General features: G+C 42.0%; 1 protein-coding gene across 5 annotated transcripts; it reads right to left on the bottom strand.

Moving 5' to 3' along the window:
• Positions 1-8,406: 8,406 nt before the first annotated feature.
• Ylpm1 (YLP motif containing 1) lies at positions 8,407-101,720 on the bottom strand. Of its 5 annotated transcripts, none has more exons than XM_045153880.1 (21): positions 100,820-101,720; positions 81,093-81,323; positions 78,271-78,450; positions 74,571-75,538; positions 48,873-50,984; positions 44,965-45,082; positions 42,362-42,785; positions 41,645-41,737; positions 40,089-40,278; positions 39,534-39,652; positions 35,125-35,279; positions 33,943-34,005; positions 33,732-33,851; positions 33,304-33,480; positions 33,132-33,215; positions 32,600-32,683; positions 30,404-30,484; positions 26,941-26,992; positions 21,736-21,866; positions 9,097-9,279; positions 8,407-8,790 (listed from the first exon to the last, which is right to left on the bottom strand). In XM_045153880.1, the coding sequence occupies exons 1-20, from the start codon at positions 101,642-101,644 to the stop codon at positions 9,133-9,135; spliced, it is 6,354 nt and encodes a 2,117-aa protein (XP_045009815.1). In that variant the 5' UTR covers positions 101,645-101,720; the 3' UTR covers positions 8,407-8,790; positions 9,097-9,132. The 5 variants fall into 5 exon arrangements, 4 of the variants coding, with proteins under 4 accessions (XP_045009815.1, XP_045009814.1, XP_045009816.1 ...); XM_045153879.1 differs by having other exon boundaries at positions 81,093-81,326; positions 100,775-101,719; XM_045153881.1 differs by lacking the exon at positions 41,645-41,737 and having other exon boundaries at positions 81,093-81,326; positions 100,775-101,720.
• Positions 101,721-117,489: the final 15,769 nt, after the last annotated feature.

Here is a 117,489-nt window from a genome sequence, read left to right on the forward strand (position 1 = left end):
AGAAAATTAAATTTTAGTTTTGTAAATCATACATATATTGATCTACATAAATTAATTTTATTATTTAAAATTCACCAGAAACCAATTTTAAAAATGCTTGTTGAACATCAACTATAAATATAGGTACTGGATATTGGGGTATTACAAGGAAGAAGAGGAGTAAAATAGGTCTTACCTCCCAGGAGCTTGTACTTAGGACTTAGAACTCCAAAGAAGACACACAGAGGTACTCAAATTATTCTACCAGAAAGACAACTTAAGGAAGATGCTAGGCCAAGTACAGGCATTGCCCCACGAGAGCTGGGAGGCAGGAGCACGATGAGGATCAGCTTCAGGGAGGACGTAACAAGTGAAATGGGCTTTCAGATAATTATACTTGATAAAGGATGAGGCGGCAAAAATACTGGAAACAGTAGGGAGTATTCAGAGGGTAAGTCCCAGAGTGCCTGCAGGTAGAGCGCACAGAGGAGGCTGGAGAAGTGCTTGGTATCAAGTTGCTAACAGACTTCTATGCCAAGCAGATGAGCTTGTCCTTAGTAAATGATCATTACTCAAGCTAAAGAAAATAAATAGGTCACATATGAAATTACCAAGGAAATAAGCCTATAAGCTACTTACACAACAATAAAAACTCCACTGTTGCTGGGCGTGGTGGTGCACGCTTTTTTGGAAGAAAGAGATAGGAGGATCACCATGAGTTTGAGACCACCCTGAGACCACAGAGTGAACTCCAGGTCAGCCTGGGCTAGAGTGAGACCCTACGTCGAAAAACAAAAACAAAAAACAAGACAACAACAATAAAACTCCACTGTTACTGTATTGCAATTGTTGAATTCAAAATCGCTGATTAAAAGATAGATTTTTAAGTTCCTGTGATTAGAAAGAAATATCAAGCCTTTGAGTTAGATGTGGTAGGCAGGTTATGTGGGCTCAAAGCACTTACAAGCTCACCATCCCCAACCAAAAAGTTCCTGGTGCTGAAATGTGGGAAATTCTCCCCCACGACCCCGCACCAGGTTGGATTTCATTCAAGCTCAGGCTGACCTGGAATTCACTATGGAGTCTCAGGGTGGCCTCGAACTCGTGGCGATCCTCCTACCTCTGCCTCCTGAGTGCTGGGATTAAAGGCGTGCGCCACCACACCTGGCTTCTGAAATGTTGGAAGTTCACTTACAAAAGCAAATACCCCTCCCCCCATCAAAATTCTTCAATTATCTTTGTGCTTTTTTTTTTTTTTTTTTTTGGTGATTTGAGACAGGGACTCTATGTAACCAAGGCTGGGCTGGCCTTGAGTTCCTAATCTTCCTACCTCCACCTCTGAGCTGAGATTACAGGCATGTATCAACATGTTTGGTTAGTTTTCTTGGGGAAAAAAAAAATCTAGAAAATCTGGCAAACCAGACTCCCATCCCTCCATGGCCACAATCAGCACTGGCTGAACCAGTGCTGCTCTCTAACTAGATACCTTGATAACCAGTGCGCCCTATTCACCACCTGTTCAATGATAAATGAGGCTGTGACTCCTGCCAGAATACGTGAGAAACATCTATGTTTACCCTACAGATATCTAAGGCAGGCATTGAGCTAGATGTTGTAAAGAAATAAGCATGAGAAACACTTTTTTTTTTTAATGAAGTGAGATATTGCCCAATTCCAGAGTTGCAAATGACGATCTTTATATTTAGAAGGGCAAAGTGGCGCACACCTTTAATCCCAGCACTTGGGAGGCAGAGGTAGGAGGGTCTCTGTGAGTTCAAGGGCAGCCTGGGAGTATATACTGAATTCCAGGTCAGCCTAGCCTAGAGTGAGACCTTACCTCGGAAACAATAAATAAAAAGATCTTTAAGGGCTGCAGAGATGGTTTAGTAGTTAAGGCACTTGTCTGCAAAGCCAAAGGACCCAGGTTCAATTCCCCAGGAATCACTTAAATTGGATGCACAAGGTGGTACATGCATCTGGAGTTCATCTGCAGTGGTTGGGAGGCCCTGGCACACCCATCCTCTCTCTCTAATAAATAAATAAAGAATAAAAAATTAATTTGTACAATCTTTTAACAGTTCTGTGACCACATAAAGGAACCCAAAGTACTCTGCCAATTCTCTCAAACACTTGAGGGAGGCAGAAGAGGCAATGTCAATCTTTTTGAGGTCCCTTGTCTTCCTCATAGAGCTATGAGGATTCTAAGACGAAAAGACAAAGAGGAAAAGGGGAAGGAGAAAACATATCTAAGTCAAAAAATAGAATCTCAGGACTGGGGAGAGGGCTTAGCAGTTGAGGTGCTTGCCTGCAAAGCCAAAGGACTCAGGTTCAATTCCCCAAGAAGCATGTAAGTCAGATGCACAAGGAGGCACATGCATCTGAAGTTCGTTTGCAGTGGCTGGAGGTACTGGCACACCCATATTCTCTGTCTATTTCTTTCAAATAAATAAATAAATATCCAGGTCAGCCTGAGCTACCGCAAGATCCTATCTTGATAAACCAAAACAACAACAACAAAAAAAGAGAAAGTAAACTGTCAGAAATAATACATAAGTGGCATATTAAATTACAATGGAAGAAATCACTTCTATTCTTCAGATATGGTAAGATTTTTTGATTACTGATCTATGACTTACTGTTAAAAACAAGAGTGTAGATATTTGGCAGGAAGTTCAAGCTTCGTAGGTGTAGGACTCAAAGTTAAACTTTACCTACATTGTAAATCACTAAGTCCCCAGGTTCCAGGTGGGATCCCAAATGCAAAGTCCTGCTGGCAGGCAGAGGAGGTCTATCACTGCGGCCACTCAGCCCATCACGAGGGTGTTCTTTACTGCTGACTGGATGTGAGAACAACGGACCAGAGAACTGAGATCCATCAGTCCTTGAGGTTCGGGTGCACATATACATGTCTATATCCAGGTCCCAAGGAAAGTGGCTTAAACTCTTAACTCAGTCATGTATGCCTCAGGAAGCCATCAGTCTCTGGCCATTCTGATCTTCTAAGGTATATTACGGTTCATTACTTGTCACAATCCGATCACCACAGATTTTCTAGGAAACAAGGTCTGCCTTTGTTAATTTCATTAAGGTCATGCTCTTTTGATGACAGTAGTTCAACGCTGTGCTGTGCTGTGCCGGCTTGAGAGCTCTGTCACGCTTTGAGGATGTCTATGTAAAGGACACCATCAGTACTGTTCCTTCATTGCTAGAGATCAGGCTGGTGTAGGAAGGCAGGGTGATTGAGCATACAGGAAATTCACAATGTATAATAGCAAAATATAGCATGGGTACCCAGTAATAGTAACCTGGTATCTTAAATTTTGGTAAAGACAGAAAATACCATACAGCTACAAGATAATGGGATCCAATGTTAGCAATAAACACACACACACACATACCACTGATATACATAATAACTTGAATGAATTTCAAAGGAATCAGGTCAAGTGAGAAAAACTAAAACAACCCCCCAAAATTATAATGCATTTAATATGTATAATATTCTTAAAATGGCAAGATTATTTAAGTGAAGAACAATAGTGGCTGCCACTCTAGAATTAGAAATGTGGGAAAGGGAGCAGGAACACAAAATTGTGATTTTTATGAATACGCATTACACTTATATGATATAAAGTTGACAAGGTTCAAGAGTATGTATGTTAAATTCAGTCCTATTTCTCCCACTTCAGGCTCCCACTACCCAACCTAGCACTTAAAGTTTCTTTTGTGCTCTTTGAGAAAAATTCTCTGGTTAGCATTTAGTATTAACATTTGTATCCATTTTTGTATATTCACTACCATGTATTTCTTTAGCAGTATGTCTTAGTGATCATTCAGATCATATATAAAATACATCTAGTGCTCCAAAGCAACCATCCTATTATATGGTTTACCAAAAGCTTTTAGAAGTGGTTTAAGCTTGATTCCTATTCTTTTCATGGCAAGAACATAAGGTATGACACAATTTTATTATGTATAAGTTTGTAAGTTTCGCAGGCCTTAACCGCTAAGCCATCTCTCCAGCCTTCATAATCAAAATTTTAAATTCTGAAATAGCCAGGTGTGGTACACACCCTTTAATCCCAGCACTTGGGAGGCAGAGGTAGGAGGATCACTCTGAGGTTGAGGCCACCCTGAGAGTACATAGTAAATTCCAGGTCAGTCTATGCTAGAGAGCCTGCCTTGAGCCCCCCCCCCCCAAAATATGTCTGAAACAGCTGTGCAATCTCTTCGTAGCTGAGAACTTGTTAACCTGACACAATTAGTTCAGGTTCTAGATAACAAAATATCTTCAACTTACCAGGATAAAACAACACAAACGTTGAGGGCCTCCAAAGCTAGACACCTAACCTGAAATTGCTAGCCCATCCAATTTGAAATTTACTTACTGTTCTCCAGAACAGATGGTATCTACTTTGGCTTACCCAACCATTTATCAAAATTCTTCCAAGAGAGAAATAAATCTAGCTAGAAAATGTAAGAACTTACTGATATATGAAACCAAACTCAAACTTCTAGAATTATGAGAGTAATTATCGGGGTCCAAAGTAATCATCAAGAGCTGCGAATATAGTTCAGTTGGTTGAGTGTTTGCCTATCTACTTCATGCTCTGGGTTGATCCTTAGCATTGAAGGAGGAAAGGAGAAAAGCAAAATCAACTGTCAATAAACAGGTTACTTAGAGGCGAGAGTTTCAAGGTTAGGCATCATGCCCTCTCTCCAGAGCATCTTCAATGACTGACTGTTGCTCTCACAATGCATAACCCACAACCCCATGGGGAATTCCAGCAATCCCACTGAGGTGGGCTTTCAGTGTTAAGGTGGCAGGGAAGAAGGAAATGATGGTACCAACACATGATGTGTCCATACAAAGTATATTCTTTTATGTGAAATTTTAAAAAAGTTTTATTTTATTCATTTGACAGAAAGAAGGAGAGAGAGAAAAGAGAGAATGGGCATGCCAGGGCCTCTAGCCATTGCAACTGAACTCCAGACACATGGGTCACCTTGTGCATATGGCTTACGTGGGTCCTAGAGAATTGAACCTGGGTCCTTTGGCTTTGCAGGCAAGTGCCTTAACTGCTAAGCCATCTCTAGCCTCAAAGTGTGTGTGTGTGTGTGTGTGTGTGTGTGTGTATTTGGTTTTTTGTTTGTTTGTTTTTTTTGAGGTAGGGTCTCACTCTAGTCCAGGCTGACCTAGAATTCACTATGGAGTCTCAGGGTGGCCTCGAACTCATGACAATCCTCCTACCTCTGCCTCCCAAGTGCTGGGATTAAAGGCGTACGCCACCACGCCCAGCTCTCAAAGTACATTCTTAACAAACAATCAAAACAGGTTACTTTGTACTATTGGTGCCTTCTAATTTCTGCCAGTCATTGCTAAAATACTCAAATATGCTAATTAATCCTTAAAAACAAAAAGATTCTCAAATAGAAAACTTCTGCGGTTCACTCAGGTTCCTTGCCTAGGAAATTTATAAGTACAGCTCAATCACTGAAGCAAAAAATTACACATTTTGGGGAGATGGATCAGTGGTTAAACACACTTGCAAAACCTGCCAGTCCCGGTCCAATTCCCCTGCACTCACATAAAGCCAGACTCAAAAAGTGACGCGTGTATCTTAATATACATTTGCAAGGACAGCAAACCCTGCTGCGCCCACACATCCCCTCCACACATGTGCAATCAAAATACTTTTTTTTTTAATTAGTCTGACAGTATGGTAGGTTTTCCTGTCACTGCTGCTTGATTAATAAAGAGATTCTGAGCCAGGCATGGTGGCGCATGCCTTTAATCCCAGCACTTGGGAGGCAGAGGTAGGAGGAGTGCCGAGAGTTCGAGGCCACCCTGAGACTACAGAGTGAATTCCAGGTCAGCCTGAGCTAGAGTGAGACCCTACCTCGAAAAACCAAAAAAAAAAAAAAAAAAAAAGAGAGAGATTCTGCTTTTGGCAGTCACAGTCACTTCTTTCCCTCCACAAAAATTAGAATAAGAAACTTCCTAAGAGTGGACAAGGATGTTTTCTGACCCCTGTAGTAACTGTACCTACTACTATATACAGAGAGAATATGTATTTATTGTATGTTTACTCTTATTTTCAAAAAGAGAATGTGAACAAAATGATGACATCCAAAAATCATACATATAGTTTAAAACACTTGAACATTCTACAACATCAGGCTAGTATGACTCAAATAAAAAAACAAGCTGGGCGTAGTGGCACACTCCTTTAATCCCAGCAAACGGCAAGCAGAAGTAGGATCATCGTGAATTCAAGGCCACCCTGAGACTACACTGTGAATTCCCGGTCAGTTGGAGCTAGAGCAAGACCCTACCTTGAACCCCCCCCCCAAAAAAAAAGAATTATATATACATAGCTTTCTGAAAAAGAAAACAATGTTAATAAAATTGAAATTAAAAGCTAGCAAATAAACGGAATCCAGGTTTAGTCCTCTGTATGGCTATGTCATCTCTTAACTAACTTAACGTAAGATTTAACTTATGAAAGCATTTTTCTACTCATACCAAATTTCCCCACGATATCCTTGGACTTCCCATTCGGTTGTGTTTCTGGTGATAACTTTCAATTTCATTTATTTTTTGTTTTTTGGTGTAGGGTTTCACTCTAGCTCAGGCTGACCTGGAACTCACTATGTAGTCTCAGGCTGGCCTCAAACTCCCGGCAATCCTCCTACTTCTTCCCGAGTGCTGCAATTAAAGGCGTGCACCACCATGCCCGGCTAGGTTTCGAAAAATTTTTAACAGCTTCATATTACCTAGCAAAACCAAATATCAATGGACTGTTACTTCTTTTTGGTACCTAATTTTTTCCATTCATCTGTTTGTGTTCAAGTTACTTGTTATATCAATATCCTACAGTCATGTTAACCTGTACCTTCTGAAAGGTACTGGTAAAATGTGCTATGAGTAGAAAAATGGCAGAGGCCACTTCTGACTGTCGATTATTTCTCTCCTCTCCCGGCCTGACAGCACAGACATGAAGCCTTGGCTGCATGTTCATGGGTGACCATCACCCCACTGACACTCTGAATGCTATAAAAAGGTTAAAAACTTAATTGAAGCATCATCTGCTGGAAGAACAGAGGCATCCACTTCTGAACTAAAAAAAACAAAAAACATTCTGCAAGTTTTGTTTTTAGTGAGAAAAGACACTGAGTAGCTTTAATTAATAAGTCTCTATACTAATAATAATTCTACTTGATTATCTTGCAATGTATATTCATTCAACATAATAAAAGTAGCTGAGAAAGATCAGTATAGTGAAATGTACTAGAGGCCTTAATAAGCAATCAGAATAGCTTAGTAAAATAGCTTATTAATAGTTTTAAAGCAAAATTATACATTCAACATTGACTTGTTAGTGAACTTAAGTCTCTTAGGCTTAAACATTCAGAATCTCAGGGAAGATAAAAGTGCAGAAAGTTGTAATTTCTAGTAGTCTTCAGTATGTTATATCAAGTTGTTGAACCCAAAGTGATACTGTTGAATTGTTAGTAAATAGTAAATATCAGCTCTACTGATAGTATTTAATGTAGGTCAAAAACTTTTCATCCATGGCCCGAAAGAAAACACTTCAAAATGTTGAGATCCTTGGTGAACACTTTTACAAACTGCTGAGCTGGCTTACCAAGTGGAAATGGTTTTGAGGAAGGTTCTTATCTTCTTTCATGCTAGACGATGACTTTTTTCTTTGAAGAATGAAAAAGGGCAAAGCGCTCTCTCTGTGTTTAAAGAAGAATGATATTTGGGCTTCAGCTCTGTATGTTTCTGGGCTCCACCTGGGATTATCCACAAGAGAGGAAATTCTATGCCGAAGACCATGCTTTCTAATACTGAGCCATCTGGCAAGAACCTGGAAACCTGGCAGGCTTAAAGGCTGCATGCCAGAGGGCTCTCTGTCTCCATATCCTTCCCTGTGTTCCCGATTAAAAGCCAACAACTTAAGTTCAAAGTAAGGCAACAGCTTGAGATCCATGGAGAGCACATCTACTCTGTTTATCAAGATTCAAAGCCAGGTAAGGGGGGGGAAAAACAATCAAAAGATAATATAGCATAGAGATGAAGAGGGAAGAACAGAGAGAGAACCCTTCCATCCAACCAAAAGAAAATGTTATAGAAGAGACATATTCCAGGGAACTGATGAATATTTCAACTTGGTCTCTATTTTAGTCTGTAAGACACAAAGATAGAAAAAGAAATCAACTATAAAACAAAGACGAGGATATTAAACATCACTGAACCTTGTGTTTTACAATGTGCTATCAAACTATTGAGCTAATATTCAATGAGAAAGAGGTTTGAGGTTGTTCAGCTATCATGTTAGGACACACTGTATTTAAAAAGCAATAAAATTGAACTAAGAAAGTAAGAGAAAAGGGCCCATGCTGAACAGCCCATGAATTTCATTGGCTTTATCGTGAAAGTTTATTGTTTTTAATCCTAATACAATCAGCTACCAGTTACATACAGTAAAAAACAAAACAGCCACAAAGCAATGAGGATAGAGAAAGTCTATGATATTGTACAGTGGAGGGAAAATTCTCTGTTGGAACCCTCCAGTGGACCCCACCTGGCTTCAGCAGTTTAAGCTAACCCTCCCTCCCCAAAACAGTTATAAGAAAAATTAATGTCTTGCTTGGGTACAGCAAGATTCTAAAAACCTCTTGGGGACACTGGAGAACTTTAAAAACTGAAGCAGTAGAAACAAAACAAAATCTAAAATGTAGAAGCAAGGTGACACAAAGATGCTCCATGAGGCCTTGGCTTCTGATCACCTCAAAGCGAACCACCTGCAAAGAAAAGAAAACATGGTCACTCCAGGAAAGAATAGGCAGAAGGCTCAGCAGACCTCAGTATCCTAACATCACCCCACCCTGCCCAAGACCACAGACCCCAAGCTTTTCTCAAGTCAGTTATTTTTGTAAGTGGGCTGGGTAATAAAAGAATTGTTTTCTGTTTTTATAGTCTATGTTAGCAACTAGTACATACTTACTTGTTCAGAACTAGAAAAAGAGCATTTTAGCAAAGCATGCTGTCTTCTTAAACCCTTTGAAGCAACCACACAGTAGGCTATTTATATGGCTGGGTACCCTTACCTTAGAGGAATAATGATTCCATTCAAAAACTAAGGCTCATATATATTTGGTTCGATTGAGGGCTTTTTCAGCCAGGTGACCACTTTCATCTGTGATCTTCTCCCAATCAGTCTGTCCGACCACAAAACCTATGGCCCTTTTCCTATCTGCGTCCTTCTTTTCTTCCAGGTCTGCCCATCTCACCTAAAGAGAACAAAGCATTAGACTGGGCTCTTTGAGGGGTGAGAAACACAAAAGTCCCCTTCTTTCTGGATAATTTAGTGATTTGGCAGCTAAAGGTGCTTGCTTGCAATGCCTGCCAGCCCAGGGTTCAACTTCCCAGTACCCAGCAAAAGGCCAGATGCACAAAGTGGGACATGCATCTGGAGTTTATTTTCAGTGGCAAGAGGCCCTGGTGCACCAATATTCTCTCCTATTTAAACAGTTTAAAAAAGAAAAACCTAAAATTTAACCCAAGTAAACTGGAAAAAGCCATATATCTTAAGTCTTTTCCTGTCTTCCTGAGTCTGTTCACTGCCTCCAATTATTTCTGCCCTACTGATCTTCCTAAAATACAGGTGTGACTCTTACCTGCTTCAGACTCCCCCCTACCTAGGCCCCACCTGATGCAGCTTGTTTATTCTGTGGCATCTTTGGCAAGTAGGTGCCTGCGGCATTTACCTAAAGCAGCACATATATTCTTCTAGCACTCAGAGAATATGTCTGTAACTTTGCAGATACTAACTTTTCTTCTGGAAACATCTTTGCCTTGGCCTTGTCCACCTGGCATGAATCTAGTCATCTTTCTCTGGTTTATCCCATTTTTCCTTTTCCAAATGTCTTGATATTGACATGTTTAAATTTGAATTTCCACATTATATTGTAATTACCTATTTATACATACACATATTATATGTATGGAATATAAACATCTTAGATCAAGGAGTAGGTTTTATTTATCTTGACATAGTAAGTATTCTTAAAATTTCATCAGAGAAAAAACAAGGAGCTAGTATTATTATTTTCATTCATGAACTAGAGAGATTCACTAACTCAACTGATATCATTATTCATGGCAAGATTACAATGGCAGATATACGGTCTGGAAATATTTCCTATTGCTACTGATTTTTTTTTTTAAAGATGAACACACACACACACACATACACAAAATGTATTAGTAAGTTTAAAAAATATATGCAGATGGGAATGGGGAGATGGCTCAGCAGTTAACAACACTTGCTAGTCAAGCATGAAGGGCCTGAGTTCAATCCCCAGCACCAACGTAAAAAGCTAGGCATGGCCACACACTCCTGTGACTCTAGTCTTATGGGGAGTGGAGACAGAAGAATCTCTGGAGCTCACTGGTCAGCCAATCTGAATGGAAAAGAATAGTAACTCCTGGTTCGGCGAAACACTTCATCTCAAGGAAACAAAAAAGAAGAGCCGTAAAGGGAAGCCACCTGATGCTCTCCTCTGGCCTCTGCATGTGTGAGAACAAGGGTGTGTGCGTGTGCAAATTTGTGCATGCACAATACATATATATACTACACACATGTAAAATTGTATATGCAGATATATCATACTACATAAGTTTAATTACTATTATCTCCCCCACCAAGGTAGGGTCTCGCTCTAGTCCTGGCTGACCAAGAATTCACTCTCGGGCTGGAGAGATGGCTTAGTGGTTAAGCGCTTGCCTGTGAAGCCTAAGGACCCCGGTTCGAGGCTCGGTTCCCCAGGTCCCACGTTAGCCAGATGCACAAGGGGGCGCATGCATCTGGAGTTCGTTTGCAGTGGCTGGAAGCCCTGGCGTGCCCATTCTCCATCTCTCTCTCTCTCTCCTTCTCTCTCTCTCTGTCACTCTCAAATAAATAAATAAATAAATAAATAAAATTAAAAAAAAAAAAGAATTCACTCTCTAGTCTCAGGGTGGCCTTGAACTCTCAGTGATCCTCCTACCTTTGCCACCCAAGTGCTAGGATTAAGGGTGTGTTCCACCATGTCCGGCAGTTTTGTCTGTTTGTTTTTGGTTTTTTCTTATAAACTTCAGGAACATGCACAGCATTGTGTCTCTGGCTTATGTGGGTCCTGGGAACTTAAACTGGGGTCCTTTGGCTTTTTAGGCAAGAGCTAAGCCATCTCTTCAGGCCAGCCTAGGGCCCCCTTTTTATTTATTTATTTATTTTGTTTTTCAAGGTGGGGTCAGCACAGGCTGATCTGGAATTCATTATGTATTCCTAGGGGGAACCTTGAACACATGGCAATCCTCCTACCTCTGCTTCCTGAGTGCTGGGATTAAAGGCATGTGCCACCACGCCTGGCAAATATTTTATTTTACTTTATTTATTTATTCGCAAGCAGAGAGACAAAAAGAGAACGGGCATACCAGGGCATGCAAACAAACTCCAGATGCATGTGCTACTTTGTGCTTCTGGCTTTACATGGGCACTAGGGAACTGAATTCAGGTTGTTAGGTTTTGCAGGCAAGGGTCTTAACTGTTGTCCCCCTCCTCTTTAAAAAAAAGAGCACTTGTAGCTTGGAGACAGAAGTAGGAGGATTGCTGTGAGCTCAAGGCCAGCCTGAAACTACATAGTGAATTCCAAATCAGCCTGGGCTAGAGTGAGAGACTACCTGGAAAAAAAATAAACAAATGAACCAAGGGATACTTGTGACCTAAGTTTGTAACAAGCCTAGTAAATAACAAGGACATTGGTATACAAAGATATACCAATCTAGCCGGGTGTGGTGGCACACACCTTTAATTCCAGCACTCAGGAGGCAGAGGTAGGAGGATTGCTATGAGTTCAAGGCTACTCCGAGACTACACAGTGAATTCCGGGTCAGCCTGAGCTAGAGTGAGACCCTACCTTGAAAAACCGAAATATACCAATCTGTGGGGTATACCTCACCTCTAAGGAAATAAGTTTAATCATGAACTGAATAGTGAATGAGGGATATGGTTTGGGAACACAGATTCTGGTTGTTCTGAATCACATGTTCCAATGTGGCTGTGGTTTCATGAAGATTTTATAGTCACAGAACAAAACAAAGTCATAGGGTATTTTCTTTTTTCTTCAAATAAGGGTGTGTTGGGACATTAGGTAAGCAGGTTATAACAAAGCAAGGACATTTCTGTCATACATCACAGACGTTAGCTGATGACATTTTTAGCTTTTGGGTTAGAGAAAACCAGTGGTGTGCTATCTTAATACTTTCTGAAAGATTACTGCCACAGAAGTGGGCAATGAATGGTTAGTAAGGGGACTAAAGATAGCCTAAGACAATTCCGCATGAAACCGACAACTTCCCAAGCTTCCATAATCACAGAGTTCTAATTATCACTCAGCTTTACACAATCCTTAACATGGGTGTGTGATTTTTTTGGGGGAGGCAGGGTATTGAAGCCAGAGTCTCACTTTAGCCCAGGCTCACAGTAATTCTCCTACCTCAGCCTCCCGAGTACTGGGGTTAAAGGTACGAGCTAACATGCCCAGATGCTGTGGACCTTTTTTCCCCTGGGAACTCTTCTTCAAATACCCACCAAGAAGGCTTTTTTGTTGCTGTACTGGAGATTGTAAAAAGGGTCTTGTGCATGGCAGGCAAGTGTCTCCTACTGAGCTATCATCAAAAATTCACTTTTGGGCTGGAAAGATGGCTTAGTGGTTAAGGCATGTGACTGTAAAGCCAAAGGATCCTGGTTCGACTCTCCAGTAAGTCAGATGTGGTGGTGGTGGTGGGGTGGTGAAATGCATCTGGAGTTTTCAGTGGCCGGAGGACTTGGCACGCCCATTCTCTCTCTTTGCCTCTTTCTCTGTCTCAAATAAATGAATAAAACTACATTTAAAAAAATTATCCACTTTTGCCAGCACTCAGGAGGCAGAGGTAGGAGGAATGCTGTGAGTTCGAGACTACATAGTGAATTCCAGGTCAGCCTGGGCTAGTATGAGACCCTACCTAAAAAAAAAAAATTCGCCGGGCGTGGTGGCGCACGCCTTTAATCCCAGCACTTGGGAGGCAGAGGTAGGAGGATCGCTGTGAATTCAAGGCCACCCTGAGACTCCATAGTGAATTCCAGGTCAGCCTGGGCTAGAATGAGACCCTACCTTGAAAAACCAAAAAAATAAAATAAAATAAAATAAAATAAAATAAAATAAATAAAAATTCACTTTTGGTGAATTCATAAACTCTTTAAAACATATTTTTATTATTGACAACTTCCAGTAATTACAAACAATAACCATGATAATTCCTTCTCCCCCTCACTTTTCCCTTTACAGCTCCATTCTCCATCATACCCCCTCCCCTTCTCAGTCAGTCTCTCTTTTATTTTGATGTCATCTTTTCCTCCTGTTATGATGGTCTTGTGTAGGTAGTGTCAGGCACTGTGAGGTCATGGATATCCAGCCCACTTTGTGTCTGGAGGAGCACGTTGTAAGGAGTCCTACCCTTCCTTTGGCTCTTACATTCTTTCCACCACTTCTTTCATAAAGGACCCTGAGCCTTGGAAGGTGTGATAGAGATGTTTCGGTGCGGAGCGCTCCTCTCATATAAACTCTTAGGTCCACTTGGGATTAAGAATATACATTTTATTTAAAAAAATTATCATGTACAAAGAGTAGGACAGACACACAGAACCACATTGACCAACAAAGAAAAAGTAATCTGCTCACAGTAAATTTAAATCCATGCCCAAGGGCATCCTCAAACATTCAAGTACACCACATGCTGTTACTTTTGGCAAAATGTATTTACTTTTCGCCAGGCATGGTGGCGCACACCTTTAAGCCCAGCACTAGGGAGCAAAGGTAAGTGGATCACCGTGAGTTCAAGGCCACCCTGAGAGTACATCTAGGCCAACCTCAGCTAGAGTGAGACCCTACCTTGGAAAACAAAACAAAGCCGGGTGTGGTGGCGCACGCCTTTAATCCCAGCACTTGGGAGGCAGAGGTAGAATTGCCGTGAGTTCAAGGCCACCCTGAGACTCCATAGTGAATTCCAGGTCAGCCTGGGCTACAGTGAGACCCTACCTCGAAAAACCAAAAATAAATAAATAAAAATAAAAACAAAACAATAAAAAGTAAAAACAAATGTATTTACTTACAAGGACGGGAAAAGAGAGGGGGGGGAGGGGAGAGAGAGAGAGCATGCACGCGCACATGTGCAGGCAAGTGAGCCAGGGCCTCTTTCAACTGCTCATTCTCATTCTTTCTCTCAAATAGATATTTTAAAAATTTTAATTAGTTAATTCTGTTTGAGAGAATGAGAGAAAAGGGCAGAAAGAGAGAAAGAGAATGGATGTGCCAGGCCTCTAGCCACTACAAACGAACTCCAGACACATGTATCACGTGGTGTGTCTGGCTTACGTGCGTACTGGGGAATTAGATCTCAATCTTCAGGCTTCGCAGCCAAGCACCTTAACTGTTAAAACCATCTCTCCAGCTCTCAAATAGATATTTTTAAAAACTCAGAAGTATATGTTTAAAAGAAAATGTGTCTGGAGAGATGGCTCAGAGGTTAAGACACTTGCCAGCAAAGCCTAACCACCACAGTTCAATTCCCCAGTACCCACATAAAGTTAGATACATAGCAGTGCATGTGTCTGGAGGTCCTGGAATGCCCACTCTCTCTCTGCTTGCAAATAATTAAAAAATAAATTTGTTTTTTTTTTGGTTTTTCGAGGTAGGATCTTACTTTAGTAATTCTCTGTGTAGTCTCAGGGTAGCCTCAAACTCATGGTGGTCCTCTTACCTCTGCCTCCCGAGTGCTGGGATTAAAGGAGTGCACCACCACGCCCAGTTAAAAATATTTTTTTTAAAAGAAAACATTATTATGTGTATGTACATGTAGTGTGCATGCAGGTGCATATGTGTATGTATTGGGTATATGTGCATATGAAGACCAGAGGTCAACTTCAGGTGAATTTTCTCATTACTCTCCACCTTGTTTTAATTTTTTTTTTTTTTTTTTTTTGAGGTAAGGTCTCTCTCTAGCACAGACTGGTCTGGAATTCACTATGTAGTCTCACAGTGGTCTCAAACTCGTGGTAATCCTCCTACCTCTGCCTCCCAAGTGCTAGGATTAAAGGTGTGTACCACCACACCTGGCTTTATTTTTATTTATTTGTAACCACAGAGAGAAAGAAAATGGGACATGCCAGGTCCTCTAGCCAGTGCAAATGAACTCCAGATGCATGCGCCACCTTGTGCATCTGGCTTATGTGGGTACTAAGGAATCAAACCCGTGTCCACTGGCACTATAAGCGAGCACCTTAACTGCTAAGCCATCTCTCCACCTTGGTTTATTGTGTTGTTGTTTTTTGAGGTAGGGTCTTACTCTAGCCTAGGCTGACGTGAACTCACTCTGTAGACCCAGTACTGGGGAACTGAACCTAGGTCCCTTGGCTTTGCAGGCAAGCACCTTAACTACTAAGCCATCTCTCCAGCCGAGAACCCTCTTTTTGAAGACAGTGATAACTTAAGTACAAATACAGGAAAAGATTTCTTATTTCAAATTATTCATTGTCACCAGTACTATAATTCCCAAGCCATTTCCCAAGTAGAGTCACTTCTCTGACTTTTTTTAAATATTTTATTTATATTTATTTTAGAGAGAGATATAGAAATAGGTGTGGGGGGAGGGGAGAATGAGCATGCTAGGGCCTCCAGCCACTGAAAATGAACTCCATATGTGCCCCCTTGTGCATCTGGCTTATGTAGGTCCTGGGGAGTCGAAGCTGGGTCCTTAGGCTTTGTAGGCAAGCACCTTAACCACTAAGCCATCTCTCCAGCCCCTGACTTTTTTTTTTAATGTGTTTTATGTGTTTCAAATAGGATCTACTCTGTAGCCCAAGCTGGCCTTGAATCATAGATAATCCTCCTGTCTAGTTTCCAAATACGGGGTCTACAGGCATGAACCACCACCCAGGGTTCTTTTTGTTTTACTTTGATTCTGTTGTTTAGAGATAGTTTCTGACCCTCCAGCCACCACCTCTCAGGTGCTGGGAGAACAAGCATGCTCTACGACACTCAGCTTGAGCCGCTCCTACTTTTGTTGCCTGAACCTTGAATTCCTTGAGTGGGGTTGGGCACAGATGGCAGGCCATCTCTTCAAGCTACAGAGACAAGGGTGGCTGGCAATGAAGTGTGTCTGTAGTATTCGAAAGTTTTGAAACCTGGATTCTTTGAAATGGTATCTATTGTAATGGTATTTTATCGACATTTTTATTCTCTTACAGCAAAATTTAATAGTCAAGTACTGAGAAAATACATTAAAAAATATACAAAGATGGGACTGGATAGATGACTTAGTGGCTAAGGTGCTTGCCTGCAAAGGCTAAGGTTGCAAGTTCGATTCCCCAGTACCCATGTAAGCCAGATGCCCAAGGTGGCACATGCGTCTGGAGTTTATTTTCAGTGGCTGGAGGCCTTGGCACACCTGTGTTTTCTCTCTCTCCCTCTGCCTTTCTTGCTCTCGAATAAATAAATAAATAAAATAATTAAAAAAAAAAAACAAAAAAGATGTTATAAACCACTGCTCTTTGGCTGAGAAGAGTAGGCATACATCAATAAGTCTTTATAATAACTATGTTTATCCCCTTTAATCCAAGGTGCCCTCACTTCTGGTTGAAGGTTTTATCTTACAGATGGTGGAGAATACTGTGGAGATCCAGTATACATCAATGCATCCAAAATACATAGTTGACTGCCCACCCCAAGACAGGTCACCTCCACCACATCTGCCTGGGCCCAGGGCATTGCAGAGGAAGTGGTGACCGGAGTACTGCTCTCGCTGCTAACCTAAAACCAGTTCCAGAGAGATGGTGACAGACACAGTGGTCACTTAAACCTCACCAAAACAGACATCTAGAGTCTACAGAAAATTCAACACTAAATTAGATCTCTAACACACCTGCCAAGGCTCAGGGAACATTGAGAAAGAAGGAACAAAAAGATTGTAACCGCCCCAAGGTAGGTGGAGTTATGAGACACCACCCCACAACAGATAATGACTGGCCTATAGGACCCCACAATGAATATTAATACCTCCACTGAGGAGGACCCTCAGTAGACTAGGGGTGGGGAGAGAGGATGTAAGAGTACAATCTTCTTACTAAAAAAATCAAGAAGGGGGCTGGAGAGATGGCTTAGCGGTTAAGGTGCTTGCCTGCAAAGATAAAGAACCTCGGTTCGATTCCCCAGCACCCATGTAAGCCAGATGCACAAGGTGGCACATGCATCTGGAGTTCGTTTGCAGTGGCTGGAAGCCTTGGTGTGCCCATTCTCTCCCCCCCCCCGCCTCTTTCCCTCTCTCAAATAAGTAAATAAGAATTAAATATTTTTAAAAAATCAAGAAGGGGGTACTAGAGGGATGGCTTAGCAATTAAGGCGTTTGCCTGTAAAGCCAAAGGACCCAGGTTCGATTCCCCATGTGTCAGATGCACAAGGGGGTGCATGCACCTGGAGTTTGTTTGCAGTGGCTGGAGGCCCTGGCATGTTCATTCTCTTTCTCCCTCTTTCTCTGTCAAATAAATAAATAAATAAATAAATAAATAAAATATTTTTAAAAAGTCAGTCAGGCATGGTGGCTCATGCCTTTAAACCCAGCACTTGGGAGGTAAAGGCAGGAGGATTACCATGAATTTAAAGCCACCCTGAGACTACCGAGTGAATTCCAAGTCAGCCTGGACTAAAGCAAGACCCTATATTTAAAAAAAAATACATCTATCTATCTATCTATCTATCTATCTATCTATCTATCTATCTATCAATCAATCAATCAATCAATCAGTAAGGTGTCAGGCATGGTGGCGCATGTCTTTAATCCCAGCGCTTGAGCTCGAGGCCAGCCTGAGACTACATAGTGAATTCCAGGTCAGTCTGGGCTAGAGCGAGACCCTACCTTGAAAAACCAAAAATAACTAAATAAAATAAAAAGGAACATAAAACCATAAAACTTCAACCTTTTCTTTCTTTCTTTCTTTTTTTTTTTTTTTTTGGTTTTTCAAGGTAGGGCCTCACTCTGATCCAGACTGACCTGGAATTCACTATGGAGTCTCAGGGTGGCCTTGAACTCATGGCTATCCTCCTACCTCTGCCTCCCGAGTGCCGGGATTAAAGGAGTGCGCCAACACACCCAGCCCTTTTCTTCTTTTTTTAAAGACTTATTTGAGACTGGGGTGTATGTGGAAAAAGAGAGAGAGAGAATGGGCACACCAGGGCCTCTAGCCACTGCAAATGAACTCCAGACGCATGTGCCACCATGTGCATCTGGCTTATGTGGAACCTGGAGAATTGAACCTGGGTCCTTAGGCTTCGCAGGCAAGTGCCTTAACTACTAAGCCATCTCTCCAGCCCAAACCTCACACCTTTTAAAATAATAGCAACAACAACAAAAAAATCAATAAATTAAAAAAAAATTGTGGGCTTATCTGGCTGCCAAAAGTTTACCCATATAAAGACAGATGTACAAAATGGCACATACATCTGGAGCTCATTTTGCAGTGGCAAGAAGCTCTGGGGTATCTACACACACACACACACACACACTCCTCCCCCCCTCCCCAAATAAATAAATAAATCTGCTTAAGCAGAAGCCAGGCATGAGAAATTCAGAGGCTACAGAGAGAATTTAATACCAAATCAGACTTCCAACAGATCTGCCATGGCACAGGGAACACTGTGGAAGAGGGGGTGGAAAGATTCTAGGTGCCTCAGAGTGGGTAGGAATTTCCTGGGGCACAGTCCCCCATTATCCCATAGGGACTGACTGAGGCCTTCATGACCCCATAGTGAATACCATCATCCCATAACCCCTTTGAGGAGGGCCCCCCATGGTTAAGGGAACAGGGGTGAGGAGATGAAAGGATATAACTTGTTATATATAAGATAAATAAAAAGCAAAAATAGGTGTGCTCACACCTTTAGTCCCAGAACTTGTGAGGCTGAGGAAGGAGAGGATGCTGTGAATTCAAGGCCAGCCTGGGCTACAGAGGGGGTTCCAGGTCAGCCAAGGCTACAGTGAGAGCCTGACTCAAATCAACACACAGCTAGGAGTGGTTGGTGCATGCTTTTAATCCCAGTTCAAGGCCAGCCTGGGACTACATTGAGACCCTACCTCAAAAACACCAAACAAAAAACAAGCAAGACCTAGTGGTGCAGACCTGTAACCTTAGCTACTGTTACTGAGGCAAGAGGATCACAGGTTTAAGAACAGACTGGGCTAAAGATTGAGTTTGAAACTAGTCTAAGTAACTTAGACCTTGTTCTCAAAAATTACAAAAAGGCCAGAGATGCAGCCAGGTGGAGAGTGCTTAGATGGCATGTATAAGGTGCCAATTCTACCCCCAGTACTGCAAATAAATAAGCAGTTACTTAAAATACAGGTAAACAGATGTGACCTTTAGGGAAACTAACCTTATTATCTGTCTGAATGATAAGTCACTTACTATAATCTTGCAAGTTGAGTAAAAGTTGCCCTAGAGAAACATTTACAAAAAGTTGCTAAAAGACAAAATAGGTGTGGTACTGTGCCCTTAATCCCAGCACTCTAGGAGGAAGAAGAGGAGGAGGCAGGAATATTTTGAGTTATGGCCTACAACAAGAGGAGCTCTGCCAAGAGGAAAGGGAAGAAAAACTAAAGGGAGGTTCAAAGGAAGGAAGAGGACAAGACATATGGACCATGACTGTTACCACAGTATTCGTATGAGCACTAATACGGAAGTAGCATTCACATTCATCAGGGACTGAGACAAATGATGGTACACAGTAGCCCTTTAAAAGAAATATTATTTTGAGTAAGCCGGGCGTGGTGGTGCACGCCTTTAATCCTAACACTTGGGAGGCAGAGGTAGGAGGATCACTGTGAGTTCGAGGCCACCCTGAGACTACATAGTTAATTCCAGGTCAGCCTGAGCCAGAGTGAGATCCTACCTTGAAAAACAAAAAACAAAAAAACAACCAAAAAAAAGGAATATTATTTATTTTGAAAGATTAACAAGAGGTTGTAAATAAAGAGTAAAAAAAAAAAAATCCAAAAGGACTCACTAAAAATAAAATTAAAATTAAAAAACAACCCTGTTCACAACAGTGTAATAACATCTTTCCTTTTTCAAGGGAGGGTCTCACTTTAGCTCAGGCTGACCTGGAAGTCACTCTGTAGTCTGAAGGTGGCCTCAAACTCATGGCAATGCTCCTGCCTTGGGCTCCCGAGTGCTGGGACTAAGGCGTGTGCCGCCATGTCCAGCTATTTAAATATTTTAAAAAATATTTTATTTATTTATTTGAGAGAGAGAAAAAGACAGAAGAAGAAGAAGAGAAAGAGAGAATAGGTGCACCAGGGCCTCCAGCCACTACAAGCAAACTCCAGACACATGTGATCCCCCTGGTACATCTGGCTTCTGTCTTTATCTATACAAAATTATAGGGGCTGGAGAGATGGCTTAGTGGTTAAGTGCTTGCCTGTAGACCCTGGCTTGAGGCTTGATTCCCCAGGACCCATGTAAGCCAGATAGATGGTGGTACATGCATCTGGAGTTTGTTTGCAGTGGCTGGAGACCCTGATGCGTCCTTTCTCTCTCTCTGCCTCTTTCTGTCACTCAAAACAAACAAACAAACAAACAAAAAACCTATAAATAGGGCTGGAGGAAGGGCTTAATGGTTGAGTTGCTTGTCTGCAAAGTAAAGGACCCAAGTTCAATTCCCCAAGACCCACATAAGCCAGATGCACAAGGTGGTGTGTATGTCTGGAGTTCATTTGAAAGGCTGAAGGCCCTTTCTCTTTCTGCCTCTCTCGCGAATAAATAAAATAAATAAAATTTTAAAAAGCATCTATAAATAAAACCACCTCCATGTTGCCATATCTAATAGCCAATTCTCTGTTCCTAATTTACTTATCTTTTTTGTATTATTTAAAAGCTGACTACTCGGTGCTGGGCAGGGTGGTACATGCATCTAAATCCCAGTACTCGTAAAGTGGACATAGAAGAATTACAAGTTTGAGGCCAACTTGAGCTATATAAGTAAGACTGTCAAAAAGCAACAACAAAAAATTTAGTTTTCTTCTTGAACCATCTTTATTTTCTTATATTTTTGTCTTGGGCAAGACCATTTGGTCTCATAGTTTGAAAAAGCATTTTCTTTTCTTTTGGTTTTTCCAGGTAAGGTCTCATTCTAACCCAGGCTGTCCGGAATTCACTATGTAGTCTTAGGGTGGCCTCAAACTCATGGTGATCCTCTTATCTCTGCCTCCTGAGTGCTGAGATTAAAGGGCGTGTGCTACCATACCTGGCCGATAGGACTTTGGGTGTTTTTTTCAGAATTTTTAAATTTATTTATTTATTTGGGAAGAGGGAGGAAGGGAAAGAGGGAGATAATAGAGAACAGGTGCCCCATAGCCTTCTGCCACTGTAAATGAACTCCAAATGCATGTGACACCTTGTGCATCTGACTTTATGTGGGTACTAGGGAATCAAACCTAGGCCTTTAGGGTTTGCAAGCAAACACCTTTACCACTGAGCCATCTATCCAGTCTTCATTTCTTTTATGACCAAAGAATACACCTTAAATTAGCATTCTTATGAACACCCACATATACCTTTCTAAAACCAAATGTCATTGAAATGGGCTGTTCATTTGTTGAGTTGTTGACAAGTCTCTTACCCTCTTCTTCCCAGGCTCAGATGCACGAGTTTCATAGTCATCAGGAAGCTGAAGGAAATCCTCCATTCTGCTGGCAATCGCCTCCCAGTCTCGTTTCCTTTTAGTGCCAGTCCTCAAGCCATCCAACTTGTCTGAGGGACAAACACAGAGCAGCAGCATTAAAAGTGTGAATTTGTACATAGCACAAAACAAAGGAAAAGGAAGGCTGAAGTATTTTCAGAAGGTATATCCACATTTTTTCAGTGCAACATCTTCTTGGCTAAAACAATACCAAATTTTGTGCAATTTCCATTGTCTGACTGGATGTTTGTAATGGTAGCCACTATATTATGATAACGGTTCCTTGTTTCCTGGCCACCCACCCTCAGAAAAATCAAACTTCAACTCCAATGTTCTGAAGGAAAACTTGGGTTTCTCTGAAGATTACTTTCAAACTGCTACATGATATTAATACCATGTATTTCATCTGCAAGCACGTGTGGCAGGTGCCACATTACGGAAATCAGGCAGAAAGAAGAACTGAAAGAAGAGAGCTAACGCTTACGAAGGTATTTACATTTATGCTTCTTAGGGTTTTGGCTCAGAGTATTTATCATGAGTTAATGTTTATGAATAAGATGTCTACATGCAATCACCATTTTCTTTAGATATACTGTTCATCACTTTGAGGCTAAGAGCTAGTCAGTCAAAGTGACCAGATCTGGGATTTCTTTCAAAAACCAGAATTTGAGGAGTTAACCTCCCAGGAGCTCACAACTATAATCAAATAAATGAACAGGAAATCAGAACTTATGAAATATGAAGTTAGGTGTCTTAAAGAAGGATACACAATGAAAATGTGTTGTCTTTTTTATTGGTTATTAATAATGATTTTGAATACAGATGTGAAACTCTATGCATATATACATGTTTAGCTACAATGAAGCACTTGAATTACCTGATGCTATATAAACACACTATTATTTAAAAAGGCAACAAAGGAAAGCCTAAGATTTTCGGAAATACATGACAACCGCACTTCTTTAACCTCCACAAAGGATGTAGTATGTGTACAATAAAAATCTTTAAGGCACTAAGTAGAGAGAACTTGATATGAAAAGTGCAATGGAAGGAGGGTGAATTATGTTCTCACATACACAAGTTTCACATACAACTAACTATACAAACTTTAAAAACCAGATTTTGTATAATTGGCAAAGCTTTCAGTTCCCAAACCCTTCCCCTACAAAAGCAATTATTATTGAAAAATCATCAAGGCAATTTAATAATATGTTACAAAACTCAAGAAAATTTTATGATCATGTTTTGGCAAAATTTTCACATGGATGATTACACAAAACCAGTCTTCTATCTCTATAAATCCTATGCTGTACCACATGGTTTGAACTACAGGCCACACAATACATGATCCCTTGACTGTATAAGGACAGAATATGGCACCAGAAAATTAATGAGGTTTTATAAGCAATAAAACGGATCCTAGTTCAACCATGAACACAGTATTATAAAGAAGCAGGAGCCCCACCATGCTCATTAAATACGCCTCAAGGATTTCCAAACTTAATGCAATCGACTTTGATATTAACGCACTTCTCATTGCGCTTCTGCGAACAGAGCACGGCCCGGCGGCAGTGCAGAAAGGCAGCGTGGAGACTACAAGAGCGCTTCCTGACGCACTGAGCACGTGCAGGAATTACAGACCCAGTGTTCTATTTTCCAACATGAAGTCCAAAAGAGCCTGCATGTCAAGTTAGTATGCCCTTATAATTTGAAATTTTATCATGCAAGTATGTTTGAAGTTTCCTTCTGAGTACTGAAGTAAGGCTCACATCTCATCCACATGGCACAATGGAAACCCCAACATACAGATGGATGGCAAAGAGTGAGGGAAGAGGAATCTGCAGTGTTAATTACAGAAGAAAGACTAGTGTTCAATAACTTATACTAATGATTTTCAGAGGACTGAGTTTCAACAGATTAAAGTTTTAAGATGAAGATGAAGTTTATAATCCAACTTGGTAGGTTACAGAGTCTTACCACATGTTTAAAAGTATATATTATTATAGCACAACAGAAAAATTCTTTAGATACATCTAAGTATTTTCTTTTTTCTTTTTTTCCTTTTGAAGTAGGGTCTCACTGTAGCCCAGGCTGACCTGGAATTCACTACATAGTCTCAGAATGGCCTCAAACTCATGGCGATCCCCTTACCTCTGCCTCCCGAGTGCTGGGATTAAAGGCATGCGCCACCACGCCCGGCATATCTAAGTATTTTCTAAATATAAGTAGTATTTGAAAAATCTATCCAAGGTGAACATACAAGGATTATGTACCTATACAAATAACAATTACATTCCAACTGTGAAGGGATGAGTCTGTCTAACATGTAGGTCAATATACAACTCTTAAGTAGACAAGTGACATTGAGATGACAAAAGCAAAAGTATTTTATAGGAGAGAAACCTGTTAGGATGACAGCAGTCTCAAAGTGGTTCTTACAAGCTTGAGAAACTATAATCATGTCACTGGAATTGAGGTAGCTTCACTCTGGAATCCCAGCATCTGATGTGGCAAGTAACACCCAACTCTTACATTATCATGTCTGTGCCTCAACTGGGAAAGAGCAGTCAGGTGTGACTAACACTGGACAGGCAACCTTCAACCACTCTGTGACAACCACAACCAATACAGCTCAGGCCTGTTTGGAACTGTTTTAAAATTATGTTGCTTCCAATTTAACAGACATAGGCTGAACTGTATACTAAGCACAGATCACGATTCTGCAATGAGTTCTCATCAGCTACTTGAAAGACTATAGGTAAGCTTATTTTCTTACAGGTAGACTCATCAGTGAATCAAATTTCCTTAGTTTCAGATCTTTTCATTCAATTTGTAACACTGCTTGCTAAAGCTTAATATGTTTCCATCTTAGCATAATCATGTTGCCAAAAGTAATTTAAGGATGTGGGTAGAGTACTCAGGGAAGTAAACTGTACCTGGCAATCAAATGAATTAAATTTGTTGTGATACAAAAGGCAACATAAATAGGCTAACTCTCAGATAAAGATCCTTGTGAGGGAAGAGAAGAAACTTCTTAATGGGCCAATCTCAAAGTATCAAACACTTTCAAGAAAGCCCACAATCAATTTGCCTTCCTCCACGATAGGGTTAGCTCTAAAGATGTGAGTGGCACAAGATGTAAGCCCTTAAATAAAAAGGCATCATTGTCATTCCTATTAAAGCCAAGCAAAAAAATCAACTACAAACATGTCAGAATTCACTTTCTTGATCTGTGGTATCATACTAAAAGGATTTAAGTGAAATTCACTTCTGCAATTCACTACCTAATACTGTCTTTAAATCAATAAAGTCTCTGTAAGAACTACTTTCTAAGAAATAAATAGTAGACATGCCATATTTTCTAGAAATTAATAATATTTTCTTAGCGGTTATAACTAAATATCATTTTCTTTTCTCCTTAGAAACTGAAAAGGAAAGTAGAAAATAGATTGGCTTCAGTTAAAAACAACACAAAACAAAACACCATTATCTTAGATCCTATGTCATACTTCTGAAGAATATTTGCTTAGGTGAAATAGTTATCACTTTTACCATTTCCTACTTTATTTTTATTTACAATCTTTTTGTCTCAAAAGATAATCACTAGAGAACTAGAACAAGAAATGACTTTATAATCTTACAAGTTATTTCAAAAGTATAGCCTTTTAATGGAGTTTATGTAACGTCAAAATGAGCAGAAAGCACCACTGTTCCCCCCCCCCCCTTTTTCGAGGTAGGGTCTCACTCTAGCCCAGGCTGACCTGGAATTCACTATGGAGTCTCAGGCTGGCCTTGAACTCACTGTGATCCTCCCACCTCTGCCTCCCGAGTGCTGGGATTAAAGGCGTGCGCCACCACGCCCAGCTTGTACCATTATTTTTAAAAGTAATCTGTAGTTACTATTTTCCTATATATTTAAATGCTAAGTGCTTACAGTATAGGGAAGAAGACATTTAGTTATTATTAAAATTTCTCACAAAGGAAAGAGTTGTAGAAGAATGTGTCAGTAAAGCAAATATAATTTTCATGTGATATATGCTAAAAAAAAAACTTTTTAGACATTATAGCAAAGCACTTATCCCAATAATATAGTATACTACACTGCATGAACCTATCTTTTAAGAGAGAATGGGATCAACAGCTGCTAGCCCAAATGGCTAGGCGTGACGGAAGCACACCCCATGCAGCTCTGTTTACAATGCACTCCCTGCTGATGTCAGCATCACATACGTCCTGAGCAACGAAGAAACTAGATGACTAGGCTACTCTATGAAGTGGTATGTCTCAATGGCTGCTTCCATTCTGGAGTCATAAGTAACACCAGGAAAAGAAATGCAAGGACCAGCAGTCACACTTCATAATGAGCAAACCTTTCAGAATAAAGAAGTCCCTAGAGTGTTTCTTCAATTTTTATTGATACATCTTAATTGACATGGTAAATTGTTCTCTTTAAGTGTAGTAATTAAAAAAATTTTTTTGCAGTATCACTGAAAGAATCCTTCTAATTCATGATTTTTTTTTTTAACTTGACAATACATCTTCACAGTAAGCAATTCCAAAGCTTGATTTAGACAATCTTTTTAAGTGGTTTACCTTGTAACTTGGCACTAAAGTTAGCTTAAGAGAAAACTGAAATGGAATCTCATAGTCTCCTTAAATATCTGAGTTATATATCTACTTCCCTCTAAATAGAAACTCAAACTTATTATATAAGAAATATATGTCTTAATTAAAAATTTAAGCCTTAACATTTACTATAATTATTATCTAAAGTATTCATAAGCATGCTCAACTTTAGGCTATTGCTAAATATTCTTTTAAAAAAGATGCTGCAAGTAATTTGTAATTAATATTAAAATTATTGTTACAAAGTGACAGTTTTTTTAACTGAATTTATCAAATATTTATGTTTAAAAATGTAACTGATTTTAAAAACATTTCTTCTAAAAAATTCTTTACACCCTGTCACAAGATATAATTAGTTAAGTCAGAAGCTAGTGAAACAGATGGAAGGATGTGAATGAGGTAGGCCAAAATCTTGCTTTAAGTAGAAGTTTCTGAAAATTTAATCTTCTTACAGTGGAAAGCTCTAATACCATGACCACCAGGCATCACATATAAAAACAGGAAAAAGGAAATACCCACCTAGCTTTGCCTCAGATGTGTCCATCTCCCATTTGCTTTTCGGAATGTAACCCTAAATCGTACACAGAGAGAAGCTCGAAGGGTTAGAAAGAGACACATACATGCATAACACGTTTGAAATGGAAAAGCATTAAAATTGGGAATGGATTCAGTTTCCACTCACTAGTTATAAACATATCCTTAGAAAAAACATAATCTCATTATCTTTGAGAAAATTAAACGACAAAATTGGGCAAACTTCACTGCGCAGATTTCAGAGTAGTGATCAGAATAGTGTCATGATGGCGCTTTTGAGGCAGCTACACTTCAAGACTCACAGCTGTAGTCTGAGCAGATGTGCAGCGTTTATGACGAGGATGGATACAGACAGTTACTGTGCCAGAACCAACAGCACTCAGAGATCAGAAAATCTGTAATACTAGCTAGGCTGTCTTCTAAATACAACTGCTCATCTCAAGTGATTGCAGCCATGAAGCCCAAAAGTGCTCTTCAAGACGGCCACTTGATATTCTAGAGTCATTTTAAGCACTTAAAAGGAAGGAAGACTGGTATCTAAACCCAACTATCCAACTATGAAGTTCCAACTCACTGTAAAATGACTCAATCCATGTACCAGTTACAACTTACAAAATCTAATGTTACTCAATTTCAGAGCACTTTTCTTTTACCATTTGAAAATTAGAGTACTTCTTGTATCTTTGGAAATTATGTTTTTCTGTTACATGAAAAACCAGAAATCACTACAGGCAGTGCTTTCCAATTTCCCAGAGTGCCTACCTAGCAAGTGTCTTGATTTTTGGTCATTATTCTTTTTCCTTATTGGACTGTGTTTTCTATTGGAGACTAGCACCCAGAAATGTTAATGCTAGGACCTAGTCCATAGGACGGATTCACTGATGGTGTCAGCATCTTCTTCCACGAGCTGTTCCTGCTGCTGGCTATGTTTGCAATCACAGAACAGAAGGCACCCAGCTCAGCGGAAAGGGATGCTGAAGACATCAGAACACGCTCCTATGGAAGAATTACTTCAGCATCACCGGATTCCAGGAAACTTTTGCAATTTATACATTTCCATTCTTTAAGCTAGACCTAGCAATTCCTTTTCATCATTAGGTAGTATTTCAGATTATAAATTATATCATCTTCTCCAAATACATTTTTAGAACAAACCAAGACAAAGGTATGCTGGAGAACTGGTGCTGAAAGTTAAATATTAAGGAAATTTTACAAATGGTATCTCAAAATTCACCTGAAAACCTTAAGCATCACTGAATTACTATATTTATAAAGTATGAGTCCTATCTCCTAGGCTCATAGAAGCACTAAAGAAGCAAACAATGCTTCCCTAAAGAAGAATTAAATGAAGCTTGTGTTTTATCCAGCTATATTCATCAGAACAGAATGGAAAATGCAAAGTTTATGAGAATTGCTCATAACTCCTGGGTTAACAGTTTCCAGGAATCTTTTACTCTTGGGATAGGCTCCAATAGTAGAAGATCTGGATTCTGCTCTGTGAATAGGTTATAAGATTTGGAACATAAAGTTAAGCAAATAAGTATGTAAATTTTCTCCTGTTGTAATCATCCTGCTCATCCTTCAAACTGCACAATCTTTTCACTTCTTAAAGTGGTAGGTCACTTGGAAATAAGAGACAAGACCAGCAGGGTAGAAGTCTAAGGCATCCTTGCCAGTTTTCTAATGTAAAAATATAGGGCCGCGTGTGGTGGTGCACAACTTGAATCCCAGCACTGAGGAGGCAGAGGTAGGAGTATAGCTGTGAATCTGAGGCCAGCCTGGGACTACAGAGTGAGTTCCAGGTCAGCCTGGGCTAGAGTGAGACCCTACCTCGAAGAAAAAAAATAGTATTACAATGTGCTTCCCTTAAAAAGTAATTGTAAACTGGGTGTGGTGGTGCATATCTTTAATCCCAGCACTTGGGAGGCAGAGGTAGGAGGGTCACCTTGAGTTTGAGGCCACCCTGAGACTACATAGTGAATTCCAGGCCAGCCTGGGCTAGAGTGAGACCCTACCTCAAAGAAGCACACACACACACAAACAAAAAGTAATTGTACATTCATTTAAAAGCTCCAAGTTTGACTACATCTAAGCAAATGAGATGTAATGAACCAAATCTCAACTGAAATCTTCACAAAAGATGAAGTTTCAGCAAGCTAACCACATTAAAAAGGTAGAGAGAACTATTAACACTGCAGACTTCTCACAAGGTCGCTTTTTAGCATACAGGCTACAAGTAGTTACTGAAGTCATTAACCATTTCCAGAATATCATGGACCTGGAAGTGAATTCCTTGACTACATTTTAGAGTATGTGTGTCAAAAATGCACCTTGATTAAGAAAAATGCGTTATTAAAAAATACTGAGACTCAACTGTCATTATCATTAAAGCTTATTTTTTAATCCACAGTTAAAATCTAAGAATGTAGAGGTCGACACCAACTCCATAAAAACACAATTTCTTTCAAGAATTTTCTACCACACACACGAGTTTCATGACTCTATACTTAGGGAGTAGGAATCAAGTTTTGTACATTTTCAGTGAAATATGAGAAACAATTTTAGTAAGAGTTGACGTAGCAACTAAACCAAGTAATACTGTAGATTTGAAAAACCAAAGCATTGCTAACCTCTGTACCTCATTAGCAAACACTGAAAAATAACCTTTAGGTTGCATTTTCTTGAATGACAGGGTAAGACAAACCGCCACAGGTATAATCAGAAGCATTTAGAGAAGGTACACAGCTTACATTTTGTATGTTTCTCATCAGCCTAAATAAAACCCATCATCTACAGTCATTTTCCCCACCACTTAACAGGATAAACATAGAACAAATCCAGCAGCCCCTTGCCTCACCGTTTAGTAAGTTCTTCTGCCTCAGATGACAGAACTGAATTTTGAAATCTTGTAGCAGAGACAAATATGCATATGTGCTGGGTAGGCGATACCACATATCTGCTGGACTATAACAGCGCCCCTCTTTCAGCTTGCCTTTAATCCCAGCACTTGGGTGGCAGGCAAAAGCAGGAGGATCACTGTGAGTTTGAGGGCAACCTGGGACTACATGAATTCCAGGGCTAGAGTAAGACCCTGCCTCCAAAAAAAAAAAAAAAAAAAAAAGAAAAGAAAAAAGAAAAAAAGAAAAAAGAAAAAGAAAAAAGACTGTCCTTTCAGATGTAAAAGTACATGAATTTCAGACCCAAAATAGATGTGTGAAAGTGCAAAGGTGACTTCCTTAGCACTCTGTTAATTTTTTTTTTTTTTAAACATTACAGGGCTCTTTTTGTCCAGGGAAAAATAAGAATTCAAAAGTCTCCTTACATATGATTATGCAAAGCTTTATCACTAAAAAGTGTTCATCAGTAGTCATCTGATCACAGATCTGAATAAAAATACTGCTTAACAATAAAGAGACACTTTGCTCAAAGTGGTTGGTCTGTCTCCTACCAGTTCGCTTTCCTCTTCCTCTGCATCTTTCTTTTCTTCCTTTTGTTCTTCAATATTTGCATCAAAATCCTCCATCTCTACCTACAACATGCCAATAATTATTTAAAAAAAGACTGAGTTAACATTTAGAAAAATGTTGAATCACTCAATAAGATGTAAAATGAGCACAAGACAACACAGACGGTTACATGCCACATGCTTTTTTTTTCTTTTAATATTTTATTTTAGAGAAAAAGAGGCAAAAAGAGGGAGAACAGGCACACCAGGGCATTCAGCCACTGCAAATCAACTCCAGATGCATGTGTTACTGTGTACATCTGGCTTACGTGAGTCCTGGGAAATCGAACCTGGGTCCTTTGGCTTTTCCTTTCCCTGGTGCACCCATTCTTTCTCTTTCTCCCTCTCTCTCTTCCTCTTTCTCTCTCTCATATCAATAAATAAAAATAAAATATTTTTTTTAAAAAACGAGTACATGGGTTAGAGAGGTATTTATAAGGTAAAATGTCAATACATAACTAATGGTACAGTGGAGGGAAATGGTCAAATAAGGGAAAGATTAATGGTTTCACTAATTAGGTAATGGGTGTTCTAACTTAAATAGAATTTACTATAAGAGCAACAGGTTTAGATGAATTTTGAATTTGCAGTATACTAAGATGATTTTTTTTTAGAGATTTGGAAAGAAAAATTATAAAAGTCATATAGAATCTCTCCATTCAAAATTGTTACTGTTAAGATAGTAATATTACAGGCTTTATTACTGAAGGCACATAACTGACAATTTAGGTTACTAGGGAGGGCATAAACAGCAAATCCATTGTATCAGAAATATCTAATTTACTTGTATAATAAAAACTGAGTTAAGGATAGAGTCCTAAATTACTTTTTTAAGATCTTGGAAGCCAGCAAGGAGACTAGACGGAAATGGTTAGAGAGAGAAATGGAAAGCCAAGCCAAGAGAAAATGAAAATGCTTTCAGGATGGTGGGTGTGATCAACTGTGTCAAAATAAAACAGGAGTGTCCACTGTCATAGAAACCACATTCAGTACAGATACCTCTCAAACAAAAAAAGTACACAAATGATGAAGAAAATGTTTTCCATTGAAAGGATTTTCTTCCACTAAAGTAATAATTAGTTCAACCAAGAATTACCAATGAGTGAAAAGGTACTGGGAAGCAAGAAATTATTAAATCCTGATAGAGCTTAAAGTTATCCTCACAGATCACTTACTCTGAGGGAAAAAAAAACAATCAAAAAACCTTTACATATATTACTCTAAGCAAGGTTTCAATGTATAAACCACAATGAAATAAACTGACATCTCACATACAATCAACCTAATGCATTTCACTAAGGACACAACCCCACTCATACAGCATTTCTGAGGATGTTCAGTTGAAGCCTAAGTATATGAAAACAGACAGACCTAAAATGAGGGACATTCAACCAAACAACTAGCCTATTATGTGCATAAAAAATACGTTAGTCTTTCATGGTAAAGAGAGGCTGAGAAATTACTTTTTTATTAATGGGTTAGATCCTGGATTTGTACAGTGTTATAAAAAGTATAATAAAGGGAGAGCTAATGATTTGAATATGGACTGCATTTAAACTACTTTGAGAAAATTTATTTTGTTCAGTATGACATTTTATCAATGTTAAATTTCTTTCTTTCTTTCTTTCCTTCTTTCTTTCTTTTCTTTTTTGGTTTTTCAAGGTAGGGTCTCACTCTAGCTCAGGCTGATCTGGAATTTTTCTTTCTCTACTATTTACTTTTTTTTTTTGGTTATTTTTTGAAATCACAGCACTCCTCCTCCTATTTTTGCTGGGTTTAAAAGGCATGCACCACCACACCTGGCATTGTTAAATTTCCTGAATTTTCTAATTAACTCATTTTGTGATAAAATGTCCACATTCTTATGAGATACCCATTGAAGTATTTAGGGTTGATGGTATCTGAAGTTTTCAACTTAACTCATGACTCCACAATAATGGTTTAATAATATTATTAAGTATGTTTTCATGGAGAAAAATGTGGAAAAACTACTAACTGGTAAATATCACTGAAGGTGTGTGTAGGTGCTCTTATAATGTTCATATTACTTTTCTGGAGATTTAAAGTTTTTAAGTAAAAACAGGTGCAAAAAATATTGCTTAATTTAAATTGCATGATGAGAGCAAGGTACAAGCTTACTTCTTCAATAGCAGCATCTTGCAGTAGTGAGCGAATGTCTAGTCGCATCATATGACGAGGTGCTGTTTCCCAGTGATCAGCCATCTATTGAGAAATGTAGGCATGAAATTATCTCAGAAAAATAGCCAAATAAAGACCAATTGGGTGGGGTGGGGGGAGATGTCTTAGCGGTTAAGGCATTTCCTGCAAAGCTAAAGGATCCAGATTCGACTCCCCAGAACCCACATGAGCGAGACGCACAAGAGGGCCCATGCATCTGGCGCTCACCTGCAGCAGCTTGAGGCCCTGGTGCCCGTTCCCCCTCTGACCCTTTCTCAAGTGGACTCCCAAGGTGACTCTAACCTACTGCTGTCAGCTGTCGATGGTCAGTAGCAAGAAGCCAGGCTACGTACACTCACACTCAGATTGACTAAAGTAGGTTAAAAAAAATAAAACTCTGACAGAAAATGGGAGAAAGAGCTTCCAGGATCAGTGCTAATGCTGAAAGAATATAGTGCAGGGTACTCTACGATCTTATGTTTCTGAAAATCACCTTATTTATTTCTTTAAGTTTTCTTCCATGAATATTTCTTTTGCCACAAGTCTGGTTATCAGCACTCATTTCAGCCAAATATACCTAAGGAACAATGAGTAATGATTAGGCAAAAAAACTGTAAAACTTACATGAAAACAGAATGTTTCAAAAAAATTTTTTAAGACTCTACCTCAAATCCTTTGGTTTTTGCTGCACTCCAAAACTGGTCAAAATGTCTAACTCTGTCATTGATAGCATCCAGAATGATGAAGGGGAAGAAGCCATCATCTAGGGTTTTTTTGAAAGTTTTGAACATGCTGGTACGGTAAGTCTCCTCCATCTCCGCTTCATATTCATATTCCATTACCTAAGATGCACACCAACAGACCAGAGTTAGGACAAGAAAAGATCCATGGTAAGCCTTTCCCCCAGTGAGCATAGATGATGGCTGTGTACTAGTTCTTCCACACTTGAGTACCAAGGTTTGTGTTCAGAGAAAATAGAAAGTCGTAGTCTCCAAAAAACAACAACAAAAAACAAGTCTCTCTGCACACATTCTCCATTAAATATTATTAATTAGTCAGATTCAGAATGTAATCTAAGAGGAATATTCCATACCTTCTTTTTTACTTTCTTTCCAGAATCTGGATCTTTTTCTTCCTTTTCGACTTCAGTGATGAAGTAATCATCTAGGCTTAAAACTCTGGGTGCAGGTCCTCCAAATTCTACCTCCTTGTCCTAAGACAAACAGTCAAATAATTTTTTAAAAAGATTAACATGCTGCTCACTAATGCAAGAAACTAATTTTTTTCTGTTTTCCCATACTCACGCGAATAAGTTTTGCAACATGTGTTTTTCCACTGCCAGGTAATCCTCTCATTATAACAACAATCTGAAACACAATGGAGGAAAAAGAGATTTTTTTTGGCGGGGGGGGGGGGGGGGGGTTTCAAGGTAGGCTCTCACTCTAGCCTAGGCTGACCTGGAATTCACCATGTAGTCTCAGGTTGCTCCTGAACTCACAGTGATCCTCCTACCTCTGCAACCCGAGTACTGGGATTAAGGTATGCGCTATTACACCTGAGAGAGATTTTTTTTTTTTTTACTGAACCCAAATATCCGGATGAAATCTTCTGTATTGGTTTATTCAAATACTCTATCCTTCAATATAAGGTAAATTTAAATTTAAAAGAATATATATACTTAGCATTTATTAGGAAATTAAACATACGCAAATCAAGTCTCCTAATGGTACATGGAATTCTCTTTTTATTCCATATACCACCACATTTTTTCCACATATTTTCACAACTTTTTTCCACATAAAACCAAATCTACTTTTCTTTTTTTTTTTTTTTTTTAAGGTAGGGTCTCACTCTAGCCCAGGCTGACCTGGAATTCACTATGGAGTCTCAGGGTGCCTCGAACTCATGGGGATCCTCCCACCTCTGCCTCCCGAGTGCTGGGATTAAAGGCGTGCGCCACCATGCCCAGCCAAAACCAAATCCACTTTTCTTCTCTTCAAAATTCAACTAACTGATCTACTTGAACTGTGTTTTAAAATTTCCAGTCTTTTATTATTATTATTATTTACTTTGAGACAGAGACAGAATGGGCATGCCAGGACTTTTCAGCTGCTGTGAATGAACTCCAGATACATGCACCACTTTGTGCGTGTGCACACCATTGCGTGCTTGTGTCACTGTGCATCTGGCTCTGGGGACCTGGAGATTCAAACATGAGTTCTTGGGCTTCTTAGGCAAGTGCCTTCACTGCTAAGCCATCTCTCCAGACCTCCAAACTTTTTACCTAAACTTTAACCTTTTTAAGACTCAATAGTGGTGCAGGTAGTTCCTACAACTATATGGTGATTTAGATCCTATGGTGCCTTGAAACATTGTTCCTATATTACAGAAAAGTAGAAAAATTCTACTTAGGATATTAAAAACAAGAAAAGACCTTTTATCATCTTTGGATTCACAAATAAGGTCGTGAACATCACAGAACTCACTCTCTCAGGCCTGCTTTCCCGTCCTGGGGGTTTCAAAATGTCATCCACATTCTTGGATTCAGGCTTCTTTTCAACTCGTGGGGCTGGAGGTGGCTGGTGACTCAGTGAAGGAGCTGGCAGGGGCATTCGCTCATCTGGGTAAGTTCTTCGCTCTCCTAGAGTTCCAGCAATTGAATAAAATTAATACTTAGCACAATAATTATTTTGAAAGTAAATTTCTGTTCTCAGTCTAATCATAATTCATACCAAGTTTAATGATTTGAGGAAAACTTAACTTTAATTAGTTGAAATTTAAAGTAATATAAATCTATTGAAGAGTTCTGAATATAAATCTATTGAAGTCAAGAAAATAAAGGCCAGGCATGGTGGCACACACCTTTGATCCCAGCTCCTGGGGAGTCAGAGGTAGGAGGATCGCTGTGAGTTCAAGGCCACCCTGAGATTACATAATGAATTCCAGGTCAGCCTGGGCTAGCACAAGACCCTTTCTCATGAAAACCCAAAGAAAATGTCGAATAAAAGGAATATTCAAATGTGTCACAAATGCTTAAAGTCATAGGTTGAAACTCTTTTTCTTGGGAACCGGGTGTCCACGACTAGCATTGTGGACACTGGGTAGTGACCGGGTCCTGTGGTGGAGACTGAGGAATGGTTAGAACCCATCTTCTGCTGTGAGAATGTTAAGACTCTTGCTTTGTATGAGATGTAGATATATTAATGCTGAGGGTTGTAAAGCCAATGAGGGGGACTGATTTTATAGAGAAAAAAACTGAGTGAAAGCACATCTCATGATTTTACGGCCACATTTCTGTTGTTTCCTGTTCAGTATGCCCTGTGCTTTCTAAGGTTAAAAAGGATCACTGGGGCTGGAAAGATGGCTTAGTAGTTAAGCACTTGTCTGTGAAGCCTAAGGACCCTGGGTTCGAGGCTCAATTCCCCAGGACCCACGTTAGCCAGATGCACAAGGGGGCGCAGGCATCTGGAGTTCATTTGCAGTGGCTGGAGGCCCTGGCGCGCCCATTCCCTCTCTCTGCCACTGTCAAATAAATAAATAAATAAGCAACAACAACCAAAGGATCACTGCATCGCCTCTCTGTTATGAATCTATCAGCCTTAGACTTCGTTTTAACTCCTTGTTGCTGTGTTCAGATAGTAGAATGATAGAAACATTAAAGTTATTTTTACTTCAAGTAATTTGAACTCAAACAGATGAAAAATGTCTCTACTACTTTCAGGGTACAGTAAAAAGCAACGTATGGTAAATACTGAAAACTCCAGGCCTCTCAAACAAGAGCCAAAATGCCTTCAGCCACAGCCATACAAAAGGGAAGAGAAAAGGCATAAACCTGGTCGTGGTAATGGAAGACACATGGCCAGGCATGAAATAGAATTGGGGCAATTACCTTTTACTCCTAAATACTGAGTCTTGATTAGGTTAAAGTAGAAAACTTAAGAGGTACATAGATGCTTCTTTCAACATTCTTTAGAATGGAAACTAAGGTGAAATTTTCACATTTTAAGACGGGTTTGATGGCTTTCTCTTACTGCTCCAAAGTAAAGCTTACTAACCTGCACTTCCCATAGTTGAGCTTGGCTCAGTGTCTCCCCACTAGAAGCAAGAGGCAGTTGTGCTGAGGGAGCCAGGCATGAAACAGACTTTGTGCATGACACAAGACTCCTTCCGGTACAGGAGCTGAAAGCAGGCTCCTGTCACATGACGGTGTGACTGACACTGTTAGGTTGGCTTGCAGGAGAGCTTGAAGAGCACAAGGTGATGCGATTTCCTCTCTAACATTTTTATTTTATTTTTATTTATTTATTTTTTCATTTATTTATTTGAGAGCGAGAGAGACAGAGAGAAAGACAGATAGAGGGAGAGAGAGAGAATGGGCGCGCCAGGGCTTCCAGCCTCTGTAAACGAACTCCAGACGCGTGCACCCCCTTGTGCATCTGGCTAACGTGGGACCTGGGGAACCGAGCCTCGAACCGGGGTCCTTAGGCTTCACAGGCAAGCGCTTAACCACTAAGCCATCTCTCTAGCCCTCTAACATTTTTTAACCTTATGTTACTTTTGTCTGTTTATGGATTCAAGAACCTGTTGACTTGTGAAGAATTTGCTGCCCTCTTAAGAGCTTGCTGACATTGTTCTTGTGAAATTTCTTGCACATTTGACTATTATGGAAGAACAATAAAACTATAACATGAGGAAATTAAAAAAAAAAACAGAAAAAGAAAGAGAGAGAGGAGGGAGAGAAGGGAGGGAAAGAAGGAGTAAAAGAAGGAAGGAGAGAAAGAAAGAAAGTAGGCAACAAGATAAAGAATAAATAAATACTTCACTGGATTACCCTAAGCATGACTGATAATCAAATTTTCTTTTCTTTTTTTTTTATTTGGTTTTTCAAGTTAGGGTCTCACTCTGGTCCAGGCTGACCTGGAATTAACTATGTAGTCTCAGGGTAGCCTCGAACTCACAGCTATCCTCCTACCTCTGCCTCCCAAGTGCTGGGATTAAAGGCGTGTGCCACCACACCTGGCTCTGTCTTTCTTTCTTTTTTGAGGTAGGGTCTCACTCTAGCTCAGGCTGACCTGGAATTCACTATGTCATCTCAGGGTGGCCTCAAACTTACAGCGGTCATCCTACCTCTGCTTTCTGAGTGCTTAGATTAAAGGTGTGCGCCATCATGCCTGGCTTAATACTCAGTTTTAACTTGTGCTTCTTGTTTTAAAAACAAGCCATCAGGTTAGGGAAGCTTATTCTTAAAAACAGGTATGAGTTTCTAGTTAAGTGCAATGTGCAGCAGTGAAAAGCTAAAAGCAAACTAACAACAAAGGTCTTGTATTTTTTCTATTCAAGGGAATGCCACAGAGCCACTAGTAGGTTTGCGTATGGAAAAATGGGACGATGCCGTTATCAAGCAGCAGTACAATACAAGCAGTGCGCTTAGGGGTAGGGATGTAACTCAGCATTACAGGACTTGCCTAGCGTGCACAGGCCCCGAGTTTGATCCCTTACCACCACAAGTAACAACCCCACGCTTGCATTTATATTTTGATTCTAACTTGATAAATATGCATGCTAAGAGGATGAGGAGACATCATAAGTGCCTTTGTTTCTATTTTTTATTTCAAGAATTATTTAGTAGTGTATTGCTTAGTTTCCATGATTTTGTGTATGCTCTATAGCCTTTCTTGCTACCGATTTGTAGTTTAATTCCATTGTGGTCAGATAGAATGCAAGGAATTATTTCAATTTTCCTGAATTTGTCAAGATTTGCTTTGTGTCCTAATATATGGTCTATCTTAGAGAATGTTCCATGTGCTGCTGAAAAGAATGTACATTCTGCATCCTTTGGATGAAATGTCCTGTATATATATGTTAGGTCCATTCCTTCTATGACCTCATTTAGTCCAGATGCTTCTCTGTTTATTTTTTCCCGGGATGACCTGTCAATTGGTGAGAGTGGGGTGTTAAAGTCACCCACCACCACTGCAAGAATTATTTAAATAATTGTTTTAAGCCAGGCATTGTGGTACACACCTTTAATCCCAGCAGTTGGAAGGCAAAGGTAAGAGGATTGCCGTGAGTTCGAGGCCACCCTGACACTACATAGTGAATTCCAGGTCAGCCTGAGCTACAGTGAGACCCTACCTCAAAAAACCAAAAAGCAAAACCAAAGGAAAAAAAAAGAATTGTTTTAAAAATTATTTCTTTGTGTGTGTGTGTGTATGTTTACATGTCAGAGTCTCTAACACCAGACAAATGGTCCACTTATGTCCAATTTTATATGAGTGCTAGGAAATTGAACCCAATCCAGCAAACACTGCAAGCAAGTAACTTTAGCCACTAAGCCATCTTCCCAGCCCTGTGTCTATTTTTTAACATTTCTTTCTTTTTCTTTTCTTTTCTTTTGTTGTTTTTCCGAGGGAGGGTCTCACTCTAGCCCCAGCTGACCTGGAATTCACTTTGTATTCTCAAGGTGGCCTCGAACTCATGGCGATCCTCCTACCTCCACCTCCTTGGTGGGATTAAAGGTATGTGCCACCATGCCTGGCTCAAAATTTCTTTAATATAAAATAAATTTACATTTTATTTTAGTAATTACATTGCTATTTTGATAATGATGCTCCCTTCTTGCCTTTTTTTTTTTTTTTGGTTTTTCGAGGAAGGGTCTCTAGTCCAGGCTGACCTGGAATTCACTATGCAGTCTCAGGGTGGCCTCAAACTCATGGTGATCCTCCTACGTCTACCTCCTGAGTGCTGGGATTAAAGGCGTGCACCACCATGCCCAGCCTCTGAGACATTTTTTCTAAATACATTTACTATAATAGTGAAACCCATTGCTACAATGCAAAGTACCCTCCATTTGTCACATTCTCAACATCTTACTGTCAACAGAAAATTGCTCTACCTCCAAACATGGATGGGCCTTCATAGGGTGGGCGATCAGACTTCCGGTCATAGGAAGTTCTATCAAATCCCCCTCTTCTGGATGAGGAATGGTCTTTTTTGTCTCGATATGACTGAGTCCTAGAAAGTATAACAAGAGGTGCTTTGATTAAAAAAAAATTTTTGGAAGGTCTCTGTTTTGTAACATAATACCATTATCTGCCCAGTTCTCTCTATGAGCAGTTAACCCAGTCAATTTGTAAATTTTCTTTTGGTTTTCTCATTTAGATATAATTTTACATATATATTTAAAAAGTCCATGAACAGCAAAATTGCTTCCCTAAAACTTAAGTAATGTCATATTTCTATTTCCTTTCCTTCCTATCTATAGCTCTCATTTAATTATCTAGAATTCAAGTTAATGGGACTCAAGCTCCTATTTTCCTAGAAACTGCTCTTCCTTCTCCAGCTTACATGCAGTATGTCATTTACTAGGCTTCTTTTAAATATATCAATTTTAGCTAAACATACATGTGTCAATGTAATACTCCTAGGGAAGATATTTTTCATAGCATACCTATCATCTCGGGCCCGGCGCTCTCTGTCAAATCTATCGCGTTCATAGTCAATAACACGATCCCGGTCTCGATCTCTATGTGTCTCCCGGTCCCTTTTAAAATCTCGGTGATCTACTATATTACCTTGGCGATCAAAATAAGGCTCACGGTCTCTGTCTCTATCATAGCGATCACGCTGGCCTGCATGCTCTACAAAATAATGGATAAAAAATAAGAATTATAGGGCTGGAGAGATGGTCTAGTGGTTAAGGCACATGCCTGCGAAGCCTGAAGACCCAAGTTCAATTCTCCAGGACCCTCATAAGCCAAGTGCACATGGTGGCACATGCATCTGGAGTTCATTTGCAGTGGCTACAGGCCCTTGTGCATCCATTCTCCCTCTACCTCTCTCTCCCTCTCACTAATAAATAAATAAATAAAAATCTTAAAAAAAAAAAAGAATTATAGGATTGGAGAGATGGTTTAACATTTAAGGCGCTTGCCTGTAAAGCCAAAGGACCCGGGTTTGATTTCCCAGGACCCACATAAGCTAGATGCACAAGGGAGTGCATGCACCTGGAATTTGCTTACAGTGGCTGAAGGCCCTGGTGCACCCATTCTCTATTTGCCTCTTTGTCTCTCTCTCTCTCAAAAAAGTAAGAATTATATTTGCTTACATAAATAAAAGCAAAAATGCACAAGTTTACAATGGGCATGGTGGTACATGACTTTAATCCTACACTTGGAAGGCAGAGGTAGGAGGATTGGCGCCATGAGCTCGCTCGAGGCCACCCTGAGACTACATAGTGAATTCCAGGTCAACGTGGGCTAGCAAGACCCTACCTCAGAAAACCAAAAAAAAAAAAAAAAAAAAAAAGCAAAAGCTTAGTTTCAGAACCAGTATAAGTTAATGCCCTAAATTCAATTTAAGAAACTTGGTTCTATTTTTTAAAAGACCTAGATAATCTCACAAAAAGGAAAATCTTGTACCAATTATACCCTAAAATTAAGTTTAAAAACACTGTTCTTCCTAGCTACAGATGACTGGGCTTCTGCATGAGAATGAAAATACTTAGTAGCAGAGGCCAGTAAGTTGAAAAGGAGACATAAAGGGTGGAGAAAGGAAGGGAGGAGGATACTTAATAGGTTGATATTGTATATATGTAATTACAATGTTTGTAATGGGGAGGTAATATGATTGAGAATGGAATTTCAAACGGGAAAGTGTGGGGGTGGGGAGGGAGGGAATTACCATGGGATATATTTTATAATCATGGAAAATGTTAATAAAAATTAAAAAAAAAAAAAAAAAAAAACACTGTTCTTGGGCTGGACAGAGGGCTTAGGGATTAAGGAGCTTGCCTGCAAAACCAAAGGACCCAGGTTCAAGGATCAAGTCCCCAAGATCCACATAAGACAAATGCACAAGGGGCACACATCTGGAGTTTGTTTGCAGTGGCTGGACACTCTGGCAGGCCCATTCTCTCTTTCTCTCTCTACCTACCTCTTTCTCTCTCTCTCTCACATAAATAAAAATAAAATATTGAAAAAATACTATTCTCTCTGGGAAGCCTACCTGTGTCAAATGTTGACCTTTCAGGTAGTGGATCTGGACGTAAAGTTATTCTTTCTCCATAGGGTATCTGTTCAACTTTATTAGTAGACATATCTAGCAAACAGAAACAGGGATAAAATGTCATAAGAGAGCCAGGTGTGGTGACACATGCCTTTAATTCCAGCACTTGGGAGGCAGTGGTAGGAGGATTGCTATGAGTTCAAGGCCACCCTGAGACCACCAAAAAAAAAAAAAAAAAATGTCTTAAGAGTGAATGGAAGTAAACCAGGGGCTGGAAGATGGCTCAGCAGTTAAAAGCAGTTGCATGCAAAGCCTGACAGCCTAGGCTTCCAAGCCATCCATATAAGCCAGATAAAAAAGCAGTATGTAAATATTCATTTTCAGTGGCAAGAGGCCCTGGAACATGCATTTTAATTTTAAAATTAAAAAAGAAAACCAAAGCTCAACTGGGTATGGCAGCGCACGCCTTTAATCCCGACACTCAGGAGGCATAGGTAGGAGCATCACTATGAGTTCAAGGGTAGCCGGGGTATACACAGTAAGTTCTATGGACGCTCAGGAAACCAAGATAGGAGGATTGCTGTAAGTCTGAGGCCAGCTTGAGACTACATAGTGAATTCCAGGTCAGCAAGACCCTACCTCTAAATACCAACCCTCACCCCCCCCAAAAAAAAACATTTCCTGTAGAGTGTCACATACAAATTCACCATCACTCACCTCGGCCATGGCCATAATCAACAGTGTGCTGCACTGGTGGTGGTTTGGACATTGGTGGCATACCCAAAGGCATTGAGCCAGGAGGGGGAATGGAAGGATGAACCTGTGGTGGGGCTGGTAACACCGGAGCAGATGGAACTTTTGTAGTTTCTGACTTAAATTCTGAATTCAGTCCTTGCTCATCATTTGTATCCCAGAGCCCGTAGAAAGAATCTTCATCCCAGCGTTCCTGCTTTGCAGCTGACTTTTTTGGCTTTATAACCGGAGGAGGAGGTGGAGGTGGAGGTGGCGGAGGTGGAGGTGGTGGTATTGGCACAGGTGGCCTAGTCATAGGAACAGATGATCTTGCTGGTGGAGCAGAAGGTCTTACAATTGAGCCTGGTGGTTTACCCATAGGAGGGGGTGGTCTATAGGAACCTGGAGGCTACAAAAGAAAGCAAATGGTTAGGAGGTGATCTTATCAATACATTGTCACAGATGAGTGGAAATTAAAATCTGATTCTCAATCCATTAAAAAAACCTTAACATAAGCAGGGCATGGTGGCACACGCCTTTAATTCCAGCACTTGGGAGGCAGAGGTAGGAGGATCACCATGAGTTTGCGGCCACCCTGAGACTACACAGTGAATTCCAGGTCAGCCTGGGCTAGAGTGAGACCCTACCTTGAAAAACCAAAAAAATAAAATAAATAAAAAATAACAATATAAGACTCATTCAAAATTTAAAATATTGTACTTTATATACAATATGCCAACAGAAAAGTTAAAAGGATAAAATATTCCAACAGAAAATATAAAGATATAAAGATGCTGGGCGTGGTGGTGAATTCCTTTAATTCTGGCACTTGAGAGACAGAGGTAGATTGCTGCAAGTTGGAGGCCACCATGAGGCTACATAGTGAATTCCAGATCAGTGTGGGCTAGAGTGAAACCCTACCTCGAAAAACCAAAGGAAAGAAAGAATTGAATCCATAATATGTAACTTCTATAACTATAGATAGACATGGTAGAAAATGCCTATAATCCTAGCACCTGGGAGGTGGAGGTGGAAGATCAGAAATTCAAGATAATCCTTGGCTACACAGCAAGTTTAAAGCCAGCCTGAGTTACGAGACCTTATTTCAAGACAAACAAAAACAAAAGCATTTATAACTCAGTAATAAGACAAAGAATAATATATTAAGGGGCTAGAGAGATGGCTCAGCAGTTAAGGTGTTTGCCTGCAAAGCCAAAAGGCCCAAGTTCGATTCCTCAGTACCCATGTAACCTGAAAGCAAAGCAACAAAAGAATTTAATCACTTCTTTTTTAAAAATTCTTTTATTTTTTATTTGAGAGTGACAGACAGAGAAAGAAAGAGGCAGATACATTGAGAGAAAATGGGCATGCCAGGGCCTCTAATCACTGCAAATGAACTCCAGATGCATGTGCCACCTTATGCATCTGGCTTATGTGGGTCCTGGGGAATCAAGCCTTGAACTGGGGTCCTGAAGCTTCACAGGCAAGTGCTTAACCACTAAGCCATCTCCCCTGCCCCCTAATCACTTAATTCTTTAAACACTCCTCTTTGCTACTGTCTAAAGGCTACTGTGCTATGCACTGAGGTAGACTCTTAGATCCTTCCTCCAGTTGAAAGAGAGAGGGAGTCCCATGAGCTTACATTTAATCCTGCCTAGATGGGAAACGGAACAATGTGAGCATTAAGAAGCATTAGGATTCTGATTTTATAATTCTGTGAACATGGAGCCAGGTAGTTCAGGTGTGCTTGATCTACTTATAAATCCTGGGGGAAGGAAAAATTCTGTCACACTTTTAACGATGTGTAAGCGCTGGGCATGGTGGTGCTTGCCTTCAATTCCAGCACTCAGGAGGCTGAGGTAGGACTGCTACTCAAGGCCAGCCTGGAGCTATAGAGTAAGTTCCTTCTCTTATTTATTTACTTACTTATGAATGAGAGAGGGGAGAGAGAAAGATGAAGAGGCAGAGAAAGGGGGGATGGGCGTGACAGGGTCTCCAACCACTGCAAATGAACTCCAGACACATGTGCCACCTACTGCATTTGGCTTAGGTGAGTACTGGGAAATTAAACCTGAGTCCTTAGGTTTTACAGATAAGTGCCTTAACTGCTAAGCCATCTCTCTAGCCCATCTTTTTCTTTTCTTTTTTTTTAAAAACAAAAAATTATGTTGATCTATTTATTTGCAAGAAGGGAAGGGAAAGAGAGGGTGGGGGAGAAAGAGAGAGAATGAGAATGAGCACACTAGGACCTTGTGCCATTACAAACGAACTTCACATATGTGCCACTTTGTGCATCTGGCTTTATGTGGGTCCTGGGGAATCTAACCCAGTTATCAGGCTTTGTAAGCAAGTGCCTTTAACAATTGGGCCATCCCTCCAGCCTCCCAGAGTGAGTTCTAAGTCAGCCTGGGCTAGAGGGAGACCCTACTTGGGGGAGGGAACAGGGAGGAAGAGAGATGTCCAAAGCATTTACTTCTCCATAATATCCTTACAGTGGAAATTTTTACTTTTTGTAATTAAAAAAATGCAACAACATAAATATACAAAGTAGCAATCATTTCATTTTCTGAGCACTTATTTTCCCATACCGGATACATCCCTGATCTTGATGTATTTTGCAATCTTGAGTCCTGGGGTGGAAGATGGTCAGCCATCTGTGGCTCAGACCCAAAGTCCTTCATCTTTTGAAGCTGTTCTTTCTGTTCTCTGTAAACAAACAAAATTGCCATTGTACTTAAAGCATGTTTACATCATCTATAAATTAATTTGACTAAAATTAATGTCAAAGAAAATTAAGATTTTATCCTAAAACCATCTGGGCAATCACCCAGCACCATTGTGGTGACCTTCTCTTGATTTACACAGGTAGCTCACCAGTCATCAAGACTATAGCCACAACTCCACTGTCTTTGAGGACAAGTTCTTAGAACCACCTCAACAGTCTAACACAGTATCTACTTGGCATGCTTTTCATTCAGTCAGCCCACAGTTCTACTGCTACTTTTCAATATTATTAAGGCCAGAGGGTACAAAATGGAGGACCACATGTGAAACAGACTAAAAAGGATTTTTACTTGGCTTTCATATCAGGTTTTTGTCGTTGTTTTGGAGAAGGGGAGTTTCAGACAGGTCTCATTTGGCACAATCTAGCCAAAAACTCCTGCTCCTCCTATCTCTATCTACCTCCCAAGTGCTAGGATTACACATGTGCACCATCAATCATCCTTAGCTCTCACATCACATTTTAAAACTTTAGTTGCCATAATTTTTTTTTAGAAAGAAAAAACCATTTATTTATTTATTCATTTGTTGTTTTTGTTTTTTCGAGGTAGGGTCTCGCTCTGGCCCAGGATGACCTGGAATTCACTATTTAGTCTCAGGGTGGCCTCAAACTCATGGCGATCCTCCCACCTCTGCTTTCCGAGTGTTGGGATTAAAGGTGTGTGCCATCACACCTGGCCTCTATTTATTTAAGAGAGAAAATATGAGTGAGCCAAGATCTCTAGCCACTGCAAATGAACTCCAGACACATAAGCCACTTTGCATCTGGCTTACGTGGGTACTGGGAAATCAAACCTGGGTCCTTAGGCTTCTTAGGAAAGCACCTTAACCACTAAGCCATCTCTCCAGCCATTATTTATAAAGCAAATATTTCACAAATAAGTTCAAAACTTAGCCTGGCGTGGTAGCACATGCCTTTAATTACAGCACTGTGGAGGCAGAGGCAGTAGGATTGCCATGAGTTTGAGGTCACCAAGGCTACACAGTGAATTCCAGGTCACCCTGGGCTAGAGCGAGACCCTACCTCAAAAAACCAAAAATAACAACAAATAAATAAATAAGAGAAAGAAAATAAATTCAAAGTTTAGAGAGATTTGGTAGCAGCTGGCCTACTCTCTCCAAAGTCAGCAGTAGTTGTGTAGAGCAGTGGCCGTCCAATTACGAAGCAGCTCACCACACTCCTCCGCACACCCCACTGCACTCTATCTGGGGCACTTTGGTTCATTTTGTTACCTGTTTGACTATTTTATGAGCATTTCAGTATACAGTCCCTACTGTAGATGATGAGAGCAATGATCAATCTATACCTCTGAAAAAAATACTTCATATATTCCTAAGGATTAATTATGTATGCTTTAGGCTTTTCTTTAAATCTCTGGTTAAATTCCTTTTACTTTTCTTCCTAAATCCCACCTGAAACATGTGTAACATCAACCTTCATTTCTCCTTTTACAATTTTCTCTTTTTTCGCATACTACAGTGAGTGACCCAAATGGAAACACAGTACATAAGATTTTCCTGACTCAAATATTCCTTATGATATTTTTGACTTTATAGACATAATATAGCCTACTTGTATTCAATTACAACCATCATCCATCACTCCATATGTTTATGTTGCTTAAAAAAGAGCTTCAAGCCGGGCGTGATGGCACACGCCTTTAATCTCAGCACTCGGGAGGCAGGGGTAGGGAGTTCAAGGCCACCCTGAGACTCCATAGGGAATTCCAGGTCAGCCTGGGCTAGTGTGAGACTCTACCTCGAAAAACCAAAAAAAAAAAAAAAAAAAAAAAAAAGAGCTTCAAATAAAAGAAAAGAGGCAAGCAGCAGCCCCTTTTATCCAGTATTTCTATAAAAAGCAAAAGTAGATGGGAAAAACAATTTTAAAAAGAAAAGGAAGCTGCTGGGCGTGGTGGCGCATGCCTTTAATCCCAGCACTCGGGAGGCAGAGGTAGGAAGATCGCCAAGAGTTCGAGGCTACCATAAGACTACAGAGTGAATTCCAGGTCAGCCTGAGCTAGAGTGAGGCTCTACCTCGAAAAACAAAACAAAACAACAACAACAAAAAGAAACAAACAAACAAACAAAAAGAAAAGGAGGCCAGGCGTGGGGTGTGGTGGGGCACACTTTTAATCCCAGCACTTGAGAGGCAGATGTAGAATTGCCATGAGTTCGAGGCCATCCTGAGACTACATACTGAATTCCAGGTCAGGCTGGGCTACGAGAAGACTCTACCTTGAACACCACCACCCACAAAAAGGAAAAGAAACCATGGCAATTTTAGCAACACCAATCAACTTGGTGTTCTCCATAAAAACAGAGATGTTAAGACATACAGATTGAGTTCACATTCTGAGTCTACATTGAATAGCCAAGTGAAGCAGTCATGGTATCATTTGTGAAGTGGGGATGGTACTATTTATCTGTGCAAGCCTTTAGAAAGATAAAGATTTGAGAATAGAGGATTAGCACACTGTGCAGGTGTGAACAGTTACCTACAATTTAAAAGTGAACAGCTGGGATGGAGAGATGGCTTAGCAGTTAAGGCACTTGTCTACAAAGCCAAAGAACCCAGTTTTAATTCCCCAGGACCCATGTAAGGTAGCACATGTATCTGGAGTTCAGTTGTGGCAGCTCAAGGCCCGGTGTGCCCATTCTCTCTATCTGCCTCTTTCTCTTAATAAATAATTTAAAAACAACAAAAAAAAAAAAAAAAAAAACACAACCTTTGGATTGTCTTCTATTGGCCAGAGAAACCTGTTTTACCACCTGGGACATTTAGTCTTTCATCTTTACCTAAAGTTAACTTTTCTCGCCATGCTTTTCTAGTATTCATGTTATAGTTATGAACTCCATCATCATAATCCACAAACATAGAATTAGAGGATGAAATGAACACAATATATTTGAATTTACAGAAGCTGTTTTAAAAAATGCCTTTGCAGTCTGTTACTTACTTCTGATTCCTATCTCATTATAATGACAGATGATTTGAATATTAAATAACCAATTATACACAGAGTACTCAATACAATTTCAGGCACAGAGGTATACATGCAATCAACATTAGCTTTATTACTGTGGCTACACAAGAAACATATGTAGACACCCAAACAGAGTTATTTGTAAGTGAATAAATCCAAATTCCATTCTCAGTCTCACAAAGGAAACATTTGATTATATAGAAACAAGTACCGCCCTCAAGTTAAAATCAAAGATAACACAAAAGAAAGCAGCAGTGGCCAGACAAATCTACAGACACTCCTAGGTAAAGCCTTCTTAGCTTCAAAAGAGAAAAAGACACCACTTTCTAATGCTACAACAAGTTAGGGAATATGAAGCGCCTATCAGATTTAATACCAAAGAACAAAATGTCTACTGAAGGGGGGGATAAAAAGGGGAGGATAAATATGAGGCCTGTGAAACCAAGATCCCTAAAAGGTTGAACTTTAATACTTGAAACATGCACAAGCAAAGCATGCTAGCAACATATCTACAAAGGTCACGAATAGTAATCAACTTGCATATACCAGGGCATACATGTATAATTAGCACACAGTTCCTAAATATCCACTGAATGACCAAAAATATAAATTGAAAGTGTGTGATAAAAAAAAATGAAGTAAAAGTGGTTCCATTCAAATAAATCACTTTAAAAAGAGCAGTCTGAAAACTGGTTTCAACTAAAAGAAATGATCTTAAGGAGTGAACTTACCGAAGCATTTTCAATTCTTGTGCAGCTTTCAAAATGATTTCATGCTGCCTCTGACTGAGAACCATTACCCCTCCAAGGCCTTGGTCAGAGTCTAAGTTTGCATCGGACCCCATCATTTCAGAGGAATGATGTGAGGAGGGCATATGTTCCACCATGGGGGAATGTCTATCCACATCAGATGGGTACCATCTGTCTGACAACCGTTCTCTTTCCCAGTCCATTCTGTCAGGAACATAATCTCGCTTTTCCCGCCACGTATCTCCTCTTTCTGGATACTCACGAATCCTCAACTCACCCCTATCTCGAAAGTCTCGATCATACCCATGGTCTCGATTTCTTTCTTCTCTCCATCTATCATCCCGATATCTATCCAGAGGTGGAAGAGGTGGGAGGGGTGGTAAAGGTGGAAGAGATGGAATATCCCGTTCACGAAACTGTGGTTCTTGTTCATCCAGTGGTCTCCCATAATCTCTGTCCCACTCATTATCCATATTTCTATCGTACATATCCATGGGTCTTCCAATCCGATCCACATCCCTGTCCAAGTCCCTGTCCATTTCTCTACTGTAGTTCTCATTCATATCCTGTTCTCTCTCCCAATCATCCCACCAAGGGCCTCGTCTATCTCCATCATGAGAACGAGATGGTGGTGCTGAAAACCTGTCCTCTCTACCATATGGGTCTAGCATGTCATCTTGATAGTCACGTTCACATTCTCTCCAGTATCTCTCTCTATCCCAATCACCGAGTCTTTCTCCTTCCATTGGAGCATTTCTACCATCTAGTGGGAACTCTTCATGCCCTCTTTCTTCTCCATGGTTCCACGGAGCTCTAGAAGGCTCATCTCGGTGATAAGAATACATTTTCTCCCCATCATCTCCTGGTTCTGGTCTGAATGGACCTCTATCGCGACCAAAGTCTGGCCTTCCTAGTCCCCTTTCCCGACTGCCAGGCCCTCGAGGGGGTACCCTCTCCCTGCTCCCAGCTCTTCGGGGTGGTACTCTCTCCTTACTTCCAGCCCTGCGAGGGGGTCCTCTTTCCTGACTGCCAGCCCTTCGAGGTGGTCCCCTTTCTCGGCTGCCAGCCCTACCCCTATCTTGGCTGCCTTGGAGACCACCTGGCACTTTCTCCCTACTGCTTCCCGGCCTTACCAACCCTCTGTCCCGGCTGCCTTCTCCTCTGCTCATTTTGTCTCGGCTGTCTTCTCTTCTACCCATCATCTTATCACGAAATTCTTCTTGTTTGACCAACCCTGGGCCTCGACTGATTGCCTGGTCATGACCTCTGCTTACTAATCCTTTGTCTCGTGTGTCTTCCAGTCTGTTCTGCCCGGGACCTCGGTAGGATGAACTGCTGCTTCTATTGCCATCTAATCTGCTATCTCTGTTTTCTGACTGAGGCAGCCCTTTCTCTTGGTTGTTTTCTGCATGAGGCAGACCAATACCCAAAGGTTTCAAATCATTATCTGCAGTTAATGATGACGATGTTGCTACTGTTGCTCCTCCCTCCATGACCCCTGCATTTGATGGAAAAGTAGGTTGAGTAGGTACAGACTTATTTGCAAGGGATACAGGCTGAGTAACACCTTGGGCTTTGTCCATTTCAGTCTCCATACTTTGAGAATTCTGGTTCCAATCAGAGGGCTCTATGGGCCCTTCCGACACTTGGCTTTTAGGTGGCTCTTGCTGAGAGTCGCTTAGATTCTCATTCGACTGAGCCGCCTTGGCATCCTTTACATCTGCAGCAGTTGAATATGCAGCTGATTGCATTTTAAAATTCTTCTGCTGGTTACTACTGTTGTCTGCTAGAGGCTCTTTGCTTCCTGAAAGAGGTTCTGCTTGTGATTTAGGTTGCTGCTGAAGCTGCTGTCCAAGAGATGGCTTGGGGCCTTTCCACTGTGGTCCACTCTGTCGAGGACTTAGGGATGTAATATAAAATTGGGCTGCTGGCCCCCGGGGAATCACGCCCCATTTGCTTTTAGTGCCCTCTGCTGGGTGACTTTCATATCTGGGTCTTGGCCCATCAGGGCGATTTCCTTCAAAACGAGGCCCTTTGGGTCTCGGTCCTTCACACCTTGACCCTAAATCCTCAAATCTTCGAGGACCATCAAATCTACAAGTAAAACAAAAGATATTACTCAAGACAGTAAAGGAAAAAAAGAAGAATCCTCCACGTAAGAATATTTAAGGCACCACTGCCTCAGAATTTGTTTATTACAGTGACTCTTTCAGGCATTAAACAAATCCTGCTGTCACCTGTATCTCAGAAACCGGCATGTCAAGGAGTAGTGCTAAGAAGGTCTTAAATTCAGTTTTGGAAATCAGGTCAGCATTACCTAATCCACTTCAACACATCTCCTTTAGAAAGTCACTGACCTATTGAACTGTTCAAAAGCAATTGTACCTTGTATTATTCCTTGGTACTGAAAAGCCCACTCATTTCAAGGGGAAAAAACTAACAAAGTCAATAACTAACTCTGAGAATACTTTTAGAGTTAAATTATAACTAAAAATTAAATAGGAAACAACAAGAAAATACTATATGTTGTTGAAGCTAACACTAACATCTTAATTGTCAGATGTTTAAAAAAATACACATCTTAAAAGTATCCTTTGACATCTTTAAAAGTCAGGCAGAGATGTGTTTACTATGGATCATTCACTTATTAAAGAATTACTGCCGGTCAAGGTGGCACACACCTTTAATCCCAGCACTTGGAGACAGAGGTAGGAGGACTGCCATGAGTTCAAGTCCAACCTGGGATTATATAGAGAATCCCAGGTCAGCCTGGTCTAGAGTCTAGAGTGAGACCCTACTTTGGAGAAAATGGAAAAAGAAAAAAAGGATTATTTAGTGTACATTTTTTACCTCTGATAGGCACGACCTATATTAGGATGTAAAAATGTTATCTGTGCCATCAGAGAATTTCTAGTCAGGTAGAAAGATGATCTAAGTATAAATAAGTACCAACAGGAGCAATGGCAAAAGTCTGAGTACAAAAAGGGCAACAGAGCAGAAAATGGTCAGTGTTGTCCAGATGACAGTGCTGAGTGTAACGTCATGAACCACCACACTTGACTTATTGTATAAATTCTGACAGAAAATAAATGTTATTCTAGCCTGTTATTGTCATCTAGCTTTGAATCTCTTTAAGACTAACGAATTAATCCAACCAACCGGTCAAGGAGTTTCGAACTATTTCATAAGCATTTATGAGTCACTTAATATAGTCTGACTTCTAAAAAGGCTAGTTTTGGAAGAAAAAGAGTAAATGAGTACGGGAAAGTGGAAAGGGTAGTTATACATTGTGGGCAAGTGAAGATGACAACTCTACTAGTGACTGATGAGAGAGAATGTAGAGAAGATAAAATCAGTGATAAGACACAAGGTAGAACTGATAAACACTTGAGAATTATGGAAAAGGAAGCCTTTATGCTGATTCCAAAGTTTCTGACTTAGGTGGCTGAGGAGACAATCGACATCTTTCATGCCTTTACTGAGAACTAAGAAGGGTTTTTGTTTCATTGAGAAATCAATAAGGAGTAATAAAATCAGTTTCAGGCAAATATTTAGCCCCTATCCCTAAGACCTGAGGTTTTGCTAGTCTAAAAGTCTGAGGTTCCCAGTGAGGAATACTTCCAACAGGGAGCATAATGATTTTACTTCACTGAAGTTGACATGACAACTTTACTTTGAGGTTCTGGATCAACAAGGAAGGGGACTACTGTACTGGCTGAGGATACGTGGCTTTTTATTTGTTTGCTTGTTTTTGTTTTTTGAGGTAGCGTTTTGCTCTGGCCCAAACTGGCATGGAATTCACTATGTAATCTCAGGCTGGCCTCAAACTCACAGTGATCTTCCTACCTCCGTCTCCTGTGTGCTGGGACTAAAGGCATGCGCCACCACGCCTGGCTTATAGCTCAGATCTTTTAGAAGCAGAAGTCTTGGCCCTCTCTCTGTGAGTTATCCCACCATGCAAGGAGCTAGAGCCAGCTGAGGAGTCTGCTGAGAGCAGGGAGTACATAGAATAGCAGCCAAAAAAGATGAATATAATTACCACATACAACCACAACTGTACAAATAAGAATTGTAACAGTTAGAGTGTTCCTTCTGTAACATATATGTGTTGGAACATATATATATGTAAATCTACCAAATATTTTTGATTCATTTGTTTTCCTTTCCATTATCAAATATAAAATTGTAAATAATAAGCTTTAGATGCCAGTATTTAAGCTACAAAATATCAATGTGAATCAGCCTGAAAGAGACAATCAAAGATCAAAAACAGGACTTTATTTGAACCAGGTGGGCATACAGATGGATTTGTGTTTTTGGTTGCAAGTCCACTCTCAGAAATGCAACATATTTATAAAGCCACAACAAAGCGAGAGGCCATCAGCAGATGAGAATGTTATTTTTAAATTCTGGTATGTAGGAATCTTTGTTGCTGTTGTGTTTTAAACACAGTTTCGAGGCCAGGCTGACCTCAAACTTAACTACGCAGCAAAGTATAACTTGAACTTCTGATGCTCTTGCCTCCACTGCCCAGGCCTGGGATTACAGGCCTGCCCCACAATGCCCAATATGTGTAGCACTGGGGATCAAGCCATGCACAGTCTCATGATGGTAGCCAAGCACTCTGATAACTAAGCTACATTCTCAGCCCCTGATTTTCTAGACAACAAGAAGAAATACAACAAGTTTCAGGGAAGAAAGAAGCTGTAGTCAGGCTGCTGGTAACAGAGGGGGTAAAATATCAAAATATGGCTGCCTTTTCCACAGGATCCAGGGAGGTCAAGATCCTTAGGTGCCAGGATGTGGTAGAAAGAAACACAGTAAGGCTGGTAACTAAAACTATGTAAATTGCCTGGGTATGATGCTTTTTAATCCCAGCACTCTCAGGAGGCAGAGGTAGAAGGATCCCCGTGAGTTCAAGGCCAGCCTGGGACTACAGAGTGAGTGCCAGGTCAGCCTGTGATTAGAGTGAGACCCTATCTAGAAAAACAGAACAGTAAAAAAGTATACTAAAAATCTATATTCACAATCACTAACTAGTTGAATCACTAAATTCTTACATTTGAGAGTCCTCTCACAATAGTAGCCAGTTTTTTGCCTCTTACCCAAACAAAGTAAAACCTGACAGTTGACAAGCCCTTCATATGTCACCAGAGCTACCAATCACCATGTTGGCATGTCATACTCTTCAATACAAATAAGCTCCAAATTTTTACTTGTATGTTTGTGTGAGTGTGCGTGCACGTGTGTATGTGTGTTTATGTATGTGTATATATACGCATACATATATACACATACATACATACATACATATATAATATATTTACTTTTATCTTTTGGAATTGAACCCAGGGCTTATACATACTAGGCAAATACCACTGAGCTAACCCCACCTTTTCAATGCAAAAAGATAGCCAAGGAGCACTAAGTATTTGAAAAATACTCCAAAACAAAAAGAGACCAAAAACAGATAAACAGGGCATGCATATAGAAAGAGCAGAGATTAATGCAATTTAAAAACGAAGGATTGGGCTGGAAAAATGACTTAAGAGGTTTAGGCACTTGCCTGCAAACCCTAAGGATCCAGGTTCAATTCACCAGGACCCACCTAAGCCAGATGCATAAGGTGGAACATGCATTTGGAGTTCATGGCTAGAAGTCCTGGTATACCCATAACATTTCTCTCTTGTCCCCTCTCTCTCAAATAAATAAAAATAAAATATTTTAAAAATTAAGGATTGTGGCTGGGCATGGTGGTACATGCCTTTAATTCCAGCCCTTGGGAAGCAGAGGTAGGAAGATCGCTGTGAGTTCAAAGGCAGCCAGAATTCCAGGGCAGCCTGGGCTAGAGCAAGACCCTACAGAAAAAAGGTGGGGAGCTGCAGACATGGCTAAGCAGTTAAGGTGCTTGCCTACAAAGGCTAAGGATGCAGGTTCGATTCCCTGGCAGTCACATACAGCCAGATGTACAAGGCGGTACATGCATCTGGAGTCTGTTTGTAGTAGCTTGAGACCCTACTATACCCATTCTCTCTATCTGAACAAATGGAGGGAACAAGGGAGGGTGGGAAACAACAACAACAATCACTCTGACTGGACTGGAGGTCAGTTCCATGGGAAGAAATTCCTGCCTGGTCTTGAAAACCTAATCAAAGCCTATGGTTGGCGAGGTCATAAGTCCTAAGAGCAAAACTACTGTTCTCTGGCTAAATGAATATATTATTCCCGCCAAACTGTCCTCTAATTAGTCATGTTTATGCCCATATATTATTGCTACTCTCACTTTTGGCTAGAGAAGTTTCTCTTTTCTGATGATGGTGACCACTGGGGGACTGAAAACTCACCAAAGTGCTAAGAAGTGACAGTGGAGTATTCAGCACTAAGTAAGACATCTCTATCACATCCTCCAAGGCTCAGGGTCCATTGCGGAAGAGGTGGTGGAAAGAATCTAAGAGCCAAAAGAAGGGGAGGAGTGCTTTGCAATACAATCTTCCAGACACAAAGTGGCTGTGGTATTCATGACCTCACAGTGGCTGATGCTACCTACAAGACCTGCATAATAGGAGAAGAAAAAATAATGACATCAAAGTGGAAAAGAAACTAGTTGGAAAGAAGGGATTCAGTGGAGGGAGGATTCAGGTGGGAGTAAAGGAAGGTGGTAGGAGAGGATTATGATCATAGTATATTGAAGATAGTACAAAGGTTGTCAATAAAAAAATAAGTTAGTTTCAAATTAAAAAAAAAGGGCTGGGCATGGTGGCACAGGCCTTTAATCCCAGCACTCGGGAGGCAGAGGTAGGAGGATCGCCAGGTCAGCCTGAGCTAGAGTGAAACCCTACCTCGAACCCCCCCCCCCAAAAAAAAGTATCAGAACCAAAAGAACTATGGAAGTTTACTTTTCAGATTCTCAAAATAAAAAATGCAATAAAATGGTAAGAAGTTAAAAACTCTCATAATGGGCAACAAAATGAGACAGAAGTATCTGGAAGGGGGAGAAGGATATCACCAAAACAGGAAAAGACTTACATTGGTGACAAAAGAAAAGAGAATAACCCTAAAGCCATAAGGAAGAGTATACACAATTGCAAATTTAGCTTCTAAAAAGTCATGCATGAGATATAGCATACTTACACAAAAAAGCCCAGGAGTAAAAGCACCTTCAGGCACACAAAGACTCAAACTTGTATGTATGCCCTACTCACACTTCCTCAGTGAGGCACCTGACCGCCCAGTACAGGACAAGGGAGCACTGAAGTCTAATAAGAAGCCATACGGCAAATCTACAGGAACAACCAACAACCCAAGACAAAGAAGTAATAACGCACGCCTTTAACCCCAGCACTCACAAGGCAAAGGTAAAAGGATCACTAAGTTTGAGGCCAGCCTGGGACTATGGAGTTCCAGGTCGGCCTGGGTTAGAGTGAGACTCTACCTCGAAAAAAAAACAGCTGAAATAATAATAATAAAATGTATAAACCAAGAAAGAGCAGCATATTGTTTAGTGACATGAAGATAGCTACCCAATTAAATAGTTAAAACAAAGAGGGCTGAGGGATGGCTTAGCGGTTAAGGTGTTTGCCTGCAAAAAGCCAAAAGGACCCAGGTTCGATTCCCCAGGACCCATGTTAGCCAGATGCACAAGAGGGTGTTCGGGTCTAGAGTTCATCTGCAATGGCTGGAGGCCTTGTCGCACCCATATTCATTCATTCCCCTCCCCACCCCGCCCTCCTTCTCTCTTTCTCTGTCAAATAAATAAATAAAAATAAAATACTTTTTAAAAAGGAATTAAGAGAGGATTACATCTAGGGTGATATAAGGGAGTGCATGGCCATCTACATATATTACTCTGATAACATACGAATGTATCACTTTAATGGGCAGAGAGCGGCTAAGTCCTTATATTAGAAGGGCCCCTTGTGAGACTGCCAGAAACATGAACATGGAAGGGAAAACTTTTTACTGGGCCTGAGGGCCTTGCTTCCTTTGTTAGGTAGGAAGCCAGATTAAACATGGAATGAAGTGAAATTAAAGTACTGCTGAGCCAGGTATGGTGGCACACGCCTTGAATACCGGCACTCCGGAGGCAGAGGCAGGTGTAGCACAGTGAGTTCAAGGCCAGCCTGACTCAACGTAGTGAATTCCAGAACAGCCTGGGCTAGAGCAAGACTACCTCGAAAAACAAAAACAAAATAAAAACACAAACATAAAGCGTTGCTGAGACTGAGAAAAAAGCACTAGAGTAGATGGTCCGTGCATGCAAAATAGTGCAGCACTGGCATAGATATCTTAGGCAAAAGGAAAAGGAGCTGAGCGGGGACTTAGCAAATCATACATCACAATGCTAAAGAAAGATGGAGCTCACATTTTCAGAGATTGCTGAAGCAGGAGGATCATAATATCAATGCCAAAATGGGCTATGTAGCACAAGTCTGCATCAAACAGACTGCTTTAGGGCTTGTGATGGCTTGGTTCCTTTTCTGAAATACAACATGCTGGGAATAATATCTTAGATCATTAAAGTGGCATAAAATTATATGCTTTAGTAGATTAATAAAAAATAAGGGGGCTGGAGAGATGGCTTAGTGGTTAAGGCACTTGCCTGCAAAGCCTGAGGATCCAGGTTCGATTCCCCAGAACCCACATAATCCAGATGCACATGGTGGCACATGCATCTGGAGTTCATTTGCAATGGCTGGAGGCCCTGGCGTGCCCATTCTCTCTCTTTCTCTCCAGTGAATAAATAAATATATAAAATATTTTAAAAAATAAGACTATCTTTTACAGAACACAAGAGTCCATGAGAAACCTCAAAATATCACCTGATATTACAAACTAAAAATATGAACAAACTGGGCGTGGTGGCACACAGATTTAATCCCAGCATATGGGAGGCTGAGGTAGGAGGACTGCTATGAGTTTGAGGCCAGCCTGAAATGACATAGTGAATTATAGGTCAGCCTGGGCTAGAGCAAGACCCTACCTTGAAAAACCAAACAACAACAAAAAAAAGCCATCTTTATTGAAATACAGTTAAACAAAAACTAAAACAGTATTTAATTTACTAAATACACACTGGCTTGTTGAAAGATAAATACTTGTAGTTTAAATGTTTAGAAAATTCCAATCCATTATAAATAAAATCTCTCAAGACTAGGTATGAAATCTTTACAAAAAAGTTTCATTTACTATGATATAAAATTCCCAAATTGTGTTTATTTTATAAGGTAAGGTCTCACTTTAGCCCAGGCTGACCTAGAACTCACTCTGTACTTCCAGGCTGACCTCAAACTAATGGCAATCCCCCTAACTCTGCCTCTCAAATGCTGGGATTAAAGGCGTGTGCCACTACACTTGGCTTAACTATGAAATTTTAAGAGATGTAAAGAAACGCAGATAGTGGCCCGGGAGATAGCTTCATCACTAAGAGCACTTGTTGCACTAGTATGAGGATCTGAGTTCAATCCCCAGCATCCACATAAGAAGACAGGCACAGTCAAACCCACATGCTGAACAGGAGAAGCAGGAGACTCTGGAGACAGGGGCTCCCTGGTCAGCCAGTCTAACTGAAAAACCATGGCAGCTGCAGGCCAGTAAAAAATTCTGTCTCAGGCTGGAGAGATGGCTTAGCGGTTAAGCGCTTGCCTGTGAAGCCTAAGGACCCCGGTTCGAGGCTCGGTTCCCCAGATCCCACGTTAGCCAGATGCACAAGGGGGCACACGCGTCTGGAGTTCGTTTGCAGAGGCTGGAAGCCCTGGCGCGCCCATTCTCTCTCTCTCCCTCTATCTGTCTTTCTCTCTATGTCTGTCACTCTCAAATAAATAAATAAAAAATTTAAAAAAAAAATTCTGTCTCAAGGAAACACCACTTACAATAGAGGGGGGCTGGGCGTGGTGGCACACGCCTTTAATCCCAGCACTCAAGAGGGAGAGGTAGGAGGATCGCTGAGAGTTTGAGGCCATCCTGAGACTACACAGTGAATTCCAGGTCAGCCTGGGCTAGAGTGAGACCCTGCCTTAAAAAAAAAAAAAAAAAAGAGGAGGACACCCAATATTCTCCTCTGGCCTTGAAAAGTATGTAAATATGTGCATGGGGCTTGCACAAATGCATATATACATGCAAACACCACACACACACACACACACACACACACACACACACAAAGAAAAAAGAAATATAAATAGCCTTAAGTATATATCGGTATCACATTTGTTGCATACAAATACTAAATCAATAGAACGTGGTAATTACAATATACCACCCTATTTCCAAAAAAAAAAAAAAAAAAAAAAACCCAGCTGTGATTGATCACAAGCCTTCACAAGCCTTGATAATATGAAGGTGTCAAAATTTCTTTCCAAATCATGAATAGATCACACACATGTTGAGTATGTATTTTTGAATAAATTTCAACAGGCTTTTAACACTGACAAGCTAATTTTAATGAGAATATTCAAGATAATCTAGAACAGCATCAACAAACTATGACCTACAGGCAAAGAGTTAAGAGTCATTTTATGGCTGGGAAAATAGCTCAGTCAGTAAAGTTATAAGCATTAAAATTCAAGTTCCATCGCCAGAACCAATGTAAAAATGCTAGGCATGGTGGTGTGCGCTTATAATCCCAGTGCTAGAGATGTGGAGCCAGACGGATCCTTGAAGCTCCCAGGCCAGTAAATCTAGCTCTTGGTGAGCTTCAGGCCAGTATGAGAACCTGTCTCAAAAAAGGGTGTATGTCAACCTCAAGGAACTACATCCAAGGTTGTCCTCTGGCCTCCATATGCACACATACGCACACATGCACACACATACAATATGATTTTTAAAAACTCAAAAAAAAAAAGGAGAGGCTAAATGACTGTGTGGTTAAAGATGCTTGCTTGCAAAGCATGATGGCATGGGTTTGAATCCCCAGTACCCACAAAAAGCACAAAAATGCCCATGCATCTATAGTTTGTTTGAACTGGCAAGAGGCCCTGGCACATCCAATCTCTCTTTCTGTCTCTTTGCCTATAAATAAATAAATAAAAATATTTTTGAAAACATTTAGAAAGGAGAGACAGCTGGTTGTGGTAGTTCATGGCTGTAATCTCAGCACTAGGAGGCTGAGGTACAAGGATCACTGTGAGTTCGAGGCCAGTCTGCTGGGCTATAGAGGGAGTTTCTAGTTAGCCAAGGCTAAAATGACCCTGCCTTAAAAGAAAAAGAAAAACGGTGAGAAAGAGCAAAGAAAGAAAAGCATTTGTTGGGGACAAAAGGTGGCCAACAAAGCATAAAAACGTTTAGCATTTGAGCCAGGAATGGAGGTGTACACCTATAATCTCAGTACTTGAGAGGTAGAGGCAGGAATATCAGGAGTTCAAGTTCATCCTCAGCTACATACCAAGTAAAAGACCTGCCTGGACTACATGAGACCCTGTCTCTAAAAATAAAACAAATACTACCCTCTGGACTGCCAGTACCTCATTTAGAAGTAGAGAATTAAGACTTTTACCAGATAATAAATCAAGATTTATTATAAAATCACAGTAATTAAAATAGTCTGTCAGCCAGGCATAGTGGCACACGTCTTTAATCCCAGCACTCAGGAAGCAGAGGTAGGAGGATAGCTGTGAGTTCAAACTCGGCCTGGAACTACAAAGGAAGTCCCAGGTCAGCCTGGGGTAAGAGTGAGACCCTAGATCAAAAAATAAAACCAAGGGCTGGAGAGATGGCTTAGTGGTTAAGTGCTTGCCTGTGAAGCGTAAGGACCCCGGTTCGAGGCTTGATTCCCCAGGTCCCACGTTAGCCAGATGCACAAGGGGGCGCACGCGAATGGAGTTCGTTTGCAGTGGCTGGAAGCCCTGGCGTGCCCATTCTCTCTCTCACTCTCTATCTGCCTCTTTCTCTCTCTGTCACTATCAAATAATAAAATAAATAAATAAAAATCTTTAAAAAATTTTTTTTAAAAACCAAAAAAATAAACAAATAAAAATAAAAAAATAAACCTGGGTGTAGTGATGCATACCTTTAATCCAAGCATTTGGGAGGCAGAGGTAGGAGGATCATCATGAGTCAAGACTACCCTTAGAATACATAGTGAATTCCAGGTCAGCCTGGGCTAGAGTAAAACCCTACCTTGAAAAATGAAATAACATAAAATAGTCTATGTCTATGCTTATGGAAGTTGTCAATAAAAAGTTGAAAAAACCAGGTGTGGTGGTGCTTAATCCCAGCATTTGGGAGGCAGAGGTAGGCAGATCCCCATGGGTTTGAAGCTGCCCTGAGATTACAAAGTGAATTCCAAGTCAGCCTGGGCTACAGAGAGACCCTACCTCAAAAAACCAAATAAACAAATATAATATAATGAATAAGTTAATTAAATTTAAAAAATGATTTTTGTTAATGCTGGCGTAAGGCAAGAATACAGGTTGGTTATTTTTTATATAGCTATTCAGTTAACTCTTTCCATCCTTTCTTTACTACATTGTATATCTGCCTCTTTTAAGTATCTAATTGCATTTACTTGTTTTGGAACTGTCTCTTCTCTTGTCTATTCTCTACTAGCCAGACTATGTTTTTTCCACTTTTTTTTGTTGTTGTTTTGTTTTGTATTTTAAGGTATGGTCTCACTCTGGCCCAGGCTGACCTGGAGCTTAATCTGTAGTTTTAGACTGGCCTTGAACTTACAACAATCCTTCCACGTCTGCCTCCTGACTCGTGCCTGGCCAAAAAAAAAAAAAAGAAAGAAAGAAAAAGAAAAAAAATCATTTCTATGTGGAGGACTAATTTAAAAATAAAAGGTTGGGCTGAGGACATAACTTAGTGGTTAAGGTGCTTGCCTGTGAAGCCTAAGGACCCAGGTCCGATTCCCCAGTACCCATGTAAGCCTTCTAGGTTCTTAAAACCATGCCAAATTTATCATTTAAATGAATTTGCCAACTCTGAGTCCTCAGGTTACAAGACTCTAGATAAATATTCTTTATTTTATTATTTATTTGAGAGAAAGGAAGAGGCAGATAGAGAGAAAATGGGTGTGCCAGGGTCTCCAGCAACTGCAAATGAACTCCAAACACATGTGCCACCATGAGCATCTGGCTTATGTGGGTACTGGGGAATCAAACTTTTGTCCTTAGGTTTCACAGGCAAGTGTCTTAACCCCTAAGCATTCTCTCCAGCCCTAGATGAACAATCTTGACTTCAAGACATAATGAGCAAACAACACATGTTTAAGGACAGGAGATATGTAACAATGTCACCACAGCCACTCAGCAGGAAGTCTTTTACGACATATTATGTGGCAAGAATTTTGGATCATCTTGATTTTCTAAAAGGATATGTGAATTATTTCATCTTTTGTGATTTTATGTGTCAAATTCTATTTGATACAAAGTAAATTTACTCTTAAAATATTAAAACTTGGGCTTAGGCTAGAAAGATGGTTTAGCAGTTAAGGTGCTTGCCTGCAAAGTGTAAGGACCCATGTTCAACTCTCCAGATCCCACATAAGCCATAGGCACAAAGGTGCGGTAAGGGCAAGGTCGCACATGCCCACTAGGTAGCACAAGTATCTGGAGTTCAATTGTAGTGGCAGAGGCCTTGGAACACCAATTCTCTCTTTCTCTTAAAAAAACAAAAACACAACTTGGGCTCAAGAGATGGCTCAGCGGTTAAGGTACTTGCCTGCAAAGACCAACAACTTGGGTCTCATTGCCTACCCACATAAAGCCAGATGCACAAAGCAGCACATGCATCTGGAGTTCATTAGCAGTGGCTAGAAGCCCTGACATGCCTATTAAAAATAAATAAAAAATATTTAATACATTTATATTAAACCTTCTGAATTATTTTTCATATTCTTTTAAATTTTTCTGTAAATTACTATAAATTCAAAATAAAAAGTATTCACTGAACTTAGATGGTAAATGATAATGAGTAGTTTTTTAGTATAATCAGGGTTAAAGTAAAAAGTACTACAGGATGAGAAATTTGTAACATAGCCATATGATGGATAAAGAACTGGTACTTAGAATATATCAAGAACTAAGTTCCATACATCAATAAGAAACAAAACAGATAACCAACAGAAAAATGATAATGACATGAATCAAATACAACTGAATAATAATCAAATTTTTAAAAAGTGTAAGCCTGGCTGCAGAGATGGCTCAGCAGTTAAGGGCACTTGCTTTCAAAGCCTAACAGTGCAGATTTGTTTCCCAGTACAAAGCCAGATGCACAAAGTGGTGCATGCCTTTGGAGTTTGTTTGCAGTGGCAAGAGGCCCTGGCACGCCCATTCTTTCTCTTTGTTTCTCTCCCTATTTCTCTGCTTGCAAATAAATATGTTTTAAGTATAAGACTATTAGTCATTAAGGAAATGCAAATTAACATAATAGCACTAAATATTTACCAAGATTACTAATATTTAAAATGTTTATTAAAGTACAAAGTGTTGACAAGGACACAAAACAACAAACACCTCCAGATGAGTGTAGTAGGATTGCGGTGAGCTTGAAGCCAGCCTGAACTACATAGAGAGTTCCAGGTCAGCCTGGGCTAAAGTGAGATATTGCCTTGCAAACAAAAACAAAGCAAAACCCTGAAACACTGTTGGTCAAAGTATAAGCCAAAATAATCCCTTTGGAAAACTATTCAACAATATCTGGGCTGGAGGGATGGCTCACTGGTTAAAGGCACTTGCTAGTAAAGCCTAATGGCCTATAGGGTTCAGCTCCCCAGTACCCATGTAAAACCAGAGGCACAAAGTGGTGCATGTGTCTGGAGTTCACTGGCAGTGGCAAAAAGCCCTGGAGTGCCCATTTTCTCTCTCTCTCTCTTTTTGCTTGTAAATTAAAAAAAAATTATCTATCAATGTAGAGTGTGTAAAGATCCTTTAATTAAACAACTTCAACCTTTGAACGGATTGTAGTATATTCACACTATGAAATGCTGCACAGAAATGAGAATGAGCAAACTATTGCCAACACAATATGGATGACACTCACAATAATACAATGTCCAAGTGAAAATGCCAGACTCCAAAAGTACAAACAGTATGCTTATGATCCAAACAAACAATAAAACAAACAATATACTTAAACAAAGACACACACACATCAAGATATATACAGTACTAAAAGGCACATTGCAGGATTTTCAATCATTACCAAAACACATTATTAGAACAGATAAACAGATTACGGTTTATTTACACAATGGAATATAGTTTAGGAGCAACTGTCACACCCAACACAACCTCATGATGCCGACAGAAGACATCACACTCAAGGAAGCATGTACAATATGTTCCCATTAATATAAGATTTCAAAAATGTACAATCTGCAGTGTGAATGTCAGTACAGTGTTTATCTTGGGCTTGGGGAAAATGACTGAGAAGGGAAATGAGGATGATTTCTTAAACAGTTGTCACGTCTATTTCTTGATCGAAGTAGTGATAATGTATGTTTGAGAAAATTCACAAAACTGTTTGCTTAAGATAGGTACTTCTCATGTAAGGCATAGTGACACCTTTAATCCCAGCACTCGGGAGGCAGAGGTAGGAGGATTGCTGAGTTCGAGGCCAGCCTGAGACTGTATAGTGAATTCCAGGCCAGCCTGAGTGAGACCCTACAAAAAAAAAAAAAAAGAAAAAAAAGAAAAAAAAAAAAGAAAAAAGAAAAAGTTCGGTACTTCTCTGTGTTATCCTTCCATAGAAAGTATCAGTGGGCTGAAGAGATGGTTCAGCAGTTAAAGTATTTGCTTACAAAGCCTGATGGCCTGGGTTCAATTCTCCAGTACTCACGTACATAAAGCCAGATACACAAAGTGGTACATGCATCGAGAGTTCGTTTTTAGTGGCAGGAGGTCCTGGTGTGCCCACACACACGTACACACATATTCTCTTCTCTTGCAAATAAATAAATAAATAAATAATAAGCAAGCCAGGCATGGTGATGCACACCTTTAATTAATCCCAGCACTCAGGAGGCAGAGATAGGAGAATCACCAAGGGTTTGAGGCTACCCTGAGACTACATAGTTAATTCCAGTTCAACCTAGGCCAGAATGAGACCCTACCTTGAAAAACTAAAAATAAATTAATTAAAAAAAAAAAAAATATATATATATATATATATATATAAAAGAAGTATCAGGCCAGGCATAGCGGCACACTCCTTTAATTCCAGCTCTGGAGGTAAAGGTAGGAGGCTCACTGTTAGTTCAAGGCCAGCTTGAGACTATATAGTAAATTCCAGGTCAGCCTGGGCTAAAATGAGCCCCTACCTTAAAAAAAGTATCCTCTATAAATAAATCATATGGAAACCTACTTTTTTGGACAATGGAACACTCAGGAGCTGTAGATTGTTACTAGAAAATTTTCAGTGCCAGGGATGGGATACCTTCCAGTTGGCCAGGGAGGTCCCTGACAGCCCCAAAACATTACAAGCCATTGCCGAGGCCCTTGGTTTCCCACCAGGAATAGATGGTAAGACCCTAGTGCTGAAGACTGCACATACTTGGGCTGCAAGGCCATTGAGGAATCCTGCTGGAACTGAGCTGATAACCTCCCCCATGTAGACCAGCTGACAGAAAGCTGGAAGAAGCCATTCTGCATGCAGCTCAATGGTAGACAGAGAAATCACCAGTGAAGACACTCAACAGTGGACACTGCAAGCCTTATAATTGGCCAGCCAGGCCAAATGAGCCAACGTGTGCAATAGTGACATGTCTATTATGGGGGAAAACCACCACCCTCTAATTGGACTAGAGGCCTGCTCCATGGAAGGGAATATATATCTGATACTGAAAACCTAAAAAAGGGGTAGTCATGAACACTAGGGATGTAACATCAGCTGCTGTATGGCTAAATGTATATACTATGGTCATCAAACTGCCCAGTAAGCACTTCTGTTAATGTTCAAACCCTTATATTAATGCTACTCTCACTTTTGGTAGAGAACCTTCTCTTTTCAGATGGCAGTGATCTTGGGATGACTCAGAAGGCATCATGGTGCTTGGAAGAAGTGACAGAAGTGCTCAGTACTGCAATATCTCTATCACAATTTCCAAGGCTCAGGGTCCATTGCAGAAGAGGTAGTGGAAAGAATGTAAGAGCCAAAGGAAGGGTAGGACTCCTTACAACGTGCTCCTCTAGACACAAAACGGCATGGATATCCATGACCTCACAGTGCCTGACACCACCATACAAGACCATCATAATAGGAGGAAAGGACCATGGCATCAAAATAAAAGAGAGACTGATTGAATGGGGGGCGGGGATATGATGGAGAGTGGAGTTTCAAAGGGGAAAGTGGGAGGAGGGAGTGCATTAGCATGGGATATTGTTTACAATCATGGAAGTTGTTAATAAAAAAATTAATTAATTAAAAAAAGTATCCTTAGGCTGGGGAGATGGCTTAGTGGTTAAGCGCTCGCCTATGAAGCCTAAGGACCCCGGTTCAAGGCTCGATTCCCCAGGACCCACGTTAGCCAGGTGCACAAGGGGGCACACGCGTCTGGAGTTCGTTTGCAGTGCCTGGAAGCCCTGGCGCACCCATTCTCTCTCTCTCTCTGCCTTTTTCCTTCTCTGTCACTCTCAAATAAATAAATAAAAATGAACAAAAAAAATTTTTTAATGAAGTATCCTCACTGAAAAATAGAAGTTCTAGAAAATCAAATTCACTGATAAGGCAGTTTACAGGAGTGAAGGTACATTTTTGGTCTTTCCTTTTTTTTTTTCCTTTTGTTTTTCTTTTGAGGTAGGGTCTCACTGTAGCCCACGTTGACCTGGAATTCACCCAGTAGTCTCAGGGTGGCCTTGAATTCATGGTGATCCACCTACCTGTGCCTCCCACATGCTGAGATTAAAGACGTGTGCCACCATGCCCAGCTACTTTTGGAAGGCCTTTGAATACAGCAATGTACACACTTACCCAGACACTCAGTGTCAAAACAACTATACTACATGTTTACCAAGAGAGCATGCTATTTATACTTGATGCAGTTTTGTCACTTGACCTTTGGGAAAGCTTCAGTTTCTAGAAAGCTGCTAAAAATCTGAATTTTTGCAAAACTTCAAAGCAATTTATAGTACTTTATTATAACAGTATTATTATTGGTTATTGGTTATTGGTAAATCAGTTCAGCTCTGTTCTCAATTCTTGCATTATACCAAGTTTTGTTTGAAAATAATAAAGAGCAGCTTACTATATAACGTATTTTATAGTAAAACCTTTACTAGTATAGATTAATTATCCTTACCTCAGTCTCTGACTAATCAGCTTCTCATCAATTTTTTTTTTTCTTTTTTGGTTTTTCAAGGTAGTTTTACTCTAGCTCAGGCTGACCTGGAATTCACTATGTAGTCTCAGGGTGGCCTCGAACTCGTGGCAATTCTCCTACCTCTGCCTCTCTAGTGCTGAGATTAAAGGCATGTGCCACCATGCCTGGCTAGCTTTTCACCAGTTTTGCTCTTAACTTAGACATACAAGAGAAGAAGGATGTTTCTGAGTGACAGTCACTAACCAGACTCTTTTAAAGTCAAGGACTCAGACAGCAAAAGAAAAGATGATAATGAAACTAACAACCTTGCAGAAAGTTCTCAAAGCAAAGTAGGTAACAGCAGCAGAACTCAATTCAAGGACTAAAAGAGCCAACCCTATCGAAGTTGTACTGAAGACAGGCATGGTGGCTCACATGTGTAACTTTAGTACTCAGGAGGCTGAGGCAGGAGAATTTTCAATCGCCCAGGCTACAAAGTGAGTCTGATTAACCTGAGCTATATAACAACAACAACAAAAAAAAAACAGAAAAGTTTTTTAAAAAGTTACAGCTTAAACCAGGCGTGGTGGCGCACGCCTTTAATCCCAGCACTCGGGAGGCAGAGGTAGGAGGATCGCCGTGAGTTCAAGGCCACCCTGAGACTCCATAGTGAATTCCAGGTCAGCCTGGGCTAGAGTGAGACCCTACCTCGAAAAACCAAAAAAAAAAAAAAGTTGCAGCTAAAAAAGATGCACGCATGTAAGAACAATTCGCAAGTAGCACTCACCAGGATTTCAACTAACAGGATGGCTCAAATCCAACTTGATGAAATACAAAGCTGCTAAGTGTAACATCTTATAAAAAACAAAACAAGGGGGCTGAAGAAATAGCTTAGTGATTAAGGCACTTGCCTTCAAAGCCTAAGAACCTAGGTTCAATTCCCCAGGACCTATGTAAGCCAGATACATAAAATGGTACATGTGTGTGGAGTTCGTATGCAGTGCCTGGAGGCCCTGCCTTGCCCATTCTCTGTATCTGCCTCTCTTTCTCCCTCCTCCCTTTCTTTTTTTCTTTTTTGGTTTTTCGAGGTAGGGTCTCACTGTGGTCCAGGCTGACCTGGAATTAACTCTGTAGTCTCAGGGTGGCCTCAAACTCACGGCGATCCTCCTACCTCTGCCTCCCGAGAGCTGGGATTAAAGGCGTGCGCCACCATGCCCGGCTATCCCTCCTCCCTTTCAAATAAATAGATAAATAAAATATCTTTAAAAAAAGGGGGGGGGGCTGGAGAGATGGCTCAGTAGTTAAGGCACTTGCCTGCAAAGCCTAATGACTGAGGTTCAATTACCCAGTACCTATATAAACCAAGATGCACAAAGTGGCACATGTGTCTGGAGTTTGTTTGCAGCAGCTGAAGGACCTGGTATACCCATTCTCTCTCTCTCTCTCTCTCTGTTTGAGAATAAAGAATATTTTTAAAAATATCCAACTACTACACATTGTCAGGATTAAGACACATATAGTTTAATAATAGCTAATGGGCGGGGCATGGTGGCGTACACCTTTAGTCCCAGCACTGGGGAGGCAGAGGTAGGAGGATCACCATGAGTTTGAGGCCACCCTGAGACTCCATAGTGAATTCCAGGTCAGCATGGGCTAGAGTGAGACCCTACCTCAAAAAAACAAAAAATAACAAAAAATATAAAAATAATAATAGCTAATGCAAATAAGACCTACAGAAGCCAAACTGGTGTTTAGCACAACACAAATCAATATTGTTGAGTATTAACCTCAACACATTTTGTTGTTGTTAAGCTACATAAGCACAAGAGAGATAATGAAGTTGGAAATAGGACTCTGCATCTGAGAAAATGTTCGTTTAAAGGATCCTAACAAAAAAAATAGCCAGCAATACAGCAGGAGGCTAGAACCAACAATATAAAAGGAAGTTTATGTCTGGCAGGGCAGAGTGGGTAAAGCAAGGTGATAAGACAGCATATGTATGTATGTTTTTATGTACGCACAGATGTAGGGATGAGATTATAGTAGGGACTTAGGAAAATGACTCAGCAGTTAAAGATACTTGCTTACAAAGGCTGCCAGGCCAGGTTCAATTCCCCAGTTCATAAATAAAGCCAGATGCACAAAGACACAGCATCTGTAATTTGTTTGCAGCCGCAAGAAGCCCTTGCACGCCCTTTCTCATAAATTAACAAAGTGGGGGGGGGGGATTGGAGAGATGGCTTAGCAGTTAAGGTGTTTGCCTGTAAAGCCAAAGGATCCTGGTTTGATTCTCCAGGACCCATGTATGCCAGATGCACAAGGGGGTGCATGCATCTGGAGTTCATTTGTAGTGGTTGGCACGCCAATTCTCTCTCTCTCTCTCTCTCTGTCTCTCTCTCTCTCTCTCTCTCTCTCTCTGCCTCTTTCTCTCACTCAAATAAATAATGGCCGGGCATGGTGGCACACTCCTTTAATCTGAGCACTGGGGAGGCAGAGGTAGGAGGATCAAAGTGAGCTCAAGGCCAGTCAACACTACATTGTGAATTCCAGGTCAGCCTGAGCTAGAGCAAGACCCTACCTCAAAAACCCAAAATAATAATAATAAATATTTAATTTTTTTCCTTAAAAAATAGCTATAGTAACACAGGGACAGTATAACTCATTCTGCGTTACTACTCCAGAGGTAGATCTAGACTCAACAGGCAGAAGTTACAGAAATACATTTATGTTCAATGTGCAAAATAAATTTTCTAGAAAACTGTCAATGACAGTGCAGATATTCAAGCACAGTGGTTGAAGGTGCCTTGTTTGCAAAGCTTGCTGGTCAGGATTCAATTCCTTAGAACCTACGCAGAGCCAGACACACAAAATGACACATGTGTCTGGAGTTCATTTTGGAGTGAGTGGCAGGAGGCCCTGGCATGCCCTTTCACTTTATCCTTCCCTCTTTTTTTTGGTGGGTGTATTTTTTATTTACAACTTCTGTAATTATAAACAATATCCCATGGTAATTCTCTCCCTCCCCCGACTTTCCCCTTTGAAACTCCACTCTCCATCATGTCCCCTCCCCCAATGGCAGAACTTAATTTCTGTAACTTTTAATGAGTGTATGTTTGTGTATGTATATGTTTACATGTGTGGAAGGCATGTATACAGATGCATGCATGTGTGTGTGGTGGGGGACCTGAAGTTGAAGTCAAGTGTTCCCCACCTTTTTGTTTTTTTTTTAAACTTTGTTTGCTTTTTCAAGATAGGATTTCACTCTGGCCCAGGCTGACCTGGAATTCACTGTGTAGTCTCAGGGCGGCCTCAAACTCATGGCGATCCTCCTACCTCTGCCTCCCCTGTGCTGGGATTAAAGGCATTTGCCACCACGCCTGGCTCTCTCTCCACCTTATTTTTTTAAGACACAGTCTCTCAGTCAGGAGCTCACCTGACTGGGCTACATGAGCTAGTAAGGCCCAGGGATTTCCTGTCTCCATCTCCCCAGTGCTGGCAATGAGCTGGATTTTACATGGGTGTTCGGTATCCAAACTCAGGTCCTCATGCTCGGGCAGTTAACCACCACTGATCTACAAATCCACAGCCTCTAGTGTTCAACATCTGCATTGTGCTTAAGTGCACATTTATCCATTCCTTCCCTCCTTCCTTCTTTCCTTCCCTCCCTACTTCACTCCTTCCTTTCTTTCTTTTTTTGTTTTTTTCAAGGTAGGGTTTCACTCCAGCCAGAGCTGACCTGGAATTCACTCTTTAGTCTCAGGGTGGTCTCGAACTCATGGCAATCTTCCTACCTCTGCCTCCCCAGTGCTGAGATTAAAGGTGTGTGCCACCACACCAGGCTTGAGTATATACTTCTATTTTAAAAAAAGAAAAAAAAAAGTTTTCACATGACAGTTGCCATTTTGGTCACCTTGGAAAGAAAATATATTCTTACAAAGTTGGAAAAATGAACCTAACATTTTTCTTTTTGGTTGTACACACTTGATACTTATCCAAGTCTTACCTCAAATTCAAGATCCTCCTACCTTACCCTACTGACTGCTAGGATTATGGGAATACACGACCATGTCTTCCAGAGAAAAGGTTAAAAAAAAAAACTAGCTGGACATAGTGGACACATCTTTAATCCCAGCACTGAGGAGGCTGAGGTAGGAGGATCACCATGAGTTCGAGGCCAGCCTGAGACTACATACTGAATGCCAATAAAGTGAGATTCTACCTCAAAAACAAGCAAGCAAGCAAGCAAGCAAAAACAAAACAAAATGAAAAAACCCTGAGTGACCACTATATTTTGTTTCCTAAGTACATATGTAGTGGAAAAAAAGAAAGACATCTCCCTAACTGAAGACAATACAAAGGATGTAAGACTTCTACATGGACATGGATTTAGTCAGTTTTCTTTTACTTTTTTAAATTTTATTTATTTATTGCCAGCAGAGAAGACAGAGAGAGAGAGAATGGGCACACCAGGGTCTCTAGCCATGTAAACGAACACCAGATGCATGTGCCCCTTGTGAAAACGGTTTATGAGGGCTCTGGGGAATCAGACCTGGGTCCTTAGGCTTCGCAGGCACCTTAACAGCTAAGCCATTTCTCCAGCCCTTAGTCAGTTATAGTCACTGCTCTAAGTATAAACAGGAACTTAGTAAGCATTACTGAACAAATAACTTTTATTGTGGGTCTGTCACGTGCATATAGAACACACGGGCCATGGTGCACATGTGGAGGTCAGAGGACAATCTTTCACCTTGCTTTGAGTCAGGGATCTCTCTTACTGCTTTTGGATACTGGAAGGCCAGACTAGCTACTTCATGATCTTCAGGATGTTTCTGGCTCCTTCTCTCAATTGCCATTGGTGCCTTGAGGTTACAGATGTGTACACCACATTTACATCCAGGTTAATGTGGGAGCTAGAGACCGAATCTACGTTGGCAGCCTTGCAGAGCAAGCACTGTTAACTCCTGAGCCCCCACAAATGATTGTGGGGAAGATTAGGAAGATTTTATTTATCCTTAAATCTAATAAATAAATAGGGACTAGAACGATATCTTAGCAGTTAAAGCCACTTGCTGGCAAAACCTGACAGCCTAAGTGTGATTCCTCAGTTACAGCGTTGCATACATCTAGTTTGTCTGCAGGAGCAAGAGGCTCTGGCATGCCAATTCATCCCCCGGCCCCTCTCTCTATATATATACACACACACATATATACACACATCCCAAATTCCTGGCTGGCAGGCTTCGCAAGACAGCTTCTCAGATACACACACACACACACACACACACACACACAAATTAAAAAAAAATTTTTTTTTTTGGTTTTTTGAGGTAGGGTTTCTCTCGAGCCCAGGCTGACCTGGAATTCACTATGTAGTCTCAGGGTGGCCTCAAACTCATGGTGATCCTCCTACCTCTGCCTCCCAAGTGCTAGGACTAAAGGTGTGCACCACCACATCCAGCTCTTTGTTTTGTTTTTGTGAGACAGGGTCTAATGTAACTCAGGTTAGCTTTTTTTGTTGCTGGTTTTCATTTTTTTTGTATTGCTTTTTCAAGGTAGTGTTTCACTCTAGCCCAGGGTGACCTGGAATTCACTAAGTAGACCCAGGTTGGCCTCAAACTCATAGGGATCCTCCTACCTCTGCCCCCAAGTGCTCAGATTAAAGGTGTGCACCACCAGGGCTGGAGAGATGGCTTAGCGGTTAAGTGCTTGCCTGTGAAGCCTAAGGACCCCAGTTCGAGGCTTGATTCCCCAGGACCCACGTTAGCCAGATGCACAAGGGGGTGCATGTGTCTGGAGTTCGTTTGCAGTGGCTGGAGGCCCTGGCACACCCACGCTCTTTCTCTCTGCCTCTTTCTCTGTTGCTCTCAAATAAATAAATAAATATATATTTTTTAAAAAAGGTGTGCACCACCACAACCTTCAGACTAGCTTTGAACTCAATATGTAGTTTTCAATATGATCTTCAACTTCTGTTCCTCCTTTCTGTCTCCAACTCCCAAGAGCTGGGATAACGTAAGTGTGCAGCTATATCTACTTTAAAATATTATTCTGGGGCTGGAGAGATGGCTTAGCAGTTAAGGCTCTTGTCTGCAAAAACCCAAAGGACCCAGGTTCCATTCCCCAGGACCCACATAAGCCAAATGCATAAGGTGGCACATCCATCTAGAGTTTGTTTGCAGCAGCTGGAGGCCCTGGTGTACCCATTCTCTATCTGTCTGCCTCACTCTCTCTCTCTCTTTTTCTCTCTCTCCGTGTAAAGAAATAATAAAAATATATTTTAAAAATATTTTTAAAGGGGGCTGAAGAGATGACTTAGCAGTTAAGGCACTTGCCTGCAAAGCCTAAGGATCCAATTTGATTCCCCAGGTGACACATGCATCTGGAGTTCGTTTGCAGCAGCTAGAGGCCCTGGTGCAGCCATTCTCTATCTGCCTCTCTCTCAAAGAAATAAGAATAATTTTTTTTTTTTTAAATATTCTGCTGGGCGTGGTAGCACACGCCTTTAATCCCAGCACTCAGGAGGCAGAGGTAGGTGAATAGCCATGAGTATGAGGCCACCCTGAGACTACAAAGTGAATTCCAGGTCAGCATGAGCTAGAGTGAGACCTTACTTTGAAAAACAAACAAATAAAAAAAATTCTGAGGGGCTGGAGAGACGGCTTAGCGGTTAAGCGCTTGCCTGTGAAGCCTAAGGACCCCGGTTCGAGGCTCAGTTCCCCAGGTCCCACGTTAGCCAGATGCACAAGGGGGCACACGCGTCTGGAGTTCGTTTGCAAAGGCTGGAAGCCCTGGCGCGCCTATTCTCTCTCTCTCCCTCTATCTGTCTTTCTCCCTGTGTCTGTCACTCTCAAATAAATAAAAAAATGAACAAAAAAATTCTGAGGCTGGGTGTGGTGGCACACACCTCTAATCCCAGCACTCAGGAGGCAGAGGTAGGATCACCATCAGTTCTAGGTCACCCTTAGACTACATAGTGAATTCCAGGTCAGCCTGGTAACTAGAGTGAGACACTATCTTGAAAACCATAAAAAATTAGCCAGGTGTGGTGGTGCATGCCTTTAATCCCAGCAATCAGGAGGCAGAGGTAGGAGGATGGCTGTGCATTAAGGCTACCCTGAGACTGCAGAGCGAATTCCAGGTCAACTTATCTCGAAAAATTTAAATGAATAAATAATAAAGGCGAAAAGTCAGTAAGAAGTGATAAACATCACTCTAGAATACTACATTCTTGACTGTTATGTCTACAGATAAAAGCAGTCCCATGATAGAAATGGAGATATGTAACTTTTTCTAGATTATGTGCGCCAAGGTTGCAAATAATATAAACATTATTAACGGTAAGCCAAGAATGTATATAAAAGTACAAAAAGAACACAAAATTTATATAACTGATTCCAAAGATTATGAAACTTTAGTCAAAACAAACAAAAAAGCAGACCTACCTTGGACCTCTTGGGCCTTCCAAGAAATTGCTTCTAGGAGGATCTGGAAGCAGTCCACCTGACCTCACTGGCACATCCTTGGCTGTAGAGACAGACTGGGATGAAGCAGCTGATGATTCTCCAAGTCCCTGCTCAGATGGGAAGGAACTGTATGGCAGAGAAGACTTGTTCAGAGGTTTGGAACTCATCTGCTCTGACTGCGGTGGAGGGTGGTAGGCTGAGGGTGCAGTTGAACCAAAAGACACAGGTGTGGGAAGCAGTGCTGGTCTAGGCTTCTCTGGGGCCTGTGAGCTCTGAGAACTGGAGGCTGGTGGACCGGGGGCTGCTGTCAACTGAGGTGGCATCCCTTGTGGAACTCCAGGGGGCGGTATTCCTGGAGGAGGCGTGGCTGAAGACAATGGTGGGAGGGGCAGGACAGGTGGAGGTGCCCCAGAAGAGAGAGAGGGTGGGGGAAGGACCGGTGGTGGCCCTGCAGAGGGAGGGGGAAGGACCGGTGGTGGCCCTGCTGAAGACAAAGATGGAGGCATCCCTGGTGGGGGCACAGAAGTTGGTAGAGAAGGTGGCATAACAGGTGGGGGTAGGCCAGGTGGTGGTACAGTAGAAGGTAGGGCAGGGGGCATCACTGGGGGTGGCAATGAGGGGGGCAATACTGGAGGAGGCATTGTGGGTAGAGATGGAGGCATCTGAGAATATGGGATAAATGGAGGCGGCATTGACATGTTCCCTATGTACTGGTTCTTCATGTTCTGAAATGAGTTGACTTTCTCCTGGAGATAGGTCTGAGTGGCTTTCATGTGTCCCTGCCACGTCTTCCACTGCTTCTCATACTCCTGAAGCTGGTCTTTATGAGGATAGGAATGGAGCTGTTCCTCCCACAGCTGAAACTCTCGCTCCCATTCTTGGTAAAGATGTTGAAACTGTTGCTGTTGCATCTCATAATGCCGCAGCTGCACATCCATAGACATGGTCTGCAAATAAACAGCAAAGACTATGATAAGACAGGCATATTAAGTTACAATGTTAAGAATCAAAGGCATGTGGGCTGGAGAGATGACTTAGCGCTTAAGCAATTGCCTGTGAAGCCTAAGGACCCCGGTTCAAGGCTCGATTCCCCAGGACCCACGTTAGCCAGATGCACCAGGGGGCGCACACATCTGGGAGTTCGTTTGCAGTGGCTGGAGGCCCTGGCACGCTCATTCTCTCCCTCTCTCTCTCTCCCTCTCTGTCTTTCTCTCTGTCTGTCATTCTCAAATAAATAAAACAAAAAAAAAAAATTTTTTTATTAAAAAAAAAAACAGGCATGGAGGCGCACGCCTTTAATCCCAGCACTTAAGAAGCCGAGGCAGGAGGATTGCTGTGAGTTCGAGGCCACTGTGAGACTACATAGTGAATTCCAGGTCAGCCTGGGCTAGAGTGAAACCCTACCTGGAAAATAAATAAAAATAAAATAAAATTTAAACACACAAAGAAATTTATAAAGAATAAAATTGCTACATCCTTTCAGTGATGATGACTCCTCTCTCTTCTTCTGGCCTATTTCCATTAACTTATCACAGACCTGGGGGAAAAAAAATCAACCAAACACTAATGCAAATAACGATTTCAGCAATAAGTTTTTAAAATGTTAATCTATTTTGCAAGAAAACAGAAAAAGATCATATATGAATGGGCACCAAAAGGGCCTCTTGCCATTGCAAAATTCAGATACACGCACTACTCTCCACTGATTAACCTCCCCAGCCTAGCAATGAGTATATTTCAAGTGTTAATACTCCTAAGAACTGTTTCTTAAAAAGTATCTTTACTTTTGTTTATTTGCAAGCAGAAAGAGAGAGAATGAATGGGTGGCAATAGGGACTCTTCCCACTGCAAAAGAACTCCAAGCACATATGACACTGTGCATGTGGGCGGTGGGGAATTGGATCCAGACAGGCAGGCTTTGCAAGTACATGTCTCTAACCACTGAGCAATTCCCCCATCACTAAGGATCATTTTAAGAACTTGAAGGCTGAGGCAATGGCTGAGTGGTTAAAGGCACTTGCTTACAAAGCCTGGTGGCCTAGGTTTAATTCCCCAGTACCCATGTGAAGCCAGAAGCACAAGGTGACATATGTATCTGGAGTTTATTTGCTGTGGCAACAATCTTTCTTCTTTCTCTTACAAGTAATAATTAAATACAAATATTTTGTGGGGCATGGTGACACACACCTTGAATCCCAACACTTGGAAGGCAGAGGTAGGAGGATTGCTGTGAGTTTGAGGGCAGGCTGTGACTACAGTGTGAATTCCAGATCAGCCTGGACTAGACTGAGACTCTACCTTGGGGAAAAAAAACAAACCTTGAAAAATAATTTTTTACTATAACTTAAAGACACAAGATTACATCTCAAAGGTATCAAATCTTAAAAAGCTATGTCACTTTATCATTCATGATGTATTTGCTTAGTTTTATTTTAATGATTGCTTTAGGTCTTTTTGGTGGAATATGTGCTTATTTGTTTCTGCATATTACTTTTATTTATTTATTTGAGAGACAGAGAGATGGGACCAGGAGCCCTTGGTGCTACAAATGAACTCTAGCTGTATGTACCACTTTCTACATCTGGTTTTACAAAGGCAGATTGGTGAAAAGTTAGGCTGTCAGACTTTACAAACGAGCATCTTTAAACCACTGAGCCATGTCCTCAGCCTAATATATTAATTTATAGTTATGTGGTAAAAAAATTCCTCGTTCTGGGCTGGAGAGATGGCTTAGCAGTTAAGCGCTTGCCTGTGAAGCCTAAGGACCCCGGTTCGAGGCTCAATTCCCCAGGACCCATATTAGCCAGATGCACCAGGGGGCGCACGCGTCTGGAGTTTGTTTGCAGTGGCTGGAGGCCCTGACGCGCCATCCCCCCCCCCCACGCCCCCTCTCTCTAGGCCTCATTCTCTGTCTGTCCCTCTCAAATAAATAAATAAAACAGACAAAAAATTAAAAAGAAAATTCCTAGTTCTGGGCTGGGGAGATAGCTCAACAGTTAAAAGCAATTGCTTGCAAAGTCTTATGGCCCAGGCTGGATTCCCCAGTACCTATGTAGAGCCAGGCACATAAAATGATTCATTGATCATCTGGAGTTCATTTACAACAGGTAGAGGCCCTGGCACATCCATTCTCTCTCTCTCTCTGCCTCTCTGCCACTCTCTCAAATGAATAAAAATATTTATGAAAAAAAAAAATCATGCTGGAAAGATGGCTTAGCAGTTTTAAGGCACTTGCCTGCAAAGCCGAAGGACCTAGGTTCAATTCCCCAGGACCTACGTAAGACAGGTGCACAAGGTGGCACATGCATCTGGAGTTCATTTGCACCAGGTAGAGGTCCTGGCATGCCCATTCTTTCTCTTGCTCTGCCTCTTTCTCGCTCTCCTCCCAAGTAAATAAATTTTTAAAAATACAGTATTAAAGAAAAACCCTAGTTCTTATGGCCCTTAGCAGTAGTACATCTGGCCCAGAATGACATGCCTACAAGACTCCACTCATCTAACATTCCCTCCCCAAGAACTCTGCTACACTCACCCTTTTTCATGTCCTTAGGTAATATGACAGGTATTGACACAACCTTGGGAAACATCTTATGGTCAGCACTTGCTATCTTTAGTTTTGCACACTAAAATCTCTTTTGGAAATAACAAATTACATGTCGTTGGGGCTGGGGGTACTTGCCTGTAGATGCGGCGGCTGCTGTATGATTTGCTGGTACTGCTGCAGGATCTGCTGTAATTGCGCGTGCTTCTGCATTATTCCCTGATACTGGAAGCCGACTCGATGTTGCTGGTGCTGCTGCCAGTGTGCTGCTGCGGCCTGCAACTGTTTTAACCTGGCGTCTTCTTCTGGGTCCTCAGACTAAAGGTAAAAGAAGCTACATTTTCATTTAAGTATTGAAACAGCAACCATAGTAATCAAGTCTGGAATCCTACAACTCAGGCTGACTGAGAAAAGCTGTCCTATATTTAAACAAAACAAACAGCATTGCCAAGCACAGTGGTGTACATCTTTAATCCCAGCACTTGGGAGGCAGAGGTAGGAGGATCTCCATGAGTTTGAGGCCGGCCTGAGACTACAAAGTGAATTCCAGGTCAGCCTGAGCCAGAGTGAGACCCTACTTTGAAAGCACACATACATACACAGAGCCCTGGACTAGGGAAATGGCTCAGTGGTTAAAAGTGCTGGCTTACAAAGCCTGTCAGTCTAGGCTTAGATTCCCATGTAAAGCCAGATGCACAAAAATGCACATGTGCTGGGCACGCCTTTAATCCCAGCACTCAGGAGGAAGAGGTAGGAGGATCACCCTGAGTTCAAGGCTACCCTGAGACTACATAGTGAATTCCAGGTCAGCCTGGACCAGAGAGAGACCTTACCTTAAAAACAAACAAACAAAAAATGCACATGTACCTGGAGTTCATTTGCCCTGGCTTACCCATACTCTCTCTCTCTTTTTCTTTTTTTTGGTTTTTCGAGGTAGGGTCTCACTCTAGCCCAGGCTGACCTAGAACTCACTATGTAGTCTCAGGGTGGCCTCGAATTCACGGTGATTCTCCCACCTCTGCCTCCCGAGCTCTGGGATTAAAGGTGTAAGCCACCACAACCAGCTTCACTTTTTTTTTTTTAATTAAAGATAGAGAGGAGAGAGTGAGTGAGAATTGATGCACCAGGGCCTCTAGCCACTGCAAACGAACTCCTGATGGATGCATCACCATGTGCATCTGGCTTACGTGGGACCTGGAGAATCAAACTGGGGTCCTTAGGCTTCACAAGCACATGCCTTAACCACTAAGCCATCTCTCCAGCCCTCTCTCTCACTCTTAATTCCAGCACTCGAGAGGCAGAGGTAAGAGGATTGCTATGAGTTCGAGGCCACCCTGAGACTCCATAGTAAATTCCAGGTCAGCCTGAGCTACAGTGAGACCCTACCTAGGAAAATTAAAAAAAAACAAACAAACATAAAGACTGGGCTGGAGAGATTGCTTAGCAGTTAGTGTGCTTGCCTGCAAAACCAAAGAACCCAGGTTCAATTCCCCAGGACCCATGTAAGCCAGATGGTGCACATGTCTGGAGTTCGTCTGTAGTGGCTAGAGGCCCTGAAGCACCCCTTCTCTCTCTCCTCTCCCCTCTTTCTCTGTCAAATAAATAAAATAAAAAACATTAAAAAAAAAATGAAGACTTATCTATATTGTTATTATGAACAATAATATAAAGAAGTTATATTTTCCATAGTCTTCACCAGAACAGTAAACTTACTCTTCCTATAGATAGCTATTTCTAACAGGAAGTAAATCTATAACTAGTCCTTCACAATCTATGAGAAAACTTACTCACCTACCCACCTTTACGCTCTCCATTTTTCCTACCCTACTTGTCACTTTTTTTTTTTTCAAGGTAAGGTCTTGTTCTAGCCCAGGCCGACCAGGAATTCACTATGTAGTTTCAGGCTAGCCTTGAACTCCCGGCGGTCCTCCTACCTCTGCCTCCTGAGTGCCGGGATTAAAGGTGTGTGCCACCACGCCCAGCCATGGCCACTTGTCAATTTTCATTAGTAGATTAGAAGTGCACATGGGTGATATCTGGACTTTCTATGCTTTGTGAAAAGGACCATCTCTAATACTTCAATAACTGTAAGATAGCTACTATCTGAGTGTGCCATTGTGCAGATGAGGACATTAAAGAACAGAATGTTTAGCTAACCTGACCAGAGTAACCACCATAAGTGTTCAGGCAAATAACCCTAAGCTTTAACAACTGCCTGCGCTCTCACTACGAATACCCCTAAGCATCTGCCTCTTGTGTTCAGACATTTCATTCAGAAGAGTACCTGATTCTTCACTTTCACTTAGCCACCAAGATTATTCTTCTAACCCTGACAAGCAGACATCTGATGACTTCAAAAGTAAAATTTTAATGGTACTTAAACACATGAAAATATATATATATCTAGCACTGTGAAGGCTGAGGTAAGATGATTACCATGCATTTGAGGCCAGCCTAGGCTACAGAGTGAGTTTCAGGTTAGCCTGAGCTAAACGATTTGAAACTTTATCTCAAAAAAATCCAGGGCCAGTCATGGTGGCATACACCTTTAGTCCCAGCACTCAGGAGGCAGAGGTAGGAGGATCGCTGTGAGTTGAGGCTACCCTGAGACTACATATTGGATTCCAGGTCAGCCTGAGCTAGCATGAGACCCAAGCTCAGGAAAAAAAAAAAAAAAAAAAAAATCCAGGGCTGGAGTGATGGCTTAGCAGTTAAGGTACTCAGGTTCCATTCCTCAGTACCTACATAAGCTAGATGCACAAGGAGGCACATGCATTTGAAGTTTACCATGGCTAGAGGCCCTGGCACACCCATTCTCTCTTTAATGACCTCTCTCAAATAAATAAAATACATTTTTAAAAATCCACACTTGCACACACACACACACACCCATTTATGACAAAGCTAACCATTAGCAAATCACACAAAATGCTGGGTAGCCTAACACAGACACCAATTACCTGGGGTTCCTCAGGTGGGAGAGGTGGTGCTTCCACATTGGCAGGTGGTAATGGGGGCTCCTCGGATGAAGGAGGCTCTGAAACCTGACTTGTGGCAGGTACTGTAACTTCTTCTTTTACTGGCTCTGGTGCCTCCTTTGCTATGACAGGACCCTTTTTATGTCCTGGCAAATGCACTTTTGTCCTCTGCTGCAAACTGAGCAGGTGCTGTCGATACCAATACTGTTGCTGCTCCTATAATACAAACCATTTCAATTGACAATCATGTATTTCTGCAACTGGTAATGGCACAGAGCTACAGGTATGTTTGTGTACGTGTGCACAATGTAAGCAAAAGCAAAGCTGGACTGAGAAAGGCAAGTGAGTTAACAAGATGGAGAAAATTTTCAGTTCTTCTAAGTTTATACTTTTAAGTAAGCCATACATACATAGTTCAGCATATTCTTTTCCCACAGCCTGCCCTTTCAGAGCTGGGCCTGAACAGAGGGTACCAAGCATGCAAGGCAAGCAGTCTGCCCACCTTGAACGTACTAAGTAGCCCACGCAGGCCTGAAGGTTGTATTTGTCCTGCCTCAGCCTTCAGAGAAGCTGGGTTATAGGCCTATACCACCAGGCCAGCTAGCAGGGGCCAGGAAACAGCTCAGAAGAATAGATGGCAAGACCCTATTGCTGAAGACTCCACATATTGGGCTGCAAGACCACTGAGAAATCCTGCTGAAACTGAGCTGATAACCTCCTCCATGGAGACCAGCTGACAGAAAGCTGGAAGAAGCCATTCTGCATGCAGTTCAATGGTAGACAGAGAAATCACCAGTGAAGATACTTAACAGTGGACACTGCAAGTCTTAAATTTGGCCACCCAGGCCAAATAAGCCAATGAGTGCAATAGTGGCACATCTGTCATGGTGGAAACCAACTGCCCTCTAATTGGACTGGAGGCCCGCTCCATGGGACAGAATACATCCCTGATACTGAAAACTTAAAACAGTACCCCTGAGTCCTGGGGGTGTAATGTCTGCAGCTGTCTGGCTAAATGTATATACTGTGCTTATCAAACTGCCTGGTAAGCACTTCTCTTAATATTCAAACCCTTATATTAATGCTACTCTCACTTTTGGTAGAGAATCTTCTCTTTTCAGATGGCAGTGACCTCCGGATGACTCAGAAGGCATCATGGTGCTGAAAAGAAGTGACAGGAGTGCTCAGTACTGCAATATCTCTGTCACACCTTCCAAGGCTCAAGGTCTACTACGGAAGAGGTGGCGGAAAGACTATAAGAGCCAAAGGAAGGGTAGGACTCCTTACAATGTGCTCCCCCCCAGACACAAAATGACCTAAATATCCATGACTCCAGTGCCTGACACTACCTACAGGAGACCATCTTAACACTCTGGAGGAAAAGATCATGACATCAAAGTAAAAGACTGACTGACTGAGATGGGGAAAATGGAGTTTCAAAGGGGAAAGTGGAAGGAGGGAGGGTATTACCATGGGATTTTTTTTTTATAATGATCATGAAAGTTGTTAATAAAAAAAAAAAATTTAAAAAAAAAGTACAAATAGCCAGGTGTTTATCCCAGCCAGGTATTTAATCCCAGCACTTGGGACGCAGAGGCAGGAGAATCACAGTGAGTTGGAGGCCAGCCTGAGACTATTTAGTGAATTCCAGATCAGCTTGGGCTACAGTGAGACCCTACCTCAAAAAAACAAACAAGCAGGGCTGGAGGGACGGCTTAGCAGTTAAGGTGCATGCCTGTGAAGCCTAAGGACCCAGGTTTGATTCTCCAGGTCCCACAAAAGCCAGATGCACATAATGGTGCATGTGTCTGGAGTTCATTTACAGTGAACTTGCAGAGGCTCTGGTGTGCCCATTCTCACTCTATTTCTCTTTCCCTCTGTCTTAAATAAATAAATACAAACCTTTAAAGAAAAATACAAATAAGCTGGAGAGATGGCTCAGTGGCTTGCAAAGCCTAATAGTCCAGTTAAAGCCATATGCACAAAATGGGGCATACATCTGGAGTTTGTTTGCAGTGGTAGGAATCCCTGGTGTGCCCATACTCATTTTCTCTATCTGCCTCTTTCTGTCTCTATCTTTTTGAGAAAAAAAAAAAAAAAGTATAAATAATAAGTTCAATGTGGAAAAAAAAAAGTCAAAATAGCTGAGCATGGGGGTGTACACCTGTAATCTCAGCACCTGGGGGAGGATTATACATTCAGATCAACCTAAGCCATACAATGAGGCTGAGGTAGAAGAATGGCAAGTGTGAGGCCAAGCTAAGCTACACAGCAATATCCTCAAAACAAAAAGGAAGCCGGTGTGGTGGCATATGCCTTTCATCCCAGCACTTGGTAGCTAAAGTAGGAGGACTGCTATGTTTCCGAGGACAGCCTGCATTAAATAATGAGTTCCAGATCAGCATACAGTAACACACTACTTCAGAAAACTCACTGAGCTTCCTTAAGCATTTGCAAGCATGTGGGCACTGACTGGACTGTCAGACTACTCCCAGCTGGGGAAGACAAGGCGATCTTCTATTCCTGGTTCCGGCTTTCAAACAGTCCTTTTCATGATTTGTCTCCTGCCGTGTTTTTCACATATTCATGTCTACTGTTACTTTGCTTCATAACAGGGTCTCTAGGAATGATGGCTCAGCAGTTAAAGGTGCTTGCTTGCAAAGCTTTGTTGGCCTGAATGCAATTCTCAAGTACCATCATAAAGCTAGATGCACAAAAGTCTCTCTATCTCTTCGCATGAATATAAATAAATAATAATTTTAAAAAGTACAAGAACCACAGCAGAGCAAGATCAAGAGAAACCCTGCCTCAAATTGGTCGGAACAGTGAGGACAGACCTGAAAGTTATTTGTGACAGTTTCAAATGAGACGGAAGGTGAGGACTGATACCTGAAAGCTGACCTCTGACCTCAAGTGCATGGCACATATGGGCATACTCTCATACATGAACATGGACATGTGCACAAGCCTCACACAGTCACTCACAGAAAAAAAGCTCAGGACTTGAATCACCTAGACCCTCTCCCTATCCTAATATTCATTATGCAACTCCCCTGTTACAAGGTTACATAAAAACAGAAGTTCTCATAACAACAGTGGCACACATCTGTCAATCAAGCATTTCAAGGGAAGAGGCAAGAGGATCAAAAGTTCAAGGTTAGGGCTGAAGGGGATGGTTTAGCGGTTAAGGTGTTTGCCTGCAAAGCCAAAGGACCCAGGTTTGATTTCCCAGGACCCAAGTCAGCCATATGTACAAGGTGGCACATGTGTCTGGAATTCGTCTGCAGTGGCTAGAGGCCCTGGAGAACTCATTTTCTCTCTTTCTCTCTGTCAAATAAATAAATAAATAATAAGATATTTTAAAAAAAATTCAAGGAGAGAGAAGACTTCTACTTTTCTTATCTACTGTCTGGCATTTCAACAGTGTTGGAGCACATGATAGATATCAATAAATGGCTACTGACCAAACGATCTTATAGGCCACTCACTTTTACTTGAAATCTGTTCTAATCTATTGCTAAAAATAAATTCTATTTCATTAACTCTATATTGAAGTTTGGCCTATGACTAGATTTTCATTCATTCCTAATACAAAACTGCTTTTATTATCTGTATTTGTTACTTTTTTATTGCTGTAAATACCTGACCATAATCATCTTAAGGGGAACTGGGGAGATGGCTCAGTAATAAAAGGCACCTGCTTGCAAAAGCCGGGCGTGGTGGCGCACACCTTTAATCCCAGCTCTTGGGAGGCAGAGGTAGGAGAACTGTCATGAGTTTGAGGCCACCCTGAGACTCCATAGTGAATTCCAGGTCAGCTTGGCCTAAAGTGAGACCCTACCTCAAAAAACCAAAAATAAAAAAATTAAAAAGGCACTTGCTTGCAAAGCCTGCTGGTCCAGTTTGGTTTCCAGTGCCAACATAAAGCCAGATATAAAAAATGGTGCGTGCATGTGGAGTTCATTCTCAATACCCAAGAGGCCCTGGCACGCCAATTCTCTTTCACTTCTCTTTCTCTTCAGGCAGTAGGCAGTTTTCCTGAGTAGATGTCCTAGAATTCTGGTATCCAACATTCCTGGGCTCTCCACTGCAATTTAGGGTCAACTTCATAGCTTCCCACAGTGTCTCACAGGGCCTCCACGCAGATAACTAACGCTGCCTGACACTGCTTGGCAAAGCGGCACTCTAGAACTCTGATGCAGCACTCTAGCCTTCCATTCTCTATGTCTGTGAAGCCAGCACCACATGGACACACTGCCAAGTTCTGCTATAAGCTTGGGATGTAGACTGGGCCCCACGAACCATAGTAGCAGCAAACTCCTTATGTCTTCCACACTAACCTCGGTGAAGAGGACCTTCCTAAGCAGTTGCTTTCCAGAAGGGAACTCCTTCAGTCTCAGGCTTTCTCCTTTCAAAAGAATCTGCATGGGCTCAGTGGTTAAGGCACTTGCCTACAAAGCCTAATGATCCCGGTTCTTTTCCTTAGTATCCACATAAGCCAGATACACATGGTGGTGCGTGCATCTGGAGTTCCTTTACAGTTGCTGGAGGTGCTGGTGCATCCATTCTCTCTGTCTCTCTCTCCCCATAAATGAATAAATAAATAATATTTAAGAAAGAATTCAAAAAAAAAAAAAAAGAAAGAATTCCAATTTTTAAATACCAGAGCTTTACGTGGGTGGGGTTTTGCCCCCAGGGCATACTTCTTATTGTCCCAGTACAGAATAATAGGGCTCTCTTCAATAGTGTTAATCTCTTAGCCAGGCGCACAGCACTGCACAGGCAGAGGTAGGAGGACTGTTGTGGGTTCAAGGCCACCCTGACACTACATAGCGAATTCCAGGTCAGAATTCCAGGTCAGCCTACGCTAGAATGAGACCCTACCTCGAAAAACCAAAAAAAAGTGTTAATCTCGTTAATGATACCATCAATGCTCATTGTAAGAAACTTCAAACCCACTTCTTTCCTTGCCAATGGCACATTTTTTCATCTTTTTGCTCTTTTCCTGTTCATTTTCATGACCGATTTGAATAAAAGCAGATAAGGGCTAGAAAGATAGGTCAGTGGTTAAAGGCACTTGCTTACGAAGTTTGATAACCTATGTTTGAATCTCTAGTACCTGCGTAAACCCAGATACATAAACTGGCACGTGAGTCTGGAGTTGATCTACAGCAAAAGGCCCTGACAAATAATATATAAATAAATATTAAAAAAAGAAAGGCTGGGCGTGGTTGCACACACTTTTAATCCCAGCACTTGAGAAGCAGAGGTAGGAGAATTGCGGAGTTCGAGGCTATCCTGAGAATACATAGTGAATTCCAAGTCAGCTTGGGCTAAAGTGAGACCCTACCTCAGAAAACTAAAAAATAAAATAAAATAAATAAATAAATAAATAAGCCATGCCAAAGCTAGAATGCTGAGCTGCCCTGAAATTTCCTCTATGAAACAGTCCATTTCCTCACTCAAGTTGTTGGGATACAGGGAAAGGCAGTCAGATTCCTCTGCCAGAGTATCCCATGAATTGCCTCTAGCTTAGTTCCTAATAGAGTCTTTGTTTCCTTCTGAAACCTCATGAGCTTGTGTTTCATGTTCTGTTATGTTTTTGTTTTAAATATTTTTATTTATTTATTTGCAAGTAGAGAGAGAGAAAAAGAAAGAAAGAAAGAAAGAAAGAAAGAAAGAAAGAAAGAAAGAAAGAAAGAAAGAAGGAAGGAAGGGAGGGAGGGAGGGAGGGAGGAAGGAGTGGGCATTCTAGGTCCTCTTGCCACTGCAAATGAACTCCAGACACATGCACTACTTTATGAATCTGGCTTTACATAGGTCCTGGGGAATCAACCACAGCCATCAGGCTTTGCAAGCAGGCTCCTTTAATCTGAGCCACCTCCCCAACCCCTATTCATGTTTGCTCAACATTTTTGTCTTCCAAACTCCCAACAGAATGGTCTATAAGCTCTGCTTGCAGCATTGTATAGGTTCCCCATCCAAGTTTCAAATTCTTCTACATTCCTCCCATATACCAGTTCCAAAGACTTATGAACTACATGGTCAGGTTTATAACATCAATGAGCCTACCTCTGGTACTAATTTCCTGTATTAGTTACTTTCTCATTGTAGTGAACAAATAATTTAAGGAAGAAAAGAGGTTCATTTTGGCTTACAATTGCAGAGAGATTCATTCCATCATGTCTGGTGAGACATAAGGCAAACATAGGAGGCTGAGTTGCTCACATACATAGACAAGCAGCAGAAGTGAACAAGAAATGGAACTGGGCTATAAAACCTCAAGGCATACCCCCACCCCCAGGCGCCTCCTTCCTAGGGACCCAGTGTTCAAACACAGGAGCCTACAGGGCCTATCCAAATCACAGTACTAACAAACATTTAAAAAAGGGGGGGGGGTGGGCATGGTGGCACACAACTTTAATTCCAGCACTTGGGAGGCTGAGGTAGGATGATTGCTGAGTTCAAGGCCAACCTGAGACTATGTAGTCAATTCCAGGTCAGCCTAGGCTAGAGGGAGACCCTGCCTTGGGGCTGGGGGGAATGTACACTGACAACAGCCAACAATAAGATAATATTAAAACATTGTCACTCCACAAAAAAAGACAAACCTTAAACCAGATGCGGTGGTGCACGCCTTTAATCCTAGCACTCAGGAGGCAGAGGTATGAAGATCACTGTGAGTTCAAGGCTACCCTGAGAATACAGAGTGAATTCCAGGTCAGCCTGGGCTAGAGTGAGACCCTACCTCAAAACAAACAAACAAACAAAAAACACTGTCAGGCAGGCATGATGCTAAATAAATGCCTATAATTCCAGCATTTGGGAGGCAGGGGCAAGAGGTTCAAGAGTTAACAGTTCAAGCAGGGTGTGGTGGCACACACCTTTAATCCCAGCACTAGGAAGACAGAGGTAGGAGGATGAGAGTTCAAGGCCATCCTGAGAGTACACAGTCAATTCCAGGTCAGCCTGGGCCAGAGTTAGACCGTACCTCCAAAAACCAAAAAAGAAAAAAAAAAAAACAACACAAGGTGGGGACTGAAGAGATGGCTTAGTAGATCAGTGGCTAAAGGTGCTTGCTTGTAAAGCCTGACTGCCTGGCCTTGATTCCCCAGTTCCCACATAAAACCAGACGCACAAAGTGGTACATGTACCTGCAGTTCGTCTGCAATGGCAGGAGGTGCTCACTCGCTCTCTCCCGCTCTCCCACTCTCTCTCTCTCTCTCTCTCTCTCTCTCACAAATAAATAAAATAAAATAAACAATGTGAGGAGAACATATTTTCAACTTTTCATTACTGAAAATATCAACAAGTTAGCCATTCATTTTGAGAAATTAATTCAGGGGCCGGAAATGTAACTCAATGGTAGAGCACTTGCTGGTTAACATGCATGAAGCTCTGGGTTCAGTCCTCAGCACCACACAAAAGCAGACATGGAGGTGCACACCTGTAATCCCAGCACTCCAGAAGCAGAGGCAGGGGGGTCAGAATTTCAAAGTCATCTGCAGCCAGTAATGAACTTGAAGCTTACCTGAGTTGCATGATCTCATGTCTCAAGAAGGAGGAGGAGGAGGAGAGGGGGGAGGAGGAAGAGGAAGAAGGGGAGGAGGAGAAGAAGAAGAGGAAGAAGAATACCAGTTTATTTCAAATAAAAGTGTTTCCTTTGTCTCAGGAGCTTTACCTTTTGGTTTGCCAATGTGCTTTATGAGATAGGTTCTCATTAGCTCTGGCTGGCCTGGATTCACTAGGTAGCACAAGCTGGCCTCAAACTCAAGGCGGTTCTCCTGCATCTGCCTCCCAGGTGCTGGGGTTACAGGCACGTGCCACTATGCCCAGCACTGCTTCACTGCGTTGAAGCATCACTAAAAGACATAAGGATGGCAACTCTTCACAGGCTAAAAGCCAGTGGCTACAGACAGGAAGATCTACATACAGGTCTAGGTTCTTGCACAACCTATTCTCATGTATCCCACCTTTATCTTAGACCCAGTCCAGGAGATAAGCCTTGTTAAGGATTCAAATATTTGTTGATCTATTAATAGTATGATTTGTAGGTCAATTTCTATTTATTATTAGCCACTTAAGCAGGAACATAATTCAATCCTAGCACTAGGTTTCAGCATGTTTTTGAAGCTGTACAATGAATAATGATGACTCAGAAATGTCCTAAGGGACCCCAAGAGAATAGCAATTACCCTCATTTTAGAAAAGACATGCCTGAACTTGCCACTGACAATAAATTAGATGTCAATTTTTCTCAGATAATTTCATGTCAATATTGTATGCTGGTCCATAGGTAGAGAAAAAAGTCACAGCATGTTATATTTAAGGAGAGTCTGAGGGAGCTGGGGAGATCACTCAGAAATTTAGGGTACTTGCTTACAAGGCTTGTCAGGCAAAGTTTAATTTCCTAGTATCCATGTGAAGATGAACACAAAGTGGCATGGGTATCTGGCATTTATTTGCAGCATCAAGAAAACCCTGGCATGCCCATAATACCCATGCATGCACACAAATAAATAAATAAATTTTGAAAAGAAGAAGCCAGGCATGATGGCACACGCCTTAAATCCCAGCACTAGGGAGACAGAGGTAGGAGGATCACTGTGAGTTCAAGGCTACCCTAAGACAGTGAATTCCAGGTCAGCCTGAGCTAGAGTGAGACCCTACCTCAAAAACAAAACAAAATAAAACAAAACAAAGGGGGGCTGGAAAGATGGCTTAATGGTTAAGCACTTGCCTGTGAAGCCAAAGGACCCCAATTCGAGGCTCGTATTCCCAAGGACCTAAGTAAGCCAGATGCCCAAGGTAGCACATGCATCTGGAATTCGTGTGCAGTGGCTGGAGGTCCTGGCGCACCCATTCTCTCTCTATCTGCCTCTTTCTGGCTGTCGCTCACAATGGCAATCTTGGGCCTGCACATACATGCGTGCACTCTCCCATCCCACATGAACACATATAAATAAAATTTTCAAATTTTATTTGAAATTGCACAAAAAGAAGAAACTAGGCTGGAGAGATGGCTTAGCAGTTAAGGCATTTGCTTGCCAAGCCTAAGGACCCAGGTTCGATTCCCCATACCCCTGTAAGACAGATGCACAAAGGTGGCTCATGTGTCTAGAATTCATTTGCAGTAGTTAGAGGCCCTGGAAAACCCATCTCCCACAACCCTGGCTCTCTATCTAACTGCCTCTTTTTTTCTCTCTCAAATAAATAAATAAAACAAAATTTTTAAAAAGGCCAAGTGTGGTGATACATGCCTTTAGTTCCACCAGTCAGGAGACAGACATAGGAGAATCACCATGAGTTCAAGGCCACCCTGAGACTATACAGTGAATTCCAGGTCAGCCTGGGCTAGAGTGAGACCTTACCTTGAAAAACCAAGGGGAAAAAAAAAAAAAAAAAAAAAAGACTGATCTAAGCATGGTGATTTGTGCTTTTAATCCCAGCACCCAGAAGGCTTAAATAAGAGGACTGCTATGAATCAGAGATCAGACTAGGCTACAGAATGAATTCCAAGTCAGCCTTAGCTAAAGTAAGACCCCGCCTCAAACCACCCCCAAAAAAATATACACTGAACGAAGAGATTTAAAACATTAAGAACAGCCAAGGGCTGGAGAGATGGCTTAGCGGTTAAGCGCTTGCCTGTGAAGCCTAAGGACCCCGGTTCGAGGCTCGGTTCCCCAGGTCCCACGTTAGCCAGATGCACAAGGAGGTATACACGTCTGGAGTTCATTTGCAGAGGCTACAAGCCCTGGTGCGCCCATTCTCTCTCTCTCCCTCTATGTGTCTTTCTCTCTGTGTCTGTAGCTCTCAAATAAATAAATAAAAAATGAACAAAAAATATTTAAAAAAAAAAAAAAGAACAGCCAAGAGTGGTGGCGCATGCCTTTAATCCCAGCACTCGGGAGGTAGAGGTAGGAGGATCGCTGTGAGTTCAAGGCCACCCTGGACCAGAGTGAGACCCTACCTTGAAAAACCAAAAAAAAAAAAAAAAAACACCAAACAACAAAAAAATAAAACATAAAGAACATAGTAACTATTTTCTACAATATCATTCATTACTAATAAAATGATAATTTATTCAGGAAGTACCTTTTGCTGATGCAGAAATGAACAAAGTTCTAAATAATGTTCTAAGGAGGGAGATGTAAAGGAGTGTGTCTGTGTGCAACATTTTAAAGATTAATTTTGCAAAGTTACCTTCCCTATTCAGGTGCCTGTAATACTGAATGTTCCATGTCTATATCTAAAGAGAAGAAAGAAAAACCTGGTAAAATAATTGGATTTCCATTTTAAAATTCATTTAAAATATGTATTTTAAATATTTTTGAAGGCTGGAGACACTTGCCAGCAAAGCCAAAGGACTCATGTTCAATTCCCCAGGACCATGTAAAGCCAGATGTACAAGGTGGCACATGAGTCTGGAGTTCATTTGCAGTGGCTAGAGGCCCTAGTGTGCCCATTCTCTCTCTCCACATGTCTGTGTGTGAACCTCCTACCTCTGCCTCCTGAGTGCTGGGATTAAAAGCGTGCGTCACCACGCCCAGCTAAGTTAAATCTTTTTGAGATTCACTTTCTCCCTTAGAAAGTAGGGTCATCCCTGGCACACCCATTATCTCTGTCTCTCTTCCCTCTCTCTATGTTTGCAAATAAATAAACAAAAATACTTAAAAAAAAAAAAAAAGTAGGGTCATGAGTTAAATTGAGTTCCCCTTTTCAAAAAGAAGAGAAATGTTCCATTACTTAATTTCTTCTTCCAGCCCCTGGCCTCATTCTTTCTCACTCCCCTTCAGCCAACAACTTCTTAGAAGAGTAGTCTGTACTCACCATCCCCATCCTCACCTTCCATCACTCCTCAAATCAATGAAAAATGGCTTCAGGCACTATGAAACTCCTCCTGCCAAGGTCAACAATAATCTACATGTCAGTAAGGGAAACCAGTAACTCAAAATCTTTATCTTGGGCTGGAGAGATGGCTCAGCAGTTAAGGCACTTGCCTGCAAAGCCTAATGACCCATGTTCAATTCCTCAGTGCCCATATAAAACCAGATGCATAAAGTGACACATGCATCTGGAGTCCATTTGCGCAGCTGGAGGCCCTGGCGTACCTATTCTCTGTGTCTTCTATTTCTTTCTGCTTGAAAATAAGTTAATTTTAAAAAAACTTTATCTTGCTGGATGTAGTGGAGCACACCTTTAATCCCAGCACTCAGGAGGCAGAGGTAGGAGGATCACCATGAGTTCAAGGCCACTCTGAGACTACATAGTGAATTCCAGGTCAACCTGAACTACAGTGAGACCCTACCTCAAAAAAACAAATAAATAAAAATAAAAAACTTTATCTTGCTTGAATTCTTGGCAGTACCTGACACCTCAAACCACTCCTCGCTCCTGGAAAGTGTCTTCCTCTTGACGCTCTGTGGCACTGCACTGTGTTCATTTGGCACCTACCTCATTTGGCCTTTCCTCCATTGGTTCCCCTGCATGTCATGATTCTATGATGCTAGCTACAATGTCCTTTAACCTATTATTCTATACACACTCCTCAGAAGAGGTCATCTATTTCTGTGATGTCAATGCCATGCTTATTTTGACAACTCACCAAATCTTACTTCTAGATTCCAAACCTGAATAATTTTCTTCTGGATATCTACAATTGGAATTTATGCCTTAACAATCTCAGACACAGCATGTACAAAAGTTAACCATCATTTTCTCCTCAACCTCAAACCTGTTCCTCCTCTAGCCTTTCTCATTTTAGTTAATGGGACGACCAGCCACTCGGCATCTCAATCCAAAACTCACAAACTACTCTTCATGCCTCCCTTGCCTTAACTACTCCAGTAATCACCCATGGAATTGTAGCAACTAAAAAGTTCTCGAGCCTTTCTACTTCCACTCCTCTCTCCACTAACACTATCCAAGTCCAAACCACTATTTTCTCTTTCCTGGACTCTTGCAACCTTTTCCCTACATTATTTTGCCTTTCAATTCTAAACTCCACATAAGGATGAGGGCCAAAGTTCTGATCCTCAGTACCCAGGGGAAATGCAGGTATGGATGAGCACATCTGGAATCCCAGCACTGGGGCAGCAGGCACAGTGATCCCTGCCTGGCATTGATGATCCCTGGGATTGCTGGCCAACTAGGCTAACCAAATAAGGGAGGCTTGTGAGAGATAAAATAGTGAACTCAAAAAATAAGATGTTTTCCTTCTCCCTTTTTTTCTAAAATAAAGCAATGAATTAAAAAAAAAAAAAAAAGCCAGGCATGATGGTGCACACCTTTAATCTCAGCACTGGGGGGGCAAAAGTAGGAAGATCACCATGAGTTCAAGGCCACCGAGATCACATTAGTGAATTCCAGGTCAGCCTGGGCTACAGTGAGACCCTACCTCGAAAAACCAAAAAAAAAAATAAATAAATAAATAAGGTGGGGGCTGGAGAGATGGCTTAGCAGTTAAGGTATTTGCCTGCCAAGCCAAAGGACCCAGGTTCGATTTCCCAGGACCCACATTAGCCAGATGCACAAGGGGGCACACGTATCTGAAGTTCATCTGCAGTAGCTAGAGGCCCTGGTATACCCATTCTCTCATTCCTTCTATCTCTATCTGTCTCTCTCTCTCTCTTTCTCTGTCAAATAAATAAATAAAAATTTTTAAAAAATAAGGTGGGGGCTGGAGAGATGGCTTAGCAGTTAAGGTGTTTGCCTATGAAGCCAAAGAACACAGGTTTGATTCCTTAAGACCCATGTAAGCCACATGCACAAGGTGGCACAAGCGTCTGGAGTTTGCTTACAGAACCTAAAGGCCCTGGTGCACCCATTCTCTCTCTCGAATAAAATAAATTTAAAAAAAAATAAGGCGAAAAATAATTGAGAAAACTAACTGATATAGTCCTCTGGCCTCTCTACATACCCATGCACCCACACACAAACACTCATGTATGCAAGCACACCACACACACACACAAACTCACTACTTGTGAAAAAATACTATACACATTACCTAGTCAATCACTCAGAGAAAAATTATTTCTTCATGCCTTTAACCCCAGCACTCAGGAGGCGGAGGCAGAGGCAGGATGACCACCATGAGTTCGAGGCCACCCTGAGACTACACATAGTGAATTCCAGGTCAGCATGAGCTACAGTGAGACCCTACCTTGAAAAACAACAACAACAACAAAGAATATCCCCTTAAATTATCAATGTTTTGCCATGAAGCTAAGAATGAGATAATAAGCATTTATTCTATCTTTCCTATATAAACTGTATTTTTCAAATTTGCAAGTAAGCAAGTTTTTCTTTACATAATTCCATATGATAAGTAAAAAAAGAGGTAAGAAAAAAAATCACCATGCTAAAAACTCTAATGAAGTAATTTACTCATGTAAAGGCCATCAATTGGTGAATCACTAGATGAAACCATAAATGTAAGATTAACATGAATATTAATTAACTAAAGAGGGACTGGACTGTCACTACTTGAATTCATTATATTAATCACAGCAAGAACAATGGGACAACCAGACAATCTGTACCCCATAATGGGATACAACTGAGGAACACAGCATCAACTTATATACCTCACCTGGCACTACACATGCATGCACGCCCACACAAATAAATAAACCTGCCATTCAGTTGAAAGTTTTACAGTTAACTTCTAATGTACAAAAAGGAAACTGGAGACACAGGAACAAGTCAAATGATACCATGAAGAAGGAGACAAAACCAGAAAACAAGTTGTTCTACAGGATGACTGGAGATTTCTTTTTTTCACCAAATTCAGTGGCATGAAATAGAATAGGAAAGAATTATCTGTATCAGGGGTTCTCAAATGAGGGTGTTCTTGCAATGTCTGGAAATGTTTCTGGTTTCTGAAAGCCCGCTACTAGCATCTAGTAGGCAATGGTAGAGATATCGATAACAGCCTTACAATGTACAGGGTAACCCCTCATACCAAAGAACCCTGTCCCAAATGTTTATAGGGCTGGCTGCAGAATTGTCATCTATAGTAAGAGACTTCTGTTTTGTTTTGGAATATGATTTGAAGAAACCAGCAAAACACTACTGAGTTAATTTGGAGAATTTTAACATAGATAATATCAAGCAATTGCCTTTAATTCCATTAGTAGGATGAGACAAGGGAAATATAAATGGATTGGGTATCACATAATGCCAAGAGACTTAACTTTTTTTAGTCTTTTTTAGGTGTGTATGTGTATAGTAGAGGGATACACATGTGTGTGTGCATATGTATGTGCATGCACGCAGGCCAGAGAACACTGAGTGTTCTCCTCAGTCACTCTTCCTTTTTTGAGAAAGTCTATCGCTGAACCTAGAGCTCACTGACTTAGCTAGATGAGCTAGCTGCTGAACCTTAGGAATCCTCCTACCTCTACCTCATGCCACCATGCCCAGCATTTTTGTGGGTGCCGGGAATTCAGACTCAGGACCTCATGCTTGTGTGGCAAGCACTTTACCCAGTCTATTGTTTTAGATTTTATGTGTTTACCTTAGCAAATCACCTTAAGTAATCCTTTATTTATTTTCTTTCTTTTGTAATTAGGTTCCAAATTAAGAATGTAGGAATGGGGCCGGGTGTGGCACACCCTGAGACAACATAGTGAATTCCAGATCAGCCTGAGCATCTGTGAGCTACAGACCCTACCTCGAAAAAGAGAAAAAGGAATCTGGGATGCCAATGTTACTATGGATTTGCTGGAGAAATAGAACCATTTGTCTGACATCCTAGATCTAACTGGTTGCTTTTTGGGGTGTCAGATAAATTTGGGGGTGAGAGGTGGTAGAACAGAGGGTCGTGGGACTCACACATGACCCCATGGTGTAACTTAAGGTCACCAGTGCTACAAGCCTACACAATAGACCTTCTGATGATGCAATGTGAAACACCTCATATGACCTTTGCAATATCATCAAAAGTGATGTGTGAAGACCATCATAATAGGAGATGCATCCAAATAAGAGACTGATTGAGAGGGGGAGGGGATAAGATTGAGAGTGGAGTTTCAAAGGGAAAAGTGGGAGGAGGGAGGGAACTACCATGGAATATTGTTTACAATTATGGAAATTGTCAATAAAAAAATTAAAATTAAAAGACAAAAAAAAAAAGAAAAAGAATGTAGGAATGGGACTAGGGAGGTAGCTCAGTGGTTAAAAGCACTTGCTTGCAAAGCCTACCCACTAGAATTCAATTCCCCAGTACCCATGTAAAGCCAGATGCAAGAAGGGAGGGAGAGGAGGACCAACTTAAGATCTAAGATTTATTTAAGATATTTTGGTTTCTTAGCCGGGCATGGTGGTGCACGCCTTTAATCCCAGCACTTGGGAGGAGAGGTAGGAGGATCGCCGTGAGTTCAAGGCCACCCTGAGACTACAGTCGATTCCAGGTCAGCCTGGACCAGAGTGAGACCCTACCTCGAAAAAAAACCAAAAAAAAAAAGATATTTTGCCAAGCATGGGGGCACATGCCTTTAATCCCAGCATTTGAAAGGCAGAGGTAGGATCGTTGTGAGTTTGAGGCCACCCTGAGACTACATAGTGAGTTCCAGGTCAGCCTGGGCTAGAATGAGACCCTACCTTAAAAAATTTAAAAAATAAATAAATAAATAAATATGCTCTAAAAAATAGTAAAAGGAAAGTAAGCAAAAGGATTATAAAATACTTGCACTAGCATAGAGGAATATTTATTATCTAATAAACATATCCTAAATGTACAGTCTGACAACTCTTGAATCCTACTCAACCAATCTTTACAGAAGGCCTACAAGTTGCAAAGCCCTGTCCTAGGTGCTGCAGAGAATTAGAAAGATAAGATAGTACAATGTGTTCCTCCAGACACAACATGGCCTGGGCATCCATGACCTCACAGTGCCTGGCACTACCTACACAAGACCATCATAATAGGAGAAAAAGATCATGACATCAAAATAAAAGAGAGACTGATTGAGAGGGGGAGGGGATGTGATGGAGTTTCAAAGGGGAAAGTGGGGGGAGGGAGGGCACACACATCTGGAGTTTGTCTGCAGTGGCTGGAGGCCCTGGTGTGCCCATTCTCTCTTTCTCTATCTGCCTCTTTCTATCGGTCTCAAATACATTAAAAAAATAAAATAAATAAAAAAATTTTTTGTTTATTTGAGAGAGAGAGCAGGCATTCCAGGACCTCTAACCATTGCAAAGGAAATCCAGACACGTATGTGCATCTGGCCTTATGTGGGTACTGGGGAATCGAACCTGGGTCCTTCATCTTTGCAGGCAAGCGCCTTAACCACTAAGCCATCTCTCCAGCCCTAATTTGTTTCTTTAAATTTATTTATTTATTATTTATTTATTTGAGGGAGAGAGGGACAGGGAGAGAGACAGCCCACACACCAAGGCTTCCAGCCACTGCAAATGAACTCCAGATGCATGTGCTACCATATATATCTGGCTTAGGTGGGTTCTGGGGAGTTGAACCTAGGTCCTTAGGCTTCATAGGCAAACACCTTAACCACTAAGCCATCTCTTCAGCCCAGCTAATTTCTTTCTTTCTTTAAAAAAAAAAAAAATGGGCTGGAGGGATGGCTTTGCGGTTAAGACATTTGCCTGCAAAACCAAAGGACCCAGGTTTGATTCCTCAGGACCCACGTTAGCACAAGATGCACAAGGGGGCGCATGCATTTGGAATTCGTTTGCAGCGGCTGAAGGCCCTGGTTCGCCCGTTCTTTCCCTCTTTCTCTGTTAAATAAATTAATTAAAATACTTTTAAAAAATTATTGTCTTTTACTTATTTGAGAGCAAGAAAGAGGCAGATGGGGAGAGAGGATGATGAAGAGAACAGGCACGCCAGGGCCTTCAGCCACTGCAAACAAACTCGAGACGCATGCACCACCTTATGCATCTGACTTATGTGGGTCCTGGGGAATCATACTTAGTCCTTTGGCTTCACAGGCAAACACCTTAACCGCTAAGCCAGTTTTTTTGTTTTGTTTTGTTTTTTTGAGGTAGAGTCTCGCTCTGGCCCAGACTGACCAGGAATTCACTAGGTAGTCTCAGGGTAGTCTCAAACTCATGGCAATCCTCCTACCTCTGTCTTCCACGTGCTGGGATTCCACATAGTGTTGTTCTGTGACACCTGACTTTCTTTTTAAGGGCAGAAAATCGTGTGGTAAAGGTGAGAATCTGTCACAGTGTGGCCTGAGCTACATCTGAGTACTACGACAAAGACGCTGGAAACTTCAGAGTGGATATAACAGAGAAGAGGATCTTGTCACCAAGTCGCCCAGGCTGGCCTCAAACTCACAATCCCCCCCCCCCCCCCCCCCCCCCCCCCCGCTTCACCACCCTGAATACTGGGATTACAGGCATGTGCCACTGCACTCAGGAAAATGACACAAGCTCTATCTCTACAACACAGCAATCTGGTGAAAATACCCCTCAATGAGGTGGTAGATATTTAGTGCAAGTTAACAAGACCGCTTCTCTTACTTACTACTCTATTACAGTACCTAATATACGGAAATTAGCTACTCTTACTTTCTAATAACAAGCCACTATAAAATTAGAAAATGAGACGGGCATGGTGGTCCATGCCTTTAGCTCCAGCACTGGGGAGGCAGAGGTAGGAGGATCACTTGTGAGTCTGAGGGCAGCCTGGATTCAGAGTGAGTTCCAGGTCAGCCTGGGCTAGAGTGAGACACTACCTCAAAACAAGCAAACAAACAATAACAAAAAATTAGAATTATGGGCTGGAGAGATGGCTTAGCGGTTAAGCGCTTGCCTGTGAAGCCTAAGGACCTCGGTTCGAGGCTCGGTTCCCCAGGTCCCACGTTAGCCAGATGCACAAGGGGGCGCACGCGTCTGGAGTTCGTTTGCAGAGGCTGGAAGCCCTGGCGCGCCCATTCTCTCTCTCTCCCTCTATCTGTCTTTCTCTCTGTGTCTGTTGCTCTCAAATAAATAAATAAAATAATTTTAAAAAAATTAGAATTATGGCTGGAGAGATGGCTTAGCAGTTAAGGTGCCTGCCTGCAAAGCCCAAGAACTCATGTTCAAATCTCCAGGTCCCACGTAGCCAGATGCACAGTGACACAAGTGTGCAATGTAACACATGTGCACAAGGGAGCACACACACTGGAGTTCACTTGCAGCAGGCTGACAGTCCTGGCACACCCATATTCTTTCTCTCTCTCTCAAAATAAAAATAATAAAAAAATTAAAATTTAGAATTATATTCTATTCTAAAAATTGGGATTAGAATTAAAAAATTAGAAATTTATCTTTGTATGTGGGAATCTTTTATATGTAAATTATGGCTTTTCCTTAGTGAATCTAAGGAAGGATAGTAGTTACTGTATATTTCAAACTTTAACAAACAATTTATTGTTTTTTATTTGTATGTGAGATAACTTCTCACTATGCAGCCCAGGCTAGCATCAAACTTGGCCATCCTCTTGCTTCTACCTCCCAAGTCCTGGAATTATAGGTATTTAATTGAACCATACCCAGTTTCAATTCCCCTTTATTTGACCTTTGCCCCTACAGAGGAATTTATTTATTCCTGATACCCTGTCAATTTCTGGCTAGTCTGTAAAGAACATTCTTTCCAACAGATGATTAGAAAGGCTCTCTGAGGAAAAGTTATTTTTTAAATTTTACTCATGGGGGAGAGGTGAAGGGAAGTGAATTGGCATGACAGGGCCTCTTGCCAAGGAGCTCCAGATGCTCGCACTACTTCCTGCATCTGGCTTTATGTGGGGTACTGTAGAACCAAATCTGGGCTACCAGGCTTTGCAGGCTAGTACCTTCAACCCCTGGGCCATCTCCTCAGCCCAGGAAGAAAAGCCATTACAAAACTTTTTTTTTTTTTTTTTTAATATCCCAGTCAAGGTTACTACTTTGGAGCGAAGGTTAACAATGAAAGGTAGCAAACAGATCATGAATTAAAACTATCTTACTAAAGTGAGAAAAGAATTTCTGAGGCCAGGCAGCTCACACTTTTAATCCTAGCACTCAGGAAGCTAAGGTAGAAAGACTGCTGTGAGTTCCAAGTTAGCCTGGGCTAGAGTGAGACCTTCTCAAGGGACCTCATGGTCAACCCAAAATAAAACCACAGACCCTGGAAGAATCAACTTATCTATGTGGCCCACAAGAATTTATTAGTACAATTAGGATGCTCCTGACAAGAGACAAGCCTTCCATCCTTCATTGGCTAAGAACTCTTAATTCAGGAAAGTGGTAGCTATCTGTGACTCCTACCTAATTTTTTTTTTTCTTCTTAGTAAGAAGTCAGAAAGTTTACATGCATTGAATGGTCAGCCCTTGGAGAAGCTTCTCACATCGAAATCATATTTTAGAACCCAATTTTAAAACAAGGGCCTTTGAGATGAAACCGAAGGTGTTGGTCAGAGGAAACCAAGGCAGATTGCTGAGAAGTAACTCTCCCGCCACTCAGTGACTCTTAAGGAGTCTAGACACATGTTCCCTTGTCTCCGGGTAATTAAAAAGCTGGCTGTCAGGCCCGCATCTGAAGGAATGCACTGGAGTGTACGTGAGGCAGTCTCTGCGTGCTGGAATGAGGCTCGGCGGCAAGTAGCAGCTTAAAGCCCCAAGGCCGGCTCACGCCGGAGCGAACGCTGCGGTTCGGGCATGGGATTTCTTACCTGTGGAGTCATCGTCGAGGGATCCGGCTCAGGAGCAGCTTGCTGTTGGTCGGCACTCTTGCTCTTGGCCCCACTTTCCAAAGGCTCCTGCTGGACAGTGGTCTTACTCCCAGAAGGGACGGGCGGCGGTGGCAGCAGCTGGGACTTAGACTGGCCTTGGGATGAGCGGGAAGGAGATGCCTGGGAAGGGGGCAGGTAGGGCTGGGCATGGCTCAGATAGGACTGGGAGGAGGAGGAAGACGAGGAATAGGAAGGGGTGGGCGCCAGGTAGGACTGCGAAGGTGGAGACTGCGAAGGTGACGGCTGGGCAGGAGGAAGGTAGGGCTGGGAGGAGGACGGGGGGTAGTACGAGGGTGGTGGCTGCGGCGGGGGCATGTACGACTGGGATGGGGGCAGGTAGGATCCCGGCGGTGCAGGAGATTCCGGGGGGGACTCGAGCTCCATGGGAACCAACCCGGGAGGCCCGTCTCGTTGGTGGTGGAGCATCTGATGTTTGTACTGCTGCTGTTTCTGATAGCTGAGGGCCGGCCCGGGTGGCGGGGGCATCGGCGGCGGTGGCGGCTGCCAGTCTCCGTAGCCGCCCCCGGGCATCACCGGCGGGGGCGGCAGCGGGGGCGGCGGGAGGTGGTGGGGCTGGAGCACGCACTGCATTTGCTTCTGGTGCATCTGCTGCAGCTGCTGGAGCTGCGCCAGGTGCTGCTCTCGGAAGCTCATGAAGCCCGAAGAGGAAGGGGCCGCGGGAGTCGTCGAGCTCGAGTACCCGGGCCCCGGCGAGGCCTCAGGAAGCGCCACCGGCGGCGGCGGCGGGACCGGCGGCGGCGGCGGCGGATAGTGGCTGCTCCCGCCATACCGGCCCCAATTCGGGTACATATCGAGAAAGGAGGCGCCGGGCTCGTCCTGGCGCCGTTACTCGCCGCAACCGACCTCCAGGAGCCGCGGTGGCGGCGGCGACAGCCGGAACTCGCGGCGCCTACAGGCCGCGGAGCGTGTAGACGGAGCGTGCCAGTGCGCCGGCGCTACCGAGCTGGGCCCGGGATCGGGAAGGCGGGGACGGACTGGGGCGACTGCGCGTGCGCAGTAGCACCGAGAGGAGAACAAAGGAGAGATAGAGCGGACCCTGGCTTGGCGACTCGCGGCTGCCACCTACTGACAGGTTCCCGTAGTGCAGGCGGGAGTAAGACGTTCTAATAGAGCAGAGAAACCATAGAGTCCCACAGGCAAAAGGGATGGTAGAGGTCCTATGGCTACGGGTTCATTTTTGAATGGGGGGGGGGGGGGACAAGATTCCGTTCACAATAGCAACAATCGTAACAACAATAATTAAAAAAAATAAAAACAAGAATAACTGTAATAGGAAATATTTAGAAACAGTATGAAGAAAGCTCCAGAACCATACATGAGGTTAAAATTAAACATGAAATAATGGGGAAGGAAGGCTTAGCATGTCCCGAGTAAAAGAGGAAAAATGGTAAATGTCAGTCTTTCCGAAATTAAACTAATAGACAACCTGTTCTACCCACAAATCCAAGGCTGTGAAGGATGGAAATGTATTTTGAGGGAAAGATGTAAAACTGATACTTCCTTACTGCATATAACATGGGCAGGTATTGTAAAAGGAAGAAGTGGAACTGTTATAGAATATCTTGATATGTAGTGTGTGTGTGTGTGTGTGTGTGTGTGTGTGTGTGTGTGTGTGTGTGTGTTGGAGAACTTCACAACTAAAGCAAAGATGGAACAAAAAACACAGAAAAGGGAACTTAGAAGCCAATCTTCCAAAAATCTAATAGCATGATACAAAACAAGCACTCCTTTGGCTTGCGTGATCACTGAAAAGCAGAGGTCATGGCATACTGAGTCCTTAAAAATAAAGTGTAGCGCCTGAGAATATTAAGCATGCCAGTGTTATCTCTTGAAGATGTGACCTTGCTTCCATCTTTGCAACCCAGATCTTCATCCTTCTCAGGAGGTACATGTGAGTAGAAATTGGAGCAATGAAATATCCTTTGGAATGAAGAGCTTCCATTTTCAAGGAGGAATTTAGTTGTATTTCATTTAATGTTTTACTGAATTATCACATAATACACATAAAATTGCATGTCATTGCTAGGCATGGTGGCTCATGCCAGCAATCAGCAGGCAGAAGTAGGAGGATCACCATGAGTTTGAGGCCAGCCTGAGACTACATACTGAATTCCAGGTCAGCCTGGGCCATAGAGAGACCTTACATGGAAAGCAACAACAACAACAGAATTACATGCCATAAGTATATAGCATAATGGATTTTTTTTTAAAAGACTCTTTTTTTAAAATTTTTATTTATTTGAGAGCGACAGACACAGAGAGAAAGACAGATAGAGGGAGAGAGAGAGAATGGGCACGCCAGGGCTTCCAGCCTCTGCAAACGAACTCCAGACGCGTGCGCCCCCTTGTGCATCTGGCTAACGTGGGACCTGGGGAACCGAGCCTCGAACCGGGGTCCTTAGGCTTCACAGGCAAGCGCTTAACCGCTAAGCCATCTCTCCAGCCCTAGCATAATGGATTTTCATAAACCAATCACCCTTGTCCTAGATCAAGAACCATGGGCTGGGAATGTAGCTTAGTTAAACTGGTAGAGCACTTGCCTGCCTTGCACAAAGCTCTGAGATCATTCCCCAGCACCCACATAAACAGAGTACGACATACATACCTGTAATCCTAGCTCTTGGGAGATGAGGACAGGACAATCAGAAATTCAAGGTCATTCTCAGCTACATATTGAATTAAAGGTCAGCCTGGATTACTTAAGACCCAGTCCATTTTTTAAAAATCACATTAATTGTATTTTAGTATTTCCTACTGAAATTGCCTTTTTAAAAATACATTATTTCCTTTGGCATCATAACTGCTAAGCCATCTCTCCATCCAGCTCTGAAATTGCCTTTTATGTTTGACATGTGAGAGAGCAAGGGCAAGAGTGGGGTGGGGGGGGAGAAGTGGCACACCAAGGCCTCCAGCCACTGCATTTGAACTCCAGATGTGTGCACCACCTTGTGCATATGTGTGACCTTGTGCACTTGCATCACCTTGTACGGCTGGCTTACGTGGGACTTGAACAGTCAAACATGGGTCCTTAGGTTTCACAGGCAAGCGCCATCTCTCCAGCCCTAAATTGCCTTTTGAAAAATATGAAAAATACATTAGTAATAAAGGATAGATAATGTCATCATCTTACATGCAGAAAATATTAATGAATTTTTAAATTAAAATTTCATGATTTGGACTGGGGAGATGGCTTAGCAGTTAAGGTGCTTACCTGTGAAGCTTAAGGACCCAGGTTCAAGTCTTCAGGTCCCATGTAACCAGATACACATGGTGGTGCATGCATCAGGAGTTCGTTTGCAGTGGCTAGAGGCCCTTGAATGTCCATTCTCTCCCTCTCTCTGTCTCTAATAAGCAAATAAAAATAAAAACTTTAAAATTTTTTCATGATTTTTAAAAAGCTTAGTGTTACAGTTTAGATCTTAACTGTTTCTCAGAGGACCATAAGCCAACAGCTTGGTAGACAGCCTATGGGCTATTGGAAGGTAATATAACTTTTAAGAGGTGCAGCCTCATGATAATATTGATTATCAATTTACTGGATTTAGGGCTGGAGAGATGTCTTAGTAGTTAAGGCCCTTGCCTGCAAAGCCAAAGGACCCAGATTTGATTCCCCAGGACCCATGTAAGCCAGATATACAAGATATACAAGGTAGTGTATGCATCTGGAGTTTGTTTGCAGGGCTAGAGGCCCTGGTGTGCCATTCTCTCTCTATCTGCTTCTTTCTGTCTCTTTCTCAATAAATAAATAAATAAATAAATAAATAAATGAAACAAATTACTGGATTTAGAATCACCTAGGAAATGCACTCTGCGTGTGTCTGTGAGGGTGTCTTCAGAGAGTTTGAACTTAGGTGGGAAAAATACACCCTGGGTGGCACCATTTGGTGGGTTGGATCCCACAGGGAATAAAAAAGAGAAAGTGAGTTGAGTGTGGACATCTATCTCTCTTCTCATTTCTTTGGGTCTTGGCTGTCATGAATAAACAAACTATCTTTCCAAAACTCCAGACATGACATTGTCTTGCCACAGACCCAAAGCAACAGAGCCTACTGACCTCGACTGAAACCTCTAAAACCATGAGCCAAAACAAATCCTCCCTTTACATTGATTTGTCTCAAGTATTTTTAAAAAAATTTTTTGAAGTTTTTTTGGTTTATTTTTATTTATTTATTTGAGAGTGACAGACAGAGAAGGAGGCAGAAAGAGAGGGAGAGAATGGGCACGCCAGGGCCTCCAGCCACTGCAGATGAATTCCAGACCTGTGCGCCCCCTTGTGCATCTGGCTAATGTGGGTCCTGGGGAATCAAGCCTCGAACCGGGGTCCTTAGGCTTCACAGGCAAGCGCTTAACCGCTAAGCCGTCTCTCCAGCCCTGTCTCAAGTATTTGTCACAGAAATACACTTAGCCGAAAGAAATGCAGGGGTAACTTCTTTGCTGTCATAAGAGCGCTAGACCACTATAGACCTCACCAGCATGATGGCACATACTTGTAACCCTACCCTTGGCGGAGACAAGAAGATTGCTGAACATTACAGACCAACCTGGACTACACAGCAGGTTCTAAGCCAGGATGGGCTATAAATGGACACCATGTCTCTAAACAAAACAAAACAAAAAAAAGCAAGTGGGCTGGAGTTGTTTGTTCGAAACAGTCTCACTCTATTTAAGGCTGACCTGGAATTCACTATGTAGTCTCAGGCTGGCCTTGAACTCAGTGATCCTACTACTGCTGCCTCCCAAGGGCTGGGATTAAAGACGTGCATCGCCATGTTATAAATTATAAACTATAAAAATATAATTATCATTTATTTGCAAGCAGAGAGAAAAGAGAGAGAATTAGACATGCCAGGGCCTCCAGCCACTGCAAATAAACTCCAGATGCGTGTGTCAACATGTGCGTCTGGCTTCATGTGGGAACTGTGGAGTCAAACCACCGGCCATCAGGCCTTGCAAACAAATACCCATAACCAGGGCATGGTGATGGTGGCGCACTCCTTTAATCCCAGCACTTGGGAGGCAGCGGTAGGAGGATCACCACAAATTCGAGGCTACCCTGCAACTACATAGTGAATTCCAGGTCAGCCTGAGCTAGAGTGAAACTGCACCTCGAAAAAATAAAGAAAAGAAGAAAAGAAAAAGAGTTAAAGAGAGAATGTGCACACCAGGGCCTCGAGCCACTGCAAACGCACTCCAGATGCATGTGCCACTTTGTGCATATGCCTTTACATGGGTACTAGGGAGTCAAGCCCAAGTCACTAGGCTTTGTAGGAAAGTGCCTTAACCATTGAGCCATGTCTCCAGCTCTTGCTTTTTTTTTTTTTTTTTAAGGCAAGGTTTCACTCTAGCTCACGCTTATTTGGAACTCTCTGTGCACAGCAGGCTGGACTTGAACTCACATTGATCCTCCTACCTCAGCCTCCCGAGTGCTAAGGTTACAGGTGTGAACCACCATGCCTGGCTTTGGTTCCTTCTCTTTTTTGTTTATCTGCTTGTTTTATTTTGCTCTGTGTCTGTGTGCATGCGTGTGTCCTGCAGAGGCCGAGCAAAGCCCTGGGTGTCCTGCTTACTGCTCTTCCTTCTGTCCTTACTTGAGGTGGAGCCTCTGCTGAGCCCAGAGTTTACTTTCCTTTTGTTCCTGAGTGCTGGCAATTGTTGGGTCTTTGCTCCTTAATGTGGCTCTTAGTGCTGGAAATAAAGCTGTGTGCCACCACGCCCAAATAGGGTCCCACTCTAGCCCAGGCTGACCTGGAATTCACTATGTAGTCTCAGGGTGGCCTCAAACTCACTGCGATCCTCCTACCTCTGTCTCCTGAGTGCTGGGATTAAAGGTGTGCACCACCACGCCCAGATTTTTAAAAAATTATTATTTATTAAGTGAGAGAAAGAAACAGGTTTTATTCATATGTAAGTAAAAGAACAGATTAATGGGGATGGAAAGGCCTAAGTGAGGTCAGGGGAAGAGATTGAGTAAAGGAAAGGTGGAGGGAGAGCTAATCAAAAAAAATTAATTATTATTTATTTGAGTGAAAGAAAGAAGTAGGTTATATATTTCTGGTGTTGGAGGCAGAGAATGGGCATGCCAGGGCCTCCAGCCACTGTAAATTCCAGATGCATGTACTACCTTGTGCATCTGGCTTATGTGGAACCTGGATAATCAAACCTGGGTCTACCTCTCCAGCCCTTGTTTTCCTTTTTATTAAAAATATTTTTGGGATGGAGAGATGGCTTAGCAGTTAAGGTGTTTGCCTGTGAAACCTAAGGACCCAGGTTCGATTCCTCAGTACCTACTTAATCCAGATGCACAGAGAGAGGGCACATGCATCGAATTTGGTAGTGCCTGGAGACCCTGGCATGCCCATTCTTTCTCTCTCTCTGTCAAATAAATAAATCAATTAAATTAAAGGAATATTTTTTATGGGGCTGGAGAGATGGCTTAGCAGTAAGGCATATGCCTGCGAAGCCTAAGGACCCAGGTTCAATTTTCCAGGTCCCATGTAAGCCAGATGCACATGGTGGTGCATGTGTCTGGAGTTTGTTTGCAGTGGCTGGAGGCCTTGGCGCATCCATTCTCCCTCTCTCTCCCTCTCTGTGTTTCAAATCAATAAATAAAATAGATAAATAAAATATCTAGTACTATAAAAAATATTTTTATGGAGGTCAGAGAGATGGCTTATTGGTTAAGGCATATGCCTGTGAAGCCTAAGGACCCAGGTTAGATTCCCTAGTGCCCACATAAGCCAAATGTACAAGGTGATACATGCATCTGGAGTTCGTTTACAGTAGCTGGAGGCCCTGACACGCCCATTGCCCACCCCTCTCTCTTTCTCTCAAATAAAAAATAAATGAATGAATGAATAATAATAAATATTTGTATGTATTTAGGGGAAGGGGGGAGAACGAGAGTGAGAATGGGCACTCAAGGGCCTCACCTCTTGCCACTGCAAACAAATTCCACATATACATGACACTTTGTGCATCTGGCTTCACATGAATACTGGGGACCATATAAACAAAGTAAAACTGGGGAATTAAACCCAGGTGGAAGGCTTTGTAAGCAAGCAAGGGCTTTGTTTGTTTGTTTGTTTGTTTGTTTTTGTTTTTTGAGTAGGGTCTCATACTAGCCCAGGCTGACCTGGAATTCACTATGTAGTTTCAGGGTGGCCTCAAACTGCACCCCAAGTGCGCCACCACGCCCAGCTCAAGACAGGGTCTTTTATTACTATTATCATTATTATTATTATTGCCAACTTCCATAATTATAGACAGTGAACCGTGACAACTCCCCCCCCCCACTTTCCCCTTCACAGCTCCACTGTCCATCATATCCCCTCCCCCTCTCAATGAGTCTCTCTTTTATTTTGATGTCATCATCTTTTCCTCCTATTATAATGGTCTTGTGTAGGTAGTGCCAGGCACTGCAAGGTCATGGATATTCAGGCCATTTTGTGTGAGGAAAAGTGCATTGCAGAGCCAAGGGTGGTGGTGCCTTTAATCCCAGCCCTCAGGAGGCAGATATAGGAGGATCACTGTGAGTTCAAGGCCACCCTGAGATGACATGGAGCATTCCAGGTCAGTCAGCCTGGGCTAGAGTGAGACCCTACCTTGAAAAACAAAACAGCAAACAAACAAAAAAGAGTGCATTGTAAGGAGTCTTACTCTTCCTTTGTCTCTTATATTCCTTCTGCCACATCTTCCACAATGGACTCTGAGCCTTGGAAGATATGATAGGGATGTTTCATTGCTGAACACTTCTCTGTCACTTCTCAGCACTATGGTGACTTTTGAGTCATCCCAGAGGTCACTGCCATCTGTAAAGAGAAGCTTCTCTAACCAAAGTGAAAGTAGCATTAGTGTATGGGTATGACTATTAAGAGAAGTGCTTGCCTGTCAATTTGGTGAGCATAATATATGCATTTAGCCAGACAGCAGCAGGTATTACACCCCTAGGCCTCATGACTTCCCCCTTAATAGATTTTCAGTATCAGGCATGGGTTCCCTCCCTTGTGTAGCCCAGGGGGCCTTGAACTTGCTATGCAGCTAAGGATGAACTGGAACTCCTGACACCCTGCCTGTGCTTCTCAAGTGCTGGGATTACAGATTTGCACAACCATGCCTGGCTAAGTGTTTGTTTCTTCATCTCAGTGCTGGGTACACAGGTCCACTCAGTGTTAGAGAAAATCTTTTTTTTTTAATGTTTTGTTTATTTTTATTTATTTAGTTATTTGAGAGCAACAGAGAGAGAAAGAGGCAGAGAGAGAGAGAGAGAGAGAGAGAGAGAGAGAGAATGGGCGCGCCAGGGCCTCCAGCCACTGCAAACAAACTCCAGACGTGTGCGCCTCCTTTTGCATCTGGCTAACATGGGTCCTGGGGAATCAAGCCTCGAACTGGGGTCCTTAGGCTTCACAAGCAAGTGTTTAACTGCTAAGCCATCAGCTCTCCAGCCCCAAGAAAATCTTTTCTCTTCTTCTTCAAGGTAGGGTCTCACTCTAGCCCAGGCTAACCTGGAATTCACTATGTAGTCTCAGGGTACCTTGAACTCATGGTGATCCTCCTACCTCTGCCTCCTGAGTGAAAGAAAAAAATTCAAATTTGTAGCACTTAATATTTGTGTAACTTTCCGTTTGTGTGTTATCAGTTAATAATTGGACCTCCACATAAGTGTTAGATGATGGCAGTTTACTGTACTATTGACTCTGCATACAGTCTAAATATAGACAAGATAAAATTATAATGTTTGAAGTGAGTAGTACTTAGTTGCCTTTGCAAAGAAGGGAAATAATGGAGATAGCAGAGTGTAGGGCTCATGCTTATAATCTCAGCACAGGGACATTGAGGTAGGAGGATTGTCACAACTTCAGGGCAAACCCGAGTTACAGAGAGTTCCAAATCAGCCTAGGCTGGAGTGAGACCCAGTTCAAAAAATGGGGGTGAGGGTGAGGGTGAGTAGAGGCTGACAAGATTACTCAGCAGGTTAAACATGCTTGCTTGCAAAGCCTGCTAGCCTGTGTTCATTTCCCCAGCACCCACATAAAACTGGGCATAAAAAGTTTCTTTTTTTCTTTCTTTTCTTTTCCTTTTCTTTCTTTCTTTCTTTTTTTTTTTTTGGAGGTAGGATTTCAGTTTAGTCCAGGCTGACCCGGAATTCGCTCTGTAGTCTGAGGCTGGCCTTGAACTCATGGCAATCCTCCTACCTCTGACCCCGCAGTGCTGGGATTAAAGGCACATGCCACCACGCCTGGAATAAAAAATTTCTTTAAGCCGGGCATGGTGGCGCATGTCTTTAATCCCAGCACTTGGGAGGCAGAGGTAGGAGGATCGCTGTGAGTTCGAGGCCACCCTGAGACTCAATAGTGAATTCCAGGTCAGCCTGGGCTAGAGTGAGACCCTACCTTGAAAAGCCAAAAAAAAAAAAAAAAAAAATCTTTAGGGCTGCAGAGATGGCTTAGCAGTTAAAGAATCCTAAGGACCCAGGTTCAATTCCCCAGTTCCCATGTAAGCCAGATACACATAGTAGTGCATGTGTCAGGAGTCCGTTTGCAGTGGCTAGAGGCCCTGGCATACCCATTCTCTCTATCTCTTTCTCTCTGTCGCAAATAAATAAATAAAGCCGGGCATGATGGTGCACACCTTGAATCCCAGCACTTGGGATGCAGAGGCAGGAGGATTGTCGAGAGTTCGAAGCCACCCTGAGACCTCAGGGCAAATTCCAGGTCAGCCTGAGCTAAAGTGAGTCCCTACCTTGAAAAAAACCAAAATAAATAAAGTCTTTAAAAAATGTTTCTTTACAATGACAAGAGGCTCCGATGTACCTATACAGATAAAATTTTAAATTTAGAAGAGTGGAGACTAGTAGACTGTATGATTTAAGTTTCTGAGTCATTGAATTTTACTTATTTTGAGAGAGAGAAAAGAGGAGAGGGAGAGAGAATGGGAACATCAGGGCCTCCTGCCATTGAAAACAAAGTCCAGTTGCATGTGTCACTTTGTGCATCTGGCTTTACGTGAGTACTGGGGAATTAAACTCAGACCATCAGGCTTTACAAGTAAGTGCCTTTAAACCACTAAGCATCTTTCCAGCCCAACATATTCTATTTAAAAAAAAAAAATTGTTTTTCAAGGTAGGATCTCACTCTAGCCCAGGCTGACCTGGAAGTCATTCTATAGTCCCAGGCTGGCTTGATCCTTCTATCTCTGTCTCCCAAGTGCTGGCATTAAAGGCATGTGCCAGCACACCCAGCTTTTTTTTTTTTTAAATTTTTTTTTTTCTTTTCTTTCTTTCTTTCTTTCTTTCTTTCTTTCTTTCTTTTTTTTTTTTTGGTTTTTCGAGGTAGGGTCTCACTCTGGTCCAGGCTGACCTGGAATTAACTCTGTCATCTCAGGGTGGCTTGGAACTCATGGCAATCCTCCTACCTCTGCCTCCCGAGTGCTGGGATTAAAGGCGTGCGCCACCACACCCGGCTTCTTTTTTGGTTTTTCAAGGCAGGGTCTCCCTCTAGCCCAGGCTGAACTGGAATTCACTATGGAGGCTTAGGTTGGCCTTGAACTCATGGAGTTCCTCTATCTCTGACGCCTGAGTGCTGGGATTAAAGGTGTGTGCCGCCACGCCCAGCTTTTCAACTTTTTTTTAATTAACAACTTCCATGATTATAAAAATTATCCCATGGTAATACCCTCTCTCCCCCCACTTTCCCCTTTGAAACTCCATTCTCCATCACATCCCCTCCCCCTCTCAATCAGTCTGTCTTTTATTTATTTTTTTTTTAATTTTTTTGTTACTTTTTATTTGAGAGCGACAGAGAGAGAAAGAGGCAGAGAGAGAGAGAGAGAGAGAGAGAGAGAGAGAGAGAGAGAGAGAGAATGGGCGCGCCAGGGCCTCCAGCCTCTGCAAACGAACTCCAGATGCGTGCGCCCCCTTGTGCATCTGGCTAACGTGGGTCCTGGGGAGCTGAGCCTCGAAACAGGGTCCTCAGGCTTCACAGGCAAGCACTTAACCACTAAGCCATCTCTCCAGCCCAGTCTGTCTTTTATTTTGATGTCATCATCTTTTCCTCCTGTTATGATGGTCTTGTGTAGGTAGTGTCAGGTACTGTGAGGTCATGATATCCAGGCCATTTTGTGTCTGGAGGGAGCACGTTGTAAGGAGTCCTACCCTTCCTTTGGCTCTTACATTCTTTCCACCACCTCTTTCACAATAGACCCTGAGCCTTGGAGTATTGCAGTACTGAGCACTCCTGTCACTTCTTCCCATCACCATGATGCCTTCTGAATCATCCCAAGATCACTGCCACATGAAAAGAGAAGATTCTCTACCAAAAGTAAGAGTAGCATTAATATAAGGGTATGAACATTAAGAGAAGTGCTTACTGGGCAGTTTGATAAGCATAGTATATACATTTAGCCAGAAAGCACCAGACGTTACACCTCTAGGGCTCATGACTACCCCTGTTTTAAGTTTTCAGAATCAGGGATGTATTCCTTCCCATGGAGTGGGCCTCCAGCCCAATTAGAGGGTGGTTGGTTTCCACTATGGTAGATGTGCCACTATTGCACCCGTTGGCTCATTTGGCCTGGCTGGCCCAAATACAAGGCTTGCAGTGTCCAATTGTTGAGTATCTTCACTGGTGATTTCTCTGTCTCTCAGTGAACTGCATGCAGAATGGCTTTTTCTAGCTTTCTGTCAGCTAGTCTACATGGAGGAGGTTTCAGCTCAGTTCCAGCAGGATTTCTTAGTGGCCTTGCAGCCCAAGTATGTGGAGTCTTCAGCACTAGGGTCTTACCATCTATTCCAGGTGGGAACCAAGGGCCTCGGCAATGGCCTATAATGTTTTGGGGCATCAGGGACCCCCCTGGCTAACAACTTAATGGAAGGTATCCCATCCCTGGCACTGAAATTTTCCCATATTTTATTTATTTGAGAGAGAGAGAGAGAGAGAGAGAGAGAGAGAGAGAGAGAGAGGGAGAGAGAGGAAGAGGTAGAGACAGAATGAGAGATAAAAAGAGAGCAAATGGGCATTCCAGGACCTTTAGCCACTGCACATGAACTCCAGATGCATGAGCCCCCTTGTGCATCTGGCTTATGTGGTTATTGGGGAACTGAACCTGGGTCCATAGGCTTCACAGTCCTTAACCACTAAGCAATCTCTTCAGCCCCACACCTAACTTTAAATTTTTATTTTATTTTTTGGTTTTTCAAGGTAGTTCTCACTCTAGCCCAGGCTGACCTGGTATTAACTATGTAGGCTCAGGCTAGCCTCAAACTCATGGCAATCCTCCTACCTCTGTCTCCCAAGTGCTGGGACTAAAGGCATGCACCACCACCCAGGCAAAAGAAAAATTAAATATGCTTATTTATTTATTTGCAAAGAGGGAGAGTAAGAAGAACAGAGAGAGAGGAGGAGGAGGAGGAAGAAGTGTGAGAATGGGCATGCTAGGGCCTTCAGCCACAGCAAATGAACTGTAGATGCATGTACCACATTGTGCATGTGGCTTTATGTGATTGCAGAATTGACTCTGGGTTGTTAGACTTTGTAAGCCAGTGCCTGAACCACTGAGAAATCTCCAGGCCCCAAAAAAAACTTCCTTTTTTTTTTTTTTTTTTTTTTTCCAAGGTAGGGTCTCACTCTAGACCAGGCTGACCTGCAACTCACTCTGTAGTCCCAGGCTGGTCTCAAACTTACAGTGATCCTCCTATTCTGCCTCCCAAATGCCGGGACTGAAGACATGTGCTACGGTGCTCAAACATGTTTTCTTTCTTTCTTTTTCTTTTCTTTTTTGTTTGTTTTTCGAGGTAGGTTTCACTATAGTCCTAGCTGACCTGGAATTTACTATGTAGTCTCTGCCTGGGATTAAAGACATGCACCACCATGCTAGGCTTCTATTTCTTTTATTTTCTTTTCCTTTTTTTTTCAAGGTAGGGTCTCGCTCTAGCTCAGGCTGACCTGGAATCAGTATGTAGTCTCAGGGTGGCCTTGAACTCTTGGTGATCCTCCTACCTCTGCCTCCTGAGTGCTGGGATTAAAGGTATGTGCCACCACTCCTGGCTCAGGCTTCTATTTCTTTTCTTTTTTCTTTTTAAATTTAAATTTAATTTAATTTTCAAATTTTTTATTAAAAACTTCAATGATTGTAAGAAATATCCCATGGTAATACCCTCACTCCCCCCCTCCCCCCATTTCCCCTTTGAAACTCCATTTTCCATCATATCCCCGCAGGCTTCTATTTCTTTCTTTCTTTTTTTTTTTTTTTTTAAACAGATTAAGGATTTTTTGTAAATATTTTATTTATTTATTTGAGAGCGACAGAGACAGAGAGAAAGACAGATAGAGGGAGAGAGAGAGCATGGGCGCGCCAGGGCTTCCAGCCTCTGCAAACGAACTCCAGACGCGTGCGCCCCCTTGTGCATGTGGCTAACGTGGGACCTGGGGAACCGAGCCTCGAACCGGGGTCCTTAGGCTTCACAGGCAAGCGCTTAACCGCTAAGGCTTCTATTTCTTGATCAAAGTGGTAATTTCATAAATATTTGCTGTGTTGAAACTTACGGAGGTGTGCACGAATGCTTTGTTTTCTTTAAAATATATTTTTTAAATTATTTATTTATTTATTTGAGAGCGACAGACACAGAGTTAAAGACAGATCGAGGGAGAGAGAGAGAATGGGCGCGCCAGGGCTTCCAGCCTCTGCAAACGAACTCCAGATGCATGCGCCCCCTTGTGCATCTGGCTAACGTGGGACCTGGGGAACCGAGCCTCGAACCGGGGTCCTTAGGCTTCACAGGCAAGCGCTTAACCACTAAGCCATCTCTCCAGCCCTGTTTTCTTGTTTGTGTGTTGTACTTCAAACTTTTTAAAGACATACAAAAAAAAGATGGGAAGAATAAAAGTAACGGCAGTAGAAACAATAAGAGAGAAGTTTAGGTGAAGGTAAGATTAGGAAGGTAGGCTACTTTTTCTTTGCCTTTTCCTTTCCCTCCTTACCTAGTAGGTTCTAAAGTTCTCCGCACGAGAGGCCTTTCAGCATCTCTTTTGGAGACAGCACTGTTGTCTAATCAGGTCCATTCTCATTTCTCTCACTGTCTGAAGACAAATTACTGCTCTAGATAAGGAGTGTTTTATCCCCTGGATTCTAGATCTCGGTAGGCCGCTCAAAGCCTCCAGCTTACAGAATTGCTTTTCAAAAATCTTGACTGGTTTGAGGAGGTGATTTAGTGGGTACAAGAGTGGGTATAAGCATAAGGGTTGGAGAGGGCCTGATTTGCCCTGTGTTTGATTCTCCAGCACCCATGTAAAAAGCTGGGCATGAGCCAGGCATGGTGGCGCATGCCTTTAATCCCAGCACTCGGGAGGCAGAGGTAGGAGGATCGCCGAGAGTTCAAGGCCACCTTGAGACAACATACCTAATTTCAGGCTAGCCTGGACCAGAGTGAGACCCTACCTCAAAAAACAAACAAACAAACAAAAAAACCCAAAACAAAACAAAAAGCTGGGCATGACACTTGTAACTGCAATTCTGTGGAAATCAGAGATGGGAGAATTGCCGGGATTCACTGGGCAGCCAGTGTGACTGAAAACTGCAGCTCCAGGTTCAGTGAAAGAGCTAAAGGAAATACATGAAGGAGAGGCAGAAGACAACTGACGTTCTCTGGCCTACACACACACACACACACACACCCCATAACCATTCTCAGCATACAGAATCCCTATGTCCACAGCCAGGCATGGTGGTACACACCTTTAATCCCAGCATTTGGGAGGCAGAGGTAGGAAGATCTCCATGAATCTGAGGTCAGTCTGTGTCTACAGAGTGAGTTCCAGGTCAGCCCACAAGCTTCTGATATATTTTTCTGTCTGTGCCTCTCATGTAACAGTAGGTGTTCTGGGATGACTGAAGCCCACTACAGCTTCCAGCTTCCAGTCTGGATGGATACCAAATGTCAGGGACTCATTCTTTGTCCACTGAACCATCTCATGCCTATACCACATAAGGAATGACTCTACAGGTGCCTTCCTGTATTTTCTTTTTTTTCTTTTCCCTTTTCCTTCCTTCCTTTCTTTCGTCTTTCTCTTTTTTTTTAAAAAAAAATTCATTTTATTTATTTATTTGACAGAGAAAGAGGGAGAGAGAATATGGGCATGCCAGGGCTTCTAGCCACTGCAAACAAACTCCAGATGTGTGTGCCCCCTTTGATTCCTGGGGAATCGAACCTGGATCCTTTGGCTTTGCAGGCAAACGCCTTAACCACTAAGCCATCCTATAGCCTTTTATTGTTTTTTTGAGGTAGGGTCTCACTCTAGCCCAGGCTGACCTGGAATTCACTATGTAGTGTCAGGCTGGCCCTGAACTCACAGGCGATCCTCTTATCTCTACCTCTCAAGTGCTGGGATTAAAGGTGTGCGCCACCACGCCCAGCTCTCTCTCTCTCTCTCTCTCTTTTTAAATTATTTATTTATTTGAGAGCGACAGACACAGAGAGAAAGACAGATAGAGGAAGAGAGAGAGAATGGGCTCGCCAGGGCTTCCAGCCTCTGCAAACAAATTCCAGACGTGTGCGCCCCCTTGTGCATCTGGCTAACGTGGGACCTGGGGAACCGAGCCTCGAACCGGGGTCCTTAGGCTTCACAGGCAAGCGCTTAACCGCTAAGCCATCTCTCCAGCCCTCGGCTCTCTTTTTTTTAAAAAAAAAAATTTGAGAGCCATAGACAGACAGAGAGGGAGAGAGAGAATGGGTGTGCCAGGGCCTCCAGCCACTGCAAATGAACTCCAGATGCATGTGCCACCTTGTGCATCTGGTTTACCTTGAGTTCTGGGGAACTGAGCCTTGAACTGGGGTCCTTAGGCTTCACAGGCAAGTGCTTAACTGCTAAGCCATCTCTCCAGCCCTCTTTCTTTCTTTTTTAAGGTAGGGTCTTGCTCTGACCCAGGCTGACCTAGAATTCTATGTAGTCTCAGGGTGGCCTTGAACTCACGGTGATCCTCCTACCTCTACACCTCCATCTTTACAGCCCCATTTTTTAAAATATTAATTTTGTTATTTATGAGAGAGAGTTAGAGAGAATATGGGTACAACAGGACTCCAGCAACTGCAAATTAACTCCAGATGCATGTGCCACCCTGTGCATTTGGCTTTATGTAGGTACTGGGGAATCAAGCCTGGGTCCTTTGGTTTAGCAGGCAGGTGACATCTCTCTAGGCCCTGGTTGTTTTATTTTTTGGTTTTTTCGAGGTAAGGTCTCACTCTAGCCCAGGCTGACCTGAAATTCTCTATGTAGTCTCAGGCTGGCCTTGAACTCACAGCGATCCTCCTACCTTTGCCTCATGAGTGCTGGGGTTAAATTCGTGTGCCACCACACCTGGCCTTTTTTTTTTTTTAACCTATTCATTAAGATTTATGCAGAGGGGCTGGAGAGATGGCTTAGCGGTTAAGCGCTTGCCTGTGAAGCCAAAGGACCCCGGTTCGAGGCTCAGTTCCCCAGGTCCCATGTTAGCCAGATGCACAAGGGGGCGCACGCGTCTGGAGTTCGTTTGCAGAGGCTGGAAGCCCTGGCGCGCCCATGCTCTCTCTCTCCCTCTATCTGTCTTTCTCTCTGTGTCTGTCGCTCTCAAATAAATAAATAATTAAAAAAAAGATTTATGCAGAG

The sequence above is a fragment of the Jaculus jaculus genome, chromosome 7, assembly GCF_020740685.1.
Source record: "Jaculus jaculus isolate mJacJac1 chromosome 7, mJacJac1.mat.Y.cur, whole genome shotgun sequence".
Classification (NCBI taxonomy): Eukaryota; Metazoa; Chordata; class Mammalia; order Rodentia; family Dipodidae; genus Jaculus; species Jaculus jaculus.

Coding starts and splice junctions, on each gene's coding strand:
- Ylpm1 (XM_045153879.1), bottom strand. CDS start 101,644: ATGTACCCGAATTGGGGCCGGTATGGCGGGAGCAGCCACTATCCGCCG. Junction 33,852..33,942: donor ATGTTGCAAAACTTATTCGC/GTGAGTATGGGA, acceptor TGTTTGTCTTAG/GACAAGGAGGTAGAATTTGG. Junction 33,216..33,303: donor CAAAAACCAAAGGATTTGAG/GTAGAGTCTTAA, acceptor ATTGTTCCTTAG/GTATATTTGGCTGAAATGAG.